Genomic DNA, 144,179 nt, shown 5'->3' with positions numbered 1-144,179 from the left:
TTTCGACATTTAACAGTTCTCGAAGTAAATTTTATAATAAATGTAATGATATGTACTTAAAGTGTACCTAGGATGAAAAGCCGACCATCAATTAAAATATCAAAATTTAAGCTCCTACAAAAAATAATGTGCAAACGTCGCTATCCGAGCCCTTAAGGTTAGCAACTATTTTATACTGTTGTGATTTGGAAGTTCACAGCATCTTGCGAATGGTAGTGAGCTTTGGCAAAGATTGCATTGATCATTTCATAGCGAGTCTTTACAAGAATTCAAATATCACAGATAGTCTTGTAGTCCTCGAGTTATGTTGTAAAGAGGGCTGAAACAACAACACTTTTGTAAAACGTAAAACTCATTCACAACAATTTTATCAAACATGTTTTCAAAGTACGGTATATGATTTCTGAACAATAAACAATGAACTTTTGCAAAACATCAAAGTGTTATATTTCAAAAATACATTGATTTAGATAACGAAATTTTTTTTGCTGCTTCGACCAACAATACCTAGTCTTTCCTTTAAGAACAGAGGATACCCGAGGGCTGATTAAAGGAAGTCAATATCTTTTTACAGGATACGACAGTTTGAGTAAAACGAATTACCATTATGAAGTTGTATAGTAACGTCTCGACACGGACATGGCTGTTTCATTATTCTAAAAGCATTTCATAACTGAATTCCAGTGATGACAATGAATCTATAAAAACATCATATCTGACATTGACCGGGTGAGCATTTTAGAGTGTGTCAAATTCAACCAAAACAAACCATACAAATCAAATATAATTCTAATTATAAGCCTATATTTAATTCAAACATTTTGCATCAAATCCAAAGAAAATGCAATTCTCTTCAGTAGTGAGTTACTTTTTCATTGAATTTGCTGTTTTTGTGCGTTTTCCACTACCATGCAAATCATGCACGAAATGAGGTGGGGATGACACCCTTACTCCAAGCATTGGGAATTTGGGATGGGTTACGGTATATATAGAACCCATACCATTCCTCGTGTGTGTCAGCTTTATTTGTCTCAATATTTGAGTGCAAACACCGCTAGATCATGCTCTACTCCGACCCGCCTTAACAAGTACAAGTTGATTGAAGACCGATCTTTATCTTGTTTCATGCTGCATTTACATAAATGGAAATGTCAATATGCACATTTTCCGCATCACTTAAATAGAAGATAGAAATAGAAGATAGATTTATATCCATTTATTTAAAAAAAAACCGGCAAGGACGAATGCCAATATAATGTGATTTTTTTACAACATTATACTGACCAGCTCAAATTAATCACCAAATGATTTTGTCTAATTAGGGGACCATCCTCTGTGCTTATTTAACGAATATAATTGACATGTGTGATTGATGTTTATAGTACTGTATCGTGTTGACTATTAGGATTTTGTTATTATATAGGCTACTCGGAAATTACGAGATTGGTGATTTTAGTATTATGCATGCTAGATATAAACATTTATAAAGGTTAATGTTCATACAGATATATAGTGTGGAATAGTTTGACTTTTGCTGATGGATAATGGCTTTACACGAGCAGGGCAATGTTATCAGCAAAATTTTAAGTCATCTAGTACTTTGGCAGGCTGACTAGCGGCAAGGATGTGTTTCAACTGCCGAGGTGAGACCTGATATGGCATATTTCAGTAAAATGTCTATTAACACTACAAATAGGAATGGCGCGAGAACATCACCCTGTAGAACTCCAGAGTGACATCAAAAGGGATCGGAAATGTGCACTTCTGGCGTTGATCATAGCTTCAGCGAAGTTGGACGGGGTGGAAATATTAAGATCTTTTAAATTTTATTGCTGTTTTATGGTAAACTGTGATCATAATGTCTAACAATATTATTTGTAAAATATTAAGAATAATTTTATGGGGTGGTCAATATGTGAATTACCATACAATCAATGTCATACTGATGAAGCTAGCTCCGGAAGCTAGCAGACAAATTTTGGTCTATAATCAATTGCTCATGTACTTTTTCCATATTCAGCATCTCGTCTTGAAAAAATTGTTTCGAGCAACAAATCTATCGCGTGCATAATTATTCAAATGAATTTCAATTAATGTAAAAAAAATATTCCAAAAACGAAATAAATATCAGTCATTAACATTTTATGACACACAACATAGCAACTGTTTTAGGGCCGGAAGTGAGTAGTGCAAATAAGCTCAAATAGCTGCCACCTGTGAACATTTAGCAATTTACACAGTGTATAGGCCTACTCATCTAACAGTAACACATGGCAACTATTTTACTTTACCCACTTCTGACACTTAGCAGTCGCAGAAGTCAATAATTGCAACTAGCTGCCCTGTAAACATCTATCATCTAACACATGGCAGCAACACATGACAGCTATTTCACTTCCCATTGGCACAAAGCAGACGAATATTGAAGCCCTCAAAAAGGGCCTCCCCCATTAGATATCGTCATCAGTTAATTTCGTTTTCTTTTACACATTCGCAACTGGTTTAATATAATTGATTAGATTGTGAGAAAGAAAACTAAGAGGGCTTACGGAATGTGATTTTTTTCGAGATCCAAGCGGGGATCCAAGTGCTCCGCATAATATTTAACAATCATGTAAGGGATAAATGCATATTGTTACGAATATTCACTAATGGGCAACGAGAGAAAAATGAATAGTTTACCAGAAAAGGTTTGCTTTACACATTAGCCTAAAAAAGGAATCTCCGCAGGAAAATGAAACAAATTTTGTATTTGTTATTTTCTGACAAAAAATATTATTTGCAGGAAGAGCTTACAAGCCCACTTGAAAGTGAAGAAATAAGTAAAAAAAAATCTTTTCACAAATTTGTAAAAAGGTAGAAAACCACGTTGATAATTATGAAGCTCCATTCAATTGCATGTTGCAGCAAGTGTCTACATTTGCAGTGATCCTTTTTCTTTATATCATAGGCGTAGATCCCAGGGGGGATAAATTCCCTCAATATTTTGATAGGGGGTATGATCCAATCATCCCCCAATGTTGACGCCTGTACTGGTTTCTGACCAAATTAACCAATTTTAGCCTCACCTCATCACCTCACCAGGCTGTGTTCGACCATTGTTGGACGTAGCCCTCTTCATGATTCTTCCACTGTTCTCTGTCTCTTGTATTTCTTGTCCATGTAGGTCCCATGTAGGCAGTAATGTCATCACACCACCTCCTCTTCTGTCTTCCTCTTGATCTTTTCCCTGTTCTTGGTTGCCATTCTGTAAGTCGTTTAGAGCATCTGTTATCTTCCCTTCGTGCAAGGTGACCTGCCCATCTCCATTTCGCTTCTTTGAGTTTCACCATAATGTCTTTCACTTAAGTTTGACGTCTTATTTCAGTGCTCTTAATTTTATCCCTTAAGGTAATGTGTAGCATCTTCCTTTCCATTGCTCTTTGGGCTGTTTGTAGTTTCTGTTCCAGGTACTTGTTTGTTGTCCATGTTTCTGCCCCATATGTCATTGTTGGCAATACACACTGGTTGAACATTCTGCTTCTCAGATACATTGGTAATTTTTTATCACATAGAATGTCCTTGAATCTTCCAAAGCAACTCCAACCTGCCTTTATTCTGATCAAAGCTTATTCCCTGGTGTTGTTCTCCATCTTCACTGTTTGGCCGAGATATTTATAACCATTCACCTTTTCGATAACATCGCCTTCAACTACAATGACATCCCAGCAAACACAAAACGTTTTCGACATCATTCGCAAAAGGTTATAAAAGGTTGTCAGAAAACGTTTAAATGTCGGTTTATATAAAGGGTACATTAATGGTATAAAACGTTTTCATAACATTAATAACATTTGTTGGTAATTTACTGCACAGCAAACACAAATGTTGTACAGAAAATATTTAAATGTCGGGTTATATAAAGGGTATAAAAACGTTTTAATAACATTCCAAAAACATTTTTGAAAACTTGGTACAAATCATTCTGAAGAGAATGTTATTTTGGGGTTGAAAAAATATTTTGCAAAAAACGTTTGCCCAAAATATTTACAATAACGTTTTTAAAATGTTTTCACGACCTTTATATAACCCGACATAAATGTTATTAAAACGTTTTGTGAAAAACATTTTCAGAACATTTCTGTGTTTGCTGGGTGCAAATATTTTAACATAATGTTATTTAAGTGTTGACAAAATATTTGGCCAAAAATGTTTGCAAAAATAGTTTACAATGACATTTTGAAAACATTTAAAAATGTTGTTGTAGTGTGTTTTCATACAAAACGTTTTAAAACGTTATCATGAGCTTTATATAATCCGACATTTTAATGTTATTAAAACGTTTTTACCTAAACCAAAAGCCAAAATATAACTTATTTAAAACGTTTTAAAAACTTTAAAAATATTGTTGTAGTGTGTTTTCATACAAAACATTTAAAACGATTTCATGACCTTTATATAACCCGACATTTTAATGTTATCAGAACGTTTTTACCTTGTGTCTGCTGGGATCCTCTGACTGGTGGTTTGTCATATATTTTGTTTTGCCCTTGTGTATGGTCAGTCCAATCTTTTTACTTCCTTTATTCAGATCATTTAACTGGACCTCCATATCCTTTACTGACGTTGTCACCAAAGTTACATCATCTGCAAATCTCAGATCTGTTAGCTTCTCGCCATCTATGCTGATCCCCCTCTCCTGTAGGTTCAGCTTTCTGAATAGGCCTATATCTTCCATTGCTGTAGTGAATATTTTTGGGGATATTGTGTCTCCCTGTCTCACGCCACGCTGAATTCGGATTGTTTTTGAAACATCGTTTTCAATGTGGATTTTGGCTGCAAATTTTTGCCGGCTTCGCGCCGATTTATTCGCGCGCATTTGTATTATAAATTTATTCTGTCGCCAAAAGGGGCTGGATTCATTATACTTCAAAGAAATTTTTCTAACCCCATTCCCCAGTGTCAAAGAGACATCTACGCCACTGCTTAAGGGGGGTATTACACCCCTCGATAAATTTGTGTCTATTTTTGCATATTTCTCAAAAACTAATAACACAGTGGTAACAAAAGTTATGTATATTATAGGGGCAAGGAATCCAATTACTATACTGGAATTTCAGTGACCCAAGACAAGCAGTTCGTTATTTATGATAAGAAATAAGGTACAATTAGGATGTACCTCATTTCTTATCATAAATAACGAACCGCTTGTCTTAAATCACTGAAATTTCAGTGTAGTAGTTGGATTCCTTGCCCCAATAATATACATAACTTTTGTTACCAGTGTGTTATTATTTTTTTGAGAAAAAATGCAAAAATAGTCACAAATTTACCACAGGGGTGTAGTACCCCCCTTAATATATCTGATTTCTGATGAGTTTCGATTTTCTGATTTAGCGAATCATCAAGTGACTTCAAACCAAACAACTGTTTTCCTGTCACTTTCGTTGCTAAAATAATCGGCAGGTCAGGTCCGTTTTGAAAATGCGTTAGTTGTGTAACAAAAATGAGTAGAATATCGATTCTGGTTTGATTAATAGCATGACAGGTCTCGTATTAACCCAATTTCTACTCAGGCAATGAAATAAGGTTGACAAACATTGATTACAAACATTTTACCACCAGTGCCGAGGCGTATCGTATGACTATGACAAATCATCCAATGAGACTAGTTTGACTTCATTCGAAAATAGTCTAACCGTTCTATAGACATGATAATAATGATCTAAAATAGATATGGTCGCCGGCTCGGTGTGTGATGTAAGCCTACATGATGGAACACATCTAAATGACATGACAAACGTTACCGAGCTTGGAAATGAGTACTCCCAACTGGGGCGTAGCCAGCTTTCTTGGTCGGGAGGGGAAGGGGCAAAATAACAATTTTGTGGGCAAAAACGAAAAACATTTACTGTAGGTATAGGCAATAGACTAGTTAGTGAGCTGGGGGTAAAACTCTTCACCCAATATTAGCCATAGAGGCTCACATGTGAATTATAATATTCATCCTTAACATACTATAATTTGAAGTAATGTCACGGAAAAGCTGTTGTCGAGCTGTTTTTCCGAAGAGAGTCTTCAAAATTTCGTAACAGTCGGACGTGTAATTTCAATGGCAAATTGTGCTCAACAGCTCACTCGCGATAGCTCCAACTTCAAAGAGGCACCATCGTGTGATCGGTTTGATCAATTGAGAAAAATAGTATCTATTATGTGATACCAAAACCTCATCAACAATGAAAAAATCGGGGGGATGATGCTGTCGATCGGGTTACGGACCTTTAAGATCTTTTCAATTTTATTGCTGTGATCATAATGTCTAACAATACTATTTTTAAAACATTAAGAATAATTTTATGGGGTGATAAATTAGTGTTATGTGAATTACCATGCACTCAACGTCATACTGAGTGCCCCGGAAGCTAGCAGACCAATTTTGGTCTATAATTAATTGCTCATGTACTTTTCCATATTCAGCATCTCGTCTTTAAAAAATTGTTTTCGAGCAAAAAATCTATCGCGTGCATAATTATTCAAATAAATTTCTATTAATGTAAGAAAAATATTCCAAAAACGAAATATCAGTCAATAACATGGCAGCTATTTTACCCTGCCCATTTCTGACACTTAGCAGTCGCAGAAGTCAATAATTGCAACTAGCTGCCATGTGAACATTTGGCAATTTTTAAATTACTGTACTCATTGTACTCAGCTAACACATGGCAGCAACACATGACAGCTATCCCAGCAAACACAAAAACGTTTTTAAAACGTTTTAAATAAGTTATATTTTGGCTTTTGGTTTAGGTAAAAACGTTTTAATAACATTAAAATGTCGGATTATATAAAGCTCATGATAACGTTTTAAAACGTTTTGTATGAAAACACACTACAACAACATTTTTAAATGTTTTCAAAAAATGTTATTGTAAACTATTTTTGCAAACATTTTTGCCAAATATTGTGTCAATACTTAAATAACATTATGTTAAAATATTTTAACCCAGCAAACACAGGAATGTTCTTAAAATGTGTTTTCAAAACCTTTTAATAACATTTAAATGTCGGGTTATATAAAGGTCATGAAAACGTTTTTAAAACGTTATTGAAAATATTTTGGGCAAACATTTTCGCAAAATATTTTTCAACTCCCCAAAATAACATTCTGTTTAGAATGTTTTGTATCAAGTTTTCAAGAATGTTTTTGGAATGTTATTAAAACGTTTTTATACCCTTTATATAACCCGACATTTAAACGTTTTGTAAAACATTTTTGTTTGCTGAGCAGTAGATTATCAAAAAATATTTTTTAAGGTTATGAAAACATTTTATACTCTTAATATACCCTTTATATAACTCGACATTTAAACGTTTTCTGACAACCTTTTGCGAATGATGTCGAAAACGTTTTGTGTTTGCTGGGATTTCACTTCCCACTTCTGGCACAAAGCAGACGAATAACTGAAGCCCTCAAAAAGGGCCTCCCCCATTAGATATCGTCATCACATCAGTTAATTTCGTTTTCTTTTACACATTTAATATCTGGGTTGTAATAATTATTGATTAGATTGTGAGAAACAAAAGTAAGAGGGCTTAAGGTGGTACTACAACCCTTGATCAATTTGTGACTATTTTTGCATTTTTCTCAAAAAATAATAACACACTGGTAACAAAAATTATGTATATTATAGTGGCAAGGAATCCAGTTACTACACTGAAATTTCAGTGACTCAAGACAAGCGGTACTTTATTTATGATAAGAAAGAGGTACCGCTAGAATGTACCTCATTTCTTAACATATATAATGAACCACTTGTCTTGAATTACTGAAATTTCAGTGTAGTAATTTTATTCCTTGCCCTATAATATACATGACTTTGTTACTATAGTGTGTAGTTATTTTTCGAGGAAAATGCAAAATTAATCACAGAATTTATCAGGGGGTGTATTTTTTTTCAGATCCAGGTTCTTCGCATAAAGTTTTAACAATTCATCATGTATTAAAAGGGATAAATGCATATTGTTTACGAATATTCACTAATATGGGCAACGGGAAAAATGAATAGTTTACAAGAAAGGGTTTACTTTATGCATTAGTCTAAAAAAGGAATCCTCGCACAGGATAGAAAATGAAACAAATGTTTTATTTGTTCTTTTCCTGACAAAAATAATATTTGCAGGAAGAGCTTACAAGCCCACTTAGAAGTGAAGAAATAAGTAAAAAATCTTTTCACACATTGGCAAAAAGGTAGAAAACCACGTTGATAATAATGAAGCTCCCCATTCAATTGCATGTTGCAGCAAGTGTCTACATTTGCACTGATCCACTCTCTTTATATCATAGGCGTAGATCCAGGGGTGGGGAGATAAATCCGCTCAATTATTTTGATAGGGGTATGGTCCATACAATTATTATCTCCCTAATGTTGAAGTCTGTATGTGTGTTTCTGACCAAATTAACTTCATATTTTGTCATTTTAGCCTAAAAAGTGCACATTTTCGCCCGCTTCGTGCGGATTTATTCCACTTTAATACCATATTTCACCAGTTTAGGCACCAGAAACAAATTTGTTCGATCTTTGGATCGACCGTCGATGCTGCATCGATGCTTGTTATTAATGAACTAACAACTGAATAATCAGAATTAATGCTAAATTTATATTGTTCAATGTCAATACAGGCAAAGATTCATATTCAATTCAATTCAATTCAAGAAACATTTATTTCACAACTTCAAAAATACATAGTATAAATGACAAATGCCATAATTTTCAAACCAATTACATACAAAGCAAAGTAGTGTATCCGATCACAAGCCCACTGATGACAGTCAAATGCGATCACGTTAGAACAAACAACCTATTAAAAGGCAAGAGACAGGACAAAAGTGGGCCTGAGACAAGATTAAGAGGGGCATCAATAAAAAACCTAAAATATGTTTATTATCACAATTAAGTCAACATTTGAATTTCATAAATAATAAAGATCGACCAAGCATCGATGGTCGATCGAAAGATCGAACTAATTTGTCAAACCTTTTCGTGCGCATTTGTATTATAAACTTATGTCGCCAAAAGAGGCTAGATTCATTATACTTCAAAGAAAATATTTCCAAAAGACATCTACGCCACTGCTTTATATATCTGATTTCTGATGAGTTTCGATTTTTTGATTTAGCAAATCATTAGTAGTGACTTTAAACCAAACAACTGTTTTCCTGTCACTTTCGCTGCTAAAATAATCGGCAGGTCAGGTCCGTTTTGAAAATGCGTTAGTTGTGTAACAAAAATGAGTAGAATATCGATTCTACTTTGATTAATGGCATGACAGGTCTCGTATTAACCCAATTTCTATACTCAGGCAATGAAAATAAGGTTTACAAACATTGATTACAACACATTTTACCGCCAAGTGCCGAGGCGTTGTACGACTATGACAAATCGTCCAATGATACTTGTTTGACTTCGTTTGAAAATGGTCTAACCGTTATAAAGACATGATAGATCTAAAATAGTTATGGTCGCTGGCTCAGTGTGTGATGAAGGCCTACATGATGGAATACATCTAAACAACATGACATATGTGGGTCACAAACGTTATACCGAGCTTGGAAATGACCCCGGAAATGACTACTCCCAACAGGGGCGTAACTAGCCAGCTTTCTTGGTTGGAATAAAAATAAATAAAAATTTTGTGGGCAAAAACGAAAAACATTTGCTGGTTGCATCATTTTGACCCGGTATTATCTGTGGTTACACACCGATTTTTTTTAGAGATACTGTTATGTTAAGTCTTTGAGCTTTGCAAAAAGGGCTTTATCATGTTTATTGAGACAAACAAAAAATACATTTTACACGGTTTTAGTGCCAATGATCGAGATGAGAATAGCTTTATTTGGACAATGTGATCGCGTAGCACGCAAATTGTTTTGTATTCTTGGCCCATGATCGGGATGACATATTTCCGGAGAAATCATCAGAAAACTGTAGAATTAGTCTCAACAGTGGTAAAATGTACCACGTTTGAGACTCTAATTAGACAGTTTTTTGATGATATCTTTGGAAATACACCGATTTGTAACTCATAATTTCAATATGTTAATAAAGAAAAACGGGATCTTTCGTTTGATATCAATATATTACATGATGATTATCATTAATAAAAACACTGTTTACTACCCCCGGAGACTACCAGTATCATGTTGTATAAATATCAGTAATTCCATAAAAAATTAGTCACATTTACAAGGAACATTTACATGTTCTTTTTGCATGAATGTTTGAAAGGGACGACATTTATTTATACGTAAGTTTTAAAGAATTGGATTTTCCAAATATAATTATCAGGTCACCTTCCTTTAACTAAAAATCAACGCTAGCATGCAATGTTACTTCCTTTGTCAAACAATAAGATACCCACCTTCTGGAGCTCCTTGTAATCACGTGATGGTGTAATTAAATTCATTGGGTGTTTTTAAGTCTCTGTGTGATATACCAATGTCATTTGTCCCATGTGAAGGGTGAATGTAATTAGTTGGGAAATATTGGTTTGTTTGTAGCCAATCGGTAAAGGGGCCTGGTGTTATAACATACAAAGCTTGACAGGGATAGAGGTAACTAATTAAGTCCCATTCAGTGATCCCAGCGAAAGTGTACAAAAAATTAAAATTGTTTATAAATGGCTTAAAAGTGAAAGATATCATTCAAATTGTCATTTGGTATTTTTGAAATGAAAAATTTGGCAAAACCGGAAGAAAACAGCAGTATTGACGAAGTTGAAGCCCCATTCAAAATATGTAGCTAATTTATATACTGTCAGTATATAAATTACAAAATTCATGTAAAATGCCTTATTTTGTCTTTAATACATAGCTTTCGGCCAAATAACTAGCAGGCTATGTTAGCACATCTATGAGAATGACAAAGGTACCAAAATCTGCATTTTGATTATTTTTACGATCGTCCGGATGAGCAAATCACTGAATGGGCCTTTCAGAAAAACAATCTTCTGCATAATATATTATATTAGCGGAAGTTGCTGCGTGATACTGACCATGTGAAGGTCGAATGCAATTAAAGAGATATTAGATTGTTGTTTGTAACCACTCGATAACTTCGGAAAAAATCTTTCAAGTTGCATAATTACATTAGCGAAGGACTTTTCATTAAAGATAGTGTGACTTTTGATTAGAATTCGTCAATAGATTGCACGTGTAAATATCTGTACACAAGATAAAGAACAAACGGCAATGCATGGCAATGATTACTCATTTGTGAAATCCGGCGTCATGATGCAAAATTTGCTCATCATGTAATCATGGTAATTTAGCTTTCTTTATGCTTTTTTACTCACAGTTTGCATTTTTCACATATTCGAGTTAAATGCTATCTATCAGCAGTAGATAGCAGTTATTGCTATTTACTGCTGATAGCATATATTGCTATCCAGTACTGCTGATGGTATTTATTGCTATCTACTGCTGATAGCATTTATTGCTATCTACTGCTGATAGCATGTATTGCTATCTACTGCTGATAGCATTTATTGCTATCTACTGCTGATAGCATTTATTGTTATCATCTGCTGATAGCATTTATTGCTATCTACTGCTGATAGCATTTTATTGCTATCTACTGCTGACAGCATTTATTGCTATCTACTGCTGATAGCATTTATTGCTATCTACTGCTGATAGCATTTATTGCTATCTACGGCAAATAGCATTTATTGCAACTTACTGCTGGTAGAATTCATCACTACTGCTGATATCATTTATTACTATCTACTGCTGGTAGCAGTTAATTTGCTTCCTACAGCTGATAGTATTTATTGCCAATTACTGTTGGTAGTATATAAATTTGATATCTACTGCTGATAACATTTATTGCTATCGCATGTTGTAGAAATTTATGCAAAAGTCCATATGTATTTACTTAGTTCAGTACTGTTTTTATATTTGATGTTTCTGAATGAGCTTGTATGATTTCTGTATCTAGTTTTGAATTGATTTTCTGTTAGGCCGACGTAGGTGTCCTGCTTGGCGGTATCGGATCTGGTGACAGTTGCTTGGTATATGATTGAGTCAGTGAGACATTTGCCCTCCAAAGGGCATTCGACTTTCTTGCGTTTAAAAGAATCAAATGTGCAATACTCCATCAAATGGAAAATCATCAAACGTTGTAGGCCATATACAAACATCTCTAAGAGATGTAATTTATGTTTATATGAAAAATTTGTTATTATGTGCCACCCTGAATTATGCACTCTAAACAGTAGAAGTGAATTTGTCACGGCCTGCAGGCACAGGAGGAAGTTTTTGTTGTGTAATAACTAAGTGTTTGAACATTTTTACACTTGATCAATAGTGTGTATAAACTTTTTTCAACTTTTTTCAACCAAGCATTTCTCTCATCTAGGGCCTTTGCCAGTTATACAAATGCACCTGAGGAGTGTGGCAGGGTTTTAATGTCTGTCATACGAAACAGAACTGTAGTGTAATGTATTAAGCCAAGTTCAACCCTTATGGAATATTATTAGCTCAGTTTTCGGACATCGAGCACTCTCTACCTTTGTGATTGCATACTTTTCACTGGATATATATATATAATATATATATATTATATATGATCCACTATTTTCAGTAAATTAAATAAATTCTGTCTACAGTGTTATTAATACCCATCTTATGCATATGCTTGACAGAAAACTGGGAAAAAACTTGCCCTGATAACACAATTAGAAATGACAATTGATAACAAAGAAATCGGTCACCAAGTCTGACAATATTTGAATCAAACTCTCTCTACTAACAGCTGACCGTATTTAAAAAACGAGTTGTATGTCTAGTGACATAATTTAAAAATATAAATTTCAAATCCCAAATGCATTGTGGGACTGTCTAGGCAAATAAAAAATAAAAAAATAATAATAATAATGATGTGTGTTTTTAAGGCATTGCATTGCATGAAAATGAATTCAAATGTTTAAGATATGCAAAAGGACCTTGAGTCAAGGTAATAGATAAAATGGGGTATTCCAGTTAAAATACACACATCCCCTATGGAAGTCATGACCTTAATCACCCACACAGGGAGTGTGACTTTCATATAGAGTTACCTCAATGAGTGACTCTATTTGAAATCTACACTCCCTGTGTGGGAGATTAAGGTCATGTCTTCCATAGGGGGTGTATGTATTATAACTGGAATAGCGCAATGCAATGAGTGAAGAAATTGGTGAGACAACCATGAAATTAAACAAATTGAATTGAAAACCATTGTGTGAAATATGTAATGTAATGTAATCAATATGTCAGTATGAAAGGTGTACTGTCATATTGTGAAAAACAACACTATTTCATATATAAATGCTTTCAACTCATTAAGTTATGCTTCAAAATGTCCCTTTCATCATCGAAATGAAAAGTACTACACCATTCATAATATTTCTTTTGCACATTTTTGCCATTGATTGAACTGTGTAATCTATAATAAAGTGCATGGTGTCCCCAAGATAGGGGTATATTTTACATTAAAGGAAGGTGACCTGATATATTTGGAAAATCAAAATTTTTAAAGACTTATGTATAACATAAAATGTTGTGCCTTTCAAGCATTCATGTAAAAACAATACCGAAATGTTCCTTGTAAATGTGACTAATTCCTTATGGAAGGTAATTTGTACAGTCAGTTACTGTATGTTGTCTACAGTGTTTTTATTAATGATAATCATCATGATCATGTAATACATTACATAACATAATTGTACATCCATATCAAAAAGATGCTGCTACATGTGTCTCATTTCACATAATAGCTAGGAATTATACCAGACTCATCGCAAGCAGATATCACCCCCTGTGGAAGACATGATCTTAATCTCCCACACAGTGCGTGTAGAATTCAAAATAGATGCACTCCCCCTATAGAGGAGTTCGGATTTCCAGACTTTTTGACCAGTTGTGATTGCTTTTAATATGTCTAAATAAAAAAAAATTCCACCAAAAATAGTTCATAATTAAAACTCATAAATTTGAGGGGCTCATTTTGGACAATTCCATGATATTTTATACATTTTATTACATTTCCAAGCTTTTTCCACTTACATTGGCAACTGGAACTCCAGTCGTTTTTCAGGAAACAAACCTGGAAATCCAGACATTTCTGTTATTGAAAATTTATTCCCCTATAAGGGGTGTGCAGTTATTTTCAGAAAAGGCCCAATGGAGTCACTCATTCAGGAAATCCCATTTTAAATCTACACTCCCTGTGTGGAAGATTAAGGTCATGTCTTTGATACACATAGTTATATATGAACAAGTAAACCTGCAAATGTGTGTCTCAATCCCATTAGCTCAGTTGGTAAAGCACCAGACTTTGGTACAATTTCATGTTTTCAAAAGTGCTTGATAGTAAACACATATATGCTAACCCCGGATGCTAAACTATCGAGCTTTTACGGCAACCCAATTTGCATCCTCAGGAGTAGCGTCTGTCAGACGGTATATGGAAAGTAAATGCAGAGATTGTTTAAGCTTTGAATTTTCACACACTCTGGTGAATTCCTGATATAAATTGTTCATAATCTACTCATCAGTGTAATGTCAAGGATGTCACACTCCCCCACAATTTACTAAATTTGTGCTTTTAAAGTAATTGTTATTCTTGATAAAATGGAGCAACTAGGCTTCACAGTCGATAATAGAGTCATCACAGCAATGACAACATCCATGGACCAGTTTGATGTCTTGCATGCATTTCATACATATAAAAGTTTTGTACGATGCAATTCGCCAAAGCAACATTGCATTTACAAAATTCCAAAACAAGTGTTTTTTTTAAAGTGTTTGTAGATGTCTTCATTGAAGTTTCTTGAAAGTGTTCGTAGATGTTTTCATGATTATTTTGTGGTCTTACAAATCCGGGGGGCTCACTTCAATATGAAATGTATATAGGTGTAGGGCTGACACTTTGACAGTAAGTGGCATTCGGTGAGAGCAAAAAAAAAAAAAAATGGGGTCATTGGGTGAGAGCATGATTTTGGCGTTGTAAAATGTACAAAATATGGGGTCATTGGGTGAGAGCATGATTTTTGGCATTCGGTGAGAGCAAAATGTAAAAAATATGGGACCACTGGGTGTGAACATGCCCTTTTTTTTAAATGGGATCTTTGGGTGAGAGCCAAAACAAGCCTCGAACATTGAATTTCTAGTTGTAAATGGTTTCAAATGGCTTGTTATTTCAAAATAAGTAACAAAATCAGTCATAAAATGAAAGTTGCTGTTTAATTGAAAATAAGGGTCTTTGGTTGAGAGGTGGAATGGAAAAGTAAGGGGTCTTTGGGTGACAGAGCATGTGTTCGACAGCAATAAAAAAGGGGGCCTTAACAGACCTACATATGTGTCCTCCATAGTGGTATAGTGCACCCGGGCTTATACAAACAAATTGTATTAAGGTGATACGTCCAAAAGTAACTGCCTTAGTGGTAGTCAAGTATATAGCTCAATTGTTAAGGATTTCATCTTCTTCAAGTTTAATGGGTGATGTTGGGCTATTCCGGTTTAAATCCATACACCTATAAAAGACATGACCTTAAATTTTCACGGGAAATTTTCTGGACACGTGACACCCATGACGCAGACATATTAGCATTATGGAATGTGACCCCGGGTGGTGTACCAATTTATTTGAATAGGAAGAATTCCACCTTTGATGCAAAATAAATAACTTGTCGCAAGTTAATTAATAATCTACCAAAAAAACGTTGACAACGTAAAGAAAGCAGCAAGTTTAAAAAGCCCCCACCTCGGCTCACTTTTTGAAACTTGGTCCCATTTTGAATATCAACAGCAAATCGGTGTTTTTTAGCATCATTGCCATTAACATGCCTACTTGTTATTCGTTTAATTCAATCATTGATCATGAACTTAATAATTATTATAAAACAAAACATATGTAGGATATTGGCCAAGAACAACATAATAACCTTTCTCATTGTTCCAGAATGCTAACAACTTTTAAGTAATATATCGCATTGGCACATTAAAGATTCATAACACTTCTGGAAATGTTTTAAGTTGATAATTATGACAAAGTTTAAATCAGTATATTTTACAAATGGGACCAAGTTTCAAAAAGTGAGCCGAGGTGGGGGCTTTTTAAACTTGCTGCTTTCTTTACGTTGTCAACGTTTTTTTGGTAGATTTCGTTTCTTTTTATGAATGAAGCCGAGTGGCTCCAAGCTTGAAAAGTCATCCGTTACGAAATACTCCATAAGACGAATAAAGCGAAAAATAGAAGTTTGAATAATATTATCCTTGATTTATGACAATAAAAAATACGAGTATATGTAGCTATAACTAAAATGTACGTGGTTCTTTGTAGCACTGGGGCAATCTAGTTGGATATCCAAATTTCGCCGCGTGTGGTTCTTTGTAGCCCTGCAGGCAAACTAGTTGGATATCTTTATTGAGCGGCGGTTGTTGGCGGTCTTTCGCGGTTCGTGGTTATTTTTTTCCTTATCCTTCCAGCCTATCGAGGGCTAATTTATAGTTAACACTTGTTGGACATCCATATTTCGCGGTGTGTGGTTCTTTGTAGCCCTCTGCGGGCAATATAGTGGGATATCTCTATTGAGGTGGTTGTTGGAGGTCTTTCGCGGTTCGTGGTTATAATTTTCCTTATCCTTCAAGCCTTGCCCTCTATTGAGGGCTAATTTATAGTTAAAACTTGTTGGACATCCATATTTCGCGGTGTGTGGTTTTTTATAGCCCTGCGGGGCAATCTAGTTGGATATTTCTATTGAGCGGCAGTTGTTGGCAGTTTTTCGCGGTTTGTGGTTTTAATTTGTAGGATATCCATATTTCAAGATTTGTGGTTCCTGAGTCCTGCGGGGCAATCTAGCTAGATATCCAAATTTCGCGGTTTGTGGTTCTTTGTAGCCCTGCGGGGCAATCTAGTTGGATATCTTTATTGAGCGGCGGTTGTTGGCGGTCTAGTTGGATATCCCTATTGAGCGGCGGTTGTCGGTGGTCTTTTGAGATTTTCCCTTTAATTTCGGGCCGCCCTCTCCTCTACATCCCGAGGATGCTTTTCAATAATTTAAATTATTCCGGTGTCAACAATTACTATTACTTGGTATGATAACTTATCTTACCATGTTGACTTATATTGTTTGTTAAGGCAACTTTCGCGGTTCGTGGTTATAATGTCCCTAATCCTTCAAGCTTTGCCCTCTATCGAGGGCTAATTTATAGTTAAAACTTGTTGGACATCCATATTTCGTGGTTTATGGTTCTTTATAGCCCTGCGGGGCAATATAGTTGGATATCCAAATTTCGCGGTTTGTGGTTCTTTGTAGCCCTGCGGGGCAATATAGTTGAATATTTCTATTAAGCGGCAGTTGTTGGCGGTTTTTTCGCGGTTTGTGGTTTTAATTTGCAGGATATCCATATTTCAAGATTTGTGGTTCCTGAGTCCTGCGGGGCAATCTAGCTGGATATCGAAATTCGCGGTTTGTGGTTCTTTGTAGCCCTCTTGGCAATATAGTTGGATATCCCTATTGAGCGGCGGTTGTCGGCGGTCTTTTGAGATTTAATTTTACCTTTAATTTCGGGCCGCCCCCTCCTCTACATCCCGAGGATGCTTTTCAATAATTTAAATTATACGGTGTCAAAAATTACTATTCCTTGGTATGATAATTTATCTTACATGTTGACTTGTATTGTTTGTTAAGTCAACTGGACGTGACAAAATATCCTGCTATGTAGACATTAATTTGTTGCTAAATTGACTTGGCATAATAATTTATTTCGGGAAGAAGACATCCATTTTTGGTATGTCGACTTAGCATGATAATTTATCTTGCCATATTGACTTGTTTGTTCAGTTGTCTTGGCGAGATATTTTATATCGTCATGTTGACATAATGCTGATAATAAGTCGACATGGCAAGATAATTATCTTGTCAAGTTGTGTCACATAGACGCTTCCTGCTGGCCTTCCATACTAGCGGAACAATTTTCCACACCTACAGAGTGTTTGTAATCAACCTACCGGGACGGTATGACAATTGTCATGTTCTACGATAGCTGAAGATGACAGAGAGTCAGGTCTCTTAATCGATTCAACAACCATTCATACATATCACAATCATCATTGTCCTATTATCATGCGAATTTGCCCGTGGTAGGACAAAATATATTTAAATGAGAATAACAATGAGTAACGTCGTATTGCATACCCTATAATACCTGATCTGGTTTCTTGTGTTATTCAGATTTCTTTTGATCCTTGATGGTGTTGTATCACATTATGCTGTGTTTTTAAATAGGCCCTTAAGGCTAGCTTCAGACTCCGCATTGTACGTACAATATTGTATGTACAATACTTTTCGTGACGTCAAAAAAGTATTACACGTGCAATAAATATACGTGCCACGACTAGTTGAATCAGATTAAATCCCCGCGCTATAACCCTGACGGTTCATTGTTTGCTAAATCCAAGCGAGGACACCAGAAAATCTATGCAAGATAAATTTCTACTGCTGCTGATGAAAAATCCTAGAGTGCGTTTTGAGGTTTTTTCTGCACTTTACCAGTAGGCCTAATAAATTGATAAAAATCAAATAAAGATTTAGGGCGAATGCTTTTACTCACTGCTCATCTGATCCACAGGAAACTAAATACCGATGCTGCTTAGTTTTTCCCTGACTTTCCAGACATAATTATGAGTAAACATCAAATTTAATGTTTACAAAACAATCAAATATATATACAAGAGGATTTTTTTTTTTATTTGACTATGAAAAGTCCATATTGTTTCATAAAAAAAAAAAATTAAAAAAATAAAAAAAATTTGCAATTTATTTTGATGCTTTAATTGAATGAGAAATTGTTGCTTAAAAAGGACAGACTTGTAATCAGGCTAAAGTTAGCCCATTGAGAAATGCATACTTGTTGTGAGTATGTGGTGAGTAGACTTGAACAAATCTTGATTTTACACACCACCAAATCGGGTTCGAATCAAACTCCAAACTCAGTGTTTTATTCTGAGAACCACACCAGGTTGATTAATGGGAAAAAAAATGGGGGTGGGGGTTGTAAGGTTGATGGTTAAAAGAAGTTGATGATTAGCATGGTATACAGATAATATAATAACATTATCACTTATGAATAGCTTTATTTTGATACCAAATTTCATTTGTAGTTCCCATCAGCATTGACAAAATCATCAATATGAACATGTCGTTCAATGAGGATTTTTGCATGTATAGTGGTGTGCAACAAGTAAAACAAATCAAATAAAGAATGGCGACATCCTATCTATTGCGAAGTGGCGGTTTTATCAATAATAAGAGTTGAAACTTGAAAGTGAACAGTGTCATGTGCTTGAAAGGCTAGGTCTATATATCCTGATTCAATTACATGTTTTCGTCGAAGTCAAGTTATAATGGATTTATAGTGAATTCAATTTTGATGAAGTAAGTACACAAAAATTTGTTTAAGCTTACTTACACAGTACACATACATTGACATACATGTACGTGCATGCATGTTGAACCGCACTCAGTTTCAGAGAAGAACGGCAGTCCCTTACTCAGATTGACGCAAGCGCCCTGTTAATGAGCGACATTTTGACGCTTAATCGGCCAATCAGATTACCGCGTATGTTGTTATGATTGTCAGACGATTGAATCACCGATCAGAAACACACGTCCGTGTTTACACTGTGCACGCTCTCAAAATGTAAACAAGTGCCGTTCTTCTTTGACCGAAACTGCATGTAGCTGAGCGCATGCATGCCATTGCCATATCTGTAATCGCCATAGGGTAGCAACAACATATACAAGATTAAGCCTTTTTTAAAATGAAATTTTATGCATACCGAATTTTATCGGCTAAATCGCATGCCGTTTGAAATGACGCGTCAATTATTTGTAATTTGCGACGCATCGTGAGATGGCGTAACACATCCAACGAACCATTGATTAGCAAAAAGCCTGCATTTAATTTAAAAAAATATAATTTAACTTTTCCCAGATGTTAATTCATTTAATTTTTGTGCATTTTAGCATTCTATTCAGTAGGCAAATTTCCCAATGCTACAATGTACTACAGTACACACATAACCTATGATTCTGCATGGCCATATAGATGCTTGTTATGTAACACCTTTTGTAATTTACACCCTTAATCCAAGGTTATGAATATGAAATGAGGGCTAGCTGTTTACATTGTCTGTTTGCATTGAAATGGACCTGTGATTTTGCACAATGGATCTTGTTATTGCATGCTAAAAATATCCCATGTTGTCTAAATGGAAGAATGTTTTATAAATGGGGGGTGCCCTAAAATTACACCCACAATCATACCCTAATCTAACCATCGCAATAATCCTAAATCCTATATGTACTTCTAACGTATAGCCGTCCCTAATTCTAAACCCTAACCTAATTTTGAAGTCGACGCCGACGTTGTAAATGACAAAAGCGCACGTCTAGAATAACGTCGAAAGCGAGACTAAACGCGTATAACTCCCATCGTTCGCTTCGCGCGCCGCGCTGCGTCGGTAGACGCATTTACATCGTCGTCGTCGATAAACTCTAACTCTATGTCCGAACCCCAACACAAATATTATACAGCACCCATGCATAGCATGTGTGCATGCACTGATGCTGGTATAATATTATACAGCAATACAGCATATACTGTGATGTAGTGCACTGATCCATGGTATAATATTATACAGCACCCATGCATATAGCATGTGTGCACTGATTCCTATTTTTTTTTTTTTTTTTTTTTTTTAACTTTTAACTTAAAAATGAACTTTTTCTGGTCCACTTGAGAAAAAAATCATGTTATACATTCGTTTGCATTTTGTACATAAATATTTAATATTAATAATGTACAAACATTAAAAAAAGGGGGGCCTAAGAGTATGTCTATCTTTAATCATATACTAATTCCGCCATGCCCAAACATATTTTATATATATGAAATCGTGTAATGGCACCCAAATTCCAATAAAAAATAAAAACAAATTTGTTATCAAATACACTAGGCCTATACATTGTATTACAGGAATTTAATAGATGGTGCATTTTAATAAATAAATAGATTAACACGGGTAATGGGCGATAAATATTGGGCAATACCGGATTTACCACAGAGCCAGTGGACAAAGAAATTAATTACAATTAAAACAAATTAAATGAGAAAATGAAAGCAAGGACATTTGGTGTTCAAAGTATTGTTTTAGAATGCGAAGGAGTCCTAAATGTTATCCTGGCCCAGGACACTGATTAATGTAAATTCGACCCATAGTTATTTTATCTACTTTTGCCAGCATTCAACCTGTTTTCAATGTGATTTGTGCCTATTTTTAATACAATTCCGAAATCTGACGTATCAATGTTGTATCGTCCGCAAACTATGATCCGAGACTATTTCATTTGACACGGTTGTATGGATTTCAAAAGATCGGTCCTATAATAGATATCGATTAGAGAATTACAGCAAGAGGCTTTGAGGATGCCGTAATCCTCTTGACAATCAACCAATCAGAGAGACATATTTTAGAATTATGTTCGTAGTTGAAACTCTTTCAACTCTGAAATATATATTTCAAGTAATCTCGTTTCACATTAACACGTTTATGGATGTATTGGGATGATCATAAGTAGGTCTATAACATACACCATCATAACATGCCTCAACGATATCAACATGTAAAAAGCTGTTGCAAATTCATAACACAACGTGTTATAATGTATAATGTTATATGCCAAAACTTTAAAAAACAATAAAAATATCAGTATCAATCAAATCAAAACCGAATAAATACATAGGCCTACAAATAATACTTAAGAAACTGACTAAATCAATATATGACTAAATGTCAGTATAAATGAATCGCTAAATCAATTAATCAATCAGTAATCAATCAATAAATAAATACATAAATAAACAAATAAATAAATAAACAAATAGGCCTAAATAAATAAATCTATAAATAAATAAATAAGAAATGAATGTGCCATTTATATTATTATTACAATTTTAGTATTATTAATATCGTTAGTATTAATAGGCCTTTTAATATTAATATCAATCAATCAACCAATCAATCAATCAATAAATAAACAAATAAATAAATAAACAAATAGGCCTAAATAAATAAATCTATAAATAAATGAATAAGAACTGAATGCGCCATTTATATTATTATTACAATTTTAATATTATTGATATCGTTAGTATTAATAGGCCTTTTAATATTAAGTACAGTTGAATACAAAAAGACATAAAAAGATGTTCATCATTCCGCACGAACACTCACTAAATTTACCACTCTTAGAAATTTGGCAACTACGTATCAATTAAGCAACCAACGATTGTAGCACAATATATATTTTCCCGGTACATACTATTTATTGCACGTGCAATACTTTTTGACGTCACGAAAAGTATTGTACATACAATATTGTACGTACAATATGGAGTCTGAAGCGCGCTTAACACAAAAAACAATTTACATGAGAATCAAACAACTTGCTTTAATAAAAAAATAATATCACAATAGCACTGGATGTTTAAAATTATGTTATCCTTGATTAATGACAATAAATTGTTTAATAAAACATTGAAAAAAAAATCAGTTGGTCACCGGGTTTCGAACTCGGGATAGCGTATCTGGAGTCAAGCGCACTAACCATTAGGCCACGGACCTCTGCTGCAAAATACTGAAAAGTATTGTACATACAATATTGTACGTACAATATGGAGTCTGAAGCGCGCTTAACACAAAAAACAATTTACATGAGAATCAAACAACTTGCTTTAATAAAAAAATAATATCACAATAGCACTGGATGTTTAAAATTATGTTATCCTTGATTAATGACAATAAATTGTTTAATAAAACAAAAAAAAAAAAAATCAGTTGGTCACCGGGTTTCGAACTCGGGATAGCGTATCTGGAGTCAAGCGCACTAACCATTAGGCCACGGACCTCTGCTGCAAAATACTTTGTCGAAGTCCCCTGGTCGAAATACAGCATTTATTATATAAATGGATGCGTCGTCCGATAAGAACAAAAGAATTGTGAAAAACTTGATTTTTTGGCGAATGGGGCTCAGAATTTGTATGTAGGGTATCCAGGAAACTGCTAGGGTATATTTGGAAGTGAATCTGAAAAAGTAGTGTGAAGGTGATAACCAGGTAGACCTGTAGCAGTGTCCAAAAATTCTGGATCAGTATGATTTGCAACTAATTTTCGCTATGAAATACCGCGTGAAATGGAAGCAAAAATATATGTTTATTACGAACAATGATTGACTGTAGGATTGGTGGCCCTTTTGGAATTAATGAGTTGTCATGATATTACACCTGGGACTGTAAATAACATTTAGCATGGTTTTAGATACATTTTGTACCCAGCGAAAAATAACATCGAACAATAGAAGTCAAGTGTTTTAATGTTACGTGTAAATATAGTCTCGCGTGAACATCTGTTATTAGTCTTCTTTATCAGTCTTTTTTTTAAAACTTGCTGGTCACGGCTACCGCGTGACTCTAATATTATGGTAAGAGTTTCTGTGGATCAATATTTTTTTCCGTAGGTAGATATTTTTGAAATTACATTTTGATGATATTGTGAAGAATTAAGATTGCATGATATTCAATAAATTTGCAATGCACGAATTTGTATCGAAATTGCAGCCAAGAATACTATTCCAATTCAAAATTACTAAGACTTGAATAGCAAGGTCACCGCCGGAGGTCACAGATCAGGCTCTTGGTTACACTCACATTGATCACATGTCCAGAAAATTTTCCAGTGAAAATGTACCCATTAATGTTGACTGATCAGGGGTTACCTGAATGGGTGACTCCATTTGAAATCTACACGCCCTGTGCTGGAGATTAAGGTCACATCTTCCATAGGGGTGGAAGGACTTCAAATGGAATAGCCCAGAATACCTGTACTTGTCACAAATTAATCACTTTTTCCTCTTTTTTTTTCAGATTTCACTGATGGTTGATGAAAAGCCTGAATTGGAGATTTATTTTCCAATAACTACTGGAAATGTGCCTTATAAAGACAACTCAATTCGAACCAAACTACTTAATTATGGTAAGAGTTTTATAGTTTATTAAAAGTAGCCTTCACAGCAAACACAAAAATGCTTTTAAAACGTGTTATCAACACGTTTTGGTTTTGGTCAAAACGTTTTAATAACATTTAAATGTCAGGTTGCAAGTTTTGAAAACATTTTGAACACGCTTTATATAACAATCATTTTAGAACCAATCTGGCTTGAAATGTCATCAAACATGTTGTCAAAATGTTATTGGAAAATATTTCTTGGCAAACATATTTGCGAAATATTTTGTCAATACATAATAACATTACAGTAGAATGTTTTGCATCAAGTTTTCAAAAATTGTTTTCTGAATGACATCAAAACATTTTATACCTTTAAAACATTTTCTGTGTGTTTGCTGGGTTATTATACCGTAAAAGGGAGTAACTTTGGCAGCATTTTGCAGGCCCCTTTTTACAAGTTCAACTCTATATATATCTATCAGGAAATGATTTTCTTTGGAATGAGGTTTCCTTGAAATAAAATCAATTTTAATTTATCTTGCAAACAAAGTGACCTGAGCACAAAAGCTGCAAAAGTGACTCCTTTTATGTTACTTGCATAACACATGTTTAAGGGTTTTTAAAAACCCACAAAGTAAAACACACTAATGTTGTTAAAACACTTATCAAATAATCATATTCACCATTCTTTGTCTGTGAATAAATGACTACAAAACATGATTGGTCAGTGACTTTGGCCAGTTACCACAGGGTATTAAATAAAAGGCACTAAATTTAATGCCCACGTGACCCATGGGCGCCGCCATACTAACACCACCAAGTGATCAGTAGATGTGCTACAATGCTAAGAGATAGGAATTTTTCAGACAAATACCATCAAAATTGCTGAAAATTTAACAGGCAAAATAATTATACATGGGGATTCTGTTTTTTTAGTATGTTTTCAAGAACTAAATTTTGAAAGTTTTGATCAACGGAAAAAAAAGTTAGACGGAAACTCTTACAATAATACTACCAAGTTGCAAAAATATTACAAATTTGCTAGAAAATTTGGACATGCATCCTGCGTTTCCAATCGAAATACACAGGAAAACCACCTGTTGTGCCAAAGGTCAGTTTTCCAGACATCCTTTCTAGACGCTGTAATGTCAGCGCCCATCTGGTCACATGGGCATTAAATTAAGTGCCTTTATTTAAATACCCTAAGACGACTGTTGGCAGATGACCAGGGACAGGCGATTTGCGCGGAAAAAAATAGCAAATTGCGCGGAATTGCGCGGAACTTTTTTTTTCAGTGCAAATCATGTATCCCTAAATTGCGTGGAATTGCGCGGAAAGAAAGTTCCGCGCAAATCGCCTGTCCCTGCAGATGACCACATGGCAATGTGGAGGTTTCAAGCAACAAAACTTAATGAAAGTTGTTAAATTAAATTTCAACACTGCTTGTTTATTTCGCTTACCGAGAGCGCTTTCGAGGAACTTCCTCGACATCAGCCAATGTTGTTAGCTCTGATGATTTCTTGGAAACGGCTAGAGACTAACTTGATCAGGTGACATCACATTTGATGGTGTCACCGAAATGGGAAGTTTCCTGCCCCTGGTGCCACTGGGTTTGATTAGGTTGTCCCACACAGGGTCTAATTCCAATCCTGTGTCTTGGCTCAATGAAGGTCACCTGATCAGGTTGTTCTCTAGCCGTTTCCAAGAAAACATCAGAGCTAACAATATCGGCTGACGATGAGGAAGTTCTTCGAAAGCGCGAATTAACTTCGGTATTATTCCTTTAACATTTTTTTATGTAACATTATTTTTGCCTGCAGGTCATGCATGTGAGCAATCGTGTGGTGCCAGTGCTGGATATATGCAATACAAAGATGGGGATAGAGTTATGCAACTCAAACATTTCACCCCCCTCTATCTCACCTCATCCCCTGTATACTCCACAGACTTAGGTTCGGATTGCAACGGAAGTGGACAAAACGGTCCCCAAAGTAATGGCTATGCACTATTCCCACTTCCTCTGAACGGACTACGTTCTCAAAACTCCCTCGCTATCGACAGCACAAGTGATGTTACGTCCATGCGGAGCTTAAATTTTGCGGAAGCAAACGGATCATTTGATGCTGCCGATATGGATAATGGTGTTATCGCGAGTAAATCGAGTGGGAGTGTTACAAAGTTTTCTACGCGACAGTCAAACGGAACTATAACTAGGAAACAGTCAAGTGGGGAGGACCGAGATTCAGTGTGTATGATTTCAGGTAGCTCTCTAGACCATCCACAAGTTGGCATCGATCTTAACTCTTCCATGCAAATACTGGCGGAGGAAGTCAGGGATGGATACTTTGAATATGGTGAAGATGGAATGATGTATGAATGTCATTATGTATGAGCAATTTTACGTTATGGTGATGTTATTTTTAGCTATAAGCCAAAGCAGGCTACTGGCGGAGGAAGTCATGCAGGGACGGATACCCCGGACGGATACTAGGAATATGGCAAAGATGGAATGATGTATGAATGTCATTATGTATGAGCAATTTTACGTTATGGTGATATTATTTTTAGCTATAAGCAGCTAGGCTATAATATTGCAAGCAGATAAGCTTTTGATTTTTTAAGCTTATATTGTGATGGAAAATCCCACAAGGAAGAGTGCTTATCAGTTCGTGAGGAATCTCAAAGCAGAATCATGGTTTCACCAAATTATATGAGCGGCTGTTGATGAACTGTATTTGCTTGACATTTTAGAGGAAAGCATAATGCACTTTTCATCACCATATAGAATCTGCACATCTGCACTCATACAAGTACCAACAGTCCCAGTATTGGTGATTCAGTGGTTCTTGAGATAGTAACCAGTCAGATGTCATATGGGTATTTGTACAAAAAGTGCCGGCAAACACAACAACATATATATTTGCAACTTATGTATCACAAAGTAAACACCAGTGAATTTAAGTGCCATAATATGCACGCGGCGTGACAACTTGAAGAAGACATCGAATATTGAGGAACTACCTCTAGTGTTATATATACTACTTACATTTGCATACCATGGCAGATAAAGATATGTTGAAATGCCAGCAGACAGATGACATATAGCTTTTTTTTTTTCTCAAATAAGTTGATTTTATCAGATATACTGGTTTTGTGTTTGGTTTTGTTGCCTTAGTGGCCTATTCCAGTTCAAATTCATACACCCTGTGTGGAAGACATGGCCTTAATGAAAATGACCAGAATGGCCCTAAACTGCGTAAATCTAGACAACAAAAAAGCCTGAATTCAGGCAAAAGCCTAAAAATGTACATCCCTTCGCATAGGTGCCTCTATTTGAAATCTACACCCCCTGTGTGGGAGATTAAGGTCATGTCTTCCATTGGGGTGTATGGATTTCAACCATAATAGCATTAATACAACCACACAGTCAGTCTCCCTGGATAACCACATGCTATGAATTTGAAATGGAAATTGATTGAAATGGTCTCAGATCTACAATCAAGTGCAAATTTGCTGGACACTTTCATAGTTCAATGACCCTCCCCGCACCCCTTATTCAATGTTGTATACCAAACGCCTCATTTTTTAAATGGCCTATATTTTTGCTCCAACATTGGTTGGTGGGGGAGGAGGGAATTCGAAATAGGTTGGAAACTATACAAATAAAATATCACATGGTGAACTTCATATGACCGGTTTTATTGAACAGAGGGCGCGAAATATGAACAAGTGTCCCAGGGAAATTTGCACTTGATTGTAGGCCAAGGAGACTAAAATATATACAAAATTATTGGTAAGTCAAATTTTATTGATGCACACAGCTTTTTAAAGATACAATCATTAATCCAGAGGTTTAGACAGTATGAGAATTGAACAGATAAACTTATTTTTTATGAAAATTTATGAAAAACTTTAACCCTTTTTGCCCATTTGTAGCCAAATCATAACAAAAAGACCCAAATTTAAGAAAGTTTTGCCAAATTTGAACAGAAAAGACAGAAAGGCTAAGTGGTGAGCTGTTTTTGTTTACTTTGAAAGACTGGCATATTTTTGAAAATATTTGTATTATTTTTATGGAGTGTGGATATGTCTGACGACACCCTTATGGCAGTGATAATAGACAATTCGTAATCATGAATGGGCTATTCCATTTAAAATCCACACTACCCCTGTGGAAGATTTTGGAAATTATATAGCCGCCACAGGGGGAGTAATGAATTTTAAATGGAATGAGCACATCAGGCAGATCCAGTTGAATTTCATACACCCTCTGAGAAAGATTCAACATGAATCATCCACAGAGGGAGGATGAGTTTCAAATGGAGCTGCCTAATGTGTTAATTCCATTTGAAATTCATACTCCCCCTGTGGAAGATATTTCCAAAATCTTCCACAGGGGTAGTGTGGATTTTAAATGGAATAGCCCAATTGAGTTGATTGTTAGAGATGAGATTACCAATGTCTGACTTTTCTCAGACAGAAAACTATTTTTATCTTTATATTGTTATTTTCTGGCCATGTTCATTACATGTCTATACCAGATGCAAATATGACAGAAAACAAATTATATTGAATGCATTTCTAGATTGGCAAATGATTTTTATGTCTTTCAACAAACAATGAAGGAGTGGGTTTGTGTGCAAGTGAAACATACAGAAGGAAAGTAGTTTTTTTTACATCAATTTACTGTATTTACGCTATTGAATGCTCTTATTAAATGCCCCCAACTTTTTTAAAAAGGAAAATGACCGTATATCCTTCTAACTGTTCAAAGCATTACCAGTGATTCCCTAAACCAGAAAGTCTAACAAATTATTGAAATCAGATTTTTGCTGTGTGCTAATTAACATATCGGGCAAGTGAGACTGCCGCCATTTTGTTTTCATGAGACTCAAATTGGATGAAGCAATTGGATGAAGTTTTATATTTAAATATTTATCAACACTGCCATTTTCTTCCTTATCATGCTTATTGTCATATTATTTTCATATGGAAAAACACCTAATGACAATTTTATTGCTTTATCCTTCACTTTTAAACCATTCCTAAAAAAAATGAAATAATTTTACTCATTTGTGGGAATCACTGGTAGTGTTTTAATAAGGCACCAAAATATCATAAGATGTTCCTTTACACCATGTTTGTTTTAATTTTGCGTGCATAGTAAATGTTGCTATGAAAAAGAGGAAGAACTCATGTCTCGCCTTAAGTTGAGAGATGCTGAGAGTGCCATCAGTGTGTTTACATGGACAAAGTCGCACAAATTGAAGCTGCCACTGCAAAATCCAACATGGCGTTACTCTCAAATTTAGACAAGACAAACTAGTTGCTATTTACAACAGTGTGATCTCTCTCTTTTAAGTATTTATCTCTAAAGCATTGATGGCATTGAAAATTACATATTTTTCATTTGTTTTAAAATTGACATTTTGCTAAAATCGCAACATACAGCTACTGTACCTGGGACAGCTCCGGATACAGCCATACATGACAGCTAGAGTGGATCCTGTGAGTGGTTCCTGCTAGCAACATATGCTTTACCAAATAAATTATTTATCTGAAATGTGCCTTTGAAGATGATGTACTGGGCTATTCCAGTTTAAATCCACACAGTCCGGGGGGCACTCAAGTATGATAGTGTACGCATGCGTGACCAAATTTTCTTTAAACACCCCCTAAACAAGTTTTACCCTACCAGCAAATTTAGGCCCTTAATAAGGTAATTTAATATAAAATTTACCCCCAAATGAGTTTTTTGGCTAGTAAAAATGAAAAAATTGACCCTTTTTGGACAAGTAATTTACCAAAAATGTGAAAAGGTACCCTAAACAAGTTGTTCAGCTTCAGAAAACTACCCTTATTCTTGAAAATCAGTGTTTTTTTTTTTTTTTTGCGTCACTCATGTAACTTGCCTTGCCTAAAAAAAACACCCCCTTTTCCTTGCTTTTTTGGTCACGCATGCATACAGATCATTTATGTGAGTGATCCCCCCGGGCACACAGTGCATATTGGAAGACATCACCTTAATCTCCCACACAGGGAGTGTGAATTTCAAACAGGGTTTATGGCCTACCTGAATGGGTAACTCCATTTGAAATCTACACCCCTGTGTGCTAGATTAAGGTCATACCTTCCATAGGGATGGATTTCAACGGGAATAGCCCAATGAGAATCAAGAATGGTTTTAATGTCAATGATCATGATATAGATGCTTTAAATATGAAATTCTGGTTTTATGCAAATTATAACTATTAGGCCACTAACAGTAGATTTTGATTTTCCCTGTCACATAATTTCTGAAAACAAATGAGGTAACTTTTTCATTATTCATTATTTTTCTGCCTTTCATTATATGACCAACACGCATGTAAAATGTGTTGTTATTTGCCGCTCACTCACATGAAGATGGATGTTTAGCCCAAATGAGATTCAAAAGTATACTAAAAAGAGTCTGCATGTTTGACAGCAAAATGTATTTTGATTTTGTTGCAAATATAACCAGTTTTTGTCAGTATTTTTTGGAAAATCACAATAATGAATTCAAGGGAGGGTCAGAAAATGAAGTGAGGGCGGGTGACGCGAAACTCAAAATCGACTTTCCTTGGCCTTATGTCACCATGGCAACAATGCACAAAATAATACACACCATTACCTGTGTACAATCTATAACACACTATTATATACATGTATCATGTAGAACATAATTTTGTGATCCACTGAACCTGGAAAAGAGACACTCAGTTGGGTGAAGAAAAAAATGTTTGCCCATGTCCTTTCACTCTCTGTTGAAGACAAGGTGGGTTTTGATTATTCTGTTTAATTTCATAGCCAATACATGTTACATTAGAGGAAAGGACAACCAAAAACATTTTTTTTTGCTTTATGGTCAGCCTATCAATATTCTATGGCTTAATTGAGCTGAATGCATTCTACTTGCACATAGATCCAATCCCTATGGGTCTATGAGTGTGCACATAAACATTTCACAATACATGTGTTATAATGTCACCTACATTCTAAGCAAAAAAGGTACCAAACAGGTTCTAAATCGGGGAGGGGGAGAGTACTTACATTCCATGATGGATATCATGCTCATGAATGAACTTATCGGAAAACGGATCCTAAACTAGTATTTTTCAGGGGCTTCCTTAATACCTAAGCACATATGTTGGTCATGCTTTATACCCTAAATCAGTGGAAAACAGTCATTATTTTGCAATTGTTTTTGTTTTATGTTCAAGGTCCTTTCAAACATGTACCCTTTTTCTGATTTTTGACACCCTTGCTGTACTTTTTGACATTTCATGTTGAAGGTCCTGTCAAACATATCTTTTTTCTGATTTTGACTTTCTTGACACCCTAATCGATGTATGTGCGTACATCACTTGCCCGAGAAAAACTACCCTTTGTACACATTTTTTGTACATTTTTTAAAGGCCTACTCCCTATTCCAGAAAAATACAGCACTATTTTTTTGAGAATTTTTTCTAAAATTTTGAGCTAAGTCTTGGCCTATGCTTGCTTAGATTTGTGCCAAGTCTTAGAATTTTGTACCATTGTAAGAAAACATGCAAAACTGCATGTTTCTGGTCCATTTTCCCTCAAATTGCAAAACTATTCAAATGTGACCTTTATTTCCTTTTAGAACTAACTAAAGGATTAGGATTTAGCTATGTTTCATTTGTCAAAACAGACAGGAAAATATTTTTAAATAAAAAAATAGTGCTGTACTTTTCTGGAATAAGGAGTAGTGGCAACAAATAGTTGTCCACCTTTTGACACCTATTTTGCTTAGAGTGTCCCACCTACCCCTAATTTATCTGTAATCATTCCTCAAAATATCTCTATGTCATATATAAAAATGTACTTACAACATATTTTTATACAAGAAATTGTGAAATTGTTAAATGTGATTATCTACCATTTCATATAATACTATATTGCACTATGTTTGTTGGTCAAACATGCAGTATAACATAACTTTTCTCAAAAAATATATTTATATTTTGTTAGTTTAAAGTTCCGGTATTAAATTTGAAATCAATACATCATCTATGGCAGAAATGACCTTACTCTCCCACAAAAGGGTGTAGATTTCAAATGGAGTCACCCATTCAGGTAACCCCATTTGAAATCCGCACTCCCTGTGTGGAAGATTAAGGTCATGTCTTTCATAGGGGGTGTATGGATTTCAACTGGAATAGTCCATTAGCATGAAATGCATTTTAATGAGATTCAATCATACAAACATGTTTCATTTGATTAGGTGAATCTTGGATGAATTGAATTGTCTACAATACAGTCACAAGCCTTATATTAAATTATTGAATTCTAATTGAAAAATTCATTGATATCAGCACTGGAGGCCGGCTGCGATTTAGTCACGTTGTATTTCCATGACAAATAGATTTGTAACAAAATGTTAGATTTCACTCTCGGAAATGTTCCCTTTTGATTTTGAGACATACAAATAAAATTGCTATTTAATTCCAGTGCCTATGTCGACAATTTGTGTCACTCCGTCGATTGTGACTGAGGTTGGTCCTGTTGTTGTGTTATGACCATCCGATATGCAATGTACGTACAGTGTTATGATCAATGTTTTTGTTTGAATGAAACGATGTGACATATCATTTTATTACAAATCTCAATAAAGCACCTAAAACTTGATTTTTGCAGGGTATGTTAGTATATTCAAGTACATTACAATTGTGTTAAATCTGAATTTTGAAAAATATTAAGGCATCCTCGTCAGCAAATATTACAATACGTCTTTATTGCCTTTAGTCTGCAAGTGAAATTTCATCAGCATAGTGGGCCTTCCTGTACTTTTCAAAGAATTGGCTAGTATGGGCAACATTGTAATTTAGACTATATTCCATTTAAAATCCATCCCCTATGGAAGAGATGACCTTAAACTTCTACACAGTCAATTCTAAATGGGGTTACCTGAATGGTGACTCCATTTGAAATCTACACCCCTGTGTGGGAGATTAAAGTTATGTTTTCCATATGGGGTGTATGGTTTTCAAATTGAACAGCCCAATGTAAGAGAAGACTTTCTGTGACTAAATTTCTTATTTCTGTCAGTATTATTGCCATCATACAAACAATTAGCTAGATACATTTTAAGTTAGTTTTAATGGAAATTCTCTCAAAATCTTGTATTTGTATGTTCCACCTGTCACTTGGTTGTGGTCTAATGGTGGCACCCATGGCCATCTGACAAGTTTTTCAAATTTATAAATTTGATCTTACTGAATGTAAAATGACCTTACATGTTGCACTTTTAAAGCAAGGAACTCTGGTATTTTAATACCAGAGTCTTAAAAGACTTTTAAAGCACTTTTAAAGCAAGGAACTCTGGTATTTTAATACCAGAGTCTTAAAAAGACTCGTTTGCAGTAAGATTTGGCCATCTATATAAGGCTCTAGTTTGTTTATTTGAAATCCAGAAAACTTTCAGAAAACAATGTTTCGAATTAATGATTAACTTGTTAACATTGAATTGTAAACAAAAGCATGCATGCATTTGTGACCTGCTCCCCCAAAAGAGTGTAAAGTCTCAAGTTGGGAGATTTGCGACCTGCCCCCCCCCCCCCCAAAAAAAAAGTCTAAAGTTGGGAGATTTGAGACGCTCACACTGTTGAGTTGATGTTCTTTACTTGTAGACACCTGTATTGGTAATGATATGTCCTTTGTGAATGTGGACAGAATTGAATACAGAGTACAGCATATTATATCCCCATTCTCAAAGGACATACCTCTCTGAGTGATTGAGTTTGAGAGGTTTTATGTCATTTTGGGCCACTATATGGTGACAGTTTTTGTTAAAAAAAAGAAAATGAATGAAACTTGACTTTCTGTAATCCTTTCTAACATTTTCTTGCCCCCTAGAAAAAAATCTGGGTGCCACCACTGCCAAACTCTCATGATATTCTACCCTCTGTGTTGGTAATTCAAATATCTCCCAATTAATGAGTGTGTTGATCAAATTTTCTACAAAATAGCTTACAAACATATTTATGTACTTAAACTCACTCACCAATTATAATAAGAATGTTATTCAGATAATGTCATGTATTTAGAGTTGATTGTTGAAAATATGAAACCGAAGTGTCTATATCCCAGCAAACACAAAATGTTTAACAGAAAACATTTAAATATTAGATTATCTAAGTGTGACTAATACGCTTTCGCGAGGGGTGCAATTTTCGCGATTTTCAGGAGTGGATGTGCAAGCAACTTGCGCAAATACCACGAAATAAACAACTTACACAATTTCCAAAAATCCCAAAATTACGAAATTTTTTGAAAACTGGTTACAAAACATTCTAACATAATGTTATTAGCCTAAGTGTTGACAAAACAGTTTGCAAAACAGTTTGCTCAAAAATATTTTGCAGTAACATTTTGGCAACATTTTAGAAATGTGGTTAAGAATTTTTTGCATAAATTATTAAATTTATCATTTTTATAGAATTAAATCCTTTTAAAAATCTTTTGATTACCTTTATATAACCCAACATTTCAAAGTTATTTAAAAGGTTTTGACTAAAACTAAAACACATTTATAACATTTTTTGTGTTTGTTGGGAAACTAAGTGTCTCATCTTGTTTACTTAGTAAATTTTGATTTAAATATAAAATATTGGAATTGTGTGTGTGATATCAAAGCAGGACTTTGGTGTTTGTATTTTCTTTTTTGTATTTTTTTTTTAATTTGTGATTTATTTGATATTTTGATGGATAATATACAGAGGTCTTAGCATTCCAGTATGTACTTGTAATTTATACTGCAATTATCTTATATTTGTGTGTGAAAATGAAAAGAATCTAGCTGTACTAGAACACAGTAACAACGAAACCATTAATATTTGAAATCACATTTTTCAAGATTGTCACTAAATGAGCTATTCTAGAAACTAAACGCACACCCCCTATTAATAGAGGAGTAACTTTTTAAAAGCAATGTCTGAATTCAAAGTTTGCTTTCATAAAACACCTGGGCTAACGGTTCCCAATGTTACTGGAAAAGCTTGGAAATGCAATTAAACAACTGAAAAATCACGGATTGTCCAAAATGAGCCTCTCAAATTGAGGATTCTTGATTTTGAACTATTTTTTGCTGGATTTTTTGCCTTTGAACACATTGTTGATGTCTAGATTTCCAACAATCATAACTGGTCAAAATTCTGGAAATCAGAACTCCTGGGCATGTGCATCTATTTTCTGGAATAGCCATATTTTTAAGAACAAATTAGGCACAGGTTTAGAATCTTGTAAGCCATTCCTGTCAGAGTGTGAATACTCTCTGATTATTCTGAGAATTGGGCTATTCCATTTAAAATCCACACTACCCCTGTGGAAGATTTAGCTAAAGTCTGCCACAGAGGGAGTATCAATTTTGAATATAATACACAATTGGGTAACTTCCATTTGAAATACTTACTCCAGTTGTGGAAGGTATAGGTAACACCATAATACAGGGGAATATGGGTTTCAAAATGATAAACTCTGACCAATTATATTTGAAAAACATACTCCCCCTGTTGAAGGTATTTCCAAAATCTTCCACAGGGGTAGTGTGGATTTCAACTGGAATAGCCCATTGTGCATACTCACAAAATAAAGCACATCTGGCGAACGGTGGGTGTACCTTATGTAAAATCTAGCCACATATTATAATTGAGTATGTTACTCCTTCACCTGGTAACTTTTTAGACAAACAGTGCATTTAGTTATCAAACCTTTGTGGCCCCATATGTTGATATTCATTATTTCTTTCCCCCTAAATCTTATCAAGTCAACTAAAGCTCCCCCACCCCCACCCTCAAAAAAGGAGTTGTCTCTGCTTTCTTTAGCCGAAAACCCTAAATGCTATGCTTTTTTAGTTGTAAAAATGTTTTTATATTTCTCCAGGCAAAACAGAATAATAATTTTTCAACTAAAACAAAATGTGACCGTCCACGGCGAATGAGCCGTAAATTCTTCCCTCGGTCAATTTTGTTTTATTTTGTGTTTAAAAATAAACATCATAAACTTAAAAATGGTATATCATTTGACTTCAAACGATATCCAGAAGCGGGGTTATGGTTTGTTAAACTTTGCTCCTTCAACAAAATTATAGCTTTTTACGCTTTTTACATGTGTCTCTTTTCCCACATTGCTGGCAATAAAATATCAAACAGTCATAATTGGCGGTCATTTCAAATCATCCCCAAGTCAACGAGGTTTAAGAAAGTTCTCTCAAGCTGTGTTCACACATGCACTTTTTACCGGTATAAATTTATCTAGGCTTATTGTCCGATCGAATTAAATATTTCAGCTAATCCCTTAGCGCGTCCACATTTGTCGGCAATAGCACTATACGCTGTCGAAGTTACGTAATAATCGGATTAACTACCATAGCAGTAGGTGAATCGTGCTGATTACTTGCACCTGTATGATTAGTATCTTTGAAAAGACCAGTATTGTATTCAATCTATATGTTCAAAATTGTTTTCACCTATTGCTATGGTAATTAATCCGATAAATTGCGTAACTTCGCCAGCGTATGTCCGACGTGTTATGTCCGATAAGCCTATTACCGGTCATAAATCCCTCCTTTCTACATGACCATCATCAGAAAATGTAACCCGATTTTAAATTTTTTCACTGAAAATTCACTTTCAATACTAAACGCCCCTCTTTAGAAAAATTACAGACAATGCGGTAGGAAAAATGCAAATTCAAAAGTTCCAAAATTCAGACCAATTTTGTATTTTATGTAGGTTCTATTATTATTATTATTATTATTATTATTATTATTATTATTATTATTATTATTATTGTTATTATTATTATTATTATTTTAGTTTGACAAAGTAGTCACATTTTACAGAAGACTTAGCTCTATATCGCAGTTTATACATGTAGGCCCTACATGGTGGACATCTTTGAAAAAATGACAAAAATAAAAAAATAACAATGACTCCCATCATGCTATTTTTTTCGGGGGGGTCCCAAATTTACAAAAAGTCGGCTTCAATAAAATTGCGACCTCCCTATTTCATCAGCAAAGATTTTATGACCCCCCCACCGTTTGCACCCCCCCAAAAAAAAAAACAGGCATCAGTCTTAAGTATAGTCAATCCAGCACCTTTTGGCGACAGAATAAGTTTTTGGTTCAATTGTGCGCGAAGCGCGCGAAAAATGTTGCTATTTTGAAGATAAACTGATCTGATGAAATAATGGTGTAAAAGTAGAATAAATTGAAGCGTGCGAAAATTTGCACTTTTGGGGCAAAAATGGGCAAATATGAGGTTAATTTGGTCAGAAACCCATTATTAGGCGTCAACATTGTGGAGGGGGTGATTGTATGGACCATCCCCCTGGCAAAATATTGGGGATTTAACCCCCCATGCTTGGCGTATTTTTTGGGGGGCTTTGGGGCGCCAGCCCCGGGTCAAAGTAGGTGGCGGCAAAAGCGAAGGCGGCGTAAGAAGAAGGCGGCAAAAACAGGTGCTGCTAAAACGAAGGGGGCGGCAAAACGAATTAGCAAATAAAGGAGGGCGCAAAAAAGTGAAAAAGCATATAAAATTTTGAAAAATGTTGCTTTTTAGGGCGCTAGCGCTGAAATCCTTTCCTTTTTTTTTTTTTTTTTTTTTTTCTCTTCACTTTTTCAAACGACCGTGAAAAAATTGGATCAACCTTTTCGGGATGTTAAGGAAGGGCGGCAAAATTGTTTCTTCTTCAGCCCCGGGTTGGGGCGCCACTGATGCGCCACTGCCCCCCCAACCATCCCCGGGATCTCGCATATGACTCTGCTTAAAATTTTGCGCGAGTGATATACTCACAGTTATATCCGACAGCCCAATAGTGCTGCATGTCCACACGTAATTTCTATTACCGGACGTAACGTTTCGATCGGTCTTAACAGCTCTTAACCCTGGTCATCTTCAGCCTTAAATTTTCGGATTTAAAGCACATTACGTCGGATATAGTAATTTTTTTATATCCGACGCTCATTCACACTGCCACTTATATCCGATACTATTACCGACGTAATTTAAGTCCGACTGTGTGAACAAATTGTCGGATTTAAAGCACATTACGTCGGATATAGTTATATTACGTCGGATATAGTTATATCCGACGCTAATTCACACTGCCACTTATATCCGATACTATTACCGACGTAATTTAAGACCGGTAATAAGTGATTTAAGTCCGACTGTGTGAACACGACTTCATTGTTAATTGTTGGTTATGCATACCTGTACAAAATACAATGCCTGGTAACCCACCACTTGAACAGGATTTAGCAAAAGCAAACAAAGACCAGAGCTATTAAAAGTTCTATAGCCATCAAAGGTAGAAGCTTACTATCCACTTCAACAATAGGATTATTGATTAGTTTTTTGACTACCAAAATAAGACAGATGTCGCGCCAGCTTAAGTAACCGATGAATACGACCTTCGTACACATTTTACACCGTAACTCAGAATACAATTTAGGGAATTTACAGCTCATTTGTACTGCCGGGTCACAAATAGTGATTTATAATTCAGAATCCACAATGTAGGAGGAATTAGTATGAAACCATGTTCCCTGCAATTCCTTCCAACTATGACCCCTCAAAGAAGCGTTTTTAAATTTCTCCAGTCAAAACAGAATAATAATTTTTCAACTAAAACAAAATAGTGATTTATAATTCAGAATCCACAATGTAGGAATATATGAAACCAAAACCATGTTCCTGCAATTCCTTCCAACTACGACCCCTCAAAGAAGCGTTTTTATATTTCTCCAGGCAAAACAGAATAATAATTTTCCAATTAAAACAAAATAATGGTTTACAATTCAGAATCCACACTGTAGTAATATATGAAGCATAAATATTGAATACAAATGAATAAAGCAATATTCAGCCTATAATGTTGCTGTTTGCAACGGCTCATTAAGATTATTACATGGCTCAAAAAGGACTGACACACACAAGTAAATTAATTGGTGAATATATTGACTATCCTTTATGATAAGAAATCTAAAATAAGAAAATTCTTATGTTGGTGATTATTGATCACAAAATAACATCATAACTATATATTTTCCTACCATAATTTATCATTATAGTGTCGTATTGTGAAAATAACAATAGCTCTTTGAATATAATAATATCAAAATATATTGGAATACATGGAATATTAAGTAACCTTTAACTCATTTTGGAAAATAATTTGGTGATACAAAAATTTGGTTATTGATCAATATGTTTAAGTATGTTTCCATGGCTACTGCATGTATTTGTCCTTATCTTTAGATCAAACTAATATGGGCTGTGCATTTTAATTATCCGCACTATTAGTCTCTGTCACAGCCTGAAAACTGATGACAATTTGCAACCTATATGCATGCTGTGTGAGAGAATAGATACTATTACATTGCTTGCAGCCTTGTCACTTATTGCACCTTTCTGCATTCATTTTCAAAAATATTGTATTGTCACTCATTGGGATCAAATTTAGTGAAATCAAATTCAAATGATATTTGGCAAGTCTGTCCATAATATAGCGCTTAGAGCACACAATGCAGTACATACATATTATCAGACAAGCACACTTGGAAACAGAGTTAAATGGCAAAACAGTACAAACAATCCAGCTATTTCCGTCTTCATGTACGGCACACAAAACATTGCAATTTTCAGTATGCTTGACCATGACTGACACTAGTATGTGCACAATCCAGGCATGTTACATGTAGTCACAAACTTAAAAGGCAAGTCATTTTTATGAAGGAATAACATTTCCAGCTGTTTCCGTTGTAGGGTTACATGCTAACAGTTGCTTTGAAAGTAAATAAAAAACACCTGATATAAGTATATGGGTTGTTCACTTGTTGGATATAAGCAAACATTTTCAAATTCAAGCGCCATAGGCCCTCAGATCTAAAAATTTGCATACTTTCATCAATTTTTACAGGCCCAAACTGAAATACCGTAATAACCATACTCCATTAAATGCTTCCCTTCTATTAAACACCCCATCTTTTTTCAAAGAACAAGTTACTGCAGTACAGCAGATATTTCCATTCCATATTAGCATCCATGCATCAAAAGTAAGCCTAAAACTGGCATGTCATGATCGCGAAATTGCATGGACAAATCCTATTCTAATTTACATTTACATCCAACTTATCACCTCATTAAAGTAGATTATTCATATATATAACTAAATAAATTACATTCTTGCATAAAAATGCACTTACAGGTCTAGTTACATAGTATTTTCTAATAATATGTAGTCCCTATACGTGAGCAGCCATGTTGATTAAACTGGAAGTCATATTTTTGCAAATTCCAAAAGTCCTATTTTGCCGCTTTTTTTTTCATTGAAATTTCACTTCTAATAAACGCCCTCTTTTTTAAAATGCAACGCTCACATGGAGTTTAATAGATAGAAATAAGCCACACTTTTTAAGAACCATTTTGGCCTTTGATACAGGCACTAATCAATTGAGCCATTAATTGACTTTTGGACTGAACACCCACCTTAATTCTAACACAGGTATTACACCCATTACATGAATAAATCTGCCCTAGTAAAATGACGGTATCTTCAGTTTATAGAAACAGCATTGCTTATTTTTTCGTTCATATTCTTGCTGTATACTGTATAGTTAACATTTAGAATATACTTTAATACTTTAAGAAATATGAATTTGCATAAATGCACTAGCTTCAAGGGGCATTTTGTGATCATAGCCCCAGGGTCATAGCCTCATCCCCCACTTTTCTACCAAAAAAGTAGTGATTTTTACGTCAACGGAAACCTCTGGCTACATAATGTTTTTGTACAAAAAAATTCTTGCAGATTCATTCCTTAGCAAAAATAATTGTATTTATATTCTGTTAAGGGGGTACTACACCCCTGTGGTAAATTTGTGTCTATTTTTGCATTTTTCCTTAAAAACTAATAACACAGTGGTATCAAAAGTTATGTATATTATTGGGGCAAGGAATCCAATTACTACACTGGAATTCCAGTGACCCAAGACAAGCGGTTCGTTATATATGATAAGAAATAAGGTACCGTTAGGATGTACCTCATTTCCTATCATATATACTGAACCGCTTGTCTTGGGCCACTGAAATTTCAGTGTAGTAATTGGATTCCTTGCCCCAATAATATACATATTAGGGTGTATCAAAATGATTGGTACCGAGGACCTCTCATTTTTACTGATTTTTTTAATATTTGCTGTACCAGTTTAGGGATAAATTGTTTAAATATTTGTAATTATGGTAGTTTTATCTTCTCTAAGAATTTTAAATCATAAAGATAGCACATTCTGTTCAGAAGTTACTTGATTCTAAAGGAAAGTAGGTGGTTTCACGCTTTTCATCGTAACGCTGGATCAGTAGCGCACCATTTTTAAAGCTCTATTTACTACAAATACCTTGTATGTTGAAAATCATGGAAATGTTTATTTTCTTCCTTGCCTATTTCTTCATTCATAATACATATATAAATGTTCTAATCAATATTTATTGGTTGAGAGTAATATTATTGACTTGAATACTTTTGGTGGGGTGAAAGAAGTTTGTGTATCAACACCTTCCAGGGCGGTAATTTAAATTGTAGTATAAGATGCATTGAGATTACTAAGTAGATGGTGTGGCAGAATGGCTATAGACTGTAGACAGTGTAGGTTAGACCTGGTAAAAGCTATTGGAATGGCTTCACAGTATTCCACACTTTAGCGAACATTCATAGTAAAGAATTACTGGTTGACACGAAGCTATGGAGAAGTGCAGAGGAGATTTAGAAGACAGTGTCCAAGAGCAAAGGTATCCCATGCAAACATGCTATAACTTGCAATGATTCAATAATTTGATATGGGCAGTTACAACATGGACCCATCCCATGTGTTATAGGGCTTCACCTCACACTGCCAGAGTGGTTAGTCAGGGACGTCAGGAACTATCTTTCTAAAAGCATGTGTAAAGCAATATTATGTTATGTAGACTGAGGTGAGATATTGAAGAGCATGTATGCAATAAATAGTTCAAGCAGTGAACCTATCCATCTTGTGTTGTGTAGGTAAAACCATGATTACGTCGATCTTCGTTTAAATGACAATAGCTCCCAGATGCATCAACCTATTATCTTCAGATTATTAGATCAATAAGTGAACATACACCCCTTTCTATTTATAGTACAAAAACTATATTAATTAGTCAATTTATATTTTTGATATATTTTTGAAAATGGCACATGGCCCGGTACCAATCATTTTGATACACCCTGTACATTTTGTTACCATTGTGTTATTATTTTTTGAGAAAAATGCAAAAATAGACACACATTTATCGAGGGGTGTAGTACCCCCTTAACAAAATGAAATTACAGCACAGTGGCCTTTGTAGCAATGTAATATACATAATCATGCAAAACTCGCAAATGCAAAATCAAATGAACTAAAATTTTAAGAAAAACTTTTTCTCTCCATATATACACCATAAAAAGAGGATGCTAAAATCACAAAATACTCCTTTAACAATTTATCCTGCAAGACTCTGACATTTTATACAAAAATATTGTCAATTAAATATCAATTTATGCCAAAAATACTCACTTATCAGTATATTGTTTTCTTTGATTTCACTTGTTTATATACAGGCCTGTATGCAGCTTTTTTGGGGGAGGTGCAGATTTGAAAATATTTACCTTTTCCAGGGGGCCAATTTTGTGAAGTCAGTGGACATTCTTTCCAAAATGTAGACTATTTTAAACCGAAAAAAGCATAAAAAGACTGGGTTGTTTTTGCTCGCTAAGCTTGCAAATTGGTACCTTTGAAAATGGAGGAGCACACCCCTAATATGTACTGGCCTGCTTAATTAAATATTTCTTTTGTTTTGCCCACCAGTATAAATGTTGATTTATATTTAATCTAAATGCAACTATAACGTGCAACTACATGTATAATCATGACATGAATATGAAATGTACTGGGTGCATCTGACTGTATAATTATATGCACATAACTTATGGGCCACCCTGGTGGTGTACTATGTCCGATGATCACTAAGGAAAACATTTTGTAAGTGTCACAGATATATGAATAAAATCTAATAATTATTATGAATTAACATCATGTATTGTGGTTCTTATTTGCATAGCAGTATCGTGAACTGAATTCCCATATGGAGGTCATCTCCTTCCTACATGTGTGAAATCCTCTTCTTCTAACTTTCTTTTTCTCTTTCTCTGCATCCATAAGTAGCAAAGGAAAATAGTTTTAACTTCAACACTATTTTTTGCTCACCTGGAACGTTTTCACTATTCCGACTAGCGTCTTCAGCAGATGGTGATGCTGTGATGATATCTTGTCTTATCTTATCTTGTGATGATATCCCAAACGTAGACAAGATATCATCACAGCATCACCATCTGCTGAAGACGCTAGTCAGACTAGTGAAAACGTTCCAGGGAGCGAAAAATAGTGTTGTGTTGAAGTTTAAACTTAGATTCATTTTATCTACCACTACATATGAATATCCACTCGTATACAGTTGCACATCATTACATTATCTGTAATTTACAGCCGTACAGCCACAGGGGCATATCTACGTTTAATGGCCATCATTTGTTTTCTTCTACTTAGTTTCATAAATCACCGCAACATCAAAATAAATCTAAATATCTAAATATCTATAGATCTAAATATCTTGATTTTACTTAGAAGCAGCACCCATACCTACCCTATTTCGTCAAATAGTCGCCCCCTCAAATAAACGCCCCCACCACTTTTTTCAACCAAGATGTTTCAAAAATGCCGATATTTCCATGCTATCTTGTGTAGTAAGCTTGCACACATGGTCGATAATAGCATCACTTTTGGGCGAAAATCTGGATTGGAAACCCAGAAGTGAACCAGAAGTCAGTGTTTCTAGTTCATAGTTCGTCATTTTAGCGTGAGTTTTAAGTTTACCTAATGATTTTAACGGGAATTATCATTCTAAAATTTACCTTGAATAAACGCCCCCCCGTTTGGAAAATGTAACGCCCCCGGGGGCGTTTATTTGACAAAATACGGTAATTGTAGAGTCCAGGTGGCCCCTGTGCGCTAAGTTAACGCTACACTTGGCAGTGCCAGTCTTATTTCCAGCCTTACATTAAGTTATGTGCCCATGCATGATATGGTGAATGCAATGCATTGAGCACACTGTGATTGTGACATGCAATCGAAAATAAAAATCGCACTCAATGAGTGCAATAAGTCTTTTTGCGGCCGACACTAAAAATAGCAAAAATAATCTATATCAATTGACCAGAACCTTTGTATGACTTCTATAAGGCCATTCGAGGGATTTTCCCTTCACTGCATCATTTGCACAAATGATGCAGGGCTATTTCAGATGAAATCCATATACCTCCTACAATGAAGACATGACAAGAATCTTTGTGTCACTGATATAAAACTATCCAAGGGATTGTCCCTTCATTATCATTTTCACAAATGGATTAATCCATATCGTCATAGACGCTAAATGCCTAAATCATATTTTGTAATTTTGAGAACAAAGAACAAAATGTTAAAGTATGCATCAGTTACGTAATCACCCTAATAATTCCGGACTATTCCCTTTCATTTGTATCATTATCATTTGTTCTTGTGCAAAGATTGGTGAATAAATATGTTTAAATGCATACTTGAACCATATTTTGTACTTTGTTCTCAAATTTACAAAAAATGACTTGGGCAATTAGCGTAGCAGGCTGACGATATACCTCCTAATGAAGACATGAATCAGAACCTTTGTATCACTTATGCAAAACCAGCCAAGGGATTTTCCCTTCATTATCATTTCCACAAATGGGCTATCTAATGAAGACATGGATCAGAACCTTTGTATCACTTATATAAAGCCATTCGAGGGATTTTCCCTTCACTGCATCATTTGCACAAATCGGCTATTCCAGATGAATTTCAAAAGCCCCCATTGAAGACATGATTGCATGACCTTAATCTCCCTCCCACACAGGGGGTGGAAATTTCAAATAGGGCTACCTGAATGGATGGCTCCATTTGAAATCTAAACCCCCTGTGCGGGAGATAAGGGCATGTCTTCCATAGGGGGTGTATGGATGTCAATTGGAATAGCCTAATGCTCAGTGGTTGAACATTAACCTTGGATAAATGATGCATCAGCAGACTACCATTTGGCAATGAAGAGTTGACATGCATAAACCAATATGTCCATTTTTCTCAATTTGAGACATTGAACTTGTTAATATAAAGAAAATGTGACATGAGTCCAATGTCGCTGATATTGTTTTTGAGATATTGGGCAAAACATTGTTTTTCTTTTGTTTTATATTGTTTTCATGCTGCCATTGATAAATTGCTCATAACTCAGTAACCAGATGTACGATTTTGATGGGGTTTGCATCAAAATGTAGCATTTGTAAACTGAAAATTGCTGACACGTGACTCATTCCCCTTGATCATGTTACATAGGTACAGATTTTGATCATATTTTCAAAAATTTACCTTGAAATATTTGAAGAAGTGTGTCAATTCAAAGTCAGCATAGGGAGTATGTTTTCAAATGGAAATGGCTAGGGTTAAGGGGGTACTACACCCCTGTGGTAAATTTGCGAATATTTTTGCATTTTCTCAAAAATAATAACACACTGGTAACAAAAGTTATGTATATTATTGGGGCAAGGAATCCAATTACTACACTGAAATTTCAGTGACTCAAGACAAGCGGTTCAGTATATATGATAGTAAGCGAGGTACAACATAGCGGTACCTTATTTCTTATTATAAATAACAAATCGCTTGTCTTGGGTCACTGAAATGATAGTGTAGTAATTGGATTCCTTGCCCCTATAATATACATAACTTTTGTTACCACTGTTTTATTAGTTTTTGAGAAAAATGCAAAAATAGACACACATTTATCGAGGGGTGTAGTCCCCCTTAATTATTTTGAAACCCATACTCCCCCTGTATATGACTTTACCTATATCTTCCACAACTGGAGTGAGTAATTTAAATGGAAGTAACCCAATTGCCTATTCCACTTCAAATGGAATTGGCTAGGGTTAATTATTTTGAAACCCATACTCCCCCTGTATATGACTTTACCTATATCTTCCACAACTGGAGTGAGTAATTTAAATGGAAGTTACCCAATTGCCTATTCCACTTCAAATGGAATTGGCTAGGGTTAATTATTTTGAAATCCATACTCCCCCTGTATATGACTTTACCTATATCTTCCACAACTGGAGTGAGTAATTTAAATGGAAGTTACCCAATTGCCTATTCCACTTGGAACCCATACTCCCTTTGCAGAAGACTAGAGATAAATTGATGGAATAACTCACTTATCTGTTTGCCACTGTGATGTTTGGCTGAAAAGATAAGCTTTCTTTGGTACTTTGTTCCAATTCATTATGTTTTAAGGGGTACTACACCCCTGTGGTAAATTGTGACTAGTTTTGCATTTTCTCAAAAAATAATAACACTGGTAACAAAAGTATGTATATTATTGTGGCAAGGAATCCAATTACTACACTGGAATTTCAGTGACACGAGACAAGCGGTTCGTTATTTATGATAAGAAAAGAGGTACATCCTAGCGGTACCTTATTTCTTATCATAAATAACGAACCGCTTGTCTTGGGTCACTGAAATTCCATTGCAGTAATTGGATTCCTTGCCCCTATAATATACATCACTTTTGTTACCAGTGTGTTATTAGTTTTTGAGAAAAATGCAAAAATAGACACAAATTTATCGAGGGGTGTAGTACCCCCTTAATGGATAGAGAATCCATTATGTAAATGGACAATGCTAAACAAATCAAGTAAAAATGTTAACTAATGTTAACTTTAGATTGAGAGTCTATTGAGTCCAAAGAATGGAAAGGAAATTGCTACAGATGTAAAGAAAACTGACCTAGACTTGTCAATAAAAGAAAATAATTTTATTCCCACAAAGGCACTTAACATCTGAGATGAGAAATTCAATTTTGAGAGGGAAAAACCATTGGCAACGCAGCAAACAAGTGTCATCAATTTTGATCAATTAAGCTCTAATCACTAATGAATTACTAGTTAGCTGTTTAATACTCTTAATGAGATGGCATGCATGGACAGAGACTCACAAAATATGCATTAAATCCCAGCAAACACACGTTTTACAGAAAAGGTTTAAATGTCAGGTTCTATAAAGGTATAAAAACGTTTTAATAACATTCATAAAACATTTTTTAACATGTGATGCAAAACATTCTAACAGAATGTTATTTAACTAATGACAAAGCATCAGGTAAGCATCATTAATTGATCTTGTATGCTGGTGTGTTGTGTGTTGATTGTACTGTTTACCCTGACTGCTCATGTCCATAAGTATGTACCAAACTTGAGGAACAGACTGTGTAACTCAGTGGTTAGAGCATCCGCCCGACAAGCGGAAGCCAGGTCTGGGGTTCAACTCCCCACACAGGCAGATATGTTTTTTCTCTGGTTTATCTGCCTTAGCATGTTATGTTTCCATTTTAATTTCATGTGTGATGCGTGGTTCTTCTTTCCCCTGTATACTGACAAAACATTTTGCAAAAATGTTTGCCCCAAATATTTTATAACATTTAAAAAACGCATTTATAATCTTTATACAAACCAACATTTAAATGTTATTAATGCGTTTTGAATAAACGTTTGAGTAACATATATCTTGTCTTTATCTTATCTTGTGATGATATCCCGAACGTAGACAAGATATCATCACAGCATCCCCATCTGGTGAAGACGCTAGTCAGACTACTGAAAACGTTCCAGGTGAGCGAAAAATAGTGTTGTGTTGAAGTTTAAACTTTAATTCATTTTATCTACCACTACATATGAATATCCACTCGTATACAGTTGCACATCATTACATAATCTGTAATTTACAGCTGTACAGCCACAGGGGCATATCTACGTTTAATGGCCATCATTTGTTTTCTTCCACTTAGTTTCATAAATCACCGCAACATCAAACTAAATTAAAATGATCTAAATATCTTTATTTTACTTAGAAGCAGCACCCATACCTAATTGTAGAGTCTAGGTGGCCCCTGTGCGCTAAGTTAACGCTACACTTGGCAGGGGCGGATCCAGGAATTTTTGATAGAGGGGGCGCCTTTTGGTCAACGACGAAAAAAAAAGGTGTTAAGGGGGTTACCCCCTCGAAAACTCAACGGTTTTGGCCCACTGTTTGCTGCTCATGGCGAATTTGTTAATTTTTAAAATTTCTTTCATTTTTGTATTTTAAGTTGGGCGGCGCCCTTTGCTAGGCAAAAAATAGAGGGGGGCGCGCCGGCTGCACCCCCCCCCTAAATCCGCCCCTGCTTGGCAGTGCCAGTCTTATTTCCAGCCTTACATCATGTTATGTGCCCATGCATGATATGGTGAATGCAATGCATTCAGCACACTGTGATCGTGACATGCAATTGAAAATGAAAATCGCACTCAATGGGTTTTGCGGCCGACACTAAAAATAGCAAAAATAATCTATATCAATTGACCAGAACCTTTGTATGACTTCTATAAAGCCATCCAAGGGGTTTTCCCTTCACTGCATCATTTGCACAAAATGGCTATTCCAGATGAAATCCATACACCCCCATTGAAGACATGACCTTAATCTCCCACACTGGCAGTGTGAATTTCAAATGGGGTTACATAAATGGGTGGCTCTATTTGAAATCTACACCCCCTGTGTGGGAGATAAGGGCATGTCTTCCATAGGGGGTGTGGTTTTCAACTGGAATAGCTTAATGCATAGTGGTTGAACATTAACCTTGGATAAATGATGCATGCATTAGCAGAGTACCATTTGGCAATGAAGAGTTGACATGCATAAACCAATATGTCCATTTTTCTCAATTTGAGATACTGAACTTGTCAAATAGAAGGAAAATATGTACAAATTTTGATCATATTTTATGTCAGCATTATACATTTTTTATAAAAAAAAAAAAAAAGTTTGTCTCAAAGCTCACGAGAAATTTAAAAACAAATGCGAAATGCGATTTTTTTTTTTTTTTATTCGACTTTTTTCATGGTATTTTGATTTTCGCCGATTTTTTCTGGAAAAAACTAAAAAAAAAAAAAAATTTGAAATTAAAAAATTCCGCATATCTTTTTTTCCCAAATCGTGGGATTTCACAAATGCGCGCGCAAGCTTTGAGACAAACCCTTTTTTTTTTTGGCCTAAGGTGCACATTGGTGGCCTAATATCTCAAATGTTTTCAAAACGGCGTATATAAACACATTTTGCATTATTCATTTTATAATGTCGGTGTACAGTCTGATGATTTACGAGTGCTTTTCCATTACAACAAACTGTTATTATCGATTCTCTGCTGCATGGGGCTATTCCATGCCATACCTCTGTGGATGATTTAAGAATAGTCTTCCACATAGGGAGCAATTGTTTTCAAATGGAATTGGCTAGGGTTAATTATTTTGAAACCCATACTCCCCCTGTATATGACTTTACCTATATCTTCCACAACAGGAGTGAGTAATTTAAATGGAAGTAACCCAATTGCCTAATCCACTTGGAACCCATACACCCTTTGCGGAAGACTAGAGATAAATCTTAAAATGAAATAACCCACTTATATGTTTGCCACTGTTATGTTTCACTGAAAAGATAAGCCTTCTTTGGTGCTTTGGTCTAATTCATTATGTTTTAATGGATAGAGAATCCATTATGTTTTAATGGATAATGCTAAACAAATCAAGTAAAAATTTTCACTTTAGATTGAGAGTCTATTGAGTCCAAAGAAAGGAAAGGAAATTGCTACAGAGGTAAAGAAAACTGACCTAGACTTGTCAATAAAAGAAAATAATTTTATTCCCACAAAGGCACTTAACATCTGAGATGAGAAATTCAATTTTGAGAGGGAAAAACCATTGGCAACGCAGCAAACAAGTGTCATCAAATTTGATCAATTAAGCTCTAATCACTAATGAATTACTAGTTAGCTGTTTAATACTCTTAATGAGATGGCATGCATGGACAGAGACTCACAAAATATGCATTAAATCCCAGCAAACACATGTTTTACAGAAAAGGTTTAAATGTCAGGTTATGTAAAGGGTATAAAAACGTTTTAATAACATTCATAAAACATTTTTAACATGTGATGCAAAACATTCTAACAGAATGTTATTTAACTAATGACAAAGCATCAGGTAAGCATCATTAATTGATCTTGTATGCTGGTGTGTTGTGTGTTGATTGTACTGTTTACCCTGACTACTCATATCCATAAGTACCAGACTTGAGGGACAGTCTATAGCTCAGTGGTTAGACGATCCACCTGACAAGCGGAATAGAAGGTCTGGGGCAGGTATGTCCGGATTTTTTCTCTGGTTTATCTAACTATAATTTGATTTTGTGTTCAATTGTGCTAGTGTGTGATGCATGGTTCCTCTTTCCCCTGTATACTGACAAAATATTTTGCAAAAATGTGACCGTCCACATCGAAATGCTCGTAAAAGTCGGCCCTGGTCAATTTTGTTTTCTTCGTGTTTAGAAAATATATATCATAAGCTTTACAATGATATGTCATTTGACTTCAAACAATATCCAGAGGCGGAGTTATGGCTTGTTAGACTTTGTTCCTTCAGTAAAAGGGTTCATTATTTTTGTGCTACATTATTTCTCTTTTACCACATCGCTGGTCTCACTAAAATGAGAAACATGTAGGACAAACATTAGTTAAATATGAATACAACTTTATGCACATTTTGCACTGTAACTCGAAATAAAATTTGCAGAATTTACGAGCGGTTTGAGGTGGATGGTCACAAATGTTTGCCCAAAATATTTTACAACATTTAAAAACGTATTTATAATCTTTATATAAACCAATATTTAAATGTTATTAAGGGCGTACTACACCCATATATTGGTTTGATTGGTCTAAATAAATATTTTTTCATTTATAGCTAGGCGATATATGCACGGATCATGTGAAAAAAAAAAAAATATGAAAAAAAGAAGAAAAAAAGTGCTTTTAAACAATTGTAGTAAGTCATTTTAGCCCTATATATATTTTGTTTACGGTATCCTAGTTACTCAGATGCGTGTTTCATAACAAACCATGATTTATTCTATTCAGCATGTTCAAGTAGGGTACATGAATAGAATACATTAAATCCTTTGTTATACTCTCTATAGAAAATCTAGTGGTGCATGCAAAATATATAAACACTTACACAATGGATGTATAGTCATTAGTCAATAATATTATAATGTGTTGTTAGGAGAAGAAAAGGCTATTAGGTCACCGTATGTCAGGTTATAGGTCAATTGGTTCAGGTCAAATTTAAGCATCAATTTTGAATACACATGTGAGAGTTTGTGATATCATAATGAGGAATAATTGTGATATTCTGTCTTTAACTGGATATATATCGAGAAGTGCAAGGTGGATATACTAATATACCTTGGGATGTAAATGGTGAGTATAATTTAGAATGCCTAGTTGAGATGGATTTCACAAATAAATATAAAATAGTTACCAAAATCACAAGCGTTAAGCTTACGGAAAACTACCCAATATGGTGGTATAGGTGACAAGAAATACAATTTTTTCAACATTGCTGTAGTATGGTTGTGGTAACCTGTTACCTGTGGCTTAATTAAGTTTCAGTGAAATAATGTCGCAAGTTAAAAATACAAAATATAGCTCAACATTGAAAATAGAAGCATTTTAACCAGTTCCTTTTTTGATAGTTGTGGAGCACCAAGTTCATGAAGTCATAAAAGAAATCAGGAACCACTTATTCCCATTTTACATATCAACTTTATTTCCCTAACGTGTTAGCAACACATATCAAAATTTTAACGAAATCCGTTGATAGTAAGCTTTCCAAAATGAAGTGAATTTAAATCATCAGTGATGTATCACCTTTTGGCTTCTACTTTTAAAAGCATGTAAGCTACGTTGATACCGATGCCACCAATAAAACGAGAAGATTTGCCCCTTCATTTTGCATACCACTTTGTCCAATTTTTTTTTGTAATTTCTTCACAAAATGCAAAAAAATAAAAAAAAAAATCAATGGGTGTAGTACCCCCTTAATGCGTTTTGAATAAACATTTGAATAACATTTTTGTGTTTGCTAGGATATTATATATAATACTGGCAAGAAAAACACACTAAAAACCTGTTCTTCATGGACATTCTAAATCAGTCATTGGCAACACAACAAACAGTGTCATCAATTAAGCTCTAATCACAAATGAATTATTAATTAGCTTTACGTTATTATTCTTAATGAGATAGCATTAGATGTATAGAATGAGAATAACAAAATGTGTATTAAATATTGCAATGCTGGCTAAGGCCATGGAAAGAAACCTATGGACCATCTAAATTGGGTCAGTCAGTCATTGGCAACACAACAAACAATGTCATCAATTTTAATAAATTAAGCCCTAATAACTAATAAATTAGTGGTCCACTGTTTAATACCCTTAATGAGATGGCATTAGATGCATGGGACAGAGACTCACAAACCTACTAAGGCCATGGAAAAACCTATTCTTCACAGACTGAACCCAAAGAAACCTACCAGAAAGAGAGACAGAACAGGAGATAGAGGGATGAGCTAAAAGCACTAAGTGGCATTGCATGGCAGAAGATAGAGTGAGGTGAATAGTTAGAAGACAAGGCTGCTGTGTTAGCATTCCAAGTAAAGTAGTTTTCCAAGTAAAGTGTCAGATACATGCTGTTTTATGGTCTAACAGCAATTATCTGACACTCTGTTTATTGGTGAAGAGGTTTTCCTCCTGCAGTGGTGAGAAACAGGCTGAAGAACACTTCATTTGAATATCATGTATTTAGTGTGCATTTGTCTGATTGCTTACATGTATTTTGACTGTCGGGGCATTTGCCTGGTGTTGCCAATACTATTTGTATCAAAAGTGTTATACCTATACATTAAAGTGCAATTGCCCATTTTAACAGTCCCTCTGATAAGATATAGATTTAGACATCACAATTCGTCGTCCGTATTCCATAGTGGCGTATAGTGATTTTTGGTCATTTTTTTGAAAATTGGCACATATGTTTTTAATGATATTCTCTTTCATTTTTCTAAGTCTCATCAGTCATAATTAGCTAATTAATTAGTAATTAATTAATTAATTAAATGTATGTATAGTTACAAAGTGACATTTTTGTATTCCATAGTGGCGTATCGACCATACGCCACTTTTTATCACATTTTATAATTATGAAATATCGGCAAAAATGAAAAACATCGTATGTCATAGTGGCGACGCAGCGTATCGGACCTATACGCCACTATGGAATCTTAACGACTAAAAAGTAACGCCATAGGGATTACACGGCGCCGAGGTGGCGTCTGGTTAACGTAAGGTTAGGGTATTGCGTTTTGTTCGTTTTCCATAGTGACGTATAGTTTTATTGTCAGTTTGCCAGCAATAGTATGTATTTATTTCTTTTGAAAAATATATAACAATAAAATCTATTTAGTTTACTACAGAAATTTCACATCATTTACAAAATATAATGAATGTCTGATTTACACAACTCGATTTTAAATTGGCATTTCTTCAAACCCGATTTTCTCGAAAAGTTGTTTATTCATGGCGCCCACTATACGCCACTATGGAATACGGACTGACAATTAACTGCATTCATTACTGTCACTGCACAAATTGTGGATTTAATTATCATTTTATTAAATTTCATACATTTATAGTTTGTCTTTTATGTAGAATCAATTAATTTGGCCTTATTGTATAATTATTATCTTTGATGTGACACAGTCAAGCTAAATGAGCCGTTTGTCAGGCAACCAACATTTTCAGGATAGCTTAGAAAGGTGTACATGATGCAGGTAAGTGGGAGATAAAGTAAGAAAACAAAAGAAGAGAGAAGAGAGAAGAGAAAAGGGAGAAGAGAGAGGAGAGAGAGGAGAGAGAGGAGAGGAGAGGAAAGGAGAGGGGAGAGGGAGGGAGAAGAGGAGAGGAGAGGACAGAAGAGAGAGGAGAGGAGATAAGAGGAAAGGAGAGGAGAGAGGAGAAGTGAAAGAAAGAGAACAGAAGAGATGAGACGAGACAAGGAAAGGAGAGGAGAAGTTCCTTTACCAAAAGCGCATTGCATCAGCAACTTGAGTCCTACCCAGACCCAAATGTGACTCAGCGAATTTGTGTTATTCCAGTTGAAATCCATACACCCCCATGACCTTAATCTCTATACAGATGTAGATTGAGTCACACATTCAGATAACCCAGTTTGAAATTCACACCCCTTGTGGGGAAAATTCAAGGCACATATTCCATAGGGGGCATGAGGATTAAAATTGGAAAAACCTAATTACCATTTTGCTTCTTATTTTACTTAGATGTAGAATCAACATGTCACACACAGATGTTGTTTACTCACCACACCCAGAAGAAGAAATCAATGCTATAATCAATTATCTCGGCCTTGATCTTTGTCTTTTTATTCAATTTTTTTCTTATTTTTGTTTTTCAATCCTTCTCAAACCAATCTGCATCCTTGATTTGATTAAGAACTGTGCCCTACATTCCTGGCAAAAATATACTTTGAAGTTCAAGTTGTTTATTTTTACCACTCATGTTTCTTTCATGAATTCAAAGAGCTAAATTTAGAGGGGAAGAAAATTTTAGCGTAATACTTTTTGGTGTATTAAAGAGTACCACTAAATTACTATACTATGATCAGCTCTTAGGCGGGAATTATTCGGTTTTTGTTACTGCGCGAGTCAATAAAGTTCCAACTTACGCACGTGTAAATTCACAAAAGCTCGCATCATTCACGCAAAATGCAAAGCGCAGTGCACGTACATTGTAGGTACTACACCTAGCTGTGTGTACGCCATTCTGTATCAATCCACGATGTTATAAGTCCTGCCTATTAAGAGGTGATCAGAGTATACAGCTGAATTAACACTCACTGCTGAGGGACATTAAAACTATATTATGATCTTTTTAAATAAATTTTGTCACTTTTTCCATACCAGATATTTGGCATTATTTCCATGTTTATACATATTCCAATGCACTCCTACTTGTAAATACCTCCAATTGAGGACCTTATTCTGCATTATGATTTAATCCTATCTAACCGAAGACACACACACTCGATTTCAATCTACGCAGTACACGGTTGCAGGTGTGTCCACATTTCTGATATGTTTATCCATATGTAGGTCCACGCTTACAGGTAATTACGAATGCACACCTAATTGGAATTGACCAAAAATGTCCAAAATATGGACCTTTTTCCCAAGCAATCTTGTTTGAATGCAAAAGTGGACTTGATCCCCTAAAAAGTCCCAGTAGAGGCTATTTTGTACAGTTTAAAAAGTAGTCCCTTTGTAAATTTTTCTTTCTAATTTGGACTTTCTTGGGTACATTTTAAAATGCAGTGAAAGGGGAAAATGTATGTACTTTTATATTTATATGTTTACAGAGGACACTTGTTCATCAGGGAGAGGTCCATGATTATTAGATTAAATAAAGTAGGTGTTCATCAGCATAGACCATACAAAATTCCATTACTTCTGCTCTATAAATTGTTCTGAGAAGCTGAGCACCTGTTCTGAATCAAACTGTAACATTTCTTTACAGAAAATGCTACTGCAAAAATTCATTGTTATAGTAAAAGTAGGTGAGTAATCTCTTGCTGCCATTTTTATTGTCAACTCTCAGTTATTTTCTTTATAAAGCCATTTTGAGACAATCCTGCATCTCAGATATTTTCTTTATAAAGCTATTTAAGGGGGTACAACACCCCTCGATAAATTTGTGTCTATTATTGCATTTTTCTCACAAACTAATAACACAGTGGTAACAAAAGTTATGCATATTATAGGGGCAAGGAATCCAATCACTACACTGGAATTTCAGTGACCCAAGACAAGCGGTTTGTTATTTATGATCAGAAATAAGGTACCGCTAGGATGTACCTCGTTTTCTATCATATATACTGAACCGCTTGTCTTGAGTCACTGAAATTTCAGTGTAGTAATTGGATTCCATGCCCCAATAATATGCATAACTTTTGTTACCAGTGTGTAATTATTTTTTGAGAAAAATGCAAAAATAGTCACAAATTTACCACATGGGTGTAGTACCCCCTTAAGAAAATCCTGCATCTCAGATATTTTCTTTATAAAGCCATTTTGAGAAACCTCTCCATCTCAGATATTTTCTTTATAAAGACACTGCAGTTATCCTCATCTAGCTCAGCAAAGGAATACATATGATCAATTCCACAACTTATCTCGGTACCAGGCACATACATGCAAGCCATATGGTGATGACAAGTTACCATAGCAACTGGTATGTCTGGTTCTTTGACATTTCCCTCCGTGTAGTTCTTACAGATGAAACTTCCTTCTGCTCGTGTCCATTTCCTTCCTCTGTAACAATAGATAATAAAAAAAGAGGAAGAAAAACTGTCATGAGATGAAATCAAAATTGTCAAACGTAATAATACCCTTTTGTAATGCAATCAAAGAATTTGATTGGAGATGGTAGACTACCCCATGTTTGCTCACTGAGGGAAAACTGGTGTGCCGATCCAGATTGCTTTGTCATACCCCAGTAAACTCCCATCTCAAAAGCATGCTTGTATGCAATCTTATGTAACATTACATTACCTCTTCCTTACACAAAGTTTGCACTTTTACTTGAGTTGCCCTTGAGGTTGCTTGAGAAGTCTAACTTTGAATTTGCTCACCGATATCTTTGCATTCGAGGCTAGAGTCTCAAGCTATCGAAATCATTCATGATACATGACACTGTGTAAAGCAATGGAATTTCGGAAGTAAACACACTTGATCACGATGGGTGATCACATCCAAATGTTGATCAAGTTGCACTTCAATTAGTTTAGATTGTTCAAAATAGGCAACCACTGTTCTCATCAAAATAACTTTTGTCCAAATTTAAACAACAGAGTTTTTAACATAAGTTGCAAAAAACATCAATGGTGATCTACTTGGGAATCGAGCCTCAAATGCGTAACTATCAGGAGTAAATTCAAAGCTACAATCATAGAAATATTGTGTTGGGACACATGGTCAATTGTTCTCATTGTTTTCATCCCCAGTCACATAAATTTTGATGGATGTTTTTCAAGTAATGTTCTACGTGTAGCCTCAACCCTCCTGTAAGTCATATCCCTCCCCTTCCTCCACCAATCAATGTTGCAGAGTCCAACATGGAGCCTGATGATAAAACCCCGATCAAAATTAAGGGGGGAAGGGGGATCTATTTTAGTGCATGGTCCTAAACTGTCTCAAGACTAATTTCCATGATTGAAGACTTCTCGAGTAACTGGAAGAATCTTTTCCCCGAGGTGCATATTAGATTTCTCCTCTCTAATTCTATGAATGCAAGTCCAGCACACCCCCACAAATGCATACACGCCGTAAAATTTCTTTTCTACATGCCCTAGCAGCAAAAGGATAGAAATGGCTACAACCCCCTGTGAAATGAACGCTGAACAGAAGTAATAACAAAATCTTTGTTCCATCACTATACACATTACAGTTTTGGCCCCAATTTCCAAGGTCCATTTTAGGTTTAAAAAAACCTCTGAAGTTCTTTCAATATCTGTCAGCAATCATTTGACCTCAACATGCTAAATGCATGCCAAGGAGTAATCGTGTGCCCAGATCAAAAGCAGTAAGAATATGGCCACTAATGGTTATTTTGCACTAAATCTAATTACCATTTATTATTAATCAAATCATATCACAATATGAAAGGTCACTAGAGATACTATGTCTCCAGTAGTTTTGTCAAGTGCACGCCTTAATAAATCACAAAGGGAAAGGAAACAATTGCTTGTTGGTATGTGATAGTGTGTACCACACGTAGGCCTGGTCTCCCATCTAAACTTCTTGCTCCAGTAAACAGTACCACATAGTTTTAATTGAATTAAGGGTGTGGATGTTCAGTGTTAAAGGTTTCGACTTGACACTTTGACTTTGAGACAGTTGCAGGTAGTGGGTTCAAATCCCTGCAGTACCCACATGGATGGTTGTCCACTTGGGCAATGTGTTCTACATCACTTGCTTCACCCCACCCAAGTATATTAGAGAGCTGTTAGGGTGCAACCATAACTCAGTGCTATGGTGCACACCCTTTGTTTGATATGATTCGGATGTAATTCACTGGCAATGGAATAACTGTAAGTGTAAATAACATGAAACAAAACTATACAGCACATCAGGCCACCATATCCTATCACCATACCAAGTTTGATATAATATTGGATGGCTGAGCATGATACCATAACATATCGGATGAGTCATAAAAATATCGGACAGCCAACGGCGAGCTCGATATTTGTATGACAAATCCAATATGTTATGGTATCATGCGAAATAAGCCATCCAATATTATCATTATTAGGTTTTCTTAACTCCTAATAACCCTGAAAACATAATAATGAAGTTGATCGGTTATTGGCATTGCATTAGAGCTGCACAGTAAATGAATTTGCTTCCGCCCGGACAGCCAGAAACAACCAGGCAACCATACATCATAATACTAATCATGGCGTGTCCGTCCGTCCCTCTGTCCACGCGCTATCGCGTGCGCGTGGCTCGCTAACGTGTATCGCGTGCGCGGTGCGCTATCGCGTAGTGCACGGAGTACCGACGGGCACAGTGCGAGCATCGGAAAGCATTACAGTGTGGTTAATCGTGCAGGTGCATCTCATCCACATCTCATCAGATCAATAGGCCTATTTTCAACACAGATTTCAGCCAAGTAAGCATCACAGCTACACAACTAAGTTGATTATTGTGTCAAATTGGGTCTTGATCATTGACAGACGTATATCATAGTAGTTTAAAAGGTCAGGGCAAGTAGGCCTATATGGGTAACGGGTGTTGGGTAATTAGAGATAGTCACAAGAACCACCCAACCCGAGAACCGCGAAATCTAGTGTATAAGCCTCACATATGTGTGGGAGTCAAATATTTCTAACTAAATGTAACCATGCATACATCCTTATGCAACATACATTTTGCAAAGATATTGAGTGTTTTTGAGTTGTGACCATCAATTGTAAGGACATATCTATCCTACATTGGTCATATCTCCAAAATCAATTGTCTCTAATGATGCATGCTTCTCGATCGCATCATTTATTTTGACATTATGAATACTGAAGGACCTTGGGCCTTCAAAAACAAACTGCATGCTATGATACATTAAAGGGAGACTTCGGCAATCATAACATTATGCCTTTAAGTTAGATAAGTACATGTAATTACCAAGCACGAATCATATGGTTTTATTTAAAACAAACTCATATTGACCACAAAAACAAATAAAAACAGCCAGCTCTCAACATGCGATATTCAAAATTCCCGCGCCGAAATTGTCTAAGTGCAATGACGTAATGGTATAAATGTGTTCAATTGTCATCAGCCTTTATTGTATTACTGGGACGTCATTGCACTGGAAAATTTCGACTCCCGGGAATTTTGAATATCGTGTGTCGAGAAACGGATGTTTTTATTCGTTTTTATGGTCACTATGAGTTTGTTTTAAATAACATCGTGATTCGTGCTTGATAATTATTTTTCTTACATATAATGCATAATATTGTGATTGCTGGAGACTTCCTTTAAAGCAATACTGCTCAAAAGGAAGATGAAATGTCTAAAATATGAGTACAATGTTCTATTCCAGTTAAAATCCACACTACCCCTGTGGAAGATTCTGGAAATATCTTCCACAGGGGGAGTATGTTTTTCAAATGTAATTGGTCAGGGTTAGCCATTTTGAAATCAATACTCCCCCCCCCCCTGTATTTAGAAGCTTCACCTTCATCTTCTATAAATGAAGCAAGTATTTCAAATGGAAGTTGCCCATTTTTCTGTTCTATTCGAAACCCATACTCCCTCTGTGGAAGACTTAAGCTAAATCTTCCACAGGGTAGTGTGGATTTTAAATGGAATAGCCCAATTCTGGACTGGATCTGATGTTTAATTTAATTATATGAGTCCTGATGAACATATAAAGAAGAGGCCTTCAGTTTTACCTAAAGTTCTAATTTTTACAAAAGTAATGTAATTTGATGAACAAAAATACCCTCTGATTTAAAAAACAGGGACTGCGGTGACAAAATTCAAGCTTTTTGACAAATTCAGGGATTTCCTCAGCCAATCAAATTTGCTGATATACCATTCACATTGTAGGTACTGGCATGAAAAAGCTGTTGTCTTTAATTTTACCTCATTTTGGTTTGGTTGAAAATGAAAAACAAAATAATTATGCGATGTTGAAAACTAATATCATTTTATAATTTTATTAAGGGCTGGGGTATGAGCGTTTGGACAGTATTTATTTTGGGACATTAGAGCACATCAGACATATCAATTGCATTCTGAATACGAAGAATGTCATTCTGATATCAAATAATTTTGATTTTTGAAATTGCAATTTAATACACATTTTATGGCAAATCATTAAAATTGATATTTTTGATATTTAACAGTACTTGAAGTAAACTTTATAAATCTGATGATTTATACTTAAAGTGTATGTAGGTGGGATGAACAGCCGACGATCAATTGAACATTTTGACCTTTCAGTATTGAAGATATGGATTTTTTTCCCAAAACACCAAAAAAAAATTAGGTCTTTTGGGAAAAAATCCATATCTTCAATATGAAAGGTCCCAATTTTCAATTGACCGTCGGCTTTTTCCTTCCTGCTACATACACTTTAAGAATATATCATTAGATTTATATAATTTACTTCGAGGACTGTTATATATCAAAAATTTGAAAAATATCAAATTTTTATAATTTGTCATAAAATTTGTATTATATTGTAATTTTCAAAAATGAAAATTATTTGATATCAGAAAGACATGCTTCGTATTCAGAATGCAATTCGACAGGTCTGAGGTGCTCTCATGTCCCACAAAAAATACTGTCGAAACGCAATAAACGCTCATTTTAGATCCCTTAAGAAGATTGTCTGACTGCTTCACCCTGGCAGGGCATACGATGATGCGAAACACAAATAATATATGCGAGGATTGCAAATAAAGGATGATGACTCAAGAGAATTATAATTAAACAGAAAGAAATAAAGCTCAGGTGAACTTTTGTGAAATAATTTTGCGAAAAAAATACCTACATTTGACAGATATCTTACAAAATAAAGAATAAAGAAAAGGGAGTAGCGTGGCACACTGGTTAAGGTCTTTGCCTTGGGTGCGAGAGGTCCCGGGTTCAATTCCCCGCAGGACCAAACAAATTTTTTTTTTTAAATCTTATCCGCTCTCCCCGTGGCTCATCTGAAAGGCGGGGCAGATGACCCATGATAAAAAGACCTTGTTACAGTCGGTTCCAATCAGGGTAACAAGCCCAATTGTTGGCTACACTTGACTGTCATGGAAAAAATGCCCCGAACAGCTATCAACGACGACCCCCTTCGTTCACCAGGTCACTTGTGCTTGGCCGAAGATTCATCAGCGTTATCTCCTAGATTTCAGCTGTTAATGCCTAGATATGCTCAACATAAAAAATAAAAAAAATAAAAAAAAGATCTACTCATGATGATCCAAGTTGAATGTTTGATTAATTCTCCATGGGATATTATAACAAGTTAACTTCCGGGAATTTATTAATTTGTATTTTTCATATACTTGAAACTTCCTGTAACTTTATGTCATTCTTGAGAGGTTTCTAGCATTATGGCAAGTTCAGCGGAAGTTGTAGGGGGATGCCTTAGAATGGAGCAATTTCTTTCATATTGCAGAGCTTAATTACATGTATGCAGACATAATACCAGCAACATTTTTGGTTGGCTTTGACCCACAACAAATACTTCTTTTTTCTACACAATTTCAAACAACCTTCATTGGCATTTTTGTATTTTTACACAATTTTTTCAGCCTTGACATTTCCAACTTTCCCCCTTGCTCCTATTTATAGGTTTTCACTTAAATTAGGGATGACCAATGAACCATCAACTTGATTAGAACACCCCCATAGACATGCAGGGAGCTCAACTGTGCATTGCTTGCACAGACATTTCTAAATTGAGCTCATTCTTTTATTTTTCATATTTTTTCTGTACAAATTGGAGATGTTAATGCCAATTATGTTTTGTAACTATCCTGCAAATTACAGCAACATAACTTATTTGGTTTTTCTGTAAGTGTGAGTCAAAATTGGTCCATCGCCACAGTGTGCTTAATTGCCAGTGGCCAAGTGCAGCAAAATATTCAGATGAATAAGATCAGGTGAACACCTTGACCTACTGAGCTGTAATTTGGCAGAGTTGTCGTTATTACCTCTATCATACCCTCTGTAAAAAGGTTTAAAAAATGGACAAGTAGATCTCGAGTTAAAAATTAAATCACCAGCTTCCCTTTGGAATTTACATACACCTTTCGAATCATGTTAAATAGACACCTTTCTGAACATAAATGTGAAGTTTCGTGCTCATTTGTTGTATTTTTCACCTGATCTCAACCCTAAACATTTTCTTAATATATTTATACCATCGGCACTGACTTGCTGCTATACACGCACAGGAGCTGTACTTTTAAAATACGCGCCTAATCAATAATGAGTCTTTCACTCCATTGTTAAAGTACTGTGCTCCCTGTAGCATATGGAGTGACCAGGTCCTAGAGTGTGATGGTTTTGTAGCAGATGACAGTATTCATTCAAGCCTATCAAGGTCAGTTATTAGCCACTTGCTGAATGGCTGGGCATTATCAGCTATCAAAAAGATACCTTATGCTGCTGCCAATCACAATAGAGGTTAAACATTTTGTTAAAACCCCAGAAGTGATATCAGGACAAAGCTGTGCATGTTGGTACTTGATTGTTTGGATTCCTATGTTGAAAATCCCTTGTAGTACATTAGTATTTTTCTTATGTGTAGTGTATATTGTTGTGGAAAAAAAAAGTTGGACCTGGACTTTTGATTTTGTGCCACTTCGCCATTATGGATGATTTTTGGCAAATGTTTTCTAAAAGCATGATTTCAGTGCCTCGGTTTGAAGAAATACTTAATGCTATTGACTAGTAAAGTGCCATTTCATAAGAAACCCTTTGATACTTTCACAATATGCTTGTTTCATGTTTGCATATATATATTAAAATAAAGAAATATAAAAAGGTAAATATATGCTTATAAAATACCAATTTTGCTCACATTGCTATTTTTAGACTTTGTCAATTTATTTGGTTCCAATGACCGGTCAGAATGGAAAACTTTGAAAATTCATAATTGAAAAGTTTTTGACCGATTTTGACCATTTAACCACCAAAATACTTCTGTTGATGAGTTCTTTCGGAAAACAATCTTTTGTAGCAATAGGGCAACATGAAATTATGATGGTCATCCCTACTTAAATTCAGGGGCAGTTTGCACACTGATCATGTATATGCTATACACAACAATGTAATTGGGCTATTCCTGTTGAAATCCTTGCACCCCTATGAAAGACATGACCTTAATCTTCCACACAGGGGGTGTAGACTTCAAATGGAGTCACCAATTCAGGTAATTTGAAATTCACACTCCTTTTGTGGGAGATTAAGGTAGTGTCTTCCACAGGGGGTGTATGTGTTTTGACTGGAACATCCCATACTGACTCCAAAATAAAAATTTCATCAAGTATCTCCAGCTTCAATTACATTTTGCAATTTCCTTTCAAATGCATAAAAATGAGCAAAAAAAAAGAAAAAAGAGAAAAAATATTTAGCTCGCTATACCATCGGCAATTGAGAATGCACACACGCAATGCCATCAATCAATCAATATATATTCCCCTTCACTCTCTTTATAAATAACACCCACGGCATGGTTAAAATACTTCAGGAATACAGGCAGTTGCTATGCAAAATTCTGGAAGCCAGGGGCGGTTGCTACGGTAAAAACACCAGAAATAGACTTTTTCGCTGACTTTGGTGGAAAATAACAGAATATTCTCTTCTCTGCACTTTTTAATATATCTTTCATATCTGTTGGTAGTGTAAGATGCATTTCTATTATTGAGTTGCAGTTTTAACACCCTGGAGGCACAACTGATATATATTATAAGCCTAACTACATGTAGCAGAATTAGAATAGATTATGGCATATGTGACCAGTTCCAACAAAACCCGGAACAAGTCGCCAGACATGTTTTTGAGTTTTAGGCCTTTAAAGATGACATTCCCATAAAAAACAAAATCAAATTTTGGAATTCTTTATTTTTATGGTATTTGACTGGACTAAAAATTGGTCTTTCTAAACCTTGAAAAACTAATTAAAAAGAGGTTTATTTAATCAATAATTAACAGTTCGAACTACGATAATCCCTATTCAATCCTGTGTAAGGCAGGAAACTAATTGGCCCATTACTCAGAATAGCAATTTGGCGTATCATTTAGCCTACATAATTATCCATATCTTAGAAGTATTGATGCTATTTATATAAGTTTGGTATCACTTTAAAGCTTATTGTCTAGTGCTTACATTTTTATTCAAATCATGAAATGTCAAAAATGCGACTCGTTCCTGGTTTTGTCAGAGCGGGTCCCATAAAAGCTTCCCTGATATTTATGAAAAAGTTGTAAAAACTAAGACAGTTAGTCTAGTGATGGATCCACTTTCAAATTCTCAGTGGCACACCCCTACCAAAACCAAACTTGAGTATCCCCCATTTGATCTGTCACCCAAAGACCCTTACAAGCTCAATTCGAACAGCAACTTTCATTTATCACTGATTTTGTTACTTATTTTGAAAAAACAAAGAAATTTGAAGCCATTTAAAACTAGAAATTCGATTTTCGAGGTTTCTGTGGCGCTGTTTCGGTTCTCACCCAAAGATTCCATTTGAAAAAAAGGTCATGCTCTCACCAAATGACCCCATATTTTTTACATTTTGCTCTCACCGAATGCCCCTTAGTGCGAAAGTGCCAGCCCTACACCTATATCCATTTCAAATTGAAGTGCCCCCCGGGGGAGTTACCCCCCCTCCGGCTAACTGGTGGCAATCTAGTCATATTTACCTGTAATTAAAGTTAAAGGGTTAAGGTGCAAAAATGCAAAAAATGCAACACACAATTGCTGTCTGGTGCATGGTGTTATCAATATAGCTATTGAAAGTCTTATTTTATTTATTTTAGTGCATATTTCTGGCTTATCAGTGAGGCATAGAGTCCAGCGAACATGAGACTTCATTAGAGACTTCATCAGAAATGAAGGAGAAGTACATTCTTTATCTGAACTTTATATCAAATTTTAATTGTGATATTTAGAGTATGGTTTGTAGATTCACTGAAATGTTAAATTTTATTGCTTGTAGGTTTATATTTTGAATGAAATAAAAAAAATGAAGATTATATCATGAAATTTGATTACATCATTAGAAAATCAAAATTTATTTGATATGCATTAAAGTCTAGAGTTTTTGAAATCAATTCTTTACCTACTTCAATCAAATATAATTTACATATGTATGTTGTGCCCTGAAATCTAAGTTTTCTTCCGGGGCTTAGCCAGGATTTTGGGGGGCTGATTTTGAAAAAGTGGATTTTTTTGGATCTTAACTCAACAAAATTTGAACATTTTTTACCACATTTTTTAAAACCACTATGCTCGCAAAGTGGACCTTGTTGCCTTTGGTGATTTGGGGTCCGACCCCCTTCCCCTGCATACGCCCCTGCTTTCTTCTTATGTTTCTTTCATTATGTTAAAATCAAAATCCTTTGCATGAACAAATATTAAAATTAACAAAAATACAGAAGGCAGCTGTTGGTTCTAAACTATTCAGTTGTTTTTAGACGACGTACTCTCGCTCACTTGATGTGTAAAGAATATTACATCAATTTATAGCGATATCAATAGAATAATCACACAACGGTATAAAAGCCACAGAGGTTATCATGCCTAACCATGATGCATTGCTAAAACTGCACTACTCCATATTCCAGAAAAATACACAACTAATTTTTTAGGATTAAAAAAATGTGTTTTGATAAATTAAACATGGCTAAATCTTAATCCTTTAGCTAGTTGTAACTGGCAATAAAAGTCAAATTTTAATAGTTTTGCAATTTGACGGAAAATGAGCAAAAAACATGCAATTTCGCATGCTTTCTTACAATTGCATCACAAAATTCAAAGACTTGGCTAGCCTTGATCAAGGCTTCCTCCTTACTTTTTCTCTATTCATGCTCCTCATAGGACCCATGTATAATCAGTGGTAGAAATAGGCCTATCATATACTGGACTCTCTAAAATATCTAGTCAGGTCAACATGAGCTAGGAAGTGTGCCTTGTGGGGTGGGCATGGTGGCATTTTGCTCAAACACTACTCCTGCAGTGCACAGTATGCCTGGAGTAAAGTAAGATAAGAAAGTCCACTATCTGGCCTCAACAATTCAAATGTCAAATCAATTTTTACAAAGTTATGATGCTAAATAATTATTTCAAAAGAATAACTTTTGAAACAGAAATTTTTGGAAAATGTGGCAAAGCTTCCATGAATTTTACATTCATTAACTATGGACGCCAAAGGACTTGAAACAAGTCTAAGACTTGGCACAAAAGTCTAAGCATTTAAAATTTGGAGTAACTAGGCAATGAGTTTGCTCATAAATTTACTCTTTTATGTTAACTTTGATAATTGGTTATAAACGATATTAGAAAATGTGTTTTCCAAAAAATTAAATGCACAACCTGAAATTAGTCTTAGCACAAGGCTTTGGGTTTGATTATCACAGCATACGAAAAAAATCTTAAAAACACACGATTTTGGCCCTTATTTCGAAAAATTGGACAAATTTTAAAATTTGACTTTTATTGCCAGTTACTAATTCATGTAAAAATGACTTATTTATTGAAATACATAGCTTTCTGCTTTAACCACTACATACTAGCAGGCTATGTTAGCACATCTACATGTATAACAATAACAAAGGTACCAAAATCTGAATTTTGATGATTTTTTTACAATCCTCCAGATGAGTAAATCAAATAGGCCTTTAATGTTATAGTTTGATCAGCATGTAATCATAGTGAATTGTTAGGCTTTTACCACTAACATGTATGCCAAAAAGTAGACCCATGTTAAGAGTGATATAGTTGGCCTATTTAATCTATTTTGTAAATGTTAAATAAAGTAGATAGAGTATAGGGCTTTGAATTAATTTGTGATACTTCTGGCGAGATGTCACAAGACAACTCTCAAAATAAAATATATTGATGTTAATCCGCAATGTTATAAGGCCTGCCGATTACGTGCTGATCAAACTATATGTTCTATTTATAGAGGTTATGGACTGATGCATTATGGGAAGGGATTACTTTCAGCTGTGGTATAAAGCATAAAGAATCATCAGTCCTCTCCATAGCAACCAACGACTACAACATGCTACCCTCGCTCGCTCAAAGCAAAATGCATCATGGCTATTTTTGACACATTAGAATTGACTTTCTTTTCATGTGACTTTTAAAAGCTTTATTAACATGTGATTTACCGCTCTTCTAAAATTGTACAAGAACAGTTGAATATGAACATCCGTCTAATACAAGCTAACTTCAAATTTTGCACCATTTTAGTGCCTTAAGGTTACGCTAAATTTCTATGGTTCTCATCCTAATGTGGGCTGTACGTAGCCACCTAAACCAATTTTTTTCTCCAGAAAATAAACATTGTAGACCTAAAAATCATAGGTCATCTCGAAGCTAACATTCTAAGCATTATTATTAATTATTATTTATAAATCTAGCTCATACACAAATGTACTTTTTCAGTGTTTCAATTTTGTTCACGTCACATGAGCATGAAGATTTTTGTGACAGAGGCCATAATTTAGTGATGCATGCCCGATTTTGCTTTTAATTTGGCTACAGATAATAAACAGTTCAATAAAATAATGTCACTATTTAGCCTGTATAAAGCTTGTGTTGATTTCATTTTTATAAGCTTAAGCATTGACAAAATTTGCATGGAATCTGGTACCACTTGTTGTCTTAAATTGTAACAATAATATTGTTTTTGTGTATGATATTATCGCCAGAATTCTTAGCTACATTATTTCTATGATACCTTACCATAACATATGTGGTATGCTAGTGTTACTAGGATTCACCAAAAATGAAATATCTGGGCGTTTAGGCACACTCCGCTGTCATTTTGTGACGGTTTTCAATTACCGAAGTTACGGCCACTGCATAAAATACACGCTTGAAAAAAATCGCTCTTTCATCAACATCTTTCATTCTGTTGATGTCAAAATGGACATGACGATTAATGAATAGCGTTACATGCTAATCAGTAACTTACTTCTTACCAATTTGGTCCAAAGATGCCAAAATTTCAAATTATTTATCCTTCGGACACTTGATTTGAATTCAGCATTTCAGCGTGTTGATTTCTGAAGAGGTCACAAGGTCACTCACGTTGTGTGCCCTGTGACAACTCGTGTATCTATTACAAACTCGGCCTTATTTCAATTTGACCCGCTATGTCAAACAACTGTGTCCAATTTTCTTTGCCATTTTCTTCCTCTCCGCACTCTCCTTCAGTCCCTCTTGCTTTCCCCTCTATTTTCTCTCTCTCTCTTTCGCAGAAAATATATAATTAATCCATAGGGCCTGCAATAGGCCTAAAACCAATCTTTAAAAAAATATTAATTGGCTGGCATTTTCTTGGGGGGTCCCAAATATACGGGGGGGGGGGCGTAAATTTTGGGAAAGAAAAATAGGGGGGTCATAAAATGGTTAATGACAAAATTAGAGAATCTGAGTCACAAGATGACTACAGATAGTGTGTTTATTTTATTTAAAAGAACCGATTTCAATACAATTTTAGCCTGAGTTTAGGGGTAAGGTGTAGGCCCTATCGGTGGTGTCCCGGAAGGGGGGGGGAGGGCGCAATTTTATTGGCGCTGACTTTTTGTAAATTTGGGACCCCCCTTCCAAAGAAAACTTCACAGCCCGTACTACATAAAAGAAAATGCATGAGAAAAAAAAAACACATGAAAACTAGGCCTAATATATAGGCCTATACCTAATGGGTTGTGAAATAGGCCTAATATATGGAGACAAATTTTAATGGCCTTTGCGCATTGCAAATAATACCCGCATGGCAAAAAAAGCATGACATTTTTAGTAGGCCGAGAGGGCAGTGGCGGATTCAGGAATCGCGCGACCATCGGGAGGGTGTCTGAGGGGGGATGTGAGCCTCGAAAACGGAGGGGGGGGGTAGGCCTACCAGTGCAGGGCCTCAAATTGCAAAACCTGTTTCTTGATGACCTACTATCAAAATGATTTTGCTGGAACAAATTCGCACGAATGGAGCAAAAGTTTAATGATATTAAAATGGACCTAAATACTCGGGCGCTTATATAGGCCTACTGCCTTGTCAATCCCAGTCCAACAATTAAGGGATGTTGAAAAAAATGAGACCCCTCAACTTTTGGGATTGTTACAAAATTCAGAGATGCACAAACAGACCCCAAAAATCCTGAACTTGCAAATCGTAGCGAAGCGTGGCAGTGGAGCTCGCCCAGCACCCGGGAGTTCGGGGCCCGCTCAAGAGCCCTGGTGGGGTAAGCCAGATGGTTTCTGCACATTTCGCACCACAGGAAACTTAAAGGACATTTCAGAGGCTATTAAAAAACAACATTTCAAAGCTCCTGGCTTGTTCTACACTTTTAATAACAAGTGCTTCCTTCTTCCAGAAAACATGCTTTAAAGTTTCGAGTTTCCTATACTTTTATGCACAAGAGACACTCTTATAAAAATGTTTTTTGGTTTTATTACATGACCAATATGGCTGATGTGGAATTGAAGCAGAAAATTGGTATCCACTAGCTGCTTCCCCCACTCTACCACACCTACCGGCACCCCATCCTGGGCCTTCACGTCCAGTGTGCTTTTGGTTAAAATTTCAAGACGACAAACATTTTAGCAGATTTAGCACCCCAAAAGAGACAATTTTTGACATAAAAACCTGAGTGTTTTAGACTTTTTGAAAAAAAAAAAATCATTCCTTCACTCCTAAAAAAGTGGTTTTAAATGTTCAGTTTCCTATACTTTTGTACATGAGAGACATTCTTCAAAGTTTTTTTGACCCAATATAATATTAAACATGGCCTACATGACTGAAATTGATAGTACATAGGCCTATAACGCGCAATATAAAAACAATGATTCATCAAATTGCCCCCCCCCCCATCGGGATGTGGGAGGGGCCCACACCGGGGTACTAATGCATGAAGAATACATTGTATGATATATAATTATAAGAGTAATTTGTAAAATTCGGTATGTTAAACATACAGAGTGTCGCTACAAATTGGGACTTGAATAGTAGGCCTATATCCCAAGAGAAATACATACACACACTCACTCACCCCCACCCAACCTCCCCCACCCCACCTCAAGTCCACCCCGACGGCCACACAAAGCGAAATGATACAGCTAAAAGGTCCACATCAAACCTTTGACCCAAGTTTGATATAAAATTGGATTGATTAAGCTCATATTTATTGGTCGAGCTATGAATTTTAAAATATTGGACGAGACGTAGTCGAGTCCAATATTTTAAAACTCATAGCGAGACCAATAAATATTGGGCGAAGCATCCAATTTTATCATTATTATGTTTAGGATCCGATATTTTCACACACTTGGATTCATCGGAACATAATAATGCTTCCATTTAGACTTAAACGTGACTTGATCTTAGAGTATACATAGGCCTATACGGCCGGCATCAGTCCATACAGCATCATCTCAAACGTCATCGTTCATTAATACACATTGCATACTTCTTACTAGGGTAATATTCATTGAGGAAAAAGACTGAGATGGGATTTTGAACGCAAAACCCGACAGCAATCAGTGGCATGCTGGTCCGATTCATAAATTTTTGGCATGAAAAGGTGCTCAATAATGACCAGTAAAACTTTGATCAGTTTGGCCACGATGCATGTTAAATGAGTACCATTATCTAGCCGAGTCATCCAGTCAGGGTTCTAAGGAATTTTCATTTTAAAATTCGCAATATAAAAACAATAATTCATCAAATATTTGACCCCTCCTCCTCTTCGGGTATGTGGGAGGGGGCCCACACGGGGGGGGGGTAATGATGTACATGCAGAATACACTGTATGATAAGAGTAATTTGTTGGGAAAATGAGACCAAAAGTCGCCCCCCCGCCATAAAAATCGCTTGCTCCCCTCTCGCCCGCCAAAAAATTGGTTCCCCCCCTTGCACATGCCAAATTTTTGGGATGTCAATTTACAAACTTTAAATGGTCTTTATACATGTTGCGAGCGCAGCGTGAAAATTTGCATAGGCCTTATTTAAGCTTCTCCGTACGGTTTTCCTAAGCATTATTAGAGTGTTTTATTAAAAGGCGCCCCAAGAATGTGTTCCAAAAAGCCCCAAGAATGTGTGCCAAAATTCACTTGCCCCTCCTCTCAGCCAGCCAAAAATTGCTTCCCATCCCCTTTCGGCTCGAATTTCTTGTCCCCCAACCCTAATTTTAACCTCCCATGGCTCATAATTATTGCACAGCCTTTAGATGTCCCCATTTTCTCTGCTAAAACAAACAAAATAAACATGAAACACCCACCCCAACGAACTAACTAAACAGAGCCCTACAAACAAATCCCGAAACAAATACATCTTGAAACGCAAGCCCGCGGGCCGCTCGTGGTATATAAACACATGAATGTAGGCCTACCAAACGATTCTGTCAATCAAACTCCAGCACAGCCCGTTATTGCCAGGATTTTAGTGTGAGGGATAGGCCGAAAAAGACAAATTTTATCCCAATTTGTAAATTTCTTATCTCATTTTTAGTCATTTTAAGGCCTGGGTTTAAGGACTCTTTGCTGTTCCCATGTATTCCTTAAAATTATCTGTGGGGGATATTCCCCCACCGACTCCCCCTGGGTGCCCCACTCCCACCCAACCAATCACAGGCCTCAAAAAATATTGACCTGGCCGGTCGGGTTTTTTCTGGCTACATTACAATAGGGCAGTGTCTTTGAGGCCGAAAAGTGCATCTTGGGTCGAGCTTGCAACTGATGATCAGTATAATTGCATGAGGCTCACATCTTTATAATATGTTTTAGTGAGATACTTGTTTTGCGCATGACAGGTGACAAGCTATTGCCTGTCAATCAAATTTGTTACCAAGCATCGGTAAACAAATTTAACAATAGGAGCTGACTGAAGGTGACAAAATAAGCTAAAATGGTCATTTTTACACTTTTTTTTAATTTTTTTTTAATTTCACATGATTGGTATGCATGTTTTCTTACGTGTAAGATGATAATATATTTTTTGAGCTGACAAAGCCATAACAGATTTTGTTTAACCTTAAGGGGCTACTACACCCCTGCCCAATTTTGTGCCTATTTTTGCATTTTTCTCAAAAATTATAGCGGATTGGTGACAAGTAAGATATGTATATTATAGGGGCAAGGACTACAACTACTGCACTGAAAATTTTATTTCAGCACAGACAACAGTTGTGGAGTTACAGTCAAAAATGAGGGAAAACCAATATTTGATCAATAAATCAATAACTACTTGCCTTGAGTTGCTGAAATTTCAGTGCAGTAGTTGTAGTCTTTGCCCCTATAATATACATATCTTACCTGTAACCAATGCGCTATAATTTTTGAGAAAAATGCAAAAATAGGCACAAAATTGGCCAGGGGTGTAGTACCCCTTAATGTTATTGATCATTGATAAAAACAATAAGATACAAAGAAAATATACGTTGATATATTATGAAAACCGTATGACCAATTTGATTCAAACAAAAGACATATTGACCAGCGTACTTTGCTCTTCTCAATAAATCTGTTTAAAACATGCTCAGGGCATTTCCTAACTTCCAAAAATATCCTCATATACCACCTTAATATATGAGGAAACTATACACTCAGAAGTCACTTTAACTAAACGGAAACTACTGCATGCGTAAACCATACCTAACATTAAGCAGCTTGACGGTAATTTCAAAAGCTTTTTGGTACTTCCGGCCTCCCTCACTAAATGCACGGAAGTATGGATATTGCAAAAACAGTACATAGTGTATATGCCTAACCTAAACTATGATAACCTAAACTACTGCATGTGTAATCCATACCTGACTTTATTTAAAGCAGAGAGGGTTACTATATAAGTTTTTCTGTGCTTCCTACCTGCACCTGCACCTGCACGGAAGCGCAGATGGAAGTGCAGATGGAAGTACGGACATTGCAAAAACAGTATGCCTAACCTAAACTATGATAACATAAACTACTGCATGCGTAATCCATACCTGACTTTAAGCAACTTGAAGGTTACAATACAAGTTTTTCTGTGCTTCCGGCCTCCCCCTCCAAATGCACGGAAGCACACACGGAAGTATGGACATTGCAAAAACAGTATATATGCATTATAACCTAAACTATGATAACATAAACTACTGCATGCCTAATCCATACCTGAACTTATAAGCAGCTCGATGGTCATTACAAAAGTTTATCAGTGCTTCCGGCCTCCCCACTATAAAACGCACTGAAGCACTGACGGACAATGCAAAAACAGAACATGCCTCGCGGTACGCATAAAAAAAAGGCAAGGAGCCACCAAGTATACAATAAAATTTACAATATCATCACTAAAATGATCATGTGCTGACTACTAGATACGATAAGTTTGTCACTTTCATCATTAATCATTGCTATAATGAATATGTCACTGCCGATCACTATCAGGAAGAGGATGAATTCAAGTGTAAAATCACTTTTGACTCGTCAATATCTGATTCTTATTTTAAAGGTACTTATGTGATTCACAAAATCATCAAAAATCTGGATTTATTTTTGCATTTTTAAAAAAAAAAAGGGCCTTTGTGTGCTATCACAGCCTGCATGTGATGCAAGGGTAAAATATATAACATTTTAATTTAATCAATGTTTGAGGATCGGCAGTTCGGCACAGACATGGGGCTTCATGTTTTAGCACTGCTGCTCTCACCCTTTTTCTCCATTTTTTGTAAGGAGAAAATAGTGAGAATTCTCGCGTTTCACAATACGATCACCTCCAGCGGTCGCTGGCTTGAGGCCAAAATACGCAGTGCATCATGGGAAAATGAGTCGACATCCAAAGCCCGCGTAATACGAATACAATACAGGAACATGCATGATTGTGGGTTCAAATGTCATTATAATGATGTTACATGCGAATGCACACTAAAACATCAATTTACAACTATAGTAGAGTCATTTTCTATCTATTGATCACAGGGAATCCTTTGTGGAGCTGTTTTCAACACATTTATTATCACACTCGCGTGAAAATTCAATAGCAGCTAGAACGGCGATGTCGACTCTGTAGTGAAAAATTTGACTGCCAAAAGCAACCGCTGGCGGCGCATCGTATTGTGAAACGCGAGAATTTTACAGTATTGTCCTCCACTTTTAAGCTATTCCTGTTTTCTTGGAATCCAGGCAGGGGATCACTGATGATTGAGCATTAAATACTTCTTCTGTACACCTTATCAAGAAGCAATAATATGTGAGGACAAAGATTTTCCACCAGACTAGGTCTGTCACTTCAGAGTACTTCCCACCTAAGCCACAAAATTAATACTAAAGCATTTTCCAGCTTCATGTGGCAGTGACGTCAAAGCGTTGAGGCAGCTGTTTTGCCCGCACATCTATGGCTTCAACATAACAAGGCGGTTCTCGAACCACGAGTCTCGCCTGCTTTTGTGACCGCCTGCTTTTGCGATAACTGTTGGTAGAGAGGTAAATGAATTTGGCGGTTATCGGCTGGGCACGATTATCTGGCCGATGGTAACTGTACCCACCAAGTTTCATGCCCATGCAACAGTTTTTACTAATATGACCTCAGATGACCCCTGGTGGCCCTGAAATGACCTAAAATTTTGGCTCTAAATGTTGACTGTACCCCTCGTGCTAAGTTTCATGCCCATACGACAGTTTTTACTAATTTGACCTCAGATGACCCCTGGTGGCCTCGAAATGACCTTCCAAATATTTGGCTTTAAATGTTGACTGTACCCACCAAGTTCCATGTCCATCCAACAGTTTTTACTAATTTGACCTCAGATGACCCCGAAATGACCTTCCAAAAATTTGGCTTGAAATGTTGACTGTACCCACCAAGTTTCATGTCCATACGACAGTTTTTACTAATTTGACCTCAGATGACCCCTAGTGACCCCAAAATGACCTTCCAAAAATTTGGCTTTAAATGTTGACTGTACCCACCAAGTTTCATGTCCATACGACAGTTTTTACTAATTTGACCTCAGATGACCCCTGGTGACCCCAAAATGACCTTCCAAAAATTTGGCTTTAAATGATGACTGTACCCACCAAGTTTCATGCCCATACGAAGTTTTTAATAACTTGACCTCAGATGACCCCTGAGTGACCTCGGATGACCCCGTAATGACCTTCCAAAAATTTGGCAAAACCAAAGAACTATTTCATCAAAGTAATAAATCAAAACAGAAAGATGCTTCCTTTACGAGTTATCACTCATTGAAAGTGCTACTTTGCTATACTTTACATGGAAAGCGACTATCTTAAAGTCGTCATATTTCCTTAATTACATGACCGATCAAGCTGTTATTGGGATATGTGATGCACAGTTAAAAATTAATTGTTAAAAGATTTGGTGACCTCAGTTGACCTTTGACCTTGTATGTGACCTTTGACCTCACGAAATTGGAAAAAGTATGTTGCGCTGAAAAATCAAATTTGGCAATACCAAAGAACTATTTCATCAAATAAATCAAAACAGAAAGATGCTTCCTTTACGAGTTATCACTCATTGAAAGTGCTACTTTGCTATACTTTACAAAGAAAGCGACTATCTTAAAGTCGTCATATTTCCTTAATTACATGACCGATCAAGCTGTTATTGGGATATGTGATGCACAGTTGAAAATTAATTATTAAAAGATTTGGTGACCTCAGTTGACCTTTGACCTTGTATGTGACCTTTGACCTCATGAAAATCTAATCAGGTCGAAAGTACCTCTGGCCACGCAACTCCCCACCAAGTTACGCCACTGTACCCCTATACGGATCTCCAGATAATCTGTTCACAAGGTATTTTGCTTATTACGCATATATTATGCAAATTAGGTACTTAATTACCATATTTTACGCTCAAAATCTAATCAGGTCGAGAACCTCTGGCCCCGCTTACTCCTCACCAAGTTACGCCACTGTACCCCATACGGATCTCCAGATAAGCTGTTCACAAGGGTTTTTGCTTGATACGCATCAAATACGCATAAATTATGCAAATTAGGTACTTAATTAGCATATTTTGCGCTGAAAATCTAATCAGGTCGAGAACATCTGGCCACGCTTACTCCCCACCAAGTTACGCCACTGTACCCCATACGGATCTCCAGATAAGCTGTTCACAAGGTGTTTTTTGCTTGATACGCATCAAATACGCATAAATTATGCAAATTAGGTACTTAATTAGCATATTTTGCGCTGAAAATCTAATCAGGTCGAGAACATCTGGCCACGCTTACTCCCCACCAAGTTACGCCACTGTACCCCATACGGATCTCCAGATAATCTGTTCACAAGGTATTTTGCTTATTACGCATAAATTATGCAAATTAGGTACTTAATTACCATATTTTGCGCCAAAATCTAATCAGGTCGACACCCTCTGGTCATGCTACCCCTATAAAGTTTCATCATCATAGCACTTACGGTTCTCAAGATAACGCGTTCACAAGCTTTTTCCGAACACACACACGCACACACGCACCCCCGCACACACACACACACGGACACACACACACCATAGTGATTACTAAGTCTCTCCCTGAACATTCAGGCGAGACAAAAAGTACAAGTTTTGAGATATTTTCTCAAAATGATCTGAACCAATATTAGGCTTGTTTTTACTCATTTTTATGCATTTTTCCAAATGTGGTCATGAAAATTTACAATTCTGGATTGTTTGAAATTTAAACAAAAATTTGAAACTTGTCGTCTGCAGTCGACCCGGGGAGGTAGGAAAAAATATGTAATGGTGAATCCAATGGATGAGGAACAAATTCCTAGGCACCACTTAATTATCAAAAATATCAATTTTAATCATTTGCCACAAAACTCAAAATTATATGATATCATCAGGACATTCTTCGTATTCAGAATGCAATTTGATATGTCTGATGTGCTCTCATGACCCACAAAAAATACTGTCCAAACATTCATACCCCAGCCCTTAATCATAATAAAATTCAATAGAAAACAAGACATTCTGAAGGAAATATCAAATTTTGAAGACCAAAAGAAAGGAGCCAACTTAATGTTCAATTTGTGAGAGCTGGTCATAGTGAGTTACGGCTTTCTGGTTCTGAACCCTCGATTTGTAGTGTTTTGTCCTTACAGACATGGTGAGACACCTGCAGCTACATGTAACTGAATGGTGCTTCATATTTTCTTAGCAGTAAAATTGCTATTTTCTTCCCTTTTGCCAATTTTTCCATTCAGGAGGGAAAACCTACATCTGTGATGACAAATTTATTGACTTACCGTATTTCGGCAAATAAATGCCCCTGGGGGCCTTACATTTTCCCGAGGGGGGGGGGGCATTTATTCAAGGTCAATTTGAGAACGATAATTCCCGTTCAAATCATTAGGTAAACTTAAAACTCACACTAAAATGACGAACTATGAACTAGAAACACCGACTTCTGGGTCACTTCCGAGTTTCCAATCCAGATTTTCGCCAATTATTGACGCTATTATCGACCACGTGGGCAACTTGGTAAGCTTACTACACAAGTTAGTATGGAAATATCAGCATTTTTTAAACATCTTGGTTGAAAAAAGTGGTGGGGGGCGTTTATTTGAGGGGGGGGCGACTATTTGACAAAATACGGTATCCTTCACTTTTAAGCTATTCCTAAACAAAGAAAAAATGACTCTTTGCTGCGACCATGATCTGATGATGCCTTATAAATAATGTTTATTATTATTGAAGTATATTACTTCTAGCATCTCCCCCTAATACATTCACTTGTTGAATTACTTATTTCAAATAAATGAATAAATTTGTTATTTTTCTACTTTCTCATATTAGTTCATATTGACCTGTTCAACAGATATCGTAAACTGACCTTTAATGAAACCATCAACGAACCATTAATACATCAAAATTGGTTTCAAGAGTTACATTACACTGATCTAAATTATGCAAAGTGGGTTTAACCTTAAAGGCTGAGTAGCATCAATTGCTTAGTGATACTGGAATCCAATGTATGGTTACTATGACGATGGCATCTAATGAGTAAATTACAAATGTGTTATGATGGATTGCTACATGTATCTTTTATGCTATATTGGGGTTTACTCAAAAGTGAGAAATTTGGTAGATGTGGCATTTAAGATAGAAACATCACCATATGCTAATTATAGGAATTAGAGGGTATTATGCTGTGAGGGTTAGAGGCTTGTGTTAGGGGTTAGGTTTAGGGGTCGTTTGTCTTAAATGCCAAATTTACCAAAAACTTTGTGACTGAAAATGATGTTGTCATTGTAAAAACTTCATTTCAGAAAGATTCGACCATCGATTTGAGACCAAGAGCTAGCCATGTATCTAGCTGATATAACATGGTAGATAGCTAGATACCATTATTTTCAGGACAATGAAGCAGACCAACAAGTTATTCCACATGAAAATAATGGTATCTACTCGTATCATGTTATATACATGTACATGGGTGGGTTTTAAATACTTTAATTGTCATTCTTATAAACAGGTCAACCTGAAATAATGCTTGGATGTTACATCCACTTTTGTGTCCATTTTGATCAAGTTCACGTGCATGAAGATGGCAAATCCAACAAGTTCTCATTCATGTGTGCAAAATACCATGTCGGCGCACATGATCACTGCTGCGAGACGCATGTATTCTTGTGTGTAGTAATATATTTCGCTTGCCCAAGATCGCATTAGTTGGAGAAAGCTTGTAGTCGCCTGCTCCGCAGCCGACTGATGATGATGATGATGAGTCATATCATAGTACATGCATATCAATTGAGAGATATAACATGGTTCAGATACGAGGATACAAAATGTAAGCCAATCAGATTGCCAAGAGTTTTATAGCTGTTTAAGAATTCAATTTTGCAGGTACTTTATTTCACAACACAGGGTTATGTTTTCATCACCTGAGGTTGATAACAATGTGAAAAATAAGTCCCATAAAAAAGGTCATTATATTCTACCAGTACATTGAAAGCTCTTAGGAGCATTTAATTGATATCATCATGTTCCGTATCATTAACCTTGCCATTGTAGAAGATGCACAAGAAGATGCACATTAAAAGATGCACAATGACTTCTGATAGATAAAGAGTGCCAGGGTTGCCATAAAAGGTGCCTTACACACATAACTGGAGCCCAAATTTCAAAAATATTTAAAATGTAGTACATATTTTTGCAAAATTTGGGCCTCCTTGTAAACAGACGGGTCCAATTCTCTGAAACACATCCCTGCCCACACCAAACTCAAGGCCCCCAGGGTCTGCTATGCCTCAAGCCCAGGGGGGGGGCACTGTAATGGTGAAGGGGGGTATCAGGCGCGTCCGTAAATTCACGTAAAAAGGGTATTTTTTCAGACTAGGGTATGTTACGTGCGTAACGTGAATAGGGTATCAAATTCATGTAAAATTGGTGTAAAAGGGTATGTTTTTGGAGCTCTTACATACTTAGGGTAGTTTTGCCAAGTTTGGGATTCTGTGCTTTCTCCTTCATTCATGAAAAGTGAAAGGAAAGTGTCTTCTTCCTACACCCCAAAAGCAGTTAAAAGCCATCTTTTAGCTGTCAGAGATGACAGATCCCTATACTGGCCCAGCTAGCATACTAAACACGAGGTCCCCGGACGAGGTCACAACTTGTTCAGAATATACAACCAATCAGCATGCTTTTTCTTAACTGTGGAGTCAATAAATTATGAGGAAAAATATAAGAGGATTTCGATTGGCGAACCTCTTTAAACTCATTAATATTCATAGTCTTGGTGGCTTCCAGCCCAGAAAATTTGGTTGATCGGAACATGGTCTAAAGGAGCAACAAAGCAACCACGAACTTCTAGGTAACAAGCTGTGTCAATGAACTTTTGACATGTGTGAAATTTTACCGGGTATTTACAAACACAACGATTGAATAATTTGGAACTATTTTGGCTTTCTTAAAATATAAATCAATGAGTTTCAGGATTTTGGTTGGGTTTACCACTAAATCCAGTATGATAATTAATGCTCTAGGATGTTTTAAATCGAGACGAAATTAGGAAATAAACCAAGCTAAACTGGCCGTGTTTGCCGCCTTCTTCCAACTTCAATGTGTGGTTTGCAATCGCCATGGTCGTAATTTGCGTTGGACTTGCAGTTCAAAATTCTCTTGGATATGTGGAGAAATGGGTACATCCCAATCCCAAAGAATAAATTCTACAATATTTCAATAAAAAGGGTTGGACCCACAGCAGCTGATATGTGTATCCTTGTTTGAAAAAACATGATCTCTAAAGTATTGTGAAACTATCCATAGCTCTCAATATTTAAGCCGCTCTTACTTATGTTTTGTATGTATTTGCTATGGAGCAAGCAGATAGTGTGCAATGCATGATGGATACTCCCTTCAGCTGCTGTGGGTTGGACCTGTGATCCAAAAAGGGGAAATTATTGGCCCAAAAATCTTGAAAATATTGGACATACTGCATGAACTTTGAGGTAAGCTTTAGCACCACATAAACTTGTATGGCTCAAAATTCAGACGGCTTGCCACAAATTGCTAGCCCTATCATGCCACTCGCCTCCTGGGTTCTGTGTGGTTACTTGTTTAGGGGTAATAATTGCATCAATTACTTGTTTAGGGTTCGGGAAAAGACAACTACTTGTTTAGGGTAGCAAATCGTGCAACTTATACTTGTTTAGGGGGAAAATTTCAGTCTCGGAAATACTTGTTTAGGGTGCTTTTTGAGAGTCCTCGGACGCGCCTGATACCCCCTCTTGACATAATAGTGCCCCCGGGGCCTCAAGAAAAAGTCACAGTGCATTGGTTTTGGTAACTTTTTTTTATTTAGTATAACCATACAGGGATATGGCCGCAAACATCTAGGTCTAATTTTAGGCCATTTGGTTTATAAATTCAAGGTCCATTTTGGTATACGGATGGGTTGACCATTTTTAGAAATTTTCTGGACCAAATGGTACAATTTTGCCTCATGCAACCAACATTTTTTTTTAATTTACCAACAATTTCAGGAAATTTGGTAAAAACTGCAAATTTGACAGAAATTTTGGGAGTTTTGTTATATATCCACTTTTTGGTTTCTTGGCTGCACCTACCTCTCCAAACCCCAGGGTTTTATGACCATGTTATTGGTTAATCACTGAGCTGGGGAAGCGGTCAACAACGTTAATCAAATGGTTATCTGGCCGAATTGGGTGTTTTCTTTGTGTTTTTTTTGGGGGGGGGGGGTCTTAGTATATGGGTGCAGATATTCAAAAAGCTTTTGGTGTAATTTCCATTGAAATTGGGCTACTTGTGTGCTACCCAACACCACCTTGATGTGGTGCATTGCACTTTTACTCTGCAAAATTGTGACTTTTGAAGATTTTCCCCATGAGTTACGACTTTTTCCGGTCCCATAGAAACCAATAATGGTTTGTTAAGAACAAAATTGGGTGACTTTTAAACATTGGCTCCTGCAACTTATGGTAAATTGAAGTTTCCTGAACCACATAACCAATAATTAAGAGAAAATTGAGTGACTTTTCGATAATTTGACCCACAATTCAGGCTGAACATTTGTGGCAACTCAGATTGTGTCAACCCTGATGAGGGCAGCATAATATTGCTATCAGTGTTGAAATTTTAATAATGAGGAAACAATGTATGAGAATATATCACATTATTTGACAATTTCCGGTTTCAATGTCATTTGCATCCAATTTGTATCCAAGAAACCAAATTGGTATCATTTTTTATAAACATAATTTAACTCGTAATAAGCAAAGGACAAGGGCTAAGACTAAAAGCAAAATTGTATAATTGATTTGTTGCGAATGACCTTTCTTAATTTCTTTGCTCTTTTTCCTCATTTTGTTTCTCTCTAGTTTTCTCTTAGATCATGAAGGCCAGCATACATATAAGCTTTAAAACTTGATTTGAGCATTTTGCTTGAGACTGGTCCCATCAGGACCCAAGTGTGTGTCCACCTGGACCGACTGGTTAAACAAACAGACATGGAACACTGGTCATTGCTATAGAAATAAGACTGAACCTTTATCTAGTGCACTGGATAAATTTGAAATTCTGTTACAGATTATCAGAAAATTGTCCAAAATTCTTGAAAAAGTGGGTGCTTTTGGTGACAGGATAACAAAACAGGGGGCAATAGGTCAGAGGGAGTTCAGCAAAACAAAAAAGAGAGCAATCGGGTGAGGAGTTGAAAAATGGGGGTCAATGTGGCCGGACAATTTTCTATATCAGACCAAATTGGTATCATTTTCATATGCAGAAGTTGTAAAAAAAAGAAGACTCAATCTACATCAATATCAATAGAGGACTGATATAATCTGGTGCAATAATACTCCATTGGAAGGATGCACCAATTAAGCAGAAGCAGAAACACAGTTCAATTGCAGATATGCAATATGCATAATTAATTAGCATTAATGCAAATTAGCTATGTCCTCTATTCTCTGGTCCGGAGCCTGCATTTTTGATCTTGGCATCACTTACCCACCACAAGAATGAGTTGACTCAACCTCACCAGGAGTCGCATATTCAGGTAATCGCATTTAAAATTCACACTCCCTGTGTGGAAGATTATAAGGTCACATCTTCCAGGGGGTGTTTGGATTTTAACTAGAACAGCCAAATATTACTATACTGTTAAAATTTGCATAATGAATACTGATGACAACAGAGACCATTCTATCACATCATTTGACAATTTCCGGCTTGTATCCATGAGATCAAATTTATATCATACATAATTGAACTCGTAATAAGCCAAGGACATGGATCGCTGGTCATTGCCATAGAAATAAGGCTGAACCTGTGCACTGGATTCCAAGACATAAGGAAAGAAAACTTAAAAGATGTGCATGATCAAAGCTGTCATATCGTCCTTGGGCAGGAAAAACCTTCTTTGTGTCATTGGCCCCTGAACATGTTTAAAGCAAAACCTCTAGATCCTGTACTGTTTGCAGTTTGTTTTAAACATGTTTAGGGCCAATTAATAGCACTTAGAGGTTTTTCCTGCCCAGTGACGATATGTAAACATCTTAGGCAAAACACTGGACTTGAGTATCTTGACATTGAGACAGCGATACAAGACAGGAAGCTATGGAGGGTTGATCGTCATAGTTTGACTGAACAACTCGACTTTCAGTGATTTGCTCATCCGGACGATCGTAAAAATCATCAAAATTCAGATTTTGGTATCTTTGTCATTGTCATAGATGTGCTAACATAGCCTGCGAGTGGTTCAGTCGAAAGCCATGTTTTTAAGACAAAATAAGACATTTTACACGAATCGGTAATTTAGATACTGACAGTATATAAATTAACTATATGTATTTGAATGGGGCTTCAACTTCGTTAATTCTGCTATTTTCTTCGTTTTTTGCCAAATTTGTCATTTCAAAAATACCAAATGACAATTTGAATGAGTTATCCTTTACTTTCAAACAATTTTTTTTTTTTTTACACTTGCGCTGGGATCACTGAACTGGGTCTTTCAGCAAACTAGCAAGCATTAACAGACCAAATTGGTATCATTTTAATTTTATACGCATAATTTCAAAAACCTATATCAATAGAGGATTGATCATTGATATATATACTGCGCCAATAAAGTATCCTTACACTTGGAAAAATAATCACAATTTCCAAACTAAAAAATATTGGAGTAAATTTGTTTTTTTAATAGATGCACTATCTAATCCTGCACATTATGACACCACATTGAATCCAATGTGACTTCAAGAAGTAAAGTTACAAGCATTTGACTAGACGAAGGTCCAGTTTCAAAAGTGACAAACTGGCCTATTCAAAACGCCACAGACCACAATTCTGGTTTGAGAGTGATGAATGGCTAATTTATGCGTTTGGCTTTAATTTAATACAAAAGGAACAAAAGAAAGCTGAAACAAAAGAACTGACAAATAAAATGAAAGTTATGAAAAGTACAGAGAAGTAAAAACTGAAATAAAAACTGCTTTAAATAACGCTTCATTGAAGAAACTGTGTTGTCTCTTTGTTGCGCTTTGTTGGAATCTTTTTGCCTTTATATAGGCCAGTTTGTCACTTTTAAAACTGGACCTTCGTCTATTCAATTGCTTGTAACTTTACTTCTTGAGGTCACATTGGATTCAATGTGGTGTCATAATGTGCAAGATTAGATCCTATTAAAAAAACAAATTTACCCAAATAATGTTCAGTTTTGAAATTGTGATTATTTTTCCAACTGTAAGGATACTTTATTGGCGCAGTATATATTGAATAGAACTAAGTTCCGCACACAGTTCAATAGCAGATAAGCACAAGCAAATATAATGATGTTTTCATATAATTTATACCATTGTGAAGATTATTATTCATCCAGGTATGTAGTAATGAATATGAATTTCAGATCATTATCTTTTCATATAAACATAAATTTCATGTAAATTATCTATACTGCATGCTCTCATCCAATTTATCAAAATAAGGCAACATTTCATCATCTGATATTTGTGACACCTGATGACACAGCTCATCTAATTCATATATACACTCTTTCATTTCAAAACAGAAGCTCAACCACACCCACTTGTATCATAGCATTTTGATTTAATGGTGTGAGAAGATATCCCATAATGCACTTCTCCCAATTCATTTTCCTGTTCTGATCTACTATCTGGGCAACATGCATGGTGGGTCAAGTGACAAAAGCTACCTCAATGAACAGAGAGCACATCCAATCTTGCAAAATAAACATATCAAAAAAGTAACTAACCCCCCTTAAATAATGGCCATTATTCAAAAAGGGGCTATTGTATTACAAATCTGTAAAATGCGTTGGAAGCAGAATTTATTTCTGCGCATTTTGATACCTCATTTGATACGATAGCCCAGAAAACAATAAATCACCGGTGAATTTAATGTAGTGAGGTCCAGATTTGAAAGTTGCACTTACATACAAATTTTTACAATACAAAAACACTCAGATATCATTACAAAGATTTCCTTCCATTACACTGAATGCAAAATCAATAGAATTTACTGCAACTTTCAAATCTTGGGCTACATTGATTTAAATGTACGCTGTGACGTCAATATTTAGTCAATTGCTACAAATTAGGTGTCAAAATGTGCAGAAATAAATTCTGCTTCCAACGCATTTTAAAGATTTGTAATACAATCACCCGCTTTTTGAATAATGGTCATTATTTAAGGGGTTTAGTTACTTTTTTTGATATGTTTATGTTCATTTCTTGACTGTTTACCCATACCTATTCTCAAAATGAAAACAAAGGGGACCAGTACCCAAGCAATAAGAGTGTCATTTGATAAAATTAGGTCATGTTGCAAAGGATTCTGGGAAGGGTAAGATATCTTCTCTAGGTGTGAGACAGCTCACAGCGAAAACACCATTTTCTGTGTATAACTTACTTCACTCTATCATATCAGTATATCTTTAAATTCATTGTTAAGCATGCACGGATTGCACGGCAAATAACCACACAAGGTTTATGCAATGCAATGCTTATACTTCAAAGTTTTATTTTTAGATCTATTCGGTACATTCAATTATTTCATTATCATATTATATAATATTGGTAGAAAGTCAACCCGGATTTGAAGAGACTACAGCAGGGTTTAATTCCCAAGACCAAAATTTTGTAAGAAAAATATAGCGTGACTCACAGCATAATACAAATGCTGTTTATACACACACAGTTGCTGTTAATTACCAAAACTTATCAGCAGCGTACCAGGACCAGGCAAAATTTCCACCAAAGGGGGAATCGAACAATTTCCAAATATACGAGTGGATATTCATACCTAGTGGTAGATAAAATGAATTAAAGTTTAAACTTCAACACTACACTATTTTTTGCTCACCTGTAATGTTTTCACTAGTCCGACTAGCATCTTCAGCAGATGGTGATGCTGTGAACTCCTGGAGAGTTCTTGAAGCCATACAGATAAGGACTCAAAAACCGAGACTAAATCGTGACCAAAGACTAGAAATAGATCCTATTTGGGATAACCTGCTGATGCCCAGGGGGCGGCGCTACATCGTAATATCCTATGATGTCATTCTGTCAATCATATATGACGTCATCAGTGAGAGATATCCCGATTGTAGACAAGATATCATCACAGCATCACCATCTGCTGAAGACGCTAGTCGGACTAGTGAAAACGTTCCAGGTGAGCAAAAAATAGTGTAGTGTTGAAGTTAAAACTTTAATTCCATTTCCAAGTAGTCCGCTGACCGGCTCCCAGAATGACTTGACCAGGACAAATTTTGTGTGTGAAGCCCGCAAAAATTAACAATTTGAAAGCTTAAATTGGTCAAAAAGGGGTTATATGACCAATACGAAGATACCTAGCACTTTAACGCACAGAGATATAGTTTTTAAAAATTTTCCGGCAAGTCCTGCCAACCCCCAAAAGGGTCGCGACCCACAGTTTAGGAACCAGTGGACTACAGTAAGACTTTCATTTGAATAAACTAGAGTGGCAAGTTTTCCGTGATTTAAAACACCGAATTCCACGATTTTCCGTGCATGGTTTTAAATACTAAATTCCGTGATTTTCCGTGATGTAATTTCAATTCCGTGTTCACATTCGGGGTGAAAAAAAGTTAGAAGTTTGCATTATCTTCTTAGTTGTTTTAAGCCTGATATCTTTGAAGACGGACTTCGGTTTCATTATTTTAACCTCACATCTCATTATTTTTTTTCTTCATTTTTATTTTTCTCAAGGAAAAAACATGTTTTCCGCGTATTTCTGTGTTTTCCGTTTTATTCTGAAATTCCGTGAATTTGTCCGTTTTTCCGTGACACGGAAAACTTGCCACTCTAGAATAAACACAGCAATATGCAATCATCATATTTCAAAGGACTAAATGTGCATGATGTGAAAATCAACCAATCAAAAGACATTATTGGAAATACCAATCAATCAATTGGATTTACATTTAATGTCATGCAGTGTTCATTCAAATGAAAATCAAATGATATATTAATCGACTAATTTCTGCAAACCAACACATAATTGTACTCTTCTTTCTTAATTTGCATTTTGCTACAGTCAACTATAAGTGAAATACAGCTTTAATAGTGAAATGAAATATCAGCCGTTGGGTTATAAGCAGTGTCATCTTGTGCAGATATCATATTGCTATATTCTGACGTATTATTATTCTGTGAATTACACCATCTTCCCAAAGTCTATTCATCTCTTTACCACAAAAAAGTGTGATTAAATCCCATGCAATATAATTATATTTTTCATTCAATCCTCATTCCTCACAACATTTTGATATTTTCCACCAACTTTTCTAAATGCAAATCCCACCAAATATGCCAGATTTCCATACAACAACAAAAAAGCCACAATTTTTTTTCTTGCACAATTTGTAATTTTCCATCGATACACATATGCAATTTTTCAACACAAATTTCTGGAACCTGATTATGAAACTTGACAGATGCGCGCAAATTGCGGCATCACATAAAGTGATTGATTGTGCTTCAGCGTAATTACTGTATAAATCATAATTTTCTCGTACACTGAAAAAGAAATTGTAGAAACTGCTTTTTCAACAAATTCTTGGTAGTGCAATGTAAATCTATGGCATCAATATACTTCTGCACATCTTGATAATATAATATTTGCGTTTCCAAGCCAATGCATGAAATCCACTAAAACCTCAGAGAAAATGTGCTATTCCAGCTGAAATCCATACACCCCATATTGAAGACACAACCTTAATCTTCCACAAAGGGGGTGTAGATTTCAAATGGAGTCACCCATTCAGGTAACTCTATTTAAAATTCACACTCCCTATGTGGGAGATTAAGGTCATGTCTTGCACAGGGTCTTCCATAGGGTGTATGGATGTTAAACTTTGTTTCTTCTGGTAATAATATTACGTAATAATAAAACCTCTAGCAAAGCATCAAAAGAGCATAAAGATTCATACAGTTCTTATATTTGAAGCACTATGACTTGATACAGAAACAAACTATGGTATTATTAAGATAAAAATGTTGAGCAGGTAACAATTTATCTGTATCTGTATATCACAGAAAGCCCATCCAGGCTAAACTACAGGTCTATCTATCTAATCAAATGTATGCACATGTAAAAAGTCTGTTTGGATCCAGGTATGGAGGTAACTAATTCTCACACCCAACAAAATGAACACATAAGGTAATAGCAACTATTTTAAGCTGTTGCCATTTGGTACATGTAGTTCACAGCATCTTGCAAATGGTAGTGAGCTTTTGCAAAAATTGCATTGATCATTTCCTAGGGAGTGTGTAGAAGAATTCAAATATCACATATATACTTTTGTAGGTCCTGTGGTATTTGAGTTATGCTGTAAAGAGTGCTGAAACAACAACACTTTTGTAAAACGTATAACTCATTAACAACAATAAATCAAGCAAGTTTTTAAAGTATATGGTTTGTAGAATGAACTTTTGCAAAACATCAAGGTGTTATTAATAATATATTGATTTAGATAAATGAAAATGGATTTCTTGGCTGCTTCGACCAACAATCCCTAACCTTAAGTGCTTGAACTGTTTGTCATGTTGTCTGTTGATTTTTTAAGCAAAACATGTTTCCTTCTTTATCTTCTCATGCGATCATATCTAACAATACCTAAGAATATGAGCGTGTTTCTACAGGCGCACCGCTAAGTTACCGCTATATGGATAACGCTATCTTACCGTTATCTTACCGTTTAACCTGCTGTTTCCACAGACAGGTTTTTGCCGTTGGCGTGTTCATACCGTTTAATGTTTAATACGGTAGTATGGCCAAAATCTTGCATCGTAGGCCTAGAATTAATGCTAGAATGGATTGTTTAATGGTTGATTATTGCTAAATTATCACTTTTTTTTTGTTATATTTTGCAAATCAACAGACAAGTTTTACATTTTACACAGTTTTTCACTATTTTGTAGCATTTACAAATTTCCGTGACCAAACCCCGAATTCTGTGAGTTTTTCTGTTTTTCCGTATCACGGAGAAGTTGTGGCTTTACATAATAGTTTGGACTTGTTATGTTGCCCATGCTGTTATTAACATTTTTGTCATGTCGTCTGTCCAATTAACATGTTGATTAACAGCCATTTTGTTTGATTTTGCTCAATAATCGGCAAGTTACCGCTAAGGTCTGTTTCCACAGAAAATCTACCCGCTTCGTCAACGGCAAAAACCTACTCCAACGAGGTTTCCGTTGGCGATGAAAAGGCGTTACAAAAAGGCGTTGGAGGCTGTTTCCACAGGAGTGATTAACGGTTCCATACCGTTTCCAAAACGGTATTTGGCTCTGTAGAAACACGCTCTATGATAACACCTACATGTAATGTTTCCAACAATGTACAATCTTAATGTGCTATTCCAGTTGAAATCCATAACCCCCTATGCAAGACATGCCCTTAATCTTCCACAATGGGGGTGTAGATTTCAAATGGAGTCCCCTATTATGTAACCCCACTTGAAACTCACACTCTCTGTGTGTATGAATAAGGTCATGTCTTCCACATTGGGTGTATGGATTTCAACTGGAATAGCCCAATATTTTTAAATTCTATTGATCCCATTGTTATGTTACAACTCACATCCATTACTGCATCTTTTCAATAGCAGAAATAAATATCAATATTGTTACAGTTGACAATCATAATTTTGTTACTTTTAGGTGCAATGCATTTCTAGGTAATTACCATTAATAAACCCTTTTATTGGTAGAGACATAATGATAAGTCGAACAGATAAAAGCTGTTTTGTGAGAACAATATACAATACCTAGAAAAAAACTAGGTGCTGTATTTGTGACAAATTAAAAGATTTTTAATAAATCTCTGAGGGGTCGGCATTTCAAAATTGCACAGAACAGGGACAAATATATTTTTCTCTTCATCCAGGCACGCGAATGACTCGAGATGGCATCCAGGCACGAGAACTGCCTGAATAAGCGTGTGAATTCAGCTTAAAAGGCCCAAAATAGGCTGAAATAATTAAAATGGGTAAATTTGGACAACAAAATAGCCTGAATTCAAACAGAAGCCCAAAATTGTCCTGCCTGTTCATCTTAGACTGTCCTTCTCTCTCTTTCCTATATTCCCTTGGATACAAACACATGAACATTATGCCATGGACGAAGAATAGATCACGAAGTGCGATGGACTTGCAACTCCGTTTGTCGATGTGAGGTCAGCGACGTCACCATGTCGACGTAGGTGGCAGCAGCATTTTTCTTTAATTAGCATAAGTCTCCACAGCACTACGCAAATTTTTTTACGTAGCTTTTAGTACTATCGTGGTGGCAGCAGCATTTTTCTTTACTTTTCCAATATGGCGCTGCCCGTGAATCAATTTGGCGTCTATTGGCGACGCCATCGGACGCCATGTTAGCGCAGGATAATACACAGGGAAAGCCGATGCTGTCGCCACCTTTTTGTATTGCGCTAGTATATGAGTTGCAACGGCCTGATTATGCCAACAAGAGCCCATTGTGCATTGTGTATTGAACATTGTTTTACAAGAAACAATACAACTCCTGTCGGGAGAGTATTATACAAATACAACATGTTTTCAGGGGAAGTAGTCAAAACTACTGGTCCCGAGGTGTTGGATGATTTGACTACTTCCCGACGCGTGTATTTGTTTTATTATACCTCATAAATATTTTCACTATCACGGCCTAAAATTGTAAACAAAAGTCAAAACACACACCAGTCAACGTGCCGGCCAGCATGGTAAATAAGCTTAATATTTTGCTTACCTGATTTTATTGGAGGATTTCTGTTCAATTAATATTTACATTTTGACCTACATTATTCTAATTTTCTTTTTTAACTTTCTATAAATAACATTTTGTTTCATAAAACGTCTAATTCGCGTGTTATTATCCCTCGGTAATCTCTGCAAAATAACTGCAGCAGACGCCATTTTCACGATAATCGCATCTGCAGAATCGCCGTTGTGTAGCATAACGCACGCCTGAAGGAACAGTGACGCTGGGTCGAGACACCGTGGCGGTAGTAAAGTGCGGAAGTTTTTTACTACTTCCAGGTATGTGCGTAATTGCACAGGCGCGGAGAAGTAGTCAAAATACCGTACTCGGACGCTGGCGTTATTAACCAATAAGATGTCTGGATTACCTAATAAATATTTATGAGGTATAATAATTTTTGTTTCCCACTCACTACCCAATGCAGTATCATGTACACAGTATGCCCATTTAGACCCAAGGCAGCATATGGGAGTACCACATTGATGTATAATAATCAATGAGGTATAATGTAGAATCAAAGTCAACAAACTCCGCCGTGTTTGTGTGTCACTCATGGAGTTCACTTAACCCTAACCGCCTAAGGCCTTTTTTGGCGACGGGAAGGGAAAGAAGGAAAGAATAAAGAGAGAAAAGAAAGAACAAAGTTGTTTGCTCTGGGCGGGATTCGAACCCGAGACCCCTCGCATGCCAAGCACTCGGTCGGCGACACTTTGCCACGGGTCTTGGGTTTCGCTGGCCAGCGAAACCGTGCCTATATATCACTTAGGGCGATTGCGTCATCACACCACGTGGGATGCATGCACGAACAGCGCATATATCAAGTAGTATTTTGTAGTATTCAGGAGGGTTAGGGTTAATGTACTTCCAGTTTATTTTAATTTGCACCCTTCAAACATCAAATCAAAATGTGCGGTTGCTTGCGTTCTGCATGTAACACGCTGTGCCAAAACGCCCTCCAAGTGCTACATGTACGTACGCAAACTTAAGAGTTGAAAGGCACAAACTATCATTCGATTTAGTGCTCCTGCTGATGAACGTCAGAGATACAATAAGTCAGGGACTGTCTTTTGGAATTTGCATGAGAGCATTAAAAAGCTCTTCTGGAGCCTTCAAGGGGAGCTGTTTAGAGCATTTACAATAGAACGTAAGGAGAGAATGGTCAACAAAGGAGAGCTAAAAATCACTCTCCTATAAGGAGAGCAGTAGCGAACGATTGCTCTCGCTCTCCTCAAAAGGCAGTCCCTATAAGTGGCCTCCTTGAGCGACAAACCAAGATGGCAGATTTACTATAGCATTATGTACAAAATGTATTTTGCAATTTTTAGTTAGTAATTTTTCAGTATATGCATGTTAATGAAAATCTGCTACTTATGAAAATGTAAATAATCATCAAAAACAGAAAAGGTGTGCTAACATAACCTATATTACAAGTGATAACCAAACACAACCTAATAAAGGTAAAAAGGTCATATTTAACGATAAAATGTCACAATTTAATCAATATTCGCTGGAATAGTGTGATGTCATAATACGTACAGCCTGTATGCCTACTTTGGATCAAGGACATGTTCCCATTAATGCACGATTCCTATTGACTTTGTGTTGATCAAAAGAAGTTTACATCCACCTAAATGGCATTATCTAGAAAACTAGACAGTTTTAAGAGCTAAAAACTTGTCCAGTTATAGTAATAAATCATATTATCATACCACTAAGGTAAATATCAAAGAACACCGCTAATTACCCTGATATATTTTCGTATCTAGTCAGTGAGTGCGTATTTTACGCTTTATATCTAGTCAGTGAGAGCGTATTTCGCAAAGGCCGAGCACGTGTACGGCGAGGTACGCGATAAAGGCGAATCGCGTAAACCGGGCGCGTAAAATGCACATAACCTGTAATACTGTGGAACAGTCATCTATTTTTGTAATATTTTTCTTATTTAGCAGGAATTAAAATGTTTAAAAACGTAATTGTTTCAATATTTAGAATGACTTAGTGGTATGATAAATTCGTTATTAGTTCAGCGTCGGTATAGTGCGGAATTATCGATGCGCTCAGTGTCATACTGGGTTCAGCCTTCGCTTCACCCAGTATGACACGCCAGCATGCGATAATTTCCCGCACTCATACCTCCGCTTCACCTAATAACTAATAATATCCTGCTGTCATGTCTTAAACATGTGAAGTTTTGTTAGAAATTATCATATTCTTTTTACCAATTGGTTGGTTTCCAAAAAATCCAATTGGTCATGCTGAGTGAGTGAACATGGTAAACAGGGGACTGTCCTTGAGAGGTGCTTGAACCAAAACACTTCAAATTGTATGCATGGCTGTCTTTATCCAAGGTGATGATGTAATGCCTATTGGGAGTCTGTCTGTATGGATGGTGGCTGTTCATGATCATCAACACTTCTGTTTTCTTCTTTTTGCAATTTTGTCCATATAAAAAAAATACAATTTCAAGTCATTTCTACAAAAATTACATATATTTAATCCTTCCAGATCTATCACTGATTGATATATGTCATTAAAACAGCAACACTGATCTTGACATTTGCTACCAGAGTTGCCAGACTGTACCATAACCACCTGATTGGGCTGCTTTCGAATGGCCTGGCATGTCTCAAGTTAATACACCTTGCTATTGTGCTATCTCTCTCCTTCTTCCCCATTCTCTCTCTCTTTTCTCTATAACTCTCTTATAATTTTACAAAGGGCTATTCACGTTGAAATCCACACACCCCTGTGGTAGATATGACCTTAATCTTCCACACAGGGAGCATGAATTTCAAATGGGGTTACCTAAATGGGTGACTCTATTTGAAATCTTCACCCCCCCGGTAATTCCTCCTTATTTTGCCAATTTTCAGGGGGTTTTGAGTCTCTGACGTAGCTAGAGCACCTCTCCATGGTCTATGGCCACTTTATAATCAGTCATTGAATGACGGAAAGAATGTCCTCTGCCGCCACCTTGAGGTAGTGCTTGCCATGCAACATGTAGTGATTTGAAAATAAAAGGCAACCCAGCTTATAATCTTGTCCTTGATTACAAAGACTTCCTCCCACACAAGTGATTGGCTAATTATTTTTGGCCACATCACATACTCTGTGTTGTGACAAACTACATTTTCTGAGAAAATCAGCATTATTAAATATTTAAGGGATCTAGAATGAGCGTTTATGGCGTTTCGACAGTATTTTTTTTGTGGGACATGAGAGCACCTCAGACGTGTCGAATTGCATTCTGAATACTGAAGCATGTCTTTCTGATATCAAATAATTTCCATTTTTGAAATTCACGATATAATACAAATTTTATGACAAATTATTCAAATTTGATATTTTTCAAATTTTTGATATAATAACAGTCCTCGAAATAAATTTTATAAATCTAATGATATATTCTTAAAGTGTATGTAGCTGGGAGGAAAAGCCGACGATCAATTGAAAATTTTGACCTTTTATATTGAAGATATGGATTTTTTTCCCAAGAAGACTTATTTTTTTGTTGGTGTTTTGGGAAAAAAATCCATATCTTTAATACGAAAGGTCAACATTTTCAATTGATCCCACCTACATACACTTTAAGTATAAATAATCAGATTTATAAAGTTTACTTCAAGTACTGTTAAATATCAAAAATATCAATTTTAATGATTTGCCATAAAATGTGTATTACATTGTAATTTCAAAAATCAAAATTATTTGATATCAGAAGGACATTATTCAGTATTCAGAATGCAATTCGATATGTCTGATGTGCTCTAATGTCCCACAATAAATACTGTCCAAACATTCATACCCCATCCCTTAATAACTCTTTTATCAATTACATTTTTAATACCCTGTTTTTAATACTCTGTGTTGTGACAAACTATATTTCTAAGAAAATCAGCATTATTAAATATTTAAACTCTTTTATTAATTATATTTTTAATACCCTGCTTTTGAATATTTATGGCAAACTGTGCTAATATTTGAATGATGAAACCATCCACAGACGTGCATGCCTTTGTAAGTTCTAAACTGGAGTCATACACTACTACTTTATGGTCTTCCCGATTCTGAGCTTTTTAAGTATATCAAATGTGGCCATAAAAACAAGCTCAAATTTTTAATGTTTACCAGAAATTAGTTCAAATCTTTAATACACCAAATGTTATTCTTGCAAATCTATAATAAACCTAGTTATTCTTTCAAATCTAGTATACACCTAACATATAATAATAATAATAATGGAGTGTATTTATACTGTGCAAAAATCATCAAAAAGATCTCAGGACACACTGTGAAACACAAAAAACCGTAAGGGAATTCCAAGCTACAGGGGCAGCATAACGAAAGGAACGCTGACCGGCAGATGACAAATTAACATGCAGGGTCCTGAGAAGTTTTTTCAGATGATAAACGGAGGAGCGCTGAGGAACATAAGTACAGGAACCGAGGAGAGATAAGAAGGATATTCTTGTATATTTACTGTAAACCTTGTATATTCTTGCAAATCTGTTACTAGTATAAACCTAGTATATTCTTGCAAATTAACACAAAAAAACTAGTATATTCTTGAAAATCAACAATAAAGCCTATTAACAAGAATCTGCTTGCAATCGTACAAATCATGTCAGGAGAATCTTGCCAAATTTCTGACCCTAATATATTATGCATAGGGAAGAAGGTAAACTCCAATGGCACTAATCTGGGGGCAAGAAAAAAACGAGATTGGCCACCACTGGTTTAACTGGTCAGCCAATCCATGTGGACTCACACTTGGATTCTGATAGGCCAGGTTCAAGCAAAATAGACTGGCAACACTAGACTTACCTTATGTATCCATTCATATTCCCCAAATTTGGAATCAAATGTGCCCTTCTGTAATGTGCGTAGCCTGAGTGTGAACCGAGGACCTAATTCATGGATACCAGCTCTCTGTGCATTCCTGAACACATATCTGGGGGAAAAACAGTGGTTTATTTATGGAAAAATGTCAGTAACTACTGGTTAATAATAGAAGGAAAGAGCTGAATTTGAAAGCAAGAGAAAATGAAATACAATTGATTAATTATCAAAGAAGTTGAATGGTCAGTGGTTTCCCCGATACTGGCTATCAATTATGTTGTGTAGTGAAAATTTATTTCAATTTGCTGTGGCATAATCTGCACACTTTACAGATTTTCACAGACAACTGTGGCCCAAGACATACCTTATAAACTATTTGAGAACATTCAGGAACACAACTCAACATAGGTTGCACAAATAATTGCTAGCGCAATTATTTTTAAGTGAACACTTTTCAACCTCACCAGGGCTCGAACTCGGGACCTCTCGCACTGAAGTCTGATGCCTTATTATATCAACTTCAACTTGACTGCCAAAAAAAAATTTGAAACCTTGTCTTGCCAGTAACCAAGCTTGAAATTCCAAGCATGGACACATAACTTATCATAAGTTAGCATAATGCCCTTTTGAAATCTTATAAATTAAAATTTCTTATTTATTCATGTGAGAATTTTGTGTGCAATGACATGGCTTTCACAAGCCTTCTATCTTAAAATGTTTATTTCCCAGCAAGAGAGATAAATTTCCCTCCAACTTTCCTATTTTCCACCATTTCTTATGTATTTCTTTATCCAGAAAAGCAAAATTTGCCTCCAAATGACCAAATTTCCCGGCAAGGAGATTGCAGAATTGTCTGTTTTTCCAGGCCTGTCAGTAACAAGGGTTATAATAAGTAAATAAGAAGGTTGCAAGTACAAATATGGTTGTAAGTAGAAAAAGAAAATCATGTTTGTCTTTGAAAAACACTCAGCCTAATACCATACAAAAGGCTGAATAGTTAAGTTATGTAGAACTGTATACCAAAACCAGAATTTCAAAATTCCCACTTGCCCGGTGGGTAAGTTGACATAGAAATCCACTTGCCTGACTTGATATTCTACTTTCCCTGCTCTTTGCACACACTTATTCACCTCAAACTTTACGAAGTTACGATATCATGCTAGTCACCAGACAAGGCGTAGGAAGTGACTATGCACAGTTCTCTAAAAGGATGCTAACCCTAACCCTAACAATAACCATATTAATTGTCCTTTTTAATCCTAACCCTAAACCCTAATATCCTTTTAGAGAACTGTGCAAAAGGCCTATACCAAGGGGTATTATGCAGTGCAGGGTATTTCCTTTTGAGAGGCACGTTATACACACATGTAGAGGCACCTTTTACATAAGTTTGCTATAATTTGGAATCTCTGATACCCTAACTTTAAGTTACTTTTGCATGTTCGAATGAAACTGTGATGGCAAAATTTGAGAAGTTAAATTTGTTCTCTTCAATTTTTTTTTTGGTGTACAAGCTGTATCAAAATCGATTGGTACCCATCAGTTTTCACTGATAATGTATGAGTCTGACACATCAAAATTCAACATAAGATCCAAATAATTTGTAGATAAATTGTACAAGTTATAAACTATACATTCTGGACATTACAAGATATCCAACATTGCATTTGGAAGAGGCAGGCTTATCACTACATCTCAAGTGATGGGTACCGATCATTTTATACTTTGAAATTGCTTCACCCAAGAAGCATGAAGCTACCAACACATTTTGATGCTTGAATGCAAGAAAGTCGCAGGATCTTTGTTATTATTAAGGGGTACTACACCCCTGGCCAATTTTGTGCCTATTTTTGCATTTTTCTCAAAAATTATAGTGCATTGGTGACAAGTAAGATACGTATATTATAGGGGCAAGGACTACAACAACTGCACTGGAAATTTTATTTCAATACAGACAACAGTTGTGGAGTTACAGTCAAAAATGAGGGAAAACTAATATTTGATCAATAAATCAATAACTGAATATTCAGTGCAGTAGTTGTAGTCCTTGCAACTATAATATACATATCTTACTTGTCACCAATGCGCTACAATTTTGAGTAAAATGCAAAATTAGGCACACAATTGGCCAGGGGTGTAGTACCCCCTTAAGATTATAATACACTACAACCCTCTTGCATTAGAGGCATGCCAACACCTCAGTCCTCACCTGTGATGTCTAAAGAAGATATAATCTCGCTGATTATGGAAAGTAACAACCCTTCGACCTTTGAACTCTGGGTCATGATCGAACAAGGATGCAAACACTCTGCCGACACTGTGTCCTAATCTTGTGTTGAAATTGTTTAAAATCAGCTCTGGTTTATGTCCAGTTGACTCACCACACCTCTGTTGTGAAATGGAAGAAAAATTGACAGCAAAGTGACACAATAAAATAACAGCTTGGGTTATGTGTATAGATCAAAGAGAATAGACCCAAAGAGTACCAACTCAGAAATGGCCTGTGTGTAATGCTATGGTAAATCCCAAAGAGAATAGACCCAGAGAGTACTGACTCAAAATTGCCCTGTGTACAATGCTATGGTAAATCCCAAAGAGAATAGACCCAAAGAGTACCAACTCAGAAATGACCTGTGTGTAATGCTATGGTAAATGCCAAAGAGAATAGACCCAGAGAGTACTGACTCAAAATTGCCCTGTGTACAATGCTATGGTAAATCCCAAAGAGAATAGACCCAAAGAGTACCAACTCAGAAATGTGTGTAATGTTATAGTAAATCCCAAAGAGAATAGACCCAAAGAGTACCAACTCAGAAATGCCCTGTGTGTAATGCTATGGTAAATCCACCATAGAGATTATACCCAAAGAGTACCAACTCAAAATTGCCCTGTGTGTAACGCTATGGTAATCCACCATATAGATTATACCCAAAGAGTACCAACTCAAAATTGCCCTGTGTGTAACGCTATGGTAATCCACCATATAGATTATACCCAAAGAGTACCAACTCAGAAATGGCCTGTGTGTAATGCTATGGTAAATCCCAAAGAGAATAGACCCAAAGAATACCAACTCAAAATTGCCCTGTGTGTAACGCTATGGTAAATCCAACATAGAGATTATACCCAAAGAGTACCAACTCAAAATTGCCCTGTGTGTAACGCTATGGTAAATCCAACATAGAGATTATACCCAAAGAGTACCAACTCAAAATTGCCCTGTGTGTAACGCTATGGTAATCCACCATATAGATTATACCCAAAGAGTACCAACTCAAAATTGCCCTGTGTGTAACGCAATGGTAATCCACCATATAGATTATACCCAAAGAGTACCAACTCAAAATTGCCCTGTGTGTAACGCAATGGTAATCCACCATATAGATTATACCCAAAGAGTACCAACTCAAAATTGCTCTGTGTGTAATGCTATGGTAAATCCACCATAGAGATTATACCCAAAGAGGACCAACTCAAAATGGCCCCATGTGTGTAATGCTAATGAAGTTCCTGATAACAAGAAGTATGTTTTACATTCCCAAGCATACATTTCACATGTTATTAGAACTGGATAACACAAACTCCTGATAACAAGAAGTAAAATTTGAATTCCGCACAACTTTGTGTTAATGAGTTTCCACTCTATTGGATTGGTACTTATTGGGACCAAAAGACTTCCTTCTCATCAAAGGTTCTCAGTATTATGCAACATTTCAAAATTATAGTGAAAAGTCAAAAATCAAACAAATTTGACTCTTTTATGAAAGATTGATCAAAAATGCTAATTTAGAGACGAAAATCTCAAATATGTGCTTGTATAAAATTGTTGAAGCATTTTGAGTAAAGGTTGATCACCAAGGTATCTTTACTAATTTGGACCTGCTGAATGCAAAACGATATTTTGAGTCTATGACCCTCAAAATTACCCCATAGGGTTGTACAGTAACAGGGGTCAAAAATTAAAAACATGCTCCAATTTCACTCATTAGCATATCAGATTATTTGTCTGGTCGTAAGGATCACAAATATATAAATTCTGTCGATATACAACCTGTGGTTGTAGACTTATGTGCCAAAAAGGGTCGCAGGTCGATTTTCAATTTGTACAGGGGTCAAAAATTAAAGTTGCTCCGATTTTAATGAAAATTGTACCAAATAGTTTGTCTAGCTTCAGGCAGTGAGAAAAAGATAGGTTTCCACTACGAAACTTGAATTATTGAGATTTTGTCCAGTCTAATTTATAACATACATGAATGGATCTCTCTTGCTCTGCTCTGATTGACCCGCTCGCCCCGTAAATGAATGGCATAGAAACATAGGCTGGCCTTGCCTTTGTGACCCTTCATGAGTGTCAACTGAAGCTTAGACGTTTAACCAGCCAATCATCTTACCAGTCTGTTGTTATGATTGACGGAATTGAATTGGCAATTGGGATATTAAGCTGATTTTACATAAAATCTGAGTATGAAACTCCCAAAAACCGTGCCTGGGCATGCCACTGTTTCTGTTTTGTTTACATAACTTGCAGAATTAGCATGGTTTAAACCTTCCAAATGATTACAGAATCAACATACCTTTATTTCTTTCCGTAGTTTCACACTGTTCATTTTGAAGAATAATGTTGGCCCCTCTGGTAGATGAGATATGTATAAACCATCTGTGTTGGTTGTTAAAGACTACATATTCTTTTTAAGTACCCAGGCCACCAGACCATTGAAATAACTAGCAACTTGTTGCCAAATTGCACCTTGCTTTGGGGTGCATTCCCCGGTGCAATGTCCATTGACATTGAGTACTATATGAAGTGCAATATAATGTTTAAAGTTGCATTGCACTTTGCATCCCCACTTTGAAAGTTATATACATCAAAACTGGGAAAAATTTTGGAGTGCAAATAACATTGCCCTAAAGCTTAATTCAAGGACTGATACCCATGTTGTTTACCTTAATAACATTTAATTTCTTGCAACATGTCTGTATTAAACCTCTTGCAACACTTCCATATGTCCCTTTTCCTTCATCACGGCACAATCATAATCATATGGGACCTTGTACAGGACAGACAAAAAAGATTGTATATTTTCTGCGCCAAACTGGGGACATTGACCAAATTTACACAAATTATACACAATTTTAACCTATAAAACCGTGGACTGGTTTTTGTATCAACAATAGGGGACACACTCGAAAGACATTATTAGGTTGTTGTAAGTCAATTCCACAACTTAGCTAAATGGAGATAGTCTCGGCCCACTTGCAGTAATGTCCATGGTTGAAATGTCACATTTCATAAAAACATCCGCATTTGACGGCAAACACATACACACACCCCACATCATCATCATCAAAAACATATGTTTGCCAGCATTTCCAGGGCCGTGACACTCGTATTCAATCCCTGTATAAAAATTGAAGTCACTTCGGCAGTTTGAGTGACGGTTGCTAGGGAGTTTGGTACCATCGGAATGTTGATTGACAGTTTTGGGTAGTTTGGTACCCTAAATTTTTCCAAGATGGCGCCCATCGACTGCCAATTATTCGGACCCTTTCCAGCAAAAATACAGCTTATTTAGCCAGTCTCGTCATGGGGTCATCGAAGAGAATATTTTCCTAGCATACTGAGCTAACTCCTCAGCTATTTGGTTTTTCACGACCAAATGTTCGCCGTTTTTTCGCCATTTAATTTTTTTTGAAACGATGACGTAAACATTGCATCATCTCTTGCACAGGTGATACACTCCTACACGTACAGGGGTACTATGCCATCACATGCATTATCACGCATAGGCTGAATGACTGACTTCATTTGCGCAAACGAGTGGCTTATCCTATAGTATATTAGTACTCGAGAATCCTTGGCATTTCCCCATACCCACACACAAATCCTGTAATGCCATGCTCTTATTAACACAATAACACATGCAAGAATTCACAATGCGTTGCATCATATCTTGACCAAACTAAGCTGACTGGATCATGTCCTGAACCACAAGCAAAATATTTGCAAATCAAAGTCTATGGTAATGTATAGTGATACATTTCAGTAGGACCCTGATCCTATAATCTAGGAGGTTAGTTAGGCAAAAAAAAAAATTGTTTGCTTGCCCTCGAATGGATTTTAAAAATTGGGTCGGTCGGTCGGGGAAAAGTTTCTTTTTTTTTTTTTTTTTTTCCGCTTCCCAGAAACAGACATGGCGAATACCGAATCGGCGAATGCAATTAATGGTTCAAGCATTTCCGTAGCAGCAACATCACGCCATGGTCCAGCATCTGTGCTCGCCACTTGCACCTTAAACAATTGCAGCTCTTCTACATGTAGCCCACGCTTAATGAAGTGTACAATTCTCCTACATGTAGTGTTTTCTGCTTTTCAAAACTATCATATTAATCAGCGTGTTCGGTCCCTTGCTTCACCTGTACAGCTAGCGCTACTCGTGTTGTGTCCGCCATGTTTAAAGTGAAATCATATTTATACCGAGCGATTTGTGCTCTTAATAAAAGTAGCCTCAACAAACATGTTGAAAACAATAGTGTAATGTTACTTCCTAGTCGATACGAACAAATATCATGAATCTAAATATTTATAAACAAGAAATGAATATCTGGTACAACTGTTTTCAAATTTTATCTACTTTTACCATATTTTAACATCTGCTATATTGTATCCATTCTTGCACGATATGCGCGGTTATAATTTAAATGCCTGTAAATAAACTCATCCCTAGATGCGCCGTCCGAAATGTGCAGGTGGATAGCAAATTGTATTAGAGCTTAGACGCTGAGGTGGTATACGAAATTGCGGAACCCGACAGTCAGGTACAGCCGGACACGTAAACATGCAGGATATGGTATTTTACAACGTTTCTTTTAAATCATCGTTTTTTCAGACGAAAAATACATGCCATTTTTAGGAAAATCGCAAAAAAAACCAACTTTTTTCAAAAAAAAAAGTTCTACGGTCGGGACTGCCGAGACGGTCGGTCGGACGAGGGCAAGCAAACAACTTTTTTTTTTTGGCCTTATTAGGAATGGCTTCAAAATTTAACCACCGGTTGACCACCTGGTAGAGCTGACAGTTCAGAATTATGAAAACTTTTGGGCTTCATGCTAAATTAAGTTTAAAGTATATAAAAGTAAATATTTGACAAATCCATCTGTGAGGTCAAATTTGGGCAAAAATGCATAGTTTTAGCGAAAACCATATAAGAGACCTGTGCACTTTCTAAACATCGCAAAAGTGGGTTTTCTTTCCACTTTCTACCAAAAGAAGAAGTAGTCAAATTCTATTGGTTTACAAAAAAAGGATACTAGGCTTAGCCTTGTCTTCATTGATGACTATGACGTCAGTGAAGTCCCTTTCTATAGCACCCTGTATCATCTTCTTGAAGGAGTGGTATGGTTTCCTCTTAAATACCTCCGAGTTTGGAATGCAGGACTGCAGCTCATAGGCTAATGTTCTTGTTCTCTGTCAAGCAAACAATATGATAATTTACAACTGTTACAATGATAATTTATAATGGTGATAACAAATTTTTAATTTATTTCCTTTTCACAGGGAGTGTGAATTTCAAACAGGGTTACCTATATGTGTGACTCCATTTGAAATTTACACCTCCTGTAATCCTGTAAGGTTATGTCTTCCATAGGGGGTGTATGGATTTAAACTGGAATAGCCCTATTTCTTATCACCTGTGACAAACAACTGAACCATCAGTACATCAAAAGTTGATAGTAACACGATTTCTTGCAAAGCTGAGTTTCTACACTTTGACTAGACTACCCGTAGTCCACTTGCCCATTGTGCATACTCTGGATATTGTATTTAAGCTTAAAACTCTGATTTAATTAATGTGTGCACAATTGATAGATTTTCACATCTGATCAGTCACCCTACTCCCTCTGTTTGTTAGCTTCCCAAGTGGACTACTGACATTGCCTTGCGGTTAAGATTTTTAACACGGGACTCTATGGAGAGTTATGCCAATTTCTGGCCTTACTAAAATTGGCCATGATGTAATGCATCTTTAAATGGATCTGCCTTGTGATTGGTCACCCATACCTCGCTATGGTTTAAATCGTCTGGGCCCGCGCCATTACCATTAACTACACCGTAAACAACTGTCTGTGGTATTTGCGGCGCTTTTGTGTTGACGCTGAAAGTAAATCTCTCATCAAACATCTAGCTGCATTTGTGGTTAATGGACTGATAAACAAGTATGCTTGACAGTGTGTTTTTAGAGAGCAAAGTCCAGGGGGTAAAGTTCTGCTTACAAATCAAAGTTCATAGTCGAAATTTCGGGGTTCGCTGTCAATAAACTGGTAGATTCCAAAATCAGAATTGTTCAGTATTAAAGTGAGCCGTTATAATTATGCAAGATAATGTTGCATTCAATTACTTTTATTGTCACTAATCGTCTGATATTTTTAACTCTTTATGACCATTTTACTATTGAATACTTTAATTTTAATAAACATCAGTTCAACGAAATGGGTTCATCATGACTAATAATAACATATTTTTAATAAAATTCGACTATGGCATATTCTACACATTGACAAGTCAATGGGAGGGGAGGCAATTGTTGGCATACATCTCAATAGGGCAACTTTACAATAATACACTCTAAAATTAAAAAGGACTTAGAAAAAAGTACAGAAACATTCAAATATGCAACATTTGCAGCATCATTATATCTAGAACATTTAAGGTTGGTAAATTGGGTTCCTAAAAAGTTGGCATGTGCTAATTTTTGGCAATTTTTGGCACACCGTAAGGGGCCCAAGCCAAGCATGTCTTTTGGTGACCCTTACCCTTCCTGCTTTCTCTCTGGTTGTGATAGCAATCTTTGGTGTGGTTTCCCTTCTGAAATATGGTGCCATTTCATCATTCATTTCATCATATGCCACCTATGGAAAAACACATGGTCAGGTTTAGTAATTGTGATAATTTTTATTGCTCTTACCACAGCACAAACATACATGCATAATTGTTGAGCAAAGGCCAAGAAGTGAAATCCGTACAAGGATTGTCTCATTCATGCAACAAATCACTCATTACAATGATGCCTTGGAATAATCAGAAATAAAATGGGCTTAAAAACAGGACTTAACTCATTTCATATCAAACAATTTTAGAGTTTTGCTATGGCATAGGAATGCCTTGTTACTATATATATAGATGTACATCACAAACCAGATTCACTGACCCACTTGTCAATTTTGTAATGACTCTTAATGACGTAATGACTCTTAGAGTTCAAAAACATTGTCAAATCATACGATTTTGCAGTACCCTTTGCAAATTGTTGCTGTTCACAGTACCATTCATAATCAGTGAACGGGAACTTAAAGCACACCACAGATTATAGCCTTCTATAATCTGTGAGCACACCATGCGCGTATTTTGGGGGGCTTTGGGGGTGCCAGCTCCCCGGGGTCAAAGCAGGGGGCGGCCAAATCGAAGGGGCAGCGGAAAGAAGGAGAGGCGGCAAAAAGAGGGGCGCCGGAAGAAGAAGGGGCGGCAAAACGAATTAGTAAAGAAAAAAGGGTGGAAAATGTGAAAAAATTGTACTATACATCAAAATGTGTTTCTTTTTGGGCGGTAGCTTATAAATCCTTGAATAATTTCAATCTAACTTGATTTTACCAGAGCAAACTGCCAGGCTTAATCATGCATCGGCCCACACCCGAGTCAAGTGCCTAACCAAATGAGTTGGCTTGAAGGCTCATTTGATTTAGGCTTTCAAGATCAATGGACATAGCTGCAAAAAGACTATCGCACTTTGCGCAAGTATAATATTACATTTTCCATTGCATTAATATCACAATGCTAATAAACATGTGATCATAACGTTAAGCTTCTCGCACAGTTACCATCTCGTATGAATTGCAGGAATAAGTGTTGCTTCTAAAACAAATTTAGTTGAGATATTTTCAATTTATTTTGTCCTGGTGATTTATGAAATTAAATGGAAGAGAATTTATATAACATACATGTATATTGAATGTTTTTATTCGTTCAATAGAAAGAATGATTTTATTTGGTGAAATATGGACTGTTCCAGGGCAAAACCTTGTTGAATGGAACAACCCACATTTCACCACAAGAAAATATTCTTATCATTGTACTTATGTTATACACATACAAAATACAATAAGATATAGAAGAACATAATTCTGTGTGAATAGTACCTACCTCCTCATCTTCAGGGTCTACCATAGTCTCCTCAGGAATACGCAGACTCTCTATTGTATGGGGAACTTGCTTTGGAGGAGCCTGAATAATGGTCACAAAAAAATCAATCATTATCAACAAAATATCTGACCAAAATAATTTCAGTCGTTTATAAATTAGTATTCTTACTATCAAAACGATTATGAAGAATTATTTATCTAAAACACAAGTTTCAAAGACTTTTTTCTGCAGCCTTCTGATTTCTGATGTGTTGTCTCACAGATGATACCATATGCACCTTTAGAGTTCCTCTACAAGATGATTTGTACCTAAATTCCTTTCCACAAGGTAATAGGCATATTGCATAACAATAGATACAGTTCAGATGTTAATCCATCTCCCTTGTTATGTAATACACATATTGTACTGTGGGAAGGAATTTCGGTACAAATCAACATCCAGTGGAGAAAGGTGCATATTGAAACATTATCAGTTTTTAACTTAGATACAGTTACAGTATTTCTGCAAGTACGCTGTCGGTTGTCACAGTTCTGGTGCAGCCGGTCCCTGTGTGAGTGGTCGAGCTTTCTTCAGATGTGTTTTGATGAAGACATGCATGCATTTGACAAAAGCTTGATTAATCACACCGGTTCTGGCTGCACATAACTGACGGTACACTCATAGAAATACTAATTGTAACTTATGATCAGTTTAATAACAATAAATAAAGGTATTGTTGTAGTATAGTAGTTTAAATAATTGAATACTGTATAAACATGTATGTGTAAGAAAATACACAGAAGAAAAGTCATAACTTTAACTTTTAAACCAAGTACCGTATTCGTTCCAATAAGCGCCTGTGCCCTATATTAAGCGCCCACCCAGGAAATTTCCAATTTGCTAAAGGGTACCATCAATGTTGAAGTGACAAATAGACGTCGATACGGTGAAATAGCTGGAGGACTACAAGTCCTGTGTAAACTTGCAATACATTTTCTACATCAGCAAAGCTACTAGAACGTCTCAGGACTCTTTTAAAACATGCGTAAATTTGTCTCTATTCAACACCCCTTACGAAAAAATTAGGTAAACTAGGTAAAAAATAAGCGCCCACCCAAAATGACTTTGTTAAGCGCCCTGGGCGCTTATTGGAATGAATACGGTACATGTATAATAGACCTTTGGTGTTTTCAGTACAATGTACAAAATGTATGATAGCTTAATGTTATAGAGTAATTAATAATGCAATTATCAAAAATACCTCCTTTGGCCTCCATAGTCACATCTAGACACATGTAATCTTCCAAAACAAAAGTATTTGTTACCCGGTACTGATCTATGCCGCTCTGAGCTTAAAAAATGCTTGAGAGCAGTATTTGAAATACGCACTTGTCCGCTTGTTCAAAAATCACTGAGGATAACCATGATGCACCTTGCACTTCTACGATGGACAACCAGATATTTTACCTCCAAAAATAATGACTAATAAATTTTAAAAAATGAGAAGATCTAACGATCATTATATACCTCATCTAAAGATTCCCGTCATCTGATTGGTTAAAAGAGCGGGCATAGTTTTGACTATGCCCGCTAAAGTAACTATTCCCCGGGCATAGTTCTGCGTGTGCTTTGTTCCTAGCGTAAAATGCTATTACGCGACGCGTTAATGTTTTCGCTGGCGCTATAATTACGCTTGAAATCGCAGATTGTAATCGGTGCCGTTAGCATTGAAACTTTTTATTTCTCTTCCCAAAACCGATGCTTTTAACCAAACAGATGACAAGAATCTTAAGATTCAGTATATAAAACAAATATTGACTGCTTAATATTCGGGACACAGTTTAAAATTATAGGCCCTCGGTGATGTCAAAACCATGACTATGCCCTCAGCTTCGCTTCGGGCATAGTCATGGTTTTGACATCACCTTGGGCCTATAATTTTAACTGTGCCCCTCATAGCAGTCAATATTTGTATACTAATCCATAGTGATAGCACATCTTACATGTACATGTATGCTGTGTCTGAGGCCCACTTGTTAAGCATCTTCAGTTTGGAATTTTAAATTACCGTAACCATCATCACAGAGTTACAGATGGTGCCAGTGATCGAGATCAGCATTGTAACGATATGTTCTAGGGAACATTAGAGTCAATAATTGAGTCAATAAATATAGAAGTAGAAGTGTATTTCATGTCACGAGGTCAGCCATAAATGTCAGCCATTTATTAAGTAGTGCGCATGCATAATCCAACGCTTGCACCTTAAGGCGCACATCACTATACATCTTTCCTGTTTTAAAACAAAAAGTATTGCTTTCAACTCTGCTTGATAAACTTCACTTGTACACTGATTATTTGCACCTGCTGAAATACATGTACACTGGATCTAGTACAGATAAACAAATACCATTTTTGTTTTCTTACCTGGCAACATTGCAAACCTTTCAAATTTTGCAGTTATTTGACATCCTGCCTTTTTTCACAACCTTCAACAGTAAGTGCTTTAACCATACACTTTGAATAAACAACAGTAAGTGCTCAGCACTTTGAACTAGAACAAACATTTTAAACACTATTGGTACCTTAACCACTTGGTAAGGTCTACACACAACATGTGATTCCTTTTCACTTTACTTAACATTTTCTAAACATGTGTGGTTTCTTGCCACAAATTTAAAGAATTCAAAAACTTTTGTGATTGCTTATCACATTTCTGAACTTTCCAAACATTGGTGATTACTTATCACATTTTTCTTTGATTTCCAAAACATTCGTGATTACATGTACTTATTTTACATGTATTAAACATTTCCAAAATTGGAAAATTGCTTAAACATAAGTTTCAAAACATATGATCTTGAGATATGAAAACCATAATTTGGAAACACTTGTGATCACTTGTCACATACATGTAATTTCAACACTTAAAACATATAATTTCAAACATTTGTAGTCTTTGTTCTTGATTGTCTTTGTCCTTTATTATTATTTTTTTTTTATGAGCATTCATATTGTTCCAGGTACTTGGGTACCTTTTCGCTCTCTGTTACTGCTGACGTAATTCGCTTGTTGGTTCTTGGATTGTCACATTTGGCTTAGCAGTGGGTATTTTGGGCGCGTCAGATGAGTTCGCGTCTGGCGTATCATCAGCGGCATCTTCTTGGAAGATTTCTGCAGTTTTTCTTAGATGTCTTCGGTTTCGTCTGTACACGCGGCTATTTTCCGTGAGCACTCTATAGGACCTAAAACCCGATGCAGAAATTACTTTTGCTTTGTCCCACTTGTTTCCTGTAACTGGTTTGATTCTTACAGTGTCTCCTGTTCTTAGAGGTTCTAATGCTTTTGATCCTCTATTGTAATTGTTCTCTTGTTTAGTTTTGCTTTGCTCTTTTTTGACTTTTACATCATCTACTACTTTTGGCTGAAGTAGAGATTTTGCAGTAGGCAAGTTAGTCTTTGTTCTTCTGGAGAATAGTCTCTGTGATGGAGAGCTGTCGAGGCCCTCTGTCGGCGTGTTGCGCCATATTAGCAGATTCATATGTAGGTCTCCATTGCTTGTTTTGGCTTTTCTCATCAGCTTTTTTGCTGTTTTTACACCATTTTCTACCTTGCCATTACTCTGGGGGTAAATAGGCGTACTTGTATTATGGGTTATGTTGTATGCTTGTGCAAATTCCTTGAATTGGTTTCCACTGAATGGTGGACCATTGTCGGAGAAGAGTTTGTCAGAACTCCGTGTCTTGAGAAATGTTGCTTCAGCAATGGTATGATCTTATTTGAGTCTTTCTTGGTCAGACGATCTATTTCAAAATAGTCTGAGTAATAGTCAATTGTTAGGAGGTAGTCATCTCCGTCGAGTGTAAAAATGTCACACGCGATCTCTTCCCACGGGCGATCAGGGAGGGGATGTTTGATCATTGGTTCTTTTGGCTGGCTGCTGGAATACATGTTACAAGTTTCACACTTAGCAACTAAGTCCTTCAATTCAGCTGTGATACCTGGCCAAAATACAGTCTCGCGTGCAAAGCGTGGCGTGCTTTGTATACCGGTGTGGGCTGCGTGTAGTTTACTGCGTATGGATGGTCTTAGTTGTCGCGGAATCAAGCAGCGTTGACCTTTGAAGATGATGCCATCTTGATATGTAAGTTCATTGCGAATGGCAAAATACGCTTGCGTGTCCATGGTACAATCGCGAACACTTCTGGGCCATCCATGCTGTATGTAGTCTGTGATATGCTTGAACGCTTGATCCTTTGATGTTGCTTCTTGGATTTCTGTCAGCGTTTTTTGTCTGATATGTCAAGCGCGTCTGTAATATTGATACACTCTGTCTCTTGCTCTGCGGGCGACTGCTCTGAATCAAGCACATATGCTCGCATGAAAAGCGTGTCAGCTAACACTAGATCCTTTCCGGGCATATAGCGTATCTCTACATCGTAATTGTTAAGTCTTATGATAAGGTTCTGCAGTCTCTTTGGAGCAGATGTCAGTGGCTTGCGATTAATGTTCACAAGAGGTTTGTGATCTGTCCACAACAGTATTGGTCGTCCGTAGGTATACTGATGATTGCGTTCCAGCCCGAACACTAGCGACAGTAACTCCTTCTCAATCTGCGCATAGTTAACTTCGCGTCTGTCAGCGCGACTTGCGTATGTGATAGGATGATCGTTTTGCAAGAGGACAAATCCTAATCCTTTCTCGGACGCATCACCTTGAGCTTCAGTTGGAATGGACGGATCAAAGTAGCTTAACACAGGAGTGGATGTCACAAGTTCTTTTATACGCTCAAATGCTTTGTCATGTTCAGATGTCCAATTCCATGGCGTATCCTTGTGCGTGAGCTGTCTGATCGGTGCGCTGACGTTAGATAAGTCAGGCAGAAACTTAGACAAGTACTTCACCATGCCTATATATCTTTGCACACCAGGGACATCTTCAGGTTTAGGCATGTTGGTGATTGCATGCACTTTCTTGGGATCAGGCTTTAAACCTTCATTAGTCAGAATATGACCCATGAAAGCAATCTGCTCACATCTCAGTTCAAACTTGTCATAGTTCAGTTTAATGTTCATTTGTCGGCATCTGGCTAGGAACCGGGCAAGGTTGCGGTCGTGATCGCGAATAGCTTCATCACGCGACTCTCCTTTACCGGTTATCACTATGTCGTCTGCTATCTGGTATACACCATCTAGGTTCTCCAGGCACTCGTCGACCTTTTGCTGGAATATTTCAGGCGCTGGTTTTATACCAAAAGGCATTCGACGATAGCGGTAGCGACCCCATGGCGTTTGGAATGTGGTCAAATATGAACTTTCTTCATCTAGTTGGCATTGCAAAAACCCATCTTTCAAATCTGCCTTAGAAAATATCTTAACATCAGTCATATCTGGTAGAATATCTTCAACAACAGGTAAAGGGTAATGCCTTCGCTTCAGTGCATTATTCAGGGGCTTTGGGTCAATGCAAACCCGTATCTTTCCATTAGGTTTCTGCACAGTGACTAGTGCTGACACCCAGTCAGTCGATTCTGTAACCTTGCAGATTACATCTTGCTCTAGCAAGCGATCTAGTTCTTCTCGCAGTTTTGGTTTTACAGCGATTGGGACTTTCCGCGGTGGCATGATAACTGGTTGGACTGTATCATCTATGTCCAAATGCACTACACCAGGCATTTGTCCAAGTCCATTGAAGACATCAGCATAAGTCTCTTTGACACTCTCCTTTGATGCGAGTTTGGAAGTCGAAGTAGCGACTGCTGCGATGTTTTCATAGTGTACCGTTATCAGATTCATTTGCTCTGCTGCGCGCTTGCCAATTAATGGAATGAAGTGTGATCCCTGAACAACATGAAACTTAACCATGTATTTACAACCATTTCTTTTGTTTCTGATTGGAAGTTTATATGTACCTAGCACTGAGACCACTGTTTTGTCATACAATGATAGCTTGGTTTTACAAGTTTTGACCTTGATTTTTTCTGGGTACGTATTTTTGTGGAATAACATTACATGTAGCACCACAATCTACTTGCATTTGTACTGAATCACCACCTTTGATTTTAAATGCAGCCATTATTTTGTCATCACTGTTTTTGGATAACAGATTAACACACAATACTTCATATTCATCCGATTCCTGTTCGGTTTCAGAATCTGTGTATTCATTTGTTTCACTCACTGCATGAGAGGACCTATAACTTTTCTTGGGTCTACCACTTGATTTGTATTTTCTCTCATGGTCAGATTTTTTGTATTTGGATCTCTCATGGTCAGGTTTTTGTATTTATTACTCTCATGGTCAGGTGTTTTGTATCTATTACGGCATACCTTAGAAAAGTGACCAACTCTACCACAGGTTTTACATGTTTGACCATAAGCGGGGCATTGATATTTAGACAACTCATGTTTGCCTCCACAAAATTTACACTGATCTGTAAACCCTTTTGACTTGATTTATGTCCACAATGTTTACACTTTTCTGACTCTTGAGTACTTCTTTCCTCTTTGTAATTGTAGTCACTCTTGACAGCACTAACACTTTCATTGGTCATTGCCTGTAGCTGTGATTTTGTAGCTTCATTTGTTCTGCATGTAGAGATAGCTTGTTCCAAATTGAGTTTTGCTGTATTCATCAGCTTTTGTCTTACTCGACGATCTGTAACACCACACACAATGCGATCTTTGATAAGCGCATCCTTTTGTGCTCCAAATTCACAGGTAACAGCCAATGTTTTCAATTTCAATAGAAACACATCAAATGTATCATCTCCTTGTACACACATATTGAATTGGCTCCTTTCAAATGTAACATTAGTCTGACCCTTACAGTGGGCTTCCCATAATTTGAGTATTTCATCCAATTTCTCTTTATCACCTTCATTGACATAGGGCAAATTGTTGTGGATGTCTAAGGCATCAATACCAATGGCCATGATGAAATTGGCTAAACGTACTTTTTCACCCCGTTTGGCAGATCTGTGATTATTTCATAACTGTCCCACAACTGTCTAAATTTGAGCCAATTATCTTTTAAATTGCCCTCTAGATTTAATTTTGGCAGGGGAACAGGTAGGGTAAAAGGACTGGTATTAGCCTCAGCATCAGCCATGATACAGGGCTTGTGTTACAACTTTGAATAACTAGAAATATAGATTATGTATACAATAATACTCATGTAAGCATACAAATTGGCAAAAGTTGTATTGTTTCACACCTTTGAACAATTTTTCACTTTTTTTTTTTTTTTTTTGAACAATGTATACATAGAATGTACACAATGATACTCATGTAAGCATACAAATTGACAAAAGTTGTATTGTTTCACACCTTTGAACAATCTTTCACTTTTGAACAATAGACTGTATGCAAGTATATCAAATTGACAATTATAATAACCTTGACAATTATAATAACCTTGAACAATTCACAAAATATGCAATTTGCAGAGAAATAGAGACAAATTGTATTTTATTGATTTTTTTTTTCTTTCGATCGTGAACAACAACAACAATGTATCTCTATTTGCAAACAATGATATTAATTAAGCATTCATCTCAGAAAAATGACAAATTGTTTCCAAAAATTTGAACTTGAACAATTTGACCCAAATATGGCATAGAATTTCATAGACATAGATTGTACTTTATATACGCAGTTTGCAAATTCACAAAAATATCATTTGACTTGCAATCAGAAAGTTCTTTGACTTTGACGGTTGACAAAAAAAAATCACTTGACTTGTGACGTTTACAAAAATATCATGTGACTTGTGGCGTTGTCAAAATATCACTTGACTTGTGGCGTTGACAAAAATATCACTTGACTTGTGACGTTGACAAAAATATCACTTGACTTGTGACGTTGACAGGATGATAAGTTATCGACTTGTAACTTTTACTTTAGAAAATTGCATCCTGCTCAACACGTTTCTTGAGGCTTAAACATGTTGTTATTGTTAGTATCATTATCAACATGTAACAAATTCTTTCATGAATATTGTGATTGACTGTAATACATGTAGGCCTACATTTCATTCATGAACACTTTGCAAATCACACATTGACATGACACTAGTTTGACTTGAGTAGACATATTAATCTCAATTTTGAACAACTTGATGGACTTTGACACGTGTCTGGAGACTTAAATTGATTGAAGCTAAATATGCTTTCGATTCATTTTGTTTATGACTCTGACATGTTGAACTTGATTCGATTGACAATTCAACTTGCATGACTAGACTTGAATTGATAATATCATGGATGGCTCTTTAGAAAGCTTAAACTAGAGTTATAATACAGATTTACATACACTACTTGTACAACTGAACCTTAATACGCAAACACTAAACCATTAAGTTGATCAAGGATCACCATCGCGATCGAGATTGTCGCTTGGCCCACAGCAGATCATTGGCAGTGCGTGGCGAGTGTGTTGAATTCGGCAGACGATTTGCAGTGCGAAAGCCCACATTGCGAGTGCGTTTGAGAGACACTTTGAGATGCAATTAAGCCCACACCTCGAGTTGCGATTTAGCGGTTTGATGGCACGATTAAATCCCGGTTCTTGACACCATGTAACGATATGTTCTAGGGAACATTAGAGTCAATAATTGAGTCAATAAATATAGTTAGAAGTGTATTTCATGTCACGAGGTCAGCCATAAATGTCAGCCATTTATTAAGTAGTGCGCATGCGCAATCCAACGCTTGCACCTTAAGGGCGCACATCACTATACAAGCATGATCAGAGTTGTGAATTTGGAAGCTGCTAGCACAAGTTTTCTGGACCCAAAAATATCACATTTTGGGGACAACTGAAACATTTTCAGGACATTTTGTTTTGTTCAGTCACCTACCTTGTCTCCAAGAAGTTCTCTTTGCTTCTGTCTGTCTTTTCTGGCTTTCATCTTTTCCTGTGAGGAGTAAATTATTGAAAACAAATCATGATTTAAACTGAATTCACGGTTGTGTGATGTGATCATTTATTAATGTTTCTAACAAAACATTACTGTACCCCCGGTACCTTAAAACGGGGTGGCTTTGGACAATTTTGATGTATTGTCGTAAATATTTTTATAATGATCAGTAGAATTCTGAGTTTCATGTTGGGTTTGGCAAGTACATTGTACCAATAGAGGACAGTTCATGCCCATAGAATCAACTCGAGTATATTTTATTTTCCGATAATTTCTTTGGGGGGGGGGGGCAAACTTTGTCCAAATAATCATTCATGAGCAACACAAAACACATACAATTACATGACACATGCAATGTGTGCACTGTGCACAATGCACATTGCACAGCCATGACAGCAGCACATGAGTAGTACTACCATGACTACAGACAGCATGTATGCTAGGTGAATTCAAATTTGCCATCAAACTGCATCATTTTATATATCAAATCAAAGCCCTTGAGTAAACAAAGCCAAAACTGAAAACCATTTTTTCATAGCACTTTCCGTAGCAAAGTTACATCTTGTCAAAAATTGACTTTCATCAAAAAGTTTCAGCTAGCAAAATTCCCCAAAACGGCATTTCGGGGGTGTTTCTAGATCTTTATAGTCTCATTATGATAGCAGCTTTTTTTAATGGAACTGCTATCCAAATCCCTCTAAAATTCCATGTGCAGTGACTTATCACCATAAAAATCATATATTTGGGTCAAGTGAAGTACGGTATAGAAAACATATTTATGTACGTTTCCTTCTTCGGCCAGTTGTTTTAAATTTCTATGTAAATATGCATTGACATTGTCGGCGAATTTGGCTGACTAGCAAATGTGTTAACTAAGATTTGCCTGGCCCTGGGTTACCTACAGCATCATGTGAGCATGGTGAGTCATGTGAGTAAGTAAGCTTAAAATCAAAAAGTCAAACCTTCTTTTTCTCTTGCTTCAACTTCTTGTACAGCTCTTGGCGTCGCTGCTTGTTCTTAATTCTTGCCAGAGTTGGCTGTGGAAAAAGAACGTCCTCTCCTGTCCCTTCCATTTCTTCTTTAGATTCTCCCACGTTGGAATTCTGCTTCATCGTGTGAGTCGCCATGTTGGAAACAGGTTGATTCAGACCCAGACCAATTCGGCCCAGACAATTCGGCCCCATACCAATTCGGCCACAAACTGATTCGGCCACATACCAATTCGGTCCCTATGCAAACGGCATAGGGCGAAATGAAAGAGGACAATATAAAGGAAAACAGTTTTTATTATTTATTTATTTATTTATTTATTTATTTATTTATTTATTTATTTATTTATTTATTTATTTATTTATTTATTTATTTATTTATTTATTTATTTATTTATTTATTTATTTATTTATTTATTTATTTATTTATTTATTTATTTATTTATTCCTCACTCCAATGATCAGTCTAAACCGGATGTGATAACGATTTGATTGATAGGCCTACGGCTGATGCAGAAACTTGTTAACTTCAATTTGATACCATAATTATACCAGTAAAAAATATACCCCTAACAGGACCAGCGGGACCAGATTTTTAAAATAAAAACTCACCCCTAACGGGAGTAATGTTCTGTTGAGAGTTTTGGTAAATGCCCTCCCCCATAAGACCAAGTGCACAAATAATAGTAACCACACAAGTGTCAAAAAGTCACATTTTGTTTTATTTTTTATCAAAATAAAACAATGTGAATCAGAAATTGTATACCCCTGTGGAGACTAAAATAGGTTAATTTGATATCTGGACTAGAAGAGGACAGTGAATTTGACACCCTTGTGAGAGTCCCGAGACTAGTGCCAGTCTCCCTTTATTTTATTTTTTGATCGAGCATGGGTAGCCCATATAGACATTAAAAAATCGGCCAGAACTCAAGTACCCCCTCCCCGCAATATTTCTTGGAAGCAGGTGCGATTACCTAGCGATTGTTTTGAAAATGCACCAAAATTTATTTATTGGTTTAAATCTTTGTCAATTTAGCTCTTCTGGTAGCAAATGTATGCACACAACCGTATCAACCGTATTGTCTGACCATGGGTCAGTGGAGTGAGGACTCTCTTTCAGGGGCGTAGCAAGCGGGGGGACAGGGTGGACGAAGTCCATGGGCCCCGAGGGTTCAGGGGCCCCCGAGCACAAAAGCGAAAATTAAATAAGGGCTGATAATAGAGAGCAGGACCGGATTTACCATTGGGCTAGATATGGGCCCGGGTCCAGGGCCCCAAAAATTGCCCTATGAATCTTTCTTTTAATCCCAATAACAGCATGTTTTATGGCCAAAATTAAAATAGGGCAAATTTGTAAAATTTTCCACGCTTCGCGCGTATTCAAATAACAAAATTCATGTTGATCTGAGGCTAAAATAGTCTAAAATTGAATTGTTCGCGTGCTTTGCGCGCAAATGTCCTAGTAACATCGGAACACAATATGTTAGCCCCCCACCTCTATGTAAACCAAAACTTGACTGAGTGCACATGCCTTCCTCGGCACGTTAGTTCGGGTCTCCAAATTTTGGCCTGGCCCAGGGTCCCATAGGCCTAAGGTAAATCCCGCCCTGGTTAAAAGGGCCCGTACTGCACCATGTCCACGGGCCCCCGATGTTCTTGCTACGCCCCTGCTCTCTTTTTGTGTTGTGTCTATTCATTGTATAGACAATAATGATAAAATATACACTCTTATGACAGCCTATTCATTTTTTTGAATAGAAAGTCTATTCATTTAAAAAAAAATAGAAACTCGTCAATTTGAATAGATCCCTTATCATTTTAAAATCGAATCATATCGTTTGATGTGATTTAGTATCAACATCGCAGAAAACTTTGAATCGACACACTCATCAAAATGACGTCAACGATAATAAGGGATTTCATTGGTCAAAAATACGCACGCTGCTGTATCCGGGGTCTTTGGCTTCTTGGTCGGCCGCCATTACACATTTGTACAGTACCCGTGAGTACCGTGGGGACATAGGCACTCAGTTGAAATAATAGGAAACAAAACCACGAATCAAGAACACAGGGCAAACGCTATTTAACACCATAGATTTTATATTTTCAATCAAATACATTATAATTTTCTGCCATCCTCTTTCAAGACCGTAATTTTATAGATAATTTCTGTAATACGTGTCACCATGGTATCAAATACACTTGATGGCTATTTAACACCAGTGTTGAGTCGTAGTGTTCCTCTCGTTAGCGTGAAGCGGACAAGAGATGATGCATTTCCCCAAATTAACATGACTAGAATTTTATTGACTATGACTATTTTACTTGGGGATCTATTCAAATTGACCAGATTCTAGTCAAATAGATTCAAATTAATTGAATAGATTCTAATCAACTGTAACTAGTAAACTATTCATTTTCTGACAAGTGACCTCTTCATTTTTGAATAGAATTTGTGATAATTTATTTGAATAGAAAATTCTCTTAAGTGCCCGGCGTACATGTTTACCTATTCAAATTTGAATAGATTCTATTCATTTTTTAATAGGTATTTTTTAGAGTGTAACAGCTTGAAATATAGCTCTGCATAGGAAAGGGTATATATTTTTGTATTGTCCACTTCATATAAAAATGGTGCCTAGCCAAGGGACCATTCACAAACACTTGTTAGGGGCCTGATGCAAAAAAATTTATCGCAAAAATATTTCAGCCCCCCCTTTTAGATCTCAAAATTTCAGGGCCCCTTTTGACCTGAAAATTATGGGTCAACCCCATAGAAAAGCATAAACTCAATTTTCCCGGGAAAATTTGTGGTCAATTTTTTCAGGCCCCCCCCCCTTAGGAGGGTCAAAACTTTTAAGGGCCCCCATTTTGCATCAGTCCCCCCTAACAAGTGTTTGTGAACGGTCCCCAATAGAACAATATCTGAATCCAGAGGATGATTTTAAGCCCCATCATGCACTGCAAACGTGTTATCACCAGAGTTTCAACTGCCACTTTACTTTTCAAATCCCATTGAATTCTGTGCAAAAGATGTTGTTTAAGAATTGTGCGTGTGTAGGCCTACCATTATTACTTGGTCGATTTCAGATCTAAAGTGATGTATGCATGAAGGATAATTCACACCTTCTGTAGGTAACATAAAATGTGAAAACGACTAGCATTGTGAATGCGTTTTAATTGTAAATATATCAGTCCAAATTCAAATTTAACCATGCCCGTCAATGCAATGTGCGTGTAGTGGTGTCATGTTCACTCACACAGCTGTGCTAACCGCAAGTCAACACAGTGGCGTGGTGGGAAGTGCTTAAATCATCCTGAATCTGAGACGAAAATACCTAATTTTCGTCTGAGATCTGAATGGTTAGGATATTGAATTCTTCAATTGACTGTGTGCTATAAGAGCATTTGTATTATGCTGTGGGTCATGCCATTTTTTTCTTTAAAAATTTGGGTCACAGGAACAAATTGTAGGAATCCACATAGAAGTACCCCATGCGGTTTTAAGCAGGACCAAATTGGTATGGGGCCGAATTGGCATGGGGCCGAATTGGCATGGGACCAGAATTGTTGGGTCCGAATTCTGTCATGTAAAAAAGGTCAACTTGGGTCAAACAACCAAAACAACACATGTATGGCCGATGATTGTGCAATCAGTTTTTATTGAGCTGATTTCGACTGTGTTACAGCAAAATGCCGGCGATGAAATGTCATTATGAAGTTCTTGGTGTGGAGAAAGATGCCACAGATAATGAGCTGAAGAAAGCCTACAGAAAACTGGCTTTGAAATGCCACCCAGGTCAGTAAGCTTACAAAAAAAAAAGCTTTGTTGTTCAAATTTGAAATTATCTTACTATAATATAGGGGAATGTTGTATGTTTGTAACCATGACCATGTAATGAAGATCGAAAGACTCCGTCAGTTTGAGATCGAGGTATATACGGAGAAATGGACTGCACTTTATTTGGTTGAAATCGGTCAAGAATTGGCTGCAAAAACAGTGAAAATATGGGTAAAAACTGGGTTTTTGTTATGAAAATCGGTTGCCAGCCTACGCATCACTGCAGTTGGCCAGCAGCGCGTCGGCACGGCGTCGTGGCGTGTTTAATGCGCACTAAGCCAATGTGCGCGTACCGCGTAAACGGCGCAGAGCCACGCCACGCAACTTGCGAGCCAGAGACCAGTGCCATGGACATTAACTCGAGATACTCTAGCTAAAATACAGGTTTACATTTACTATCTTACTAGTCCGAATAATCAGACCCAGAACAAAATATTAATTTCTGACATGATCGTGTACTGGGTCTGAACTGTTTCCATATGAAATCTTGATGGCAAATTGGACAATAGAAGCACATGGTTCTACGTGACAGCTTTTTAATCCCTATTCAGGTTACGTGAATCACGCTATTGTGGACCATCCTTCTGATACTTGAGTATTTGGACAAGCGGAACGGTTTTTTGTCTACCTCTCTGTTTGTAAACAAACCAGGAGGTCGAAATCGTCCTCCTCGCCGAATACGAAAGTCAGCGTAATAGTACGGCACTGCTATCTTACATTATCTTGCTGTATTTCAGCTAGAGCTCCAAACGACAAGCTTCCGGGTTTTTTTGGAGAACAATACTGTTACGTAAGATGAAGAAGAAACCCACCTCGGAGCCCGCCCTACTCATTATTTCATTGTACTTATTGCAATTTGCCTCCACAAATTACGTAATCAACACAAAGCTTTTGTGAGGATTAGTGAGTGGATAAGAAATTGGACAGTGGAGGATACGAAGGACACGCCGATTGCTAGTTGTCAATCATGAATTGCCGCAACGTATTAAAATTTTACTGCATGGCATTCCGCAAACACCAAGACAAATTATGCCGTATTTTTCCAAAGATCATCTCATATGAAGTAAGCTGAATGCGATCTGTACTTTTGTAACATTCCGATCGCTTTTGATCACCTGTTATCGGCGAATTTGCTTGAAAACACGTGAGTTCATGTTGTGTAAACATAATTAGCATATAGACACAAATGAAATTACGATGCAATACAATGCAATTTGAATGCGCAGCAGATCTATAGAAATAACTTTGCCCGGTTTTATGCAGAATTAGACCCTGTCTGATGGACATGATAATACGGAAAGAAGGAAAAATAAAGGACAAAATTGGTACATGGTCGACGGGTCACAGGATTATGATAACGGGTGAACACGTCCGCAGACACGCTCGGGGACACGCTATGAGAGAACGTAATAAATACGGGAAAAAGATGTGTGTTGTATTTAAAACAACGTGAAGCGGTACTATATAAAGAAAAATTAAATTTTATATGAGGACAAAAAGTACGAGTAATAGGCCAACGTGTTGTAACTAAACAAAACGGGAATGAAACAAAGAAGGAAAGAAACTAATCAGGAAATGTAAGAAAAAAAGAAGCTAATAATATAATGAGAACAGAATTAAATAAAAACCGTGAAAACGGAAAATCACAAGCAGCAAATAAAAAAAGAAGCTGAAAGTGAAAGGGAAATGTAAGAAAGAACAGTTTTAGAAAATAATGGAAATGGGGTAAATAAATAAATAACAGGGTCAGTCCATCTCAAATCACCTATGGGTTGGCTGGTCACCCTCTCAGATTTTGTTTAAAATCACTTATATCATAGCCCTATGTGTCAAACGGTAGGTCTAGCTCCTTGTCGTTTCCGAGAACTGGCCTATTAAAAATTGGGTCAGTCCCCCCCCCCCCTTTTTGCTCACGTGTGTCGCTACGTTAATTTTCTTCCGAGTTTAGACATCCATATCTTCCCCAAGGGGTAAGCTACAGGGCTACAAATTGGAATCTAGGGTGTTTGAACCAAATAACAAGATTCTGGACTCAAAAAAAATTTACATTGTATCTCACCCCCATATGCTGATATAGGACATCTAAAAAGGCATGTTCGTGATGCCACATGACAAATTCCCATTGTGACCCCCCCTCCTCTTGAACCAGATGTCAGACATCATCTATTTTGCCTTTAGTAGGCGATTTAGGTTCAGGTGTGACCCCCTATATTTAAAGGCCGTATAAAATTAATATTTTGGTTCTCGTCCAGAGGATTTTCATGAATTGATGAGGGAGGGAGGTGTTTTTTTGTTTTTTGTTTTTTTTCAGTGTAAAATCAGCATTGTCTGTAGTTTTCGGTCTTTTCCAACAGTGCTCGAGGAAACGATGAGGCACTTTTTTTTTTTTTCAAATGTGAGATTCTGAGGTATAAACCCCCTAGAGTACCACAAAAAGACTTGGAAGTGGTCCTTGTTCTCTAATAAACTTATTTATATGTATGAAAAATTCATAAATCATTCCAAAGTCTAAAATAATTGAAAAATCTAAAAAAAAAAAAAAAAAACAGAAAAATCCCAGAAATTGAGGAGGGAGGGGCGAGAACCAAAACATTAATTTTATACGGCCTTAGGGTAGACCACTCATGTAGGTATAGGCCTACACCAGGCACAAAAAGAAACTCGTCAGTTATAATATTCATCCTTGCTGTTCAATAACTTGATAATTTTGGATTATTCTGAAATATACATTGGACTTTGCTGTCTCATTTGACACCCTGTTCGTGAAAAACGAACAAGATTTGACCAAGATATGCGCCTCCAAAGCCTCTAACCCCAAAATCAAAAGTTGCATTTTCAACGATTTTCAATGGGAACGCATCGTTGTATTGCACGCAAGCACCACGGGCCAATCAATAAAGCACACAACAGGCAGAATTGAATCGTTAAAATTGCAACTTTTCATTTTGGGGTTTGGGAGTTTGGAGGCGCATATCTTGGCCAATACTTGCTCAATGTTCACGAACAGGGTGTCAAATGAGAAATAAATGTCCAATTAACAAAATGTATATTTCAGAATAATCCAAAAGTTATTGAACAGCAAGGATGAATATAACTGACGAGTTTCTTTTTGTGCCTGGTGTACATGTAATACAATTTCACTCATAAACAAATCTAACTTAGGTAAATATTAATTCCTTTCAGCTTGTTATGCAGGTACATTTGAAATAATTGTGAAATAATTACAGTTTGAAATCCTCCTGGACAAGGAACTATAACATCTCAGTTTATCTTGGTCAATTGTCTGTTTCAGATAAAAACCCAGACAACGTTGAAGAAGCTACCAAACTGTTTACCATTATACAAAGTGCGTATGATGTACTCAGCGACCCACAGGAACGAGCATGGTATGACAAGCATAGGGATGTGATCTTAAAAGGAGGCAAGTCACAGAATCTACTGCAGCTCTAAATGTGATGTGATCAAGCAAAATCTGTCAGAAACTTACATGTCGGAAATATTTATTTCTATTGTTTTCTATTGTTTTGCAAATTCTTCTTTTGAACTGGTTGTCCAACTTCAATGGGGTTTTCTGCAAAATGCAGCATTGGAATTGATCCTATAAGAATCTGAGAATTGATTGTGTCCGACTTCTGATTTTGCTTGATTGCACCACAAATGATCATGATGTTTAGATTTTTTTTAAATAGTTAGGAAACAGATTAACTATAAAAGGATGGTCTTAAACCTGGAATTATGGAAACTTTGGGGTCTCATAACTTCTAAATTGTTGGTCTAACTCTTAAGTATTTAGTATAAAAGTATTCACCTGAGGAGCCATTGGGCAAAACAGTCTGTAGTGAATCAGCATGGAATAATTTGTTTCTTCTAATTTTATGTATACACTAGATATGCTCTCCGTCATAGGATTGAGCACTCTTTTACACAAAAGAAGAACGCAACTTCATGTAAAAGTATACATATATATTTAGAATGAAAATGACTTGATGATGAATCCATCTGTGAGGTCAAATTTGGGCATAAATGCTCAGTACATGTAGTATAGTCAGATTTTGTACATCAGGATGACATGAATTATGCAATTGTATCCTATTTTCTCCAGGTTTTGGTGGAGATTATAAAGATGATGCCATTAACTTGATGCAGTATTTCAGCACATCAGTCTATAGTGGGTATGGTGATGATGATGAGGTAGGTCATAAAACACATATTCACATACATGTACATGTCCCACCAGCATATACCCCCACTTTCGTGCATGTCTACTCCTAGATTTACAGAGGCATAAAGATAAACTTGATGCAGTATTTCAGTACATCAGTCATGGGTGGATACGGTGATGATGGTGAGGTAGGTCATAAAACAGATAAAACACATACATATATATGCCCCACCAGCATATATCCCCCCTCCCCCCCACACACATGTCTACCCCTAGACATACAGAGGCATAAAGATATGCTATAGACTTGATGCAGTATTTCAGCTCATCAGTATATTGGGTTTGGTGATGATGATGAAGTAGGTCATAAAACACATGCCCCACCAGTGTAATACACCCCTCATACATATCCAACCAGACATACAGAGGCATAAAGATATGCTATAAACTTGATGCAGTACAATGTATTTCAGCACATCAGTCTAGAGTGGGTATGGTGATGATGATGCGGTAGGTCATAAAACATAAGATTATGCTACTTGTATAAACTTTGTGCAGTATTTTAGCACGTCAGTCTATAGTGGGTATGGGGATGCTTTTGATGATGAGGTACATTTGTAGATCATAAAAACACACATATACCCCACTAGCGTACACACCCACATATATCCACCCCAACACATACAGACGCACATAAGATGATGCCATAAACTTGATGCAGTATTGCAGCATCTCAGTCTGTAGTGGGTTTGGTGATGATGATGACTTAGTGGATCAATGAAAAAAATAAAGCTCAAACTCACAGGGAATAGTATGAGTTCAATATGTGAGATCCCAAGGTTCATTTTAATGGGTTTTGTTTTTTAAAATAACCATTGTTTTTGTATTATACACAGGGTTTCTATGCAGTACACAGTAATTTTTTTCAAGTAACCATTGTTTGTTTGTATACGCAGGGTTTTTATGCAGTATACAGTGATGTTTTTCATAAGATAGCCGAAGAAGACAGACAGTTTATGGATATAAAGGACAGTGATGATGATCCATTTCCAGAACTTGGGAACTCCACAAGCTCATATGAAGAGGTATGACTACATTCCCTTGTAGAATTTCTCCTCTATCCCACTCATTATGGCTCTAAACATGTAAACACCACGTGCCGTGGTTCGGAAAGTCAAATAAAATGGTGGTCCTGTGTACTACACGAGCAGTATCTGGACAACTTGCAGGCTTTTTTGTAAAGAGCAGGGGATCAGCCAGGGCCTGTTGTCTGCCACACTCAGCATCGAGGTCAACTTGCTCTGCCCTTAGGGGCTTGGCAGCATATCGACCATGGCACCATTTGAGGGGTATATGTGAGTATCCAGAAAGTATGGATGAATGCAGTTTTATCATTGCGAGTGTTACTCACAAGCATTGATTAGCTCAAACACGTATACCCGAATAAATTATTGCCCCATGTATGAATAATAAAGATGGCAGCAAGTCTGAGTCTCCTGCTCTATATCTGGGGTAGAACATAATGTCACTAGTAGTGCTACTACTGTGCTGTTAATATGTGACCTGCTCCCACAAAATGAGTGTAAAGTCGCAAGTTGGTAGTTTCAAGACCTTCTGGCTGCTGAGTTTGACCCGTACCTGTACAAGCCAGTGGTATGTCCTTTGTGAATGCCCATTGTGCCCCATTCATAAAGGACATACTACTGGTTTGCAGAAATTCCCCATACACAGAGACATACTACTGGCTTGCACATGTGTGCGTCAATTAAAGAACATCGGCTCAGCAGCCAGAAGGTATCGAAACTATCTACCTGCGACTTTATACTCATTTCGTGGGAGCATATATGGAAAGCAATTCATTGCAGATGTGAAATCTAAACTGAGCAGGGACCTGTGGGCCAGGACAAGTAGGATATCAATCAATCAATCATGTCATCGCACCAAAATCATTTCAAAATGTTCAACGGCGCTCATTAGCTCATAAAAACTACTGCTGATAGGCATCCTGAAATAGATGGCTCTTCAGAAGCTTCTTAAACTGTTCAAAAGTACAAATTTTGATTTGACCTGTAGTTTATTCCACAATCTGGGAGCATAGGCAACAAAAGCTCAGTCACCAAAAGAAACACATTGTGTTCTGGGCTCAACAAGACAAGTACCACCTGAGCATGATGATCTAAGCTGCCTTTGCGTAACTCGAATTTGAAGCATATCAATGATGTCGGATGGAGCTTGACCGTGAAGTGCTTTACATGTATAAACAAGAGAGAGAATTTTGTAGTCAATGCGTTGTTTGATGGGAAGCCAGTGGAGTTCATTTATGAGTTCTGGAAGATGGAGTCAAACTTTTTCTGAAAATGAGCCTTGTTTATAATCAGGCCTTCAAACACAGATGACTTTTATTATAGTATTCATTTGTTTTCTTGCTATTTCTCTTTAGGTTGTTCATGAGTTTTATGCATTCTGGTATGGGTACAGCACAGCGAGGACATTCGTCTGGGTGGAGAAGTATGACACTCGGGAGGCACCCAACAGACGAGTGGTGAGACTGATGGAGAAAGACAACAAGAAACTGAGAGATGCTGCTAAGAAGGAATGGAATGAACAAGTCAGGGTATGTATGCATCATTAAGGGATCTGGAATGAGAGTTTTGAGCGTTTTGACAGTATTTTTTGTGGGACATGAGAGCACATCAGACATATCGAATTGCATTCTGAATACGAAGAATATCTTTCTGATATCAAATAATTTTCATTTTTTGAAATTCACGATATAATACAAATTTCATGACAAATTATTAAAATTTGATATTTTTCACATTTTTGATATATAACAGTCCTCGAAGTAAATTTTATAAATCAAATGATATATTCTTAAAGTGTATGTAGCTGGGAGGAAAAGCCGACGATCAATTGAAAATTTTGACCTTTCATATTGAAGTAATGGATTTTTTCCCCAAAAAGACCTAATTTTTTGTTGGTGTTTTGGGGAAAAAATCCATATCTTCAATACGAAAGGTCAAAATTTTCAATTTATCGTCGTCTTTTCATCCCATCTACATACACTTTAAGTATAAATCATCAGATTTATAAAGTTTACTTCGAGTACTGTTAAATATCAAAAATATCAATTTTCAATCATTTGTCATAAAATGTGTATTACATTGCAATTTCAAAAAATCAAAATTATTTGATATCAGAAGGACATTCTTCAGATTCAGAATGCAATTCGATATGTCTGATGTGCTCTAATGTCCCACAATAAATACTGTCCCAACGCTCATACCCCACCCCTTAATGGGATATTCAAGTTGAAATCCATATACCTTATGGAAGACATGACCTTAATCTCCCACACAGGGGTGGGTGTAGATTTCAAATGGCGTCACCCATTCAGGTAACCCCTATTTGAAATTCACACTCCCTGTGGGATGTGGAAGATTAAGGTCATGCCTTCCATATAGGGGTGTATGGATTACAACTGGAATAGCCCAATATCAAAGAAGATTAGAATTGATCAATGCATCACAAATCTGTATTTAAGGTTCAGCAATTGTTTCCTATTGGTTTTTAAGGTTCAATGGACCATACAGTAAAGCCATGATTTCTCCGTGATACGGAAAAACGGAAAAAATCACGGAATTCGGGGTTTGGTCACGGAAATTTGAAAATGCCACAAAATTGTGAAACACTATTTAAAATGTCTACCTTTTGTGTTGGTTTGCAAAATAAAACAAAGAAAAGTGATTTTTTAACAGTAATCAACCATTAAACAATCCATTATAGTATTAATTCTAGGCCAACGATGCAAGAGTCTGGCCCGGAGTCTGCATACTACAGTAAAAAGTGAGACAAAATACACTTATAAAACATGTTTGTTTGAATTTTCAGTGCTTTATAGTGGCAAACAGAAAACCACGGAAATCGTCCAATTTGTAACACAGATTTTAAATTTTGTAACACGGAGAAATCATGGCTTTACCATACAGGTAGTTTGAAAAATATGTTGTATTTCTTGCTGCTTCACAAAAAATTTGCTTCACAAAATCATAGAATAGCTTTTGTCAATTCGTCAACTTTTGATGACTACAGTGAAACATGTAAAATCTATTGTCATACCATGTAAGTTTCAACAAGAAATATCCATACATCAGTGAAATCAATTTAAAGGAGTATTTTGTGATCCTAGCATCCTCTTTTTATGGCATGTTTCAGGATATATCCACAAAAAAGTTTGTAACAAAATGTCAGTTGATTCTGATTTTGTGTTTGCAAGTTATGTATGATTTATTACATTGTACCATATAGGCCACTGTGCTGTATGTGTATTACATAATTTGCTCCATCTACATACAAAGTCTAAAATTTTGTTCTGGTAGCAGATCATAAATACAGATTTGACAATATTTTTGCCAAGCGAAGCAATCTACCAAGAAACAATTTGCACGCAAACATTACATTGCCAGAGATTTCTAGTGGTATATAATCTCAACTTTTTTTGAGAAAAGTTGGGGATGAGGCTGTGGATCACAAAATATTCCTTTAAAGTAAAATCTTAGTGCTGTCTCAGGTTTTTTTTGTATTATAGAGAGAGTTTGACTTACCTGTGTTCTCAAATTTGAATTCTACAGGCTCTGGCAGCTTTTGCGAGAAAACGAGACAAGAGAGTTCAAGCTAACAAGGTAAGATCATTAACCATGTGATCCGGCAAACAAGGACTGCTATAAGTACTTGTTCTGGCCAAGAACAGTACAAGATTTGGAAAAAAATACCCTACCACATCTCCACGATACAAGACTCCAAAGAATTGTTAAATTCTTTGGAGTCTTGTATCGTTCTTAAAAGAATCAAGCAATTAACCAACTACCTAAAGCAAGTACAATAAATAGCATTCCACATGTGCACAACCATTCTTGTTCGTTTGGCTTCACCTGAAGTGTTGGCAGTATCGCTACAGATACATGTAGTAACAAAATATAATTATCATCATATTATATTGAATTATCATATTAAAATAATATTTGTGGTGAGACTACAAGAACATTGTATGCATGTACATGCACACCTGACATGAAAACTGCCATATCGTCACTGGTACTTTTTGCCCTTGAACATGGATGAAGCAAACCATTCAATATAAAATCTACACCTACAAGGCTTTATCCATTTTGAAGGGCCAAAAGTAAATATGCCGTGTTTCCTGCATGTACTTTTGGCCCTTGAACATGGATGAAGCAACCTCTTCAATATAAAGTCTACACTAGTACAAGGCTTATCCATGCGAAAAGTACATATGAGGTTTTTCCCGCCCAGTGACTATATGCATATTTTCAATAAACTACTTTACTTTGATCAATAAAATACAAAAAATATCAATCTTCCAAAAATATCTATCTTCAAACTTGGTGTTGCAAAGGTTTTCACATTAGTGGTGTACGCAAAAGGGGGCCAAGGGCCCCTCACTTTGTCAGTCAGCCGGAGAAATGCACCCATTCAGGAAAAGCATTTTGTGAACAAATTATGACAAGCGAAGCGAGCCAAAATGTTATAAGCAGTTGGGGGAATCAAGACCTGTGGACATCACTGTTGCGCATGTACGCGTACAGTACTGGTGTGCATAATGGCTACAAATCATTATATACTATGAAAGCATTACATGCTTAATTATCTTGCAGAAACGCCTGGAAGAAAAGGTTGCAGAGAGAGCTAGATTGGATGCAGAGAAGAGAGAGAAGCAGAGACGAGAAAGGGCTAAGTAAGTTATTACACCTTGTACGTGTATGTTGCATTAACCAATGAGTGTAAGCAGTATGTCAATACTAGATGTAGGCTTAGAGAGACAGTCTCTCATTTCTCGCTGTGAATCGTGCTTTTAAAAGATTCATTTCTACCACAAAAATCTATTTCTGTGTTTCAGAATTTGACAACCATTACAACTGAATAAGCTTAGGTTTGACCGCATTTTCCAGCCTGAATTTACAAAGGATTATGTAAAAGAATGCTGTGAGGAATCGTATAAATGAACAACATTCTAGATGAATTAAGGGGGTACTAACACCCCTGGCCAATTTTGTGCCTATTTTTGTATTTTTCTCAAAAATTAATAGCGCATTGGTGACAATTAAGATATGCATGTTGTAGGGGGCAAGGACTACAACTATTGCTCTGAAAATTCAGCAACTCAAGGCAAGTAGTTATTGATTTATTGATCAAATACTGGTTTTCCCTCATTTTTGACTGTAACTCCACAACTGTTGCCTGTGCCGAAATAAAATTTCCAGTGCAGTAGTTGTAGTCCTTGCCCGTATAATATACATATCTTACTTGTCACCAATGCGCTATAATTTTTGAGAAAAATGCAAAAATAGGCACAAAATTGGACAGGGGTGTAGTACCCCCTTAAATGCAAAACTCAAAATTCTATGTTACTTACAAACTGGTATTACATATAAATTATCTGTCTTCTGTTTGGTTGCTTGTAGGAAGTTTGACGAAGAATACAAGAAGCATGGAGACAAGGTTCGTGAAGAGATGGAGGACGATTTGAAAGCAGTAGAAGAACAGTTGGCTGAGGAATTTGGCAGGGATAGCAGCTCTGGATCAGGTAGGGGATATGAAGCTGTTGGGCAATTCCCAATGGCAGACCTGCCAACTGTCCCTCATTTTGAGGGACTGTCCCTCATTTGGGGTTTACCAAAGTGAAAATGAGGGACAGTCCTGTTTTCTGAAAATTTCAGTGATGGCAAATGTAATGTAAGAACAGCAGAAAATGATGAAAATGTATCTTTAAAATTTGCTATAGCATTCTCTTTAGTCTATTGTGGTAAATTCAGACCTGCAAAACCTTCTCCGAATTCTGAAAGTATTGCACACCGTAAGTCTTTGAATTTGTCGGTACCTGGTTTGTGTACATGTACAAGGTTTTGGTCTCAATGTCCCTCATTCTGACTTTGGTAGGTTGGCAGGTCTGCAATGGGCTATTCAGTTTTGAAATCCATACACCCCTATGGAAGACTTGACCTATAATCATCCACACGTGGAGCAAGAATTTCAAATGGGGTTATTTGAATTTGTGACTCCGTTTGAAATCTACACGCAATTGTGTTTGAGATTAAGGCATTGTCTTCCATAGTTGGTGTAATGGATTTCAACTGGTATAGCCCAATATGGACATGATGTTCAGAAGGGTTATTGAGAGCTTTGTTGAGCATATTTAGTAACGAACATGATGCTTCTGAATTAGGACTAAACATATTTAATCCATGTCATCTTAGATGTTGATGTTTCATAGGTCAGGTCCACAGAGGAGAGAGAAAACAGAGTGTACCACCAGTCAAAGTCCCCGTGTATTGTATACGGTGAGTTCTCGCATATTCATGAGGGCCGATTGTTCGATCGTGCCGTGTCAAACAATCACGCCAGCCTTGCGTGCCTTCGCGTAATACGCGATAGATTGCGTGCTTTCGCGATTACGCGATAGACCATGAAAATACGCGGTAATTGCGTAGCAGTCTCGCCTGTCGCATTTCATGGAACAATTGGCCCTCATTATCGGATGATGCAGAGACTTTGACTGGTGGTACAGGCTCTGTTTTAACTCTCCTCTCTGGTCAGGTCAGTGGTCAGGTCATTCAAACAAACAAATGCCTTATTCACCACAATGTATTTTTCTGGAATTACATTGTTATGGTGGCACATGTAGTTCCCGAGTTATTGACAATTTTCTCTTGAGACCTCATTGGTTGGAATTGTCCATATACAGGGCTTATAGCAATTAGCTTAACATCCCCTGCACACATGTGGCCAGTAACTTTGCTGTTGTTACTTGAAAATAGCTATAAATGACTCAAATCAACAATGACTTAGTTGACTTGTTACAACTCTGACGTTTATACATGTACGCAATTGCATTGTTTTTATGCAATTGCTTTTCATTGATGGGCAGAAAAAACCTCTTATGTAGGCCTGCTTGTGACCCTTGACCAAGTTTAAAACTGTCAAGAGGTTACAAAGGAGGTTTTGCTTTAAACATGTTCAGGAGTCAAGAGGGTTTTCCTGCCCAACACCGATTTTGTACCCGTTTGCATGTATAATCACATCCTTAAATACACTTGGTTGTAATCTCATTTCAGAAATTCCAAGTGATGAAATGGAAGAAGAGGATTTTGATGATCTGTTTTGTATTGCTTGCAATAAAGCCTTCAAAAGTGAGAAAGCGTAAGTATTCCACCAGCTAGAATCTGTCTCGTAAAATGATTGTCATTAGGCCTCAGGAAGCCACAGTTGTTTCTTGCCTGTTTATACATGTTTACATGGTACAGTGGCTAAATTCTTTTGACTCTGGTGCGAGTATTCCCCTGAGGAAGAAAATCATTATCAATTATTGGCTCTGTCTGTTAAGTTTGTAGAGCAGAGACAATGGATGACAAAGACCTTGCAGCCAGTTCCAAATTGAAAAATATCTGGTAGAGAACAGTGTCTGAACACTAAATGATGCAGCAGATGAAGGGAAACAATAATATCCCAGACTTTTCTTGTTAAGGTGGAAATATTTCCACCTTAACTAAGAAACACCTGTCAATCCACAAACACAAAGTGTTTAACAGAAAACCTTTCAAACTATTTAATAGCATTCAAAAACATTTGTGAACACTTGCTAATGTTATTTAAATGTTTGCAATATATTTTGTAAAAATGTTTGCCAAAAATATTTTACTACAATGGCATTTTGACAAGATTAAAGTGACCAGTGTTTGGGTATTTTAGGCTCTAGTGTTTAGCTACAAAATGCTCTTGCGATTGGGAACTAGCATGCAGTGGCAGTGCAGTTGGCCAAGACCAAACATTAACATAATAAATTTGTGTAATCACTCTACACAGTATAATAATGATAGTTAAAATTGCTACAAAAAAGGTTTTAAGACCTTACATTTACACTGAGTATGTTGAAAAAAGAGGGAAGACAAACTGAAATAACTGAACATTGTATGATTGCAAGCAACTATGACTTTCTCGTCCATTACAGGTTTTCAAACCACGAAAAATCCAAGAAGCACAAAGAAAATGTAGCCTTCATCAAGGAACAGCTGGCTGCAGAGGAAGAAGATCTGGCAACTCCTGAAGATGATCTCCCAGATGAACCTGAAGATGATGTAGAGGATGGTGTAGATGATGATGAACCAGCTTTGTCCAACGATGTTGAAGATGAAGATGATGGTGAAATCAATGGTGAAGATGATGTTGATGCAAATATAGATGGTGTGGAGGATAGGTTAGGAGAGCAACTTTTAGAAGATGGGGATGAAGAGGAAGAAGACACACCAGTAAGAACAAAGTAAGTGTCTTGTGGAAGCTGATTCTTGGAATGCAAGCGGTAATGAAAAATGTGTTTCACTGCTTCTTAATTCCATTGGTATTGATGGCTATTTATTCATAGGTTGCAATGGTAAATATACATGTAAGCAGTGAATATTAAAGTAGAGTCCGAAGTTTACCGTTTTCTAAAATCCATTTTCCGTGTTGTAATCCGTGTTGTAAAATTTGTAAATCTGTGTCATGAATAAAGCTTAAAATGTATAAACAATTATATTAATGTCATAATAAAGTGTTCAATATCGCGATCAATATGCTCTGATTGGAATATTGATTACGATGTTTGGAGGGATATAGGGGGTTCATGTCTTGGTAATATACATGTACCTTTATTTCGGTATTATTAAACAGTATTTTTATCATAAAAATTGACATACACAACTCATGATTGTTTTTAACATTTATTTCTCTTATCTTTTAACAATTTATGTCACATCATACAAAAATGTCATTTTCCGTGTTGTACCCCCGATTCCGTGATTTTCTTCGGACTCTATATTAAAGCTTCATGATAATTTAATAAAGCATTAATTACCAATCACTGAGTTGGCATAATTCTTTTGTAAGCATGTGTTTAGACCACATGTGTTACCCTTATTTTGCCACGTCAAAAGATCCCCATCTGTTGGAGTACAACATTTTCACAGGGTGATGATTTTGCTATTGTAGATTTCTCAGTAATTAAGTTGAGTAATTTTAAAAGGGCATTTCGTGATCCACAGCATCATCCCCCACTTTTCTCAAAAAAAGGTTGAGATTTTTATATCAATGGAAACCTATGGCTACATAATGTTTATGTACAAAAAAATTCTTGCAGATTAATTCGTTTAGCAAAGATATCGTGAAATTTGAATTTCGTTCTGGTATACCAGAACGAAATTACAACAGATTGTCTATGGAGCAGTGTAATACACATAATCATGCATAACTCGCAAACGCAAAATTGGAATCAACTAAAATTTTGGGAATAAGCTTTTTTCGTGGATATCTACTGAAAAATGTCATAAAAAGAGGATGCTAGGATCACGAAATACTCCTTTAAGCTTAAAAACTTCATTACCGAGCACAATCATGGGGTTTTGATGTCATGGGCCTATGTTAAAGTGCATAATGAACAAAAATGAAACCGCATCGACAATTTTGGCTTATAGAGTATGCAAAACGGAAGAAATACTTTCTCCACAACACAAGTAACCTTGATTTTTGATGTGGGACACAAGAAGTCCTATGAATGATGTTGTGTTGGAAATTATTCGTCACCATGCACGTATGAACTTAATTGGAAAAGAAAACTGTTACTTCTAAGTGTAGTGTTTATCTTTGTGTTTGTAAGATGACGGACAAATATTTATACTTGCATTTTAGGTTATCAAAGAAGCAGAAGAAGAGAAGAAAACAACAGAATGCTTTCAAAATAGTAAGTCACTGATGGTATTTGCTGATATGAGTCCCATTTGTTACATATTTTAAAAAGTGCAATTTCCCATAGCATTATCATAATGTGTATGAGTCTGAGCTCTCCTATAAAGTCTAACATCTTTGAGACATACTCATTTGTGACTTACAGGGAAATGATGTGTGTGCAGATATTCTAGAAGACATAACAGCTCATTTACCAGATAGTTTACGACTTAATGATGACGAGGGAGAGGAGGAGACTAAGGATGATGAAGATGAGACAAGCAAAGATGATGCCAAAGAGGAGGATGGTGCTAAGCAAGAAGGTGCTGAGCCATCAGATGATACACCTAATGTAGAAAATGAAAGGTATGATAATAGGTATAATAGATTTGTTGGCAGGTCAAAGGGGGGTAGGGACAAGCAATTTTTGGCAGGTCAAAAGAGGGAGAGGCTAGGGATTTTTTGCACAGATGTTTTGGGCACTGTTTGTATAGTACGCCCTAAAAAGGCGTAGAAAGCCTAGAAAGAACATTAGGAACATGTTCAATATACAATGAATAAAATATTAATAAGAAAACAAGCAATTTTGACTGTCTAAATGTGTTGGTGTGTTAATAGTGCTGTGATTGATAAATGTTATCTAAATGACACTGCCATGTTGATTGGGTATTTCATTGTACAAACAAACAAGAACAAGCTGGTAGTGGCCAGCCACACGAAATGTGATAAAGGAAACCAGTTTGGTAAAGTCAACAAATAAAATTTAGAAAACATTTACTTTGGAAAGTATCATCTTTACATTTATCTCTGTTATAAGAAACAGTTGAGTTATGTACATGTATAGAATATGTAAATTGTGATTCTTGAAACATGGGCCACCTTGCCTCACCTAGGCTATTTGAAGCCCTCTTCAAGAATCTTCCATTTCTGTCTGTCTTGTGCCTCTATGTGCTGTTAAGTTGTCAATGCTGTTAAATGGTGCCCCAATATGCTGTTAAAGCCATATTATAACATTTGCTGAGGAGGACGCCCTCACTGAATTTTTAAAATTCTTTATTTTTACATGATTATATTGTACTTTATTAAACCAATATACCAAAAAAAAATCAAGACTCTAGGTGCTGTAGTTTTGTCAAAATCCGAGATTTTGAATAAAACGATGGAACCGCATTTTATTATTACGATGGAATTATTAGTCGAACGCATACACGATGTTCATAACACACAGTACGTACACGGCGTGCAGGACGGTGATATACACAACAAAGGGTTGTACCATAACATGACCGAAGGGGTGGTACGTATTGGCGACATGTGCGCTGGTAGTAAATTCCAATTTTCTTTGCTTTGCCGTAGTTGTTCGCTCAAAAATAAAAGGGATATATCTGACAGTAAAAGCTAACATTTTATGGCAAAGAAATGCTAATCTATTTTGTTTCAAAATGTTATAATATGGCTTTAAGTTGTTAAGTTGAAACATAGGCCACATGTGAAGTTAAAAAAAGGTATTAGGAGTAGGGTTCATTTAGCAGAGTTCATGTTGTTAGTAACACACTCATAAGTTTTGTGCATTCTTCACTCAATGTTGTAACTTTACAGTGGGGCCCTGATATAAATCCCATTTACAATACACTTACATGCATGTATTGGTCAATTGTCCTAATGATACCGTGGGGGGGTCACACCCTAAACAAGGATTTAACCCTTGGCTAAAACGATACCCTAAACAGGTAATACACGTCTGTTTTCTCACCTTGAATAGGGATTTTATTCCTTGCATCAAATTTCATACACTAAATTTCATTTCCACGTATTAGCAATTGCAAGCGCTACCTTTTTTTTCCAATTTTTCATGTTTTTGACACCCTAAACACGATACGTGAGGATCGTGCCTACCCACGAAAAACCTACCCTTTTTACTCGTTTTTATTATCGCGAATGGTGTACAGGCCACAATGGGAGTGACCCCCGGGATACTGTAGCGTTAAGCCTAATGGCGCACCTGGGCTCCTTTGCCTTGGAGTAAATTTCATGTACAAATAGAGAGCTCCTCCTCTAAAAATCCCAACAAGAATTAAGTGTATGTGCCCTTATTTGCTGGTGAGATTATTTATGGGAGGGCACTTTTTGTTTGTGGCTAAAATTCCAGTTATGTCAAGGGAGCCCATAGCACCATTAGGCGAACGTTTACGGTATTGCATCACTCATGATGGCGTATCATTAGGTCAATGCTATGGCATCACTGATGGATTTTGTAAGAAAGTTCTGTGTGAAGTTGAATCATGCAAGCTACCTACCAATCAGGTTAGAAAAGATAGAAAAGTCCAGGTTTATATTTAGAGGTTAACAACTGCGCATCGGTTATTTGGAGGGCATTGTAAAAATCTAAACATTTTGCCTTTGGATCCGAGGAATATCCCGAGCGCCCCGAGGGATATTCCGAGGTCCAAAGCAAAATGTTTAGATTTTTCACAATGCCCGACATATAACGATGCAAAGTTATTAACCTCATTCATAACCGTCGCTTTCATCTCTTCGCTTTAAAATAACACACAATATTCCTCAAAAAATAAACATTTTTTATGTTTTTCCTTTCCAAAAATCAATCAGGCCAAAACAGGACGACCAATAACAAAAGTGCATATCACAATCTGTGCAAATATGGTAGCGCGCAATCCAAATACGGCGGCCAGCGCTCTCGCAATTTGTTTGACGCACAACACGGCACGCGCGGAGGTTACTAATATTTAGGTTGACGGCGCGGAGGTCCACTGTTGTTTATTTGTGACCGCGTTCAGCGTTTGCGTTTTGCCAAATAAATAAAAATGATTGGATCGCATGCAGTGTTCGAAATTTTGGTTGTCCGTTCGCCCGGGACAACCAAAACATGCACCGGACAACCGAAAATAATGCTCTAGTTGTCCAGCGGACAACCAAAGATCTACATCCAAAAGTCACTTTTTCAGCATGTTAGTTTTAATGCTCAAACCTGACAATTGATGAATTGTTAAATATTTAAGAGTAATTGTTCATAAATTGACTAAACTCACTCCACTTTATTGGTCACATGTAGTTGTGTCAGATTGTGGCAGCTTTAATACGGGCAACCAAAAACTTTGGTGGACAACCAGAAATTACAACGTGGTTGTCCATGGGACAACCCCTTTTATTTTCTTCATTCAAACACTGATCGCATGTATCACGTATTTTAATGAGGTTATGAATTTCTATCAAATCTGATTTTGTGTGCCTGTCTTTCATTTTCAGTCAAGCTCCTCCTGTTAAATTAAAAGGCAAGAAAGCAAAGGAAGCTAGAAAGGCTGCTAGGGAAGCTGCACAAGCTGCTGCTGGTAAAGAGGTGAGTATGCACAGAGGATACCTTCAGTCGCGGCACTACAGGGTATCCCCCCCAGTTTGCTCATCCCCATCACTTTAAAGGCAAAACCCCAAAATTGCAACTTTTTGCGGCAATTTAGTGCAAAATTTGTTGATTTCCCCCTGGAAATTTTATTTCAGCACAGACAACAGTTGTGGAGTTACAGTCAAAAATGAGGGAAAACCAATATTTGATCAATAAATCTACTTGCCTTGAGTTGCTGAATTTTTAGTGCAGTAGTTGTAGTCCTTGCCCCTATAATATACATATCTTACTTGTCACCAATGCGCTATAAGTTTGAGAAAAATGCAAAAATAGGCACACAATTGGCCAGGGGTGTAGTACCCCCTTAAGGTCATATCTTTCATAGGGAGTGTATGGTTTTTCAACTGGATTACCCCATTGTAACCAAATGGTTTAAGTTTTGAAAAAGTTTGTATTTGGCTCATAGAATACTTTTTAGCTCCTGGTTTACCCAAACTTCCTATGAACCAAAAGCATATCATGACAAACTTCTTTCTACTTTTGGATTTTTTAACTTGTCCACAAACAAATTAATCCGGTCATCTGTAAACTTACTAGGGCCGGTGTCAGCACTGTTTTTTGATGTCGATATGTCGACATATTTCGTATCTTGACGTCGACAGTACTAGTGTGTCGACATACATTTGGGTTCCGAAAAAAAATACCAGGAAAATATCTAGAAACACCGTTGGCAATTTCCAAGATGGCCGTCTTCATAGCGAGCATGTAGCGATAAAGTGAACAATTTACACCGGAAAACAAAGCAAAATACTGCCCAAAGTATGACCCCTGAAGGCAAATAACATGAGAAATTGGCGAAATAGTAGGTAAAAGATAAGATTCGGCGTTGCATTTTGTTGAAAATACATTGGAAATGGCCAATATTTTGAGTGAAAATGAGCTTGCCTGACAAAGTTTTACTGGGCCCTTGCCTTTGCACTATGTCGCCATGGATGGAGTTCTGTCGATATGTTGACATAATTCACTTTGTCAACAGGATTCTGATAGAGGACCTGTCGACACCGGCCTTAAAACTTACTAATCTTCACACACATACCTTTCTGTTTTTTCCTCTTTTCACAGGAGCCAGTAATAACAGCTCATATATGCAACACATGCCATAATGAATTCCGAACCAAGAACAAACTCTTTGATCACCTCAAATCTAGTGGTCATGCATTGAAGGTACCAACAGAGGGCGCTGTAGGGTCGAAGGTTAATCAGGACAAGAAAACTGATAATGGAGGTCGAGGGAAGAAATCAAAGAAGAAAACCAAGAAGAACGCTATGTTATGATAATGTGTTTATGTTATTTGTCTATAAATTATATGGGTATTCTAATGTTATCGATCATATCGTTATGAGCTTGACAGTATGCCCAATCTGGTTTCACCTCTTTGCTCAATTTATGCTATGAATTGTTGTTTAATGGTTTGTGGAATGATGTGGGCCGTAGTGGTCAGCGACAACCTGTAAAGTGTGCTGAGGCTTGTGGATCAACGTCTAGGCGTTGTGCCTGTGCGTAGCGCACTATAAATCACTGCGCTTTTTTTTTATGAATGAATTCCCTTGAATTAGAAAACTGGAGATCAGTGTTTAGCCCCAGAGGCCAGTATATCAATTATTTTATGCTGATCAGCGTGAATTGAGAGAAAGAGGGCAGCATACAGGGTAAGTTTACATTACAGTGTGGAGTGGTTGATCTCCTGTTCACTAAATCAAGTGTAACATGAATTTATCAAGTTAGAGACTAATCCAGATTTGATAGTCTTCCAAACTCATGATGATATCAACAGATTTACTTGAAAAATCGTACTTGCTTCTTTGTCTTTATACCAGGGAGAATGGGGGATTTAGGTAAAAGGGGAACACTTTGACTGCTCAGTGCCAGAAGTGGGTAAGTGCAATAGCTGCCATGTATTATGAGTACAATATACTGTGTGTAAATTACCAAATTTTCACAGGGCAGCTGTTGCACTAACCTACTTCCGGCACTGAGCAGTTGATTTTTTTCTTTCATGTAAAAAATGGAATGGAACACAAATATTTGAATAACAGGAATCAGGTGAACCCAAAATGTTTGAATGATAATTCACCATTTGAGTTGTCCCTCGAATGTGTAAACATCGCATAAGTTGGCCATTATTTCTGACAATTTTTTAATTTTCTTTTTCCATTAAGAATGAGTCATTCAAGTAACATTGTCAGATTTCTTTAAAAATTATTAGATGGTCATTTTCACAGTAAAGGGTGTAACTTTTGATTTTTAGGGTCAAAATTTCAAACCACTTAAATATGTTTCTTTTTACTGAAATCATGCATAGAAGCAACTTAAATTCCAGTAAAATAATGTTTCAAGGCTTAAACCTTTTGATTTCTAATAAAAAAATTGACATTTCTATAACATTTTGGTTAAAAAATAAAAAAAATGTATTTTACATATGCTCAGAAAATTATGACATGAAAGCTGGAATACATGTGAAATCCCATTCCAAAGTAAGTCAACAGATATAAGTTAAATTTTATACCATGTTTTGCTATGTTTGTAATTGCAGTTTTGAAAATTTTTAACATCAAGTGTCATTTACAATGGAAATTTCCCAACCTTAAACATATTTTTTAAGTTTTAATTGGGTTCCTAAAATAATTTGAATGTCTAACTTCATGTACAAATACTACTTGATGAAAGGAACCTACCAGCCAAGTTTCACAGAAATTGGAGATATTTTTTAGAATTGGCAATTCAAGCGATTTGTGTTTCGGAGGCTTCAGTTAACAACACAGGTGATCATAAAAGTAAAATATTTGGCTAACTACTACAAGTTGACATGAAAAAATGGGTAAAAAATATCACAATTACCAATTTTCATGCTTTGCATCTAAGTATTGAATTTCAGTTGTGACAAAAATTAAATTATCACAGCAAGTCATTTTTTTTGTTTCGGAGGCTTCATGTTAACAATGGTTAAACATTGCAGAAGTAGTTTTTTTGAAAACAACACTGTTGTGATCATCTAAGCTGGTATTTTCTTGTGTGTATTGAATTAATGATTCTATGCAGCAGATATTGTAGATTAATCACACATTAATTTTTTCACCCATTTGTTAAGTATGGTGTTAACTTGCATGTGAAGCCTCCGAAACAGGCTTTCTTGGGTATCAGTATATTTTTCAAACATTAAAACCATAATATCAATTTTTTTTTTAATTTATGACATTCTGCACATATCAAGTAACAATTACAATGCAGATATCAATATGGAACACACCAATTTAGATGTGCAAAGATGATAATTAATCTTATTGTTGATTTGGAGGCTTCATTTGTTTCGGAGGCTTCAAGTGTTAACGGAAAGTTTGTTTTGGGTCCCATTTTCAAATGGTGATATATATCTCCACGATTTAAAAACAAGTGACTTGAGGATCTACTTTGCTACATTTTGATAAATAGATTGGATGAGCTCTTTTATTTATATTTGCCCAAGCTAGCTGAACAGTTTGTTTCGGAGGCTTCAAAAAAGTTAACGGAAAATCGGCTCTTTGAAGTCAAGATTTTATAAAAATTTTAAAAGCTTGCAAATCGACTAATTTTTGTTACCCATTTCAAGTTAATATATCAACTGTTATGAATCAAGTAGACTGGCAGTTTTGAAAATTTTAACATCAAGTGTCATTTACAATGGAAATTTCCCAACCTTAAACATATTTTTTAAGTTTTAATTGGGTTCCTAAAATAATTTGAATGTCTAACTTCATGTACAAATACTACTTGATGAAAGGAACCTACCAGCCAAGTTTCACAGAAATTGGAGTTATTTTTTAGAATTGGCAATTCAAGCGATTTGTGTTTCGGAGGCTTCAGTTAACAACACAGGTGATCATAAAAGTAAAATATTTGGCTAACTACTACAAGTTGACATGAAAAAATGGGTAAAAATATCACAATTACCAATTTTCATGCTTTGCATCTAAGTATTGAATTTCAGTTGTGACAAAATTAAATTATCACAGCAAGTCATTTTTTTTTGTTTCGAGGCTTCATGTTAACAATGGTTAAACATTGCAGAAGTAGTTTTTTTGAAAACAACACTGTTGTGATCATCTAAGCTGGTATTTTCTTGTGTGTATTGAATTAATGATTCTATGCAGCAGATATTGTAGATTAATCACACATTAATTTTTTTCACCCATTTGTTAAGTATGGTGTTAACTTGCATGTGAAGCCTCCGAAACAGGCTTTCTTGGGTATCAGTATATTTTTCAAACATTAAAACCATAATATCAATTTTTTTTAATTTATGACATTCTGCACATATCAAGTAACAATTACAATGCAGATATCAATATGGAACACACCAATTTAGATGTGCAAAGATGATAATTAATCTTATTGTTGATTTGGAGGCTTCATTTGTTTGGGAGGCTTCAAGTGTTAACGGAAAGTTTGTTTTGGGTCCCATTTTCAAATGGTGATATATATCTCCACGATTTAAAAACAAGTGACTTGAGGATCTACTTTGCTACATTTTGATAAATAGATTGGATGAGCTCTTTTATTTATATTTGCCCAAGCTAGCTGAACAGTTTGTTTCGGAGGCTTCAAAAAAGTTAACGGAAAATCGGCTCTTTGAAGTCAAGATTTTATAAAAATTTTAAAAGCTTGCAAATCGACTAATTTTTGTTACCCATTTCAAGTTAATATATCAACTGTTATGAATCAAGTAGACTGGCAGTTTTGAAAATTTTTAACATCAAGTGTCATTTACAATGGAAATTTCCCAACCTTAAACATATTTTTTAAGCTTTAATTGGGTTCCTAAAATAATTTGAATGTCTAACTTCATGTACAAATACTACTTGATGAAAGGAACCTACCAGCCAAGTTTCACAGAAATTGGAGTTATTTTTTAGAATTGGCAATTCAAGCGATTTGTGTTTCGGAGGCTTCAGTTAACAACACAGGTGATCATAAAAGTAAAATATTTGGCTAACTACTACAAGTTGACATGAAAAAATGGGTAAAAAATATCACAATTACCAATTTTCATGCTTTGCATCTAAGTATTGAATTTCAGTTGTGACAAAAATTAAATTATCACAGCAAGTCATTTTTTTTGTTTCGGAGGCTTCATGTTAACAATGGTTAAACATTGCAGAAGTAGTTTTTTTGAAAACAACACTGTTGTGATCATCTAAGCTGGTATTTTCTTGTGTGTATTGAATTAATGATTCTATGCAGCAGATATTGTAGATTAATCACACATTAATTTTTTCACCCATTTGTTAAGTATGGTGTTAACTTGCATGTGAAGCCTCCGAAACAGGCTTTCTTGGGTATCAGTATATTTTTCAAACATTAAAACCATAATATCAATTTTTTTTTTAATTTATGACATTCTGCACATATCAAGTAACAATTACAATGCAGATATCAATATGGAACACACCAATTTAGATGTGCAAAGATGATAATTAATCTTATTGTTGATTTGGAGGCTTCATTTGTTTCGGAGGCTTCAAGTGTTAACGGAAAGTTTGTTTTGGGTCCCATTTTCAAATGGTGATATATATCTCCACGATTTAAAAACAAGTGACTTGAGGATCTACTTTGCTACATTTTGATAAATAGATTGGATGAGCTCTTTTATTTATATTTGCCCAAGCTAGCTGAACAGTTTGTTTGGAGGCTTCAAAAAGTTAACGGAAAATCGGCTCTTTGAAGTCAAGATTTTATAAAAATTTTAAAAGCTTGCAAATCGACTAATTTTTGTTACCCATTTCAAGTTAATATATCAACTGTTATGAATCAAGTAGAC

At 36.3% G+C, this 144,179-nt stretch overlaps 3 protein-coding genes across 3 annotated transcripts in view; 2 read left to right on the top strand and 1 right to left on the bottom strand.

Moving 5' to 3' along the window:
* LOC140140731 (arrestin domain-containing protein 2-like) overlaps positions 1-27,247 on the top strand; it is a 94,996-nt gene extending 67,749 nt beyond the window's left edge. Inside the window, exons 6-7 of the mRNA XM_072162480.1 lie at positions 24,008-24,116; positions 25,910-27,247. Coding sequence (XP_072018581.1) covers positions 24,008-24,116; positions 25,910-26,481 — 681 coding nt within the window. The 3' untranslated portion in view covers positions 26,482-27,247. The remainder of the gene's footprint in view (positions 1-24,007; positions 24,117-25,909) is intronic.
* Positions 27,248-54,607: 27,360 nt separating this feature from the next.
* Positions 54,608-116,352, bottom strand: LOC140141343 (ribosome production factor 1-like). The gene is made up of 9 exons (XM_072163180.1): positions 116,161-116,352; positions 115,139-115,195; positions 106,304-106,384; positions 104,920-105,015; positions 103,417-103,573; positions 100,683-100,765; positions 98,318-98,496; positions 96,094-96,220; positions 54,608-56,573 (listed from the first exon to the last, which is right to left on the bottom strand). Exons 1-9 carry the CDS (start codon positions 116,323-116,325, stop codon positions 56,532-56,534), a joined length of 987 nt encoding a protein of 328 aa, XP_072019281.1. The 5' UTR covers positions 116,326-116,352; the 3' UTR covers positions 54,608-56,531.
* Positions 116,353-119,792: 3,440 nt separating this feature from the next.
* Positions 119,793-140,446, top strand: LOC140141341 (dnaJ homolog subfamily C member 21-like). Its single transcript, XM_072163178.1, has 14 exons — positions 119,793-119,986; positions 123,321-123,449; positions 124,131-124,219; positions 125,147-125,275; positions 126,631-126,804; positions 128,822-128,872; positions 129,866-129,945; positions 130,673-130,794; positions 132,323-132,407; positions 133,216-133,524; positions 134,928-134,979; positions 135,130-135,329; positions 138,231-138,321; positions 139,447-140,446. The coding sequence occupies exons 1-14, from the start codon at positions 119,881-119,883 to the stop codon at positions 139,657-139,659; spliced, it is 1,830 nt and encodes a 609-aa protein (XP_072019279.1). The 5' UTR covers positions 119,793-119,880; the 3' UTR covers positions 139,660-140,446.
* The last annotated feature ends 3,733 nt before the right edge of the window (positions 140,447-144,179 follow it).

The sequence above is a fragment of the Amphiura filiformis genome, chromosome 19 (assembly GCF_039555335.1).
Source record: "Amphiura filiformis chromosome 19, Afil_fr2py, whole genome shotgun sequence".
NCBI classification, from domain to species: Eukaryota; Metazoa; Echinodermata; class Ophiuroidea; order Amphilepidida; family Amphiuridae; genus Amphiura; species Amphiura filiformis.
This window is presented reverse-complemented; position numbering and strand designations above follow the sequence as displayed.

Coding starts and splice junctions, on each gene's coding strand:
- LOC140141341 (XM_072163178.1), top strand. CDS start 119,881: ATGCCGGCGATGAAATGTCATTATGAAGTTCTTGGTGTGGAGAAAGAT. Junction 134,980..135,129: donor AACAGAATGCTTTCAAAATA/GTAAGTCACTGA, acceptor TGTGACTTACAG/GGAAATGATGTGTGTGCAGA. Junction 135,330..138,230: donor CCTAATGTAGAAAATGAAAG/GTATGATAATAG, acceptor TTTCATTTTCAG/TCAAGCTCCTCCTGTTAAAT.
- LOC140141343 (XM_072163180.1), bottom strand. CDS start 116,325: ATGGCGACTCACACGATGAAGCAGAATTCCAACGTGGGAGAATCTAAA. Junction 115,196..116,160: donor TGAAGCAAGAGAAAAAGAAG/GTTTGACTTTTT, acceptor TACTCCTCACAG/GAAAAGATGAAAGCCAGAAA. Junction 105,016..106,303: donor TAGACCCTGAAGATGAGGAG/GTAGGTACTATT, acceptor GTTTTTCCATAG/GTGGCATATGATGAAATGAA.